Source organism: Bufo gargarizans, chromosome 10 (assembly GCF_014858855.1).
Source record: "Bufo gargarizans isolate SCDJY-AF-19 chromosome 10, ASM1485885v1, whole genome shotgun sequence".
NCBI classification, from domain to species: Eukaryota; Metazoa; Chordata; class Amphibia; order Anura; family Bufonidae; genus Bufo; species Bufo gargarizans.
Window position 1 is genome coordinate 116,482,439 of NC_058089.1, and position 144,179 is coordinate 116,626,617.

Sequence of the window (144,179 nt, forward strand, 5' to 3'; positions counted from 1 at the left end):
AGCGTCCCGGCAGCCATGGTAACCATTGAGAAAAAGCTAAACGTCGCATCCGGCAATGCGCCGAAATGACGTTTAGCTTAAGGCCGGATCCGGATCAATGCCTTTCAATGGGCATTAATTCCGGATCCGGCCTTGCGGCAAGTGTTCCGGATTTTTGGCCGGAGCAAAAAGCGCAGCATGCTGCGCTATTTGCTGCGGCCAAAAAACGTTCCGTTCCGGAATGGAAGACATCCTGATGCATCCTGAAGGACGGACTGTCCATTCAGAATGCATTAGGATAATCCTGATCAGTATTCTTCCGGCATAGAGCCCCGACGACGGAACTCTATGCCGGAAGACTATAACGCAGGTGTGAAAGGGCCCTTAATACAGTGCAGTCGTCCTGTCACCTCGCAGAATAGCACCCCCAAAGCATGATGTTACCAGCCCCATGCTTCACAGTAGGGATGGTGTTCTTGGGATGCAACTCTTCCTTCTATTTCCTCCAAACAAGACGAGTGAAGTTTAGACCAAAAAGTTCTACTTTGGTCTCATCTGACCACATGACTTTCTCCCATGCCTCCTCTGGATCATCCGGATGGTCATTGGCAAACTTCAGACAGGCCTGGACATGTGATGACTTGAGCAGGGGAAGCTTCCGAGCAATGCATGATCTGAAACCATGACGGCGTAGTGTTCTACCGACAGTGACCTTCGAAACTGTGGTCCCAGCTCTCTTCATGTCATTGACCAGCTCCTCCCTTGTAGTTCTGGGCCGATTCCTCACCTTTCTTATCATCAGTGATACCCCACGAGGTGAGATCTTGCGTGGAGCCCCAGTCCGAGGGAGACTGACAGTCGTCTTTAGCCTCTTCCATTTTCTAACAATTGCTCCAACAGTTGATCTATTTTCACCAACCTGCTTGGCAATTGCCCCGTAGCCCTTTCCAACCTTGTGGAGGTCCACAATTTTGTCTCTGGTGTCTCTTGACAGCTCTTTGGTCTTGCCCATGGTAGTAGTTAGTATCTGACTGACTGTGGGGTGGACAGGGGTCTTTAAAGAGCTCAGACCGGAGTTACTAAGTTAGATTAATGAGTGGAGTAGAGGTGGACTTTTTAAAGGCACAGTAACAGGTCTTTGAGAGCCAGAATTCTTGCTGTTTCTTAGGTGTTTAAATACTTATGTTCAGCAGTGCAAGACAAATAAATTCTTTTAAAAAAATCATACAATGTGATTTCTTGAATGTTTTATTTTATTCTGTCTCTCGGAGTGGGAATGCACCTACAATGTGAATTTCAGACCCCTCCATGACTTCTAAGTGGGAGAACTTGCAAAATCGCAGGGTGTTCAAATACTTCTGTTCCTCACTGTATATAGGGGCAGTATTATAGTAGTAGTATTAGCAGACTCCCATTGACCATCCTATTTATTGTCCAATAGTAGACATCCCTGTAAACCATTCTTCAGCGCCGGACCCTGATTAGAGCCATAGAACTGTGCGGGTTAATTAAATAAGCAAATAAAATCATCTTTCAGAATTTCTGTAAATTTCTAAGGGTCATTAAGAACAGACTTAAGTGTCCTCCACCTACTCAGTGCACCCAGGTGACCCCGGCGGGCGGCTGTCTTGTTTGCAGGTGATACAATAGCAGAGGAGGGCGAGCGCTGTGAGTGCAAGGAACACAAAGGGGGAAACAGATTTTGATAAAACATAAAATAGCACCATGGAAACGAGGCAGTAATTAGATAATTAAGCCAAGATTACAATGAAACTGGAAAGAAATATATTACTAGTAATAATACATCTTCTCCTGTTGACCTGCAGTCAGAACAAACTTTGTAAGAAACCACAATATCCAAATTAGCGGCACAAAAAAGCCCCCCGAAAAATACTCCTGAGTAATCAGAACACAGCTAGTGGCGCTGCCTATGCCAGGGATCAGCAACCGCCAGCAGTCCAGCTGTACTGAAACTACAATTCCCAGCATGCTTCATTCCCTTCTATCAGAGTTACAAGAACACGTGAGCAAGTGTGCATGCTGGGAGCTGTAGTTTCATAGCAGCTGGGATGCCAAAGGTTGCTGACCCCTGGCGTATGCTATCAGGGCACCATTGTCAGATAGGTGTGGGTCACACCTGTCTCCAGAACCGGACCCCCGAAGTGAGCGAAGAGCAGTCGCACAAGTGTGGCCACCCTCCCTTCATTTCTATGGGACTGCCGAAAATAGCCAAGTGCTGGCCTGGCTATCTCCGGCAATCCCATAGAAGTGAATAGAATGGTGGCTGCGCTTGTCTGGTGCTCTCCATTCAATTCTATGGGATTTCCAAAAATAGCCATACTCACCCGCTTGGCCATTTTCGGAACTCCCATAGAAATGAATGTGCGCATGCACAGTGTGCAATCTCTTTCACTTTCGGGGATATGTACAGGTCTTAGAGGTGGGACCCGCACCTATCTGACATTGTGATATGCCATTAAAGTCTGAGATGACATAACCCCTTTAAGTTTTGGGATGATGGGTCATGGTGCTTGGCCCCTCTGTTCCAGCAATCATGGGGGCCCATCTTGCAGATCCCACTAATGCTACCTAATGGTACAGTATATCTCTAAGGCATGTCAGAAGACAGAAATAGGTTTGGCCTTGTTTGCTGGATCACATGGAGTGGAATCCCCCCCCCCCCCCCCCTTCCTGAAAGGGGAACACCAGCCACATTGTCAATATAAGGGTAAATTCACATGCAACACATTTATTCTAGAATTTCTTGTCACTGTCCCATTCATTTGCAGGAGGCTTGAAGAAATCACTCTGCTTGCTGCCAAAATAAACTCCATTCCGAAGAATGGAGTCATTTGCGAATTAGGGAAATTAATGTGAGAAATCTGCTGCATGTGAATTCACGCGAATTATATATGGATTCAATAGTAATGGGAAATACAAAGGAAGAACGTATACTTCTCCTTTCTCCTCCCATTTCTGGCTTTGGCGATGGTGACAGAAACTATAAAGCTCTGTATATCTGTAAAGAATAAATCAAGGCAACTGGACGTACTGTAGATTTCTTGAAAACGTTTCACTCGTTCTTCCAACGAGCTTTCTCAATTCTGAGTGACTGTACAAAAATTCTCTGGGAATGAATATGTAACTGAATCAACATCTGGTCATTATACCCAGCATGGGGTCAAAGGTCTTGATCCCATTATCCTAATTGGAGTCAGTAGGTGATAAAGACTTCCCAGAAAAAGGTGTCAAGACAGCATTGTATGCGGCAGACAATAGATGTCTAACCCCCCCACCTCTATTCAAGCTTGGCTTCTCCATTTTTACGTGTTTTGGATAAGGAGGCCGATTGGTACAAACGAGGCGTGAAGGAGGCCATCTACGTAAAAATGGAGAAGCCAAGCTTGAATAGAGGTGGGGGGGGTTAGACATCTATTGTCTGCCACATACAATGCTGTCTTGACACCTTTTTCTGGGAAGTCTTTATCACCTACTGACTCCAATTAGGATAATGGAATCAACACCTTTGACCCCATGCAGGGTATAATGACCTCTGACCCCATGCGGGGTATAATTACCAGATGTTGATTCAGTTACATATTTATTCCCAGAATTTTTGTACAGTCTCTCAGAATTGAGAAAGCTCGTTGGAAGAACGAGTGAAACGTTTTCAAGAAATCTACAGTAAGTCCAGTTGCCTTGATTTATTCTTTACAGATATATACCATGACCTGGATAAATGAGAACCTTCACAGACATATAAAGCTCTGTCCATTGCGTACATTGCGGCGCTGACGTAGTGCAGAATTCATTTGAAGGGGAACTCAGCTGCAGTACCCCTGGATGGCCACTACACAGTGGAGGGAGCCTTCTGCTTCCAGTTCCGTACACTGTATAGCAGGGATGCTCAACCTGCGGCTCTCCAGCTGTTGTAAAACTACAACTCCCATCATGCCCTGCTGTAGGCTGTCCAGGCATGCTGGTAGTTGTAGTTTTGCAACAGCTGGAGAGCCGCAGGTTGGGCATCCCTGCTGTATAGTTTCCGCTGTAGGTGGCCACCGGAAATTGCTGATTGGTGGGGGTGCTAGGTGTCAGACCCCAACCAATGTGATAATGATGACCTGAGGATAGGCCATAAATGTCAAATTACTGGAAAACCCCTTTAAGCCTTGCAGGGGTTGTCCAGATTTTTACAAGTCATGGCCTATCCCACATAACTATATCGGTGCCAGAGCTACACTGAAGTGGTGGGGGTGCAGGGTGTCACATCCCCACCGATCAGATAGTGACCCCTATCACTTGTAAAAAGCTGGACAGCCCCTTTTTTGGCTGTAACATAAGACTCTATAATCAGAGGTAGGTTTTATATTATGAACTCCAGAATGGGGGGCTGCTACCACTAAAGGTGCACCCTGCTGCTCCATTCATTTTCTATGGGACTGCTGAAATAGATGAGCGCTGTACTCCGCCATCTCCAACAGACGGTTCAAGCAAATCGCTCTGAGCCCTAGAAGTCATTGCCAGAAAGAGGGGGGCTGTGCTGCTTTCCAATCGGTAAGAGTGGGCCCAATGCTGAAGTGCACAGAGGAAGTGCAACTTAGAGACCGGGACCCGCAGCGGGTTAGTCAGGAGTTCCTCCCCCTGAGCTCCAGGTTAAAGGGATGGCCCCACTCCTTTTATATTGACGCAGGATAGGCCATAAATATCTGAACGGCAGGGGGTCCAACACCCGGCACCCCCGCTCTGCCCATCGTGGGGTGGCCAGGGCTGATTACATTCACTTCAATGGGAGCAGCTCTGCAGTAACCAGCTCCGTCCAATACACAACGGATGGAACTGTGTAGTGCAAAGATGGCGCCCTCTGGGTGCTGCGTACACTATAGTGGAGTCTGGGTGCTGCGTACACTATAGTGGAGGCTTATGGTGGTCAGCTGAAGAAGCACTTGACTACAGGCCCCCCCCAACCTTTCCATATAGATGCAAGCTTGGTGGAATGTGTACGTGGGAAAGAGGAATAGGCCCCTGCCAGACACCCACCCTGACGGCGGAGCGTCGGCTCGCCCCATACACACAAGGCTGCGTTCACATTTCCGGTGTTTATTTCCATCAAAGGATCAAAAACGATGGATACCGTCGGCAGGCGACAGACCCCAGACCGCCCTTACTCTTATATGTTTGAGTGCTGAAAGGCGAACGCTCATCTTTTCCGTACAATTGTTTTGCATTAAGCCCCCACCGGCATTCCTAGGGTTAAGTCCTCATATACCTGACTTGTATATTTATGTGACTATTGTTAGAAATCGCTAATTGGGTTTGATTAGCTCCGATCATTAATATTCTGTCCGTAATTTCACACGCTTCAATAAAATACCCTAAAGTTGGGGAGTGATTAGATTTCAGGAATATGTGTTTTGCAATTACCTTCCTCTTGATTTTGATATGCAGATTATGGGACGGTGGTCTCATTTAAAGGGGAGGGGGGGAGGGATTGCCCTTATTAACTCAGCGGCAGACTCCGAAGATTAGCGCCAAAGCCGGCGCCTTCCTCTCCGTATATGTGTTTCAATCAAGTCCATGTGGGCAAATCAGATGTGATTAGTGGAAGTTCACCGTCCTCCCATGTGAATGACTAATGTGTCACCTAACATTGCAAAAATGTGATTAATAGTTTATCAGTTAATTAAAAGGAGGGATTTTTTTTATTTATTTTTTGCTTTTTCTTATATACAGTGATGCAGCGCAGGTATTCTACATGTAATCAGAAATGCTAATGATTATATTCTGCGGAAAAATAGAATTTCTATATTACAGCTGCCTGATGTGTGAAGAGAATATTATTCCTGGAACACAAGATTAATAAATAATTATTTCTTATATTTATGTATTATTATACAAGATCATGCTCAAGTATTAATTGTATTATTTATTACTGCTTATGATTATTATTATTATTACTGACCATTTTATTGCTATTTGTTCATTTTATTAATAAGATTACAATTTTTATTCATGTATTACTATTATCTATTATCTTTATTATTGTCAGTTACTTTTTGCTATTATTATTATTTATTAATTGTATATATTTTTTTAAATTATCTATTAAAGGGGTTTTCCCGTGTCAGACGTTGATGGCATATTGCTAGTATATGCCTTTAAAGGGTTTTTTCTGAGACTTTTATACTGATGACCTATCCTCTGGATAGGTCATCAGTATCTGATCGGTGGGAGCGTCTGACACCCGGAACGTCCTCCGATCAGCTGTTTGAGAAGACGCAGGTGTTCGCAGTAGCATCGTGACCTTTACGCACCTTAGCCTAGGCCATGTGATGTCACTTTAATGGGGCTGAGTGTGATACCAAACACAGCCACTATACAATGTACGGCGCTGTGCTTGGTGATCACGGAGAAGGCTGTGGGGCTCACTTGGCACGATGTGATCCCGGCGCATGCGCAGGATCTCCGAATGTCGGGGACAGCAAAATACCGACCAGCGAAGTGAATACTAATGAGATGGGCGTGTCTAAGGATCCGGCAGTTGGGACGCGGCTGGGCACAAATGCGGCACAAAGAACGCCCCTTGGGCAGAAAGGACAGGTGATTATTAAGATTATTTTTAACGTTTTACAATGCGCACAGGGATAATACTTATATGAATTGGAAACTTATTATAAGACCTAGGGGGGCATATAAAGAGCTAATTATGCTCAGATAGCCTGTCAGTGTCCCTTTAAGGGGCTCGTTCGTCTATTTTTGGATCTCCCATAGCAATAAATAGAGAGCCCCCATTTTGGAGTTAGGAGCGGGTCCCAGAGGTGGGCCCCGCACCTATCTGATATCAATGACATATCGTAGCAAGATAGGAAAACCCCTTTCATTTTATTATTATTACTATTTTTGTTTTATTATTACGGTTATTATTTTCATCATTATTATTATTAATAATAATTTTTATTGTTCGCCTTATTATTTATTCATTTTATTATTGCTTATTCATTTTCACTTATTATTTATGCGGGACAAGTTGTTGTGGTTTTCATTGGTGCTATTTTAGGGCCCATAATATCACTTTATTTTATTTGGGGGGGGGGGGGGGGGGAGTGGGATGAACAAAGAACAACAATTTTTGCAGTATATTTTTTTTAGTTTAGTTTTTTCCAATGCGCACCTTTCGCAGTAGGTAACATGTTCGATCAATCGCACTGGTCATTATGGATGCGGCGATACCAGTTAAGTATAGTATTTTTTTTACATCGTTTTCCCTATAATAAAGAAGTTATACATTTAAAAAATATTCTGTTTACTTGACATTTACCTTTTTGAATAATTGTTTTTCTTTCTAGTCCCAGAAGGGGGCGACCAGAACTTCTGTTGCCCATAGCAACTAATGAGATGCTCTTTCTATCATTCTCTACTCTTGCCATGGGCGCCATATGACTTAACCTATACCGCCCTAGCACAAAGAAGGGCACGTAATATCTATAAATGCATGTAAATAGTGTGAGAATGACCCCCAGTCACCTCGCATCAAGACTCGCTCACGAGTTACTGAATTGCAGTTGCTCTGGTTTAAATCCCCCTTCCCCCCCCCCCAACATCACACTGAGTTAATATATGTTAATTCACACAAGAGAAAGCAACTGTAATTACAGGATCCCTGTCTACTAAATATGGGAAGCGCGGATCACGGGTTCATTACCAGCAGCAGCCGACTGTGTATACATGAACCTCTATCATGGGAGACAGAAGTCAACCACCATAGAGGTCTGCTGTAGCCTCCGGTCCCCGGTACTTGTCCCAATTTTAGAAGTACAGTTAGTCTGCTTTATTAGGACATGAGTGCCTAAAAGAAGGGGGGGGGGGGGGGTCTCAGCGGGGCAACCCCATCCCCACCAGTTTACTAGACAGTAGTCACCCTACCACCATTTTTATCTACTTTTAACTTTATTAACTTCAAAAGCCCAGTTGCTCTAGGATAGCGAAAGGGTTAACTATAAATTCCATGGTGGTCTAGGGTAGTGAAGGGTAATATAACACCTATAAAAATATTACTGCATCATAGCCAACAATATACCGTAAAAATGTATGGGGACATTTATTTAGACACTGGTCTTAATAACCCTGATGCGCCTAAGTTCTGTAGAGGCGCCGGCAGTGCAACTTGCTAAAATCTACGCTAGCTCCCTTGCTGACATAGATCCCTGTCCCTCCCTTGCTGACGTAGATCCCTGTCCCTCCCTCCCTTGCTGACGAAGTTATTTTCTATGACAAAAACAGGAGTAGAAAATGATAAATGAGACCGGCCGGCCCGGCCCCTTAGCCGCCATCTCAGAAAAGTGGCGTAAGCGGGGAAAAGTTGCAGATTCGGCAGCAAATCCCCTTTCGCGAATGAATCTGATACAAAATTACGCCAAAAGGTGGAGTACTTTGCTTCATAAATGACCCCCATAATCTTTTGTATGTTACATAATGCAAAATAAAAACTGTGTTCAGGACATGAACCGCAACAAATGACCAAAGACCCTTCCCCCCCACAGACTGAGCAGTTACAAGTAATAATGAAAATATCCAAGGATAATCAGTACATAAAAGTGAATACATAGGTAAAGCTTAGATGTAAATACAATATAGCCGATCATCGGTATAAATATCCAAATGTACAGAGCCCAATGTAAAAAATAAAGTGCACAATGCAATGTATATATCTGCATACCCATTCGCTCACCGAGGGGTCCCGTGAGAGCGCGGTGGAGCTATCTCACTAAACTAAACTCCATGGTCCAGTAAGGTAGTGAAGTGGTTTGCTGTAAATTACCTGGTGGTCTCGTATAGTCAAATTCCCTGGTGGTCTACGGATGGGTTTTCTGTACATTCCCTGGTAGTCTAGGATGGTGAACGTGTTTGATTTAAATTCCCTGGTGGTCTAGGATAATTAAATGCCCTGGTGGTCTAGGAAATGTTTTTCTGTACATCCTATGATGGTCTAGGGCAGTGAAAGGGTTTACAGTGAATTCCTTGCTGTTCTTGGATAGTTAAAGGGTTTACTGTAAACTCCCTGTTGGTCTAGGGTAGTGAAATGGTTACCTGCAAACTCCCTGATGGTGAAGGGTAGTGAAAGGGTTTGCTTGTAAATTCCCTGGTGGTCTAGGGTAGTGAAAGGGTTTTGTCACGGTTGTGTCGTGGTCTGGTATTGTGGACCATGACACTTTTGCCGTGCATGCTTGTTGCTGGTGGCAACATGTTGTTTTTGCATGTTTTGACACTTCCACTTTAAGTTGTGTGTCCCTTCCCATCCTGGTGTGCACGGGGTTAAGGTGTGGTGGGTGTGACCTCAGGCCTCCTTATATGTTGGCGTGGTGGAACCTTAAGTCAGTTTGATTTTGCTTGTCAGCCTGTGTAGGAGCTCTGCTCCCTGGCTGTATGTTTTAGTCTGTGTGAGCCGCCCTTATTTGTTATATTGTTTCCCTTGCTCTGTCTGTGTGTCCCCTCCGGCGTGTTTCTGGTTTCTCTCTCCCACCTGGTGTATGTTGTTATGGTGTGGGCCTTGTTTGGAGGTTATTGTGTTGTGTTTCCTCCGAAAGGGGGTTGCTTTCCCGGAGGGGTTTAAGCAAACATCTAGACAGTGGGTTTCCAGTCCATCTCATCGGTGGCAGGTAAGTTCTGGTAACCTAGGTTGTCTGTTGCCTTTTGTTACCTGGCGTTCGGCTGTGAACCCTGTCTAGTTGGTGGCCAGCTGCTGGGCTTCTGGAGACACCATCCATCCGTTGTGTAGGATGAATGGGTGGTCTCTGCCCTGTCTTCAGGCTTATGGCATAGCAGGGATACCTAGGGTTCTAGATTGGTGAGCATGAGCCCCCTTACCTTCTGAGGCGGCATATGCATTAGGAGTTTAGGGAGATCTTCAGGGTCGCGTTAGGAGGTGACCTGCTCCCTGTTCCCTGCTATCCGGCGTAGCAGCAACTGATATTGTACGGTGGGGGGTTTCCCCCACTCCCCGCCGTGACAGGTTTATTGTAAACTCCCTGGAGGCCTAGGGTAGTATAAGAGTTTACTGTAAACTTCTGGGTGGTCTAGGGTAGCGTAACGGTTTGCTGTAAATTCTCTGAAGGTCTAGGACTGTGAAAGAGTTTGCCACAAAACACATACGGCCGTGTGCATGTAGCCTTAAACTGCAAGTATGAGAGTTATAATAAATCTTTCTATAACTACCCATTCTGCCTTGATATGATCATTTCCTTGTCTTATCTGAGGGGAACCCCTAATATAAGGAGGCACTCCATCAGAAGGTTCCTCGCAGAGGTTAAAGTTTTTTTTTAAAATAAAGTGGGGTTTAAGGTTTTTGGCTCCCATTGGAGGGGTGTCTGTACAATGATTGGAACCTTCAGCTGTACAGTGGTGGCCATAGAGGACACGGGAATGGGCAAACATCTTGACGACCACTGAACATTGCATACAGGTTCTCCAAAAGGGCTTGTAAAGTCATCTAAAATCCTTCAAATGAACCCCCCTACTCCAACTGGGGTGCCATCAAGATTCCTTACATGTCATTTACGATGTCTCGTCAAACGATAACTTTCCTTTTTTCAAATATGGTCCCCGTGTCCATCTCAGATGAGGCCAGATGGAGATGTCAACTCTGAAACACGTTGCTCACATTGTACGTATTGCCGCTCTTACACAAATCCAAGCACAACAAGCCCTCCTAAATAATTCCATCTCCATTTGTTTCTTTCAGGTTTCTTCACAGTTTTTAATCTCGTGTTAGACACAATTTTTATTCGTGCGTTCGACAAAATGAGCGGAGTAAAAAATAAATGTTAATCACTCAAGATCGAATCAGTTCAAATGTTGTTTACAAAGAGTGAGCACGATTCATCACGAGGAAGGTATTGTCAGAGCAGGTCTATCAGCTGTAATTTGTGGCCAGATGATGCTACATTAGGTTCCTGCTAACCCTGGGTGGCTCCGCATTAACTAACCATGTCCTGTTCACTAATATTAATCATTCATCTGTTCACGGCTTGTAAACAAAGGCGAGCAAAAAATTACAGGGTCTGCCGGCACACGTCTGTGGGGATCGCTGTCACGGGAGGGTTTGTATTGAAGGAGAGAAGCATGGGGAGGGACTGGGAGACGTCTTGAGGAGAACATGCCACCACATTCCCCAGTCCCAGTATAAGGGGGCGCCATTTGATTATTTCACTCCCTTCTCCTTTCTATCTGGGAGGCTAGGAGGGTTATAGAACCAGCAGCCTGCCCCTTCCGTTGGGGAGGTAAACTCTGACCATTTTGAAGGAGAACTAGGGTTAACCTCAACTGAGTTTCACCTTATCCAATGACTACAGCCCTTCGGGGGCCGTCTCTGTGGTATGCACTCCCTTGAGTAACTGTATGCAGGTAAAAGAGAGACCACACCCCTCAGTTCCAGGATGAGGGTGCAGCATTTAATCATTGCACCCCCTCTCCTTTTTATCTGGGTGGGTTAGTAGGGTTATCTGACTACCAGGGTCATCCTTTCCTTGCAGAGCACATGCCCTGCCCATTTAAAAGAAGAGCTGGGGTTAACCTCAACTGAGTCTCACCTTCTTCATGGACTACAGAACCTCAGGGGCCGTCTCTGTGATATAAACTCCCTTGAGTAACTACGTGAAATTAAAAGAGAGATCACACTGCTTATTCCCAGTATTAGTGTGAAACATTTGATCATTTAACCCCTGCCTGTTCTATATGGGTAGATTAGTTATATGACCACCAGACTGCACCTTTGCTTGGGGAGGTAAGATCTGCCTATTTAGAAGGAGGACTAGGGTAAACCACAACTGAATCTCACCTTCTCCATGGATCACAGCCCCTCGCACTCTCTTGAGTAGCTGCATGCAATTGTCAAATTTTTAAATATATGGCTTAAACAGAAGAAAATACACCTTCTGGAGCGGCCCAGTCAGAGTCCTGACCTCAACCCGATGGAGATGCTGTGGCATGACCTCAAGAAAGCGATTCACACCAGACATTCCAAGAATATTGCTGAACTGAAACAGTTCTGTAAAAAAAGAATGGTCAAGAATTACTCCTGACCGTTGTGCACGTCTGATCTGCAACTACAGGGAACGTTTGGTTGAAGTTATTGCTACCAAAGGAGGTTCAACCAGTTATTAAATCCAAGGGTTCACATACTTTTTCCACCTGCACTGTGAATGTTTACATGGTGTGTTCAATAAAAACATGGTAACATTTAACTCTTTGTGTGTTATTAGGTTAAGCAGACTGTGATTGTCTATTGTTGTGACTTAGATGAAGATCAGATCACACTTTATGACCAATTTGTGCAGAAATCCATATCATTCCAAGGGGTTCACATACTTTTTTCTTGCAACTGTAATAGAAATCTCGTATTCTTTCCAGGTTCTCATGAGCTGCATCTTTATAGAACATCCCTTTAAGGCCCCCTCCATGTCTCGCTGACGCTGCTATAGAGCTGTTTTATGACTAAACAATACTCTCTCGGTCCACATTTAATGTGCCATTTATGCATTTAAAACAGGGCTGTGGGACAGTAAAAATGACACATGCGGCACATTAACACGCTCAGTTTATGATCAAATATCCCGACCAAGCCGTTTGGATGTGTGACCCTCCACCGGCGCCTCTGTGGGGCGTACAGCATTACTGAGGCAGAACGCCGCCTTGCAGGCTACATTTTGCATTTTTCCAATTAAAAATTTTGGGTTACAAAATAACAGCGGCATTATCATAATCAATGAACGGCTGGAGCATCACGTTATCCCGGATTACACCAGGGCACGGGGTCTGACTGCTCGGCTGCATATTAGTTGTGATCCTTATACCAAAGTCAGACCAAAATCCTATAGATCTACTGGAGCTGCATCTGAGGGACCCGGCTGGGCCCCACCAAAAAGACACGCTCTTTTTGGACCTTCCAAATCAGCAACTGTATCAGAGTAAATTGCTTAGAGTGCACTTCCTCATTATAAAGTACAAGCTGTGAAGTGTTTCGGTAACTACAAGGGTAACAGAGGCCGAGTGACAACCCCGAAACCCATGATGATCTCTAAGAAGCAATGCTCTGTCTGTGGTGGTGCACACAATGTCCTAGCGCTGGTCGGTGCCAGGACCCAGTGCAGGGGCAAGAGCTGAGGTGAGTATATAGAATGGGGGCATATCGCTAGGATATGCCTCCATTGTCTGATAGGTGCGGGTCCCACCTCTGGGACCCGCACCTACATGGCGAACGGAGTGGGGAGAGCTGTGGCTGGAGGACCTGGGTTTCCCGGGGTCCGTCCACCACCAATTGCTGCTCCCATACAAGTGAATGGGAGCGCACCGCGCACGCGCGGCCCCCTGCTCCCATTTATTTTTATGGGGCAGACGGAAATAGCCGAGACAACGCTCAGCTATTTTCGGCGGCCCCATTGAAATGAATGGAGGACGGCTGCGCATGCGCCCTCCATTAATTTTCATGTTCCGTTCTCGTTGTAGGTGCGGACCCGCACCTATCAGACAATGGTGGCATATCGTAGCAATATGCCCCCATTGTATTTGATGGTAAAACCCCTTTAAATTAAGGATTTCAGGGAAGTCTAAAATTAAAGGGGTTGTCCGGGTTCAGAGCCATATTTTCACCCAGGCAGACCTCTGACGTTAGCAGGCATTTTATGCTCCAATGCTCTCCCTTGCCCTGTGCAGGATTGCGCAGAGCAAGGGCTTTTTTATTTACAATAACACACTGCCGGGCGGAGGCTTCGGTCCAGCAGTGTGTTCGGTGACGTCACCGGCTCTGATGGGCCAGCTTTAGTGCTGCCCTAGCTGTTTTACAGGCTAGGGCAGTGCTAAAGCCCACCCATCAGTGCCGGTGACGTCACCGGGCTTACTGTTGGGCATAAGCCTCCGCCTGGCAGCCCTAAGGAGAGACCAGCACATCACCGGATGTCCTGAAAATGCCTTTGTCCTGCGCGATTCAGCGCAGAGCAGGTCAGGGGGGCTACCTTGGTGAAAATATGGGTATGTCCGGGTTCAGCTCTGAACCCGGACAACACCTTTAATATAAAGGGTCTAAAATAATTTAGGGAGCCGGCGTGATATAGATATCTGATATAAATACAAGAGTCTGGTCCTGGTCTGATAATACAATGGTCCGGTCTGGGGTCTGATATTATTACAGGAGTCTAGTCTGGGGTCTGATATTATTACAGGAGTCTAGTCTGGGGTCTGATAGTAATATAGGGGTTTGGTCTACGGTCTGATATTATAACAAGGGTCTGATACTGATACAAGAGTGTAGTATGGGTTCTGATATTAATACAGGAGTCTGATATTAATACAGGATTCAGGTCCTGGTCTGATAATACAAGGGTTTGGTCTATGATCTGATATTATTACAGGGGTCTGGTCTACTGTCTGATATAATACAGGAGTCTAGTCTGGGGTCTGATATAATACAGGAGTCTGGTTGGGGTCTGATATTAGTACAGGAGTCTGGTCTGGGGTCTGAAATTAATACAAGAGTCTGGTTGGGGTCTTATATTAGTACAGCAGTCTAGTCTAGGGTCTGATATAAATACAAGCATCTGGTCTGGTGTCTCTAATTCAGGGGTCTGTTATTACTGACACTATAGGGGTCGTGAGTATATTTTAGAGGGTCTGAAATTAATTAACGGTCTGGGGCCTTAAATTATTTTAGGCAGTGTTAGCCTCGGTACAGCTGCACAGTTCTCTCTATGATGAAGCAGATTTATTCCAAGGCACTCTGCCCAATCAATGGTAAGGGGGAGGGAGGGGGGTTGGGGTAAGGGCTAGATTGCAAGTACTGCAACTCCTGTCTGTACGGTATGCCCCTGGGTGGCAGCCATGCTGGAGTCACTGAGCGCTGAAGCTTCTCATCCAACTCCCCCAGACACCACAAAACCCCTGCCAGAAAAGCGGAAGCCGATATAACTGCTAAAAGGGGGTACACCTCCATATTAACACCCGCGGCTGTGGAATGGGGTGTCCACACATATGTGTGATGGTCAGGGGTGCACATACTTCTGGCCATATAGTGTATAGATACGAGGGGATGGATTATTGTTTTCACGAGTCTGGGAAAGCTGGACGACGGCCCCTGAGAGAGCAGATATGGGGCCACAGGTTCACAGTATCCCAGGCCAGTAGTGCAGCACTCCCAGTGCTCCCAGTATCCATGAGAAGAAGAGAGCGGAGTATAATGGGCTCGGAATAATTCAAGACCAGAGGGGAATTAGAGGCCGCGCTGGAACATAAGAGGCTCTTGAATTAATGAAATGAAAGTAATCTTGATTGGCCTCATTTGCAGCAGTTCAAAAGCTGCCGATCATCACCAGGGCCATAACGAGGGATCAGCGGCGGCTGCAGCGGCGCTCGCACTACTTACCTACAACACACCGAGTCAAGTACCTACCCAGCCCGCCGTAGAGGACGGTGCAGCCCACGGGGGCGCAGCTATGTGAGGATGCCCCAGAGGAACAGTGTGAGAGGGGTATGGATACACAGACGGTATCACACATGATAGGATTAGATACACTGAGAGACAGTATCACATATAGGATTAGATACCACTGCTCAGCAGGCAGTATCACTTATAGGATCAGATACCACTGCTCAGCAGGCAGTATCACTTATAGGATCAGATACCACTGCTCAGCAGGCAGTATCACTTATAGGATCAGATACCACTGCTCAGCAGGCAGTATCACATATAGGATTAGATACCACTGCTCAGCAGGCAGTATCACTTACAAGATTAGATACAGCAACAAAAGAGGCAGTAACACACTTGATAGGATTAGATACAGCTTCTCAGCAGACAGTATCACATATAGGATCAGATACCACTGCTCAGCAGGCAGTATCACATATAGGATCAGATACACTGAGAGACAGTATCACATATAGGATCAGATACCACTGCTCAGCAGGCAGTATCACATATAGGATTAGATACCACTGCTCAGCAGGCAGTATCACATATAGGATTAGATACCACTGCTCAGCAGGCAGTATCACATATAGGATTAGATACCACTGCTCAGCAGGCAGTATCACATATAGGATCAGATACCACTGCTCAGCAGGCAGTATCACATATAGGATCAGATACCACTGCTCAGCAGGCAGTATCACATATAGGATTAGATACCATTGCTCAGCAGGCAGTATCACATATAGGATTAGATACCACTGCTCAGCAGGCAGTATCACATATAGGATCAGATACCACTGCTCAGCAGGCAGTATCACATATAGGATCAGATACCACTGCTCAGCAGGCAGTATCACATATAGGATTAGATACCACTGCTCAGCAGGCAGTATCACATATAGGATCAGATACCACTGCTCAGCAGGCAGTATCACATATAGGATTAGATACCACTGCTCAGCAGGCAGTATCACATATAGGATTAGATACCACTGCTCAGCAGGCAGTATCACATATAGGATTAGATACCACTGCTCAGCAGGCAGTATCACATATAGGATTAGATACCACTGCTCAGCAGGCAGTATCACATATAGGATCAGATACCACTGCTCAGCAGACAGTATCACATATAGGATCAGATACCACTGCTCAGCAGGCAGTATCACATATAGGATTAGATACCACTGCTCAGCAGGCAGTATCACATATAGGATCAGATACCACTTCTCAGCAGGCAGTATCACATATAGGATTAGATACCACTGCTCAGCAGGCAGTATCACACATGATAGGATTAGATACATTGACAGAGTATCACACATGATAGGATTAGATACATTGACACAACATACAGTATCACATACAGGATCAGATATCACTGCTCAGCAGGCAGTATCACTTACAGGATTAGATACAGCGACAAAAGAGGCAGTATCACACTTGATAGGATTAGATACAGCTTCTCAGCAGACAGTAGCACACATGGGATTAGATACAGCGACACAACAGATGGTATCACACATGATAGGATTAGATACACTGAAATACAGTATCGTATATAGGATTAGATATCACTGCTCAGCAGGCAGTATCACACATGATAGGATTAGATACATTGACAGAGTATCACACATGATAGGATTAGATACATTGACACAACATACAGTATCACATACAGGATCAGATATCACTGCTCAGCAGGCAGTATCACTTACAGGATTAGATACAGCGACAAAAGAGGCAGTATCACACTTGATAGGATTAGATACACTGGCTCAGCAGAATGAATGACACCTGGCAGGTTTAGATACATTCTGAAAGCACCAGAATTGTCAGGCAGCCTCTCACAGCTGAGGGGTTGTTCCAACGTATCCACTCTATCAGGAAGGCAATCCTCTCTCCTGTCCTCAGTGGGGACTCTAGGAAGAAGAAAGAAGAGAAGCCCGGCTGCGCGAACAAGTGAATGAGGTGAGTTTAATTTATTTTTTTTAACCCCTCCAGCGCTATTGTACTATGAATTCTGTATTAAGAATGCTATTATTTTCCCTTATATCCATGTTATAAGGGAAAATAATAAAATCTACAGAACACCTAACCCAAACCCGAACTCCTGTGAAGAAGTCCGGGTCCGGGTCTGGGTACCAAACATGCGCGATTTATCTCACGTGCGCGCAAAACGCATTAAAACGCTTTGCACTCACGCGGAAAAAAATCAGGCATTTTCCCGCGACGCACCCGCATCCTATCCGGCCCTCACACGCGACGCCCGTGTCAAAGAGGCCAAACACTCTTGAAAACGTTTCTTTATAGTTTAAAGCAGTTTCAGCAAACCCCAGGGCTGTGTAAGTAATCCCATATGTTAGACATGTCACTACAGAAGACCAATGAGCAGACGCTCACAGGACTATTCACAGAAGAGGGAAGAGTTTGGAGAAGGGAACAATCTAGGACAATATAACTAGTAGGACAGTGAGCCGCATTGGAGAATTTATTTCAAATCAGCCATGTTGTCCTAGATTGTTCACTTCTCCAAACTCTTCACCCTTTTGTGAAATAACCAAGCGCAACGATGTCTCCTGATGTTAAATCCCCATGTAGCATTCTTTGCTGCCTCTGCAGGCCCTGCTAGGCTGAAATACACAGGCAGCCAATGGCAGTGCTGCCCTCTCTCTCCCAGCCAATAGCAGCTGAGGTGGGCGGGGGAAGATTCACTTGGCTGCCGACTGCCGAGGAGCCCGTAGTGAAGCGGGTGAGCAGCATCGGCAGCACTTTCAGTTTGGCAAAAGTGACAGATCACTGCTGTACTCAGGGCCGTCTTTTTGATTGATTGGACTCTGGGCAAGAATTTACTTGGGCCCCCTGGACCCTGCCTTCCCACACCCTAGCATGCAATCACGCCCTGCACCACAACACACACACACAAAAATCCCGACATCTGGTAGAGTAGTAAACTTGAATAATGATGAGCGGCCACTAGAGGTGTTCCTTGGCAGTAATGTAAATACTGACTTTATCTGAGAAGGCAGTGCTTACATTACAAAGCTTGCAGAGACATCCTATAGACACCAGAACTACTACGTTTAGCTGTTGTAGTTCTGGTGACTATAGTGCCCCTTAATATAGAGGGGGGGAAAAGAATCGGCACACAAGTATCAAATAAAATGGCTGTATCATTATTCTAAAAATGTAATCCAATTCCATCCCCCCTACATACAGGGTAATACAGCCCCACATACCTCTTACATCCAGTGACGTCTCTTTGATGTAGATGTTCTTTTTCCTCATCTTCTCCTTTCAGACCTTCAGACCAGACCACCATTTTTCAGCCATTTCTCGTCTCTGCAGTTTGAAAAACAAAATTAGTTTACTACTTTTCCATCATCTTCCCATCTTCTAGACAAATCATCCTACCACTCCCAATACTGCGCCGCTGTGCTCCCCAACACTATACTGTAGAAACAGATAAACCCCCTGATAATAGTAGTACCATGCAGATAGTGCCCTTCAATAATTATTGGCACACAGTGCCCTAAATAACTGTGCCCAGCAAATAGTGCCCCTGACACTAATAGTGTAAACATAACGTCCAAAAATCACAGCAAAAAATGCACCAAAATGATACGCAATTGCAGTTGCGTATCATTTTGGTGCATTTTTTGCTGTGATTTTTGTATGTATATTTTTTCATCAGCTCAATGTATCCTTTTGTGTAAGATGTTATTGTGGTGCATGCGGTCCGCCGCATTGTTTGCTGGGGATTTCCGTTGTTTGCGGACCGCATGCAGAGGAATTGCTCACCCGGTTATAGACACGCCACAGTGTCTGGGTTTGGAGCATTTTCACCCATTTAGGCCACTTTTTTCAGTAAGTTTTTAAACATAACGTCCCCCAAAAATAATTGTGGCAAGCTGATACTGTGCCAAGGTGCCCCCACAGTAATAGTGCTCCCAAAAGACCCACCAATAGGAATAATTCTCTGCTAGTGCACACACATGGTAGTAATAGTGCTCCTACAGTGCCCCCAACATGTCCCAACTGTGCCCCAGAAGTAATAATGCTCCCATAGTGCCCATACTAGTAATCATGTTCCCAATAGACCCCCAGTAGTAATAACGCCCATCATAATGCCCCCAGTAGTATTAATTCTTATAATGTGCCAGTGCAAAAGATACCCCCTTATAATGCCCCCAGTTGAGCTAATGTCCCCTTAGTGCCCCCATAATGTGCCAGTATAAAATACCCGTATATAGCGCCCCCAGTAAATGCCCCATAGTGCTCCTCTTCCCCCTTCTTCCTAGTGCCCCCATAATGTACCAGTATAAAATGCCCATATATAGAGCCCCAGTAGATGCCCTCAGTGTCCCCCATAATTTGCAAGTATAAAATACCGCTTCTTAGTGCCCCCTATAGATGATCCCATAGTACTCCTCTCTCCCCTTCTTAGTGCTCCCCATAGTACTCCTCTCTCCCCTTCTTAGTGCTCCCCATAGTACTCCTCTCTCCCCTTCTTAGTGCTCCCCATAGTACTCCTCTCTCCCCTTCTTAGTGCTCCCCATAGTACTCCTCTCTCCCCTTCTTAGTGCTCCCCATAGTACTCCTCTCTCCCCTTCTTAGTGCTCCCCATAGTACTCCTCTCTCCCCTTCTTAGTGCTTCCCATAGTACTCCTCTCTCCACTTCCCCATAGTACAAAAAGAGAAGAAAAAAAGAGAGTGTAAATGGGGATGGGGACAACAGGGAACGGATGAAAAGGGAAGGAAGAATGGAGATGGGACTGGAATGGGATGTGGGGTGGGAGGGGCGCCAAAGGATGCCAAAAAGATGGACAGAAAAAGAGAAGTGTGGAACGGCAATGGGCACTAAATTTGCTCCGTCCTATGCAAATGTATTTATGGGGGCTTTTGAAAGCAGGATGGGTCTCCTTGACCATCCAGACATTGTCTTCTATAGAAGATTCATTGACGACATTATTTTTATTTGGAAAGGAGAACATTCTTCTCTTCCTGCTTTCATCCAGAGGATAAACCATCTTTCACTGCCCAGTCAGATCCCAATTCTGTAGTGTTCTTAGATCTTCACCTCCAGATTCGAGAGGGTCGGGTTGTAACGAGCACCCACTTCAAAGAAGTGGAAGCTAACAGCTACCTAGATTTTAGCAGCTGTCATTTACATAAATGGAGAAAGAATATACCCTACAGCCAGATGAAACGGGTCAGTAGGAATTGTTCAGATGACAATACTTTTATCAGTCAACTAGAAACAGTACAGAAGAGGTTTAGAGACAAGGGCTATCCGAAGCACCCTATACGAGATTCTAGATCTAAAATCTTGAAAGAGAGCCAGGCAGATTGTCTTAAACACTGCTTAATCACCCCCAAAATAGAACCATCTGATGTACAGTTGAACCTTTTTACATGATATAGTCCCCTCCATAATTCCATTTAAGAGATCCTTCAAAAACACTGGCCCATTCTTCATCGGGATCCAGTTATTGGCAAAATCCTCCCTACTAAACCTGGGATTACCTTTAGACGGGCACATACTCTGAAGAGTATAATAGCACCATCCTGCCCTAAATTTAACGGTTCCAATTCGGGTACCCTTAACGGAAATCCCGTTGGATCTATAGATTCAATACTTTGTCTCCCTTTGCTTTCAATGAAACCTTAGAATACAGCCACTATCGAAACGCGCTAAAATTAATAAGAAAGACCGGAATGTGTGTGTGTGGGGGGGGGGGGGGACACACTTACTGTGAGACATACCCAGAGCACAACGGATCTTTCTACCACTAGGTATAACTTATGTCTACCAACCATTTTTTATATTCGTGGTATTTATTTACACTCACCTAAAGAATTATTAGGAACACCTGTTCTATTTCTCATTAATGCGATTATCTAGTCAATCCAATCACATGGCAGTTGCTGCAATGCATGTAGGGTTGTGGTCCTGGTCAAGACAATCTCCTGAACTCCAAACTGAATGTCAGAATGGGAAAGAAAGGTGGGCTACAACAGCAGAAGACCCCACCGGGTACCACTCATCTCCACTACAAAAAGGAAAAAGAGGCTACAATTTGCACGAGCTCACCAAAATTTGAAAAGACTGGAAAAATGTTGCCTGGTCTGATGAGTCTCGATTTCTGTTGAGACATTCAAATGGTAGAGTCCGAATTCGGCGTAAACAGAATGAGAACATGTATCCATCATGCCTTGTTACCACTGTGCAGGCTGGTGGTGGTGGTGTAATGTGTGGGGGATGTTTTCTGGGCACACTTCAGGCCCCTTAGTGCCAATTGGCCATCGTTTAAATACCACGGGCTACCTGAGCATTGTTTCTGACCATGTCCATCCCTTCATGACCACCATGTACCCATCCTCTGATGGCTACTTCCAGCAGGATAATGCACCATGTCACAAAGCTCGAATCATTTCAAATTGGTTTCTTGAACATGACAATGAGTTCACTGTACTAAAATGGCCCCACAGTCACCAGATCTCAACCCAATAGAGCATCTTTGGGATGTGGTGGAACGGGAGCTTCGTGCCCTGGATGTGCATCCCTCAAATCTCCATCAACTGCAAGATGCTATCCTATCAATATGGGCCAACATTTCTAAAGAATGCTATCAGCACCTTGTGGAATCAATGCCACATAGAATTAATGCAGTTCTGAAGGCAAAAGGGGGTCCAACACCGTATTAGTATGGTGTTCCTAATAATTCTTTAGGTGAGTGTATTTATATATCATATTGACCCTGAAAGGACCATTTATACGCCGATTTTAATCTTAATCTATTAGCCAGCCGTTTATATGTTTATCTAATCAATTTGTAGTCTTTTACTATGTATGTTTTTATATCTATATGTATATCCTTTATATTCTCATTTAGAGCCTGCTTTATAATTTATTTATATGATATTTATATTCCATTTATGATTCCACTTTCCCTTATGGAAACCAATGCTCCCCTTTTCCCTATTTTGACGGCCGGGATGCGTTCCACGATTGGAACGCAGACCCGACTTCCGATGTGTGAAGAAACTGCAGCGGTAATCCAATCGCGCTCCATCGGTGGAACGCATATTGAACTTCCGGGGCCACGTGACCGGAAGCCATCCAGTCCAAGCCGCCGCTGGACTTACGATCCTACTAGGGACTCAGGACCCCCTGGGCAGCGAGGTACTAATAACTGCTTTCTATTTAAGCATATATTCTTAAAATTATGAATAGTTTACATTAAAGTATATGTCCCACGATCGGAGGGCACTTCCGATTCCGGGGTTATGGGGCCAGAGGTGAACCCACCACCTTGTGGAACCACCATTTTTTCTGTAGATGGACACTATATATACTGGTAAGCCTCCATGTGTTATGTGATATGTGGTGCTCCTGATGAAGGGGTTTTGAATACCCCGAAACGTGTCAAGCTTTTCTGACATAAACAACCATTGTATCCTATTGAGAGTCCATCGGGTCATCCATCTGAAGGACACCAAGGGGACCGACATTCTACAGGCGACCTCGGCGAGGGAGGGTTGGGCGTCAAGTGTCTTGAGTTTATCTTGCGCCACCCTCCCTGGTGAAGTAACATACAGAGTGTGTATATACACCCTACTGGGTTTTGTTCCCCTATATGGACCTCATCAGTCCTACGTTATTGTTTTTAATAATACTAATATATACATTTATCTGCTGATGTTTTAAATAAGCCCCTTTCTTTATATACTACCCGTGATTAGTCGGGTAACTTGTGCATCTGCCGATCACTCTGGCACTGTGGTCATTCCTTCCCTTCCCTGATTCCTCACATTGGATTCAGGGTTTTTTGCTTTTACACCACAGAGCAAGAATATAGACCTTCGAGGGCTACCATCTTCTGCCGTCCTCTTTCTCATACCCTGGCGCTCCTCCAAATCCTTTTCTTCCTGAATCCTTCCCCATAGTACCCACCATAATGTGCCCCAGTATAAAATACCCCTATACAGAGCCCCCCATATAAAATACCGCTTCTTTGTGGCCTCAGTAGATGCCCCCAATAATATGCCAGTAAGAAGTGCCCCCATAAATGCCCCCTCATAGTGCCACCCAATAATGTGCCAGTAAAAAGTGCCACCAATAATGTGCAAATGCCCCATTGTGCCAGTAATGTCCCCCCATAGATACCCCCAATCATGTGCCAGTAACAGGTGCCCCAAATCATGTGCCAGTAACAAGTACCCCTATAGATGCCCTCCCAATCATGTGCCAATAATAAGTGCCCCCAATCATGTGACAGTAACAAGTGCCCCCATAGATACCCCCAATCATGTGCCAGTAACAAGTGCCCCTATAGATGCCCTCCCAATCATGTGCCCATAATAAGTGCCCCCATAGATGCCCCCAATCATGTGACAGTAACAAGTGCCCCCATAGATGCCCCCCAATCATGTGCCAGTAACGAGTGACCTTAGATACCCCCAAATGCCACCCAATAATGTGCCAGTAAAAAGTGCCACCAATAATGTGCCAGTAAGAAATGTCCCCATAGATGCCCCCAATAATGTGCCAGTAACAAGTGCCCCCATAGATGCCCCCCAATCATGTGCCAGTAACAAGTGCCCCCATAGATACCCCCCAATAATGTGCCAGTAAAAAGTGCCACCAATAATGTGCCAGTAAGAAATGCCCCCATAGTGCCCCCCAATAATGTGCCCCCATAGATGCCCCCCAATCATGTGCCAGTAACAAGTGCACCCATAGATGCCCCCCAATCATGTGCCAGTAAAAGGTGCCCCCATAGATGCCCCTCAATCATATGCCAGTAACAAGTGCCCACATAGATGCCCCTCAATCATGTGCCAATAATAAGTGCCCCCATAGATGCCCCAATTATGTGCCAGTTACAAGTGCCCCCATAGATGCAACCCAATAATGTGCCAGTAAAAAGTGCCACTAATAATGTGCCAGTAAGAAATGCCCCCATAGTGCCCCCCAATAATGTGCCAGTAATGTGCCCCCATAGATGCCCCCCAATCAAGTGCCAGTAACAAGTGCCCCATAGATACCCCCCCCCCCAATGACACCCAATAATGTGCCAGTAAAAACTGCCACCAATAATGTGCCAGTAAGAAATGCCCCCACAGTGCCCCCCAATAATGTGCCAGTAATGTGCCCCCATAGATCCCCCAATCATGTGCCAGTAACAAGTGCCCCTATAGATGCCCCCCCAATTATGTGCCAGTAACAAGTACACCCATAGATGCCCCCCAATCATGTGCCAGTAACAGGTGCCCCCATAGATGCCCCTCAATCATGTGCCAGTAACAAGTGCCCCTCAATCATGTGCCAGTAACAAGTACCCCCATAGATACCCCCAAACATGTGCCAATAACATGTACCCCATAGATGCCCACCAATCATGTGCCAGTAACAGGTGCCCCCAATCATGTGCCAGTAACAAGTACCCCCATAGATGCCCTCCCAATCATGTGCCAATAATAAGTGCCCCCAATCATGTGACAGTAACAAGTGCCCCCATAGATACCCCCAATCATGTGCCAGTAACAAGTGCCCCTATAGATGCCCCCAATCATGTGCCAGTAGCAAGAGCACCCATAGATGCCCCCCAAACATGTGCCAGTAAAAGGTGCCCCCATAGATGCCCCCCAATCATGTGCCAATAACAAGTGCCCCATAGATACCCCCCCAATCATGTGCCAGTAACAAGTGCTCCCATAGATACCCCCCAATCATTTGCCAGTAACAAGTGCCCCTATAGATACCCCCCATGACACCCAATAATGTGCCAGTAAAAAGTGCCACCAATAATGTGCCAGTAAGAAATGCCTCCATAGTGCCCCCCAATAATGTGCCAGTAATGTGCCCCCATAGATCCCCCCAATCATGTGCCAGTAACAAGTGCCCCCATAGATGCCCCCAATCATGTGCCAGTAACAGGTGCCCCAATAGATGCCCCCCAATCATGTGCCAGTAACAAGTGCCCCTATAGATGCCCCCGAATCATGTGCCAGTAACTAGGCCTGCGACGTCTATGCCTGTCCTCAGTTTGGTACAATGTATCAGTGCAGGTAATATGTATCAGTCTGGAGTCCAGACGGTTTAGCTGACAGAGATGGTCCAGACTGGATACAACTGCAGCAACCACTCAGCTGGGAGAAGTATTACGTTTGTACAGCTTTCCAGCCGCTGGGTGCCATTCGATGACAACAAGCAGAGTTGATTAGAATATTGCAAAAATTTCCATCACACAAAGAATACAGAGGTTGTCCAGGACTGCATTTAAAAATAGCGCCACGCCGGTACAGAGGCTGTGCGTGGTACTGCAACTCAGTCCCATTCTGCAATACCAGGCGCGACCCATGGTCAGCCGTGGGGGCGCCATTCTTGTCCGCCACATGACCCTCAGCAGTAGAGGCTTCCAGTAGGTACAGGCAGCGGTCGTTCAGGCTGACGACTAGTCGGATGTAAAGCAGGTCAGCGGGGCCCTCACTTGGGGACCTTGTGGCGTCTTGTTAATTAGCGGCTGACGCAGATCGGCTAATCTCTGAACAACACTGACAAGTCTATTAGCTGAAATGTTAATGCGCGCGGCTGCCACAGCGAGGGGATGAGATGACAGCGGGGCTCCAGCCGTACACCCCCCACCCGCAGGCTTTACCCTTCTGCTGATTAAAGCGCCACACAACCAACAATTACTCCGGAGGGGAACCAGGTCCTTGGGGGGGGGTAACACCGCAGCCTGACCGATGCAGCAGAGCCGGTCAACATTCCATGGGTGGTCTGACCCCGACAGCTCTGCTTTACCCGGGCTGCTTCAGGGGCCCATCCATAGAATCCTGATGATCATACAATGTATCAGGAAGGTAACTAATTAAAGGGGTTTTGAGGGTCTCTTTGCATGGGGGAGCACGATGGGAGTTGTAGTTTTGCAATAACTAGAGACACCCTATAAATGCTACTAAAAGGAATTGTCCTCAAAGGGGTTGTCCTGCATAAAAAGAATCACCTGACCACGGGATGATTGATATGTATCTGATTGTTGGTGGTCCGAAGGCTGGGGCCTCCACGAGAACGGGGGTCCCGAGTCCCTGGAGTGAACGAGGCAGCAGTCACGTGTGCGGGGTGCCACTCCAATCTTCTCTATGGGACTGAAGAAGAAAGCACCGAGCTCTACACAGGACCGGGGAGTCAGGACCAGGTTGGGGGTCCCAGCGGTTGGACCCTTCACCGATCAGACACCTGATAATAAGGTCTTATGGAGGAACAACCCCTTTAAGGACAATTCTTTTCCATATGAGTACATAGAGCAGTGGTCTGCAACCTGCGGCTCTCCGGTCAGTACAAAACTACAACTCCCAGCATGCTGGGAGTTGTAGCTTTTAACGAGCTGGAAATTTGCAGGTTGCAGACCACCGACACATAACAAGCAGCCACGTACACAAGGTCAGACTCCCACCCCTAATCCAGTGAAGAAATCCTGGGTAGTGTGGGGGAGGGGTGTACTCTTCTAGGGCAACTCCATAGGGTATTAATGTACAGGGGTAAATTGTCTTCCCCAACTGTATGGCAAATAGTGCTTAAAAAGCAATTACCTAATATAGTGCCATTAATGGAACTGCTCCTGTTAGCCACAGGAGCAACTTTCCAGTAGCCTGCGGGAGAGGACAGGGCCACCCAGTAGCACAATACACAGTGAATGGAAACCAAAGGGTGACATTCCCAGCCGTCCTGCAGAAGGTTATCCGATCCCCTCGTAATAACACTGTTAGGCCTTGTTCACACTTCAGTGTTTGGTCAGTGATTTCCATCAGTGATTTGTGAGCCAAAACCAGGTGCAGCTCTAAACATAGAACAGGAGCAGATCTTTCCCTTCTACCTAATGTCTATGGAGGCTCCACTTCTAGTTTTGGCTCACAAATCACTGATGGAAATCACTGACCAAACACTGAAGTGTGAACTAGGCCTTAGGGAATTGGTATGTAAGCAGTTCCCTGTTTGCCGGCGCTGCACCGTCAATTGCTGACAATTTCAACTCTGATCCTGGAGCAGAAAGAATGAGAAACTGTGAGACACTACAGGGGCCAGAGGAGAAGAGAGGATCAGCTTGTTACCGCCACCTAGTGCCCATTTTGCAGAATGCATTGAGCTTCGCCGAAATTACATTCATAGCTTGTAACATAGTATTTTATATAAAAAATGTAAAAAATGTTTTACATGTACAGGACGCAGCTATGCAACACCAGATTTTTTTTAAATGTAATATTCATTTTCATGGAGCTTTTCATGTAGACTCATTTTGTAGATGCGCTCTTCCTGGTGTTTTTAAAGGGCATCTGTCAGCAGTTTTGTCCCTATGACACTGGCTGACCTGTTACGTGTGCTCTTGGCAGCTGAAGGCATCTGTGTTGGTCCCATGTTCATATGAGTCCATTTCTGAGAAAAATGAGGTTTTAATACATGCAAATGAGGCTCTAGGAGCAACGGGGGCGTTACCATTGCACCTAGAGGCTCCGCTCTCTCTGCAACTACCAGACCTTCTCCACCTTGCTGGCCATGCCGGATGTGATGATGTTTTCACTGCCTGGTCCTGTCAATCAAAGTGCAGCGGGCACAGCAGTTGCAGAGAGAGCTGAGCCTCCAGGTGCAATGGCAACGCCCCTGTTGCTCCTAGAGGCTCATTTGCTGCTAGATGCCCTTTAAGTAACCATAGAAAAATCTATGAGAAAACGCATATAAACCGCCACGTACACGGAGATTACTGCGTTTTGAAAAATCACTGTCACTCGCCCGAAGAAAGCCACAAATCAGAGGTCCAGTTGTTCTTATACTTCAAAAATTCATAAGGGACGAGCTCTGACAACCTTTTGTCCAGACCTGGACTAATCTGCAGGACGACAGGACAGACGTCACCACTGGGCTCATCATTTATTTATTTATTAACCCTTCAAAGACTGGCTGATTTTCAGTTTTTTTTCCTTTTTGTTTTTTTACTCCCAGCGCCATAACTATTTTAAAAAAATTTCATTCACATAGCCGTATTTTTGAGGGACATTTATGGTTGCATACAATGTGGTGGGCAGCAGAAGAAAATTCCAAAAGGAGTGGAATTATTCAAAAACAAAAACGAAACGAACACAGTTCCGCCACATTTTTATGTTTTTTCTTTTTATACACCATTTCCTAGGCTTTCCATAGGAACTAATGTGCGGCAGGCCCTGTACCACTCATGAGTACAGAGGCCGCCACACACACTACATCCGGCAACCCCGATCCTCACTGGGAAAAGCTGGTACACGGATGGGAGTGCTCAATCCCGTCTTTAACTTCCCAAATGCATTTGACCATGGCATCTAAGGGGTTAAATGTATGCGATCTGCGTAATCATCGATCACCTACATTAGTCCCGGGGGCCTGCTATTTAGAACAGCAGCTATGGCGCCCACTCCGCTTACGAGCTGGCGACATTTCTTAATGCACGACCGCCAAATTTACGCAGGGTGGTCGGGAAGTGGTTAAAGGTAATAAAAAAAATTCACAGTAAATATAAGGATACGGCCAAACAACATGGTCGCTCTGCCTGTGAGCGGCTGTATAACGCAGGCCATGCCTGAAATCTGGTGCAGCCATTGGCTGAGGAGGGTCGCAAAGAGGTCACAAGAAACAGGGCCGGTTTATATCTCTCTCCAGAAAGCTGTAATTATATACAGAATGTAACGTCCTAATATTCTGAGAAGCTACAGTATCTCATATATATAAAAATGAGTTTCTGTCTGTCCTGACGTCTGTCTGTTCTTTATGCGCGACCAAACGACTAGACCGATCTTCATCACATTTGGCACACAGGTACATCAGGTGTCCGGGGAGGTTTTAGAACCGGTCTCAGCTCTCTAGGATGTACCGTTCCTGAGATATTCCCAGAAAATGACCTGCATTAGCCAATACAAGCCTGCAAGTCTTTGTCTTCATATCCCAACTGCCATACACACGGTCACATGTCCCTTATCAGCCAATAGAAGCTCGCAGGACCTTAGTCTCCACATACACACAGTTTTACTCCAGGTTTCCATAACAACCCAGCCATTTTTCTTCACTGCTGTAGGTCAGCTTTAGGCTAGGGCTACATGACGACAATAAGTCGCACGACACATAGGGCACTGCTACATGCATCCATCTTGGATGGATTTTTTGCGACATGTCGCAGTGCGACATCATAGCCTATCATTATGAAAAATGCTGCGCGACATTGATACAACAAACTGTCGCATGACACATGTCATCATGTATCCCTAGCCTTAAAGGGGCAGGGCGCTGTGGAGGTCACTGTTAAGGTAGCAGGGGCCATTATTAAAGGGAAAGCTGCTGTGGAGGTCACTATTAAGGAGCAGGGGCCACTATTAAAGAGGTAGCTGCTGTGGAGGTCACTGTTAAAGGGGCGGGCACTGTGGATGTTACTGTTGAGGGGGCAGGCCGCTGTAGAGGTCACTGTTAAGTCAGCAAGGTACTGTGGAGGTCATTGTTAAGGGAACGGGGTACTGTGGAGGTCATTGTTAAAGGGACGGGTTCTGTGGAGGTCTCTGTTAAGGGGGCAGGGAACAGTGGAGGTCACAGATAAGGGGACAGTCCCCTATGGAGGTCAGTGTTGTATAGGTGACTATTAAGGGGCCGAGCCCCTGAGGAGGTCAATGTCAAGGGAGTGGGTTGCTGTGAAGGTCAAAGTTAAGGGGATGTGCTGCTGTGGAGGTTCCATTTCAAGGAGGCAGGGCACTGTTGGGGGCAGTGTTAAGGGCTGTGAAGTTCACTGTTAAAGGGGCAGGGTGCTGTAGAGGTCACTGTTATGGGGGATAATGTCTATCTTTTACCGACACACAGAAATAGATGAAATATGCCCGTGCGAAGCCGGGTCCTTCTGCTAGTATTCTTAGTTAAGGGAGCAGTATTATAGTAGTTATATTCTTGTACATAGGAGCAGTATTATAGTAGTTATATTCTTAACCAAATTTATTTTTATTCAAAGAGTAAGGCATATCAATCAATCACAAACCATCGTAGCATCACTGGTAAGGCATAGTCACAAATCAGCCATGGACGTGACCACAATTGCATGTCAGTGCAACACATGTTGTACAAAATGATACATCAAATGTGACAGACAATAAAAATCTAATATAACACAAATAAGAGGAAAAGAGAGGGAAAGAAGGGAAAGGAAGGGGGGGGGGCGGTAGGGGAGTTTTCCCCAACTCCGTCAGGGGAACTTCCTATATGTCTTCCAGGGTGACCAGATTCTCAGAAAGCGGGAACGCGTGCCAGATTCCCAGTGGGCCAGCTCTTCAAACCTGTAGATCTGATCCACCTTATCCCTCCACATCGAAACAGTGGGAGGTTCAGTATCCTTCCAAAGCAGCGGGATGAGCAGTCTCGCTGCCGTGATGAGCATAGTAGGAAGATCAGATCTACAGGGGGAAAGCGAGTCATTAGGGCACCAAAGCAGGATCAGTTTAGGATCCAGCTTAACCTGCTTAGCACACACCTCATTTATCAGAGCTTCTATACTGGTCCAGAACGCTTTAATCTTTTCACAGTGCCACCAAATGTGTGACAGAGAGCCTACGTCTTTTCTACACCTCCAGCACTCACTTGGGAAATCTGCGTTAAGCCTATGCAAAAACTCCGGGGACTTGTACCATCTCGTAAGCAGCTTATACGAGTTTTCTTGTACCTTAATACAGCGGCTAAAGCCGTGAGAGTGCGTAAGGACAAAAGCCCTTTCCGGGTCTGTAAGGTGGATGGACAATTCCCTTTCCCATGAAGAAAGGAAATGTAGCTCAGGAGGGGAGGCTGAGAGTAACTCCTTATATATGGTAGACAGCGGTTTAGGGATCCTACGGGCGTCTGATAGTCTCCTAGACAGCCAAGAGGGGGTTCCAGAGGTGGTGGGGGGTGGTAGCTTAATCATCTTAATCTCCTTCTGCAGGGCAAAACTCTGCAGGAAGGAAGCTTTTTTGACTTTAGGGTCATTCAAGACCGTGGACCAATCCAGGGACCCATCCGGGGACCGGATCTCACTTAAAGGGATCTCGGCCAAAAGAGGCCAGATACCTGAGGGCTTCTCAGCTTCCGGATGGACATAAAACTGTAAAGAGGAAAGCGGAGTACCCGGTATGGGAAACTCAAGTGTTCTATCCTTAAACTGCTTGGCCCACTCAACAAACATACCCTTCCATAGGAGTGGCAAAGAGGAACTACCCGGAGAACAAGGGGACAGCCCCCAGAGAATCCGCTTCATTCTAGTGGAGAGCAGGGAGCGCTCAAGACACACATATGGAGCACTATAAGTGCTATTGAGGAGGGATAGACCTCTAAATAGTTGAAAGGCCACATAGTAGGAACGTATGTCGGGCAGACCAAAGCCACCAAACCTCCTCTCTCTGGTCAGCACCGAATAAGCAATTCTGGAGGGTTTACTTCCCCACAAAAAGAGGGAGAAAACTCTGCGGATGTCTACAAAAAATGAGTGCGGCAGCCAGATAGGCAACACCTGCAGAAGGTACAAAAATTTAGGAGCTATAAAGGTCTTGAGGTAGTTCCTCTTCCCACACCAAGAAATAAACGGCAGTTTAATAGAGTGCAGCTGCTTCCTAACTGAGGACAATAAGGGGGCATAATTCAGAGCAAATAAGTCCTTCGCCTGAGCCGGGACATGCACACCCAAAAATACTATGTCTGTTGTAGCCCAGTGAAAGGGGGTATTATTCTGAAGGGCCTCTTTAACCGATTCTGGACATGTAACGTTTAGGGCCATGGACTTGCCATAGTTAATTTTAAAGTTTGACACATGGCCAAACTCCTCAAAAAGAGACAAAAGCCTAGGGAAGGATGTTTCGGGATTGGAAGTCATAATAAGTAGGTCATCTGCAAATGCGGCTGTCAAGTGGGTCCGAGAATTAATGGTCAAGCCCCTAACAGCAGGATCCTGCCGGATCTTACACAGCAGAGTCTCCATCACTATGACGAATAGAGATGGGGAGAGAGGACACCCCTGCCTTGTCCCATTGGATATGGAAAAGGAGGGAGAAAGCGTACCATTTATTTTGAGTCTGGCAGACGGGGCTGAATACAGAGTGAAGATCGCAGATATAAACGAATCTGGGAAACCAAACCTCGACAGGGCCCGTGACATATAATGCCAACCGACCCTGTCGAAGGCCTTCTCCGCGTCCGTGCTCAGCAAAGCCAGAGGCGTGGAGGAGCTTCTAGCCCAATCCATAAGATGGAGCAAACGTATCGTGTTTTCACAGCCCTGTCTGCCACGCACAAACCCCACTTGCTCGCTATCAATAAGATCCGGCAGGATCAGCTGTATTCGCTGCGCCAGTATCTTGGCCCACCACTTGACGTCCGCATTTAGCAGTGAAATCGGGCGATAACTGCCACAGTGGAGGGGGTCTTTGTTTTCTTTATGGATTATAGTTATGTGGGCCTCTAACGTTTGGGGGGGTAGAGAACCTCCAGTCAGGAGGAAATTACAAAGTGCCTGAAAGTGAGGGGTCAAAACGTCTTTGAAGGTCTTGTAATACGATATAGGGAGTCCATCCGGGCCGGGACTCTTACCTGATGGAATGGAGGAAAGGACCTTGCCAATTTCCTCTCCTGATACAGGGGCGACTAGTTGGGAAGCTTGCAGGGGACTGACAGAGGGCAGCTTCAGAGTGGACAGGAACTCATCTGTGGCTTGCTCAATAGAGGCTGAACCAGGACGGTCTGGAGTGGGGAGGTTATACAGATCCGCATAAAAAGCACTAAACGCTTTCGCTATATCGTGAGTCGACTTGTGCTTATTGCCTTCCGCATCTAGAATAGCAGGGATAAATGAATCCACGTGACGTTGCTTAGCCATGGCAGACATCAGTTTATTACCTTTGTTCCCATGGGCATAAGCTTTAAACCTGGAGCGGAATATAAGTTTTGCTGATTTGGCGTTGAGCAAGTTTTTCAGTCCCGTCCTGGCCTCCGCTAATTCAGCAGCCACAGCCTGAGCCTGGGTTTGCTTATGGGTCAGTTCAAGACTCGCTATGCGGGACAGCAGGTCATCTACAGCCCTGGAGCGCAACTTTTTAACATGCGAGCCCAGGGAAATTAATTCTCCTCTAACCACCGCCTTATGAGACTCCCACAAGATGGAGGGGGAGGGAGGAGGGTCGCCCACTGCATTGAGAGAGAAGAATTCAGACACAATCCGGGAGATTCTAGCTGCATTGGTAGGGTCGGAGATCAATGTGTCATTAAGACGCCATATTCTCTCACGTTTAGGAAGAGCTGTCAGAGACACCCGGAGAAATACTGGGGCGTGATCAGAAAGCGTAATGTTCCCAATCCTCGTGTCTACCACCTGAGAAATATGGGGGGAGGATAAAAACAAGTAGTCCAACCTATGGAAGGATTTTTTAGCGTTTGAATAAAACGTATAATCCCTACCAGAGGGATGCATAGTGCGCCACACATCAATAACCCGCAACTTCTTCAGCGCAGTCTTCAGACGTCGCAGAAGTTTGTGGGACAACTCAGACCTCTGAGAGGACGAGTCAAGGCCTGGCTCCATAGTCACATTAAAGTCGCCTCCTAGTATAAGCATGCCCTCACTAAAAGCCTGTAATTGCTCAAGAGTCCGGACGAGCCAGGGGATCTGACCCCTATTAGGGGCATATAAATTAGCCAGGGTAACAGGCGCGTCAGCGATGTGCCCCTTAACGAATAAGAAGCGACCATCAGTGTCCGCAAGGACAGCGGAGTGTTTGAAGGGTAGGCGCTTGTGGACGGCCACGCTGACACCCCTGCTAGCCGAGGCAAAAGAGCTATGAAACCATTGTGGGAATGCGTTTTGGGACAATTTCGGGATCTTCCCTGATTTAAAATGAGTTTCTTGGAGGAATACAACGGAGGCCTCATCTTTCAGTAACAAAGAGAGCACCTGAGACCGCTTACATGGCTCGTTCAGACCCTTGGCATTCAGTGAGGCAACTACAACAGAGGCCATAGTAAAGACAGAGGAGGCCTGTCGGCCCAGAGCAAGAGGACATCCAGTCTGGAAAGCCACGGACGGAGTAAGAGGAAGAAAGGGAGGAAAGAGGAGGAAGGGAAAGTCAAAAGAAAAAACATAACAAATGAGACAGTAACACAACCCAAATAACAAAGAATGTCTCCCCATGGACAGGGAGCACGTGACCCCACCCAGCATCTGACACAATGGAGATCCTTTTTCATAGCGGCAAACAGCCGGGATCTGTCAGAGGGGGGCTCCTGTGGGGCCACCGGGGGTGGAAAGGAAGGGGGTGAGGGAGAGGACATAATCAGTAACATAACTGACAACAGGGCAGACATATAACCCCCGCATAACTAACAGTGCAATCAGTGCTCTAGTGCACAACTCGTAACCTGCGTCTCATGCAGGCAAGGTAGTAAAGCATAGGGTCCGGCCCAAAACCCATGGGAACGGGGCAGTGGGCCAAGACCTAAAATAAGTCCAAATGGACAAACGATGAAACTTCAGCTCAGGCAGAGCCAGACAGAGTTCCTACGTCTTGGGACCCAGCAAAGTCACAGAACATTGAACTCAGTGGAGAGTGAACAAAAGCGCCTTCAGCGCTTCCCGGAACAAAGTCAGGTAACAGGTGCTTGCAACCAGCCTTTTCCTTGTTTCCCAGCTCTGGAAGGTGAAACTTGCTGCCACGAATCTATACCCGGAGGGGTAGGCAGGGGGTCCCCTTGATCAGCCGGCATCCACGAGGGAACTGTGATGGGTTCAATCCCAAGAGGGCCCCATATTGCTTTCAGGTCTTCTGGGGTCCGCACCGTATACTGCCTCCCATTTTTCAAAATGGCCAGACCGAAGGGATAGAGCCATCGGAATGGCGTAGCTGTGGCTTTAAGGGCCTCTAGGAGCGGCTTCACGATGCGCCTCTTGGCTAAGGTGGAGGGGGCCAGGTCCTGGAAGAAAAGGACTGGGGTCTCACCGTACATGATGCGGTCGGCCTCCCTTCCCGCCTTGAGCAGTGCAGCAGTGTCCACATAGCTTAGGATGCCGCATACTACATCCCGCGGCGGCTCACCAGGTTTCGGCTTGGGCCTTAAGGCTCTGTGAATGCGCTCGATCACAATCAGAGCTGCTCTCTCAGCTCCCAGCAGGGAGGAGAAAATTTCGCATGCGACTGAATGAAGCGCGTCAATCGCAATATTTTCGGGTAGGCCGCGGATGCGAATATTTCGCCGCCGGCTCCGGTTCTCCTGATCCTCTATGCGCATCAGCGCATCGTTTAGCAAGTCTCTGTGGGTTTGCAGGGCTGCGCTGGTCTTACCCTCATGCATCAGGATGGCTTCCTGTGCTAGCTCCAGGGACTCCACACGATTCCCAATATGTCGCAGATCCCCTTTTATCTCCCCCAAGTCCTTCTTAAGAGGTGCAAGAGCAGATTCCAGAATGTCCCTGAGATCTGCTTTGGAGAGTGAGGAGCTCTTTCTCAGTGGTCTGCAATCAGAGACATCAGAAGTGCTTCCTGCCTCAGAGCCTTCATCTGCTTCAGAGAGCTGCCGCGCCTTCTTGTATGTTTCAGCAGCAGGAGTCCTGGACTGTTTCTTAAGGAATTTATCCATCTCAGGTTGCCTGGAACGGGCCCCTGTCGGCTCTGGTGTCTCAGGGTGACGGTCCTTGCCTGGTTTCCCCATTGGCACCGAGCAAATAGCTAATAAAAGGGGCTATAATAGCTGCCAGGGAGAGGAGCTCAGGAACAAGCTGCCATGCAGCTCCAAGGTCAAGCTCCGCCCCCTATAGTAGTTATATTCTTGTACATAGGAGCAGTATTATAGTAGTTATATTATTGTACATAGGAGCAGTATTATAGTAGTTATATTCTTGTACATAGGAGCAGTATTATAGTAGTTATATTCCTGTACATAGGAGCAGTATTATAGTAGTTATATTCTTGTACATAGGAGGCAGTATTATAGTAGTTATATTCTTGTACATAGGAGCAGTATTATAGTAGTTATATTCTTGTACATAGGAGAAGAATTATAGTAGTTATATTCTTGTACATAGGAGAAGAATTATAGTAGTTATATTCTTGTACATAGGAGCAGTATTATAGTAGTTATATTCTTGTACATACAGTCATGTGAAAAAATTAGGACACCCTTTGAAAGCATGTGGTTTTTTGTAACATTTTTAATAAAAGGTTATTTCATCTCCGTTTCAACAATACAGAGAGATTAAAGTAATCCAACTAAACAAAGAAAACTGAAGAAAAGTCTTTTCAAGATCTTCTGTAAATGTCATTCTACAAAAATGCCTATTCTAACTGAGGAAAAAGATAGGACACCCTCACATGTATTCCCTCTTAAATTGGCTCAGATCTCACACAGGTATATCACACCAGGTGCACATAATTAGTAGATCGTTACTCTGCATGTTGAATGAGGCTTGCCCTATTTAAACCTCAGACATTTAGTTTGGTGTGCTCCTGACTGTTGAAGTGAGAGTGAGCACCATGGTGAGAGCAAAAGAGCTGTCAGAGGACTTCAGAAAAAAGATTGTAGCAGCCTATGAGTCTGGGAAGGGATTTAAAAAGATCTCAAAAGATTTTGAAATCAGCCATTCCACTGTCCGGAAGATAGTCTACAAGTGGAGGGCTTTCAAAACAACTGCCAACATGCCCAGGACTGGTCGCCCCAGCAAGTTCACCCCAAGAGCAGACCGCAAGATGCTAAAAGAGGTCTCCAAAAACCCTAAAGTGTCATCTCGAGAACTACAGCAGGCTCTGGCTACTGTTGATGTAGAAGTACATGCCTCTACAATCAGAAAGAGACTGTACAAGTTTAACTTGCATGGGAGGTGTGCAAGGAGGAAACCTTTGCTTTCCAAGAGAAACATCGAGGCCAGACTGACATTTGCCAGAGATAAAGTTGACAAAGACCAGGACTTCTGGAATAATGTTCTTTGGACAGATGAGTCCAAAATTGAATTATTTGGACACAACAGCAGAGGACATGTTTGGCGTAAACCAAACACAGCATTCCAAGAAAAGAACCTCATACCAACTGTGAAGCATGGAGGTGGAAGTGTCATGGTTTGGGGCTGCTTTGCTGCAGCAGGACCTGGTCAGCTCACCATCATAGAATCCACGATGAATTCTACTGTGTATCAGAAGGTGCTTGAAGAACATGTGAGACCATCAGTTAGAAAATTAAAGCTGAAGCGGAACTGGACCATGCAACATGACAATGACCCAAAACATACTAGTAAATCAACCAAAGATTGGCTGAAAAAGAAGAAATGGAGAGTCCTGGAATGGCCAAGTCAAAGTCCAGATTTGAATCCCATTGAGATGCTGTGGGGTGACTTGAAAAGGGCTGTACGTGCAAGAAACCCCTCAAACATCTCACAGCTGAAAAAGTTCTGCATTGAGGAGTGGGGTAAAATTTCCTCAGACCGATGTCGAAGACTGGTAGATGGCTACAAGAACCGTCTCACTGCAGTTATTTCAGCCAAAGGAGGTAACACTCGCTATTAGGGGCAAGGGTGTCCTATCTTTTTCCTCAGTTAGAATAGGCATTTTTGTAGAATGACATTTACAGAAGATCTTGAAAAGACTTTTCTTCAGTTTTCTTTGTTTAGTCGGATTACTTTAATCTCTCTGTATTGTTGAAACGGAGATGAAATAACCTTTTATTAAAAATGTTACAAAAAACCACATGCTTTCAAAGGGTGTCCTAATTTTTTCACATGACTGTAGGTGCAGTATTATAGTAGTTATATACTTGTACATAGGAGCTGTATTATAGTAATTATATACTTGTACATAGGAGCAGTATTATAGTAGTTATATACTTGTACATAGGAGCAGTATTATAGTAGTTATATTCTTGCACATAGGAGGCAGTATTATAGTAGTTATATTTTTGTACATAGGAGAAGTATTATAGTAGTTATATTCTTGTACATAGGAGGCAGTATTATAGTAATATTCTTGTAAATAGGGGCAGTATTATAGTAGTTATATTCTTGTATATAGGAGCAGTATTATAGTAGTTATATTCTTGTACATAGGAGGCAGTATTATAGTAGTTATATTCTTGTACATAGTGACAGTATTATAGTAGTTATATTCTTGTACATAGTGACAGTATTATAGTAGTTATATTCTTGTACATAGGAGCAGTATTATTGTAGTTATATTCTTGTATATAGGAGCAGTATTATAGTAGTTATATTCTTGTACATAGGAGCAGTATTATAGTAGTTATATTCCTGTACATAGGAAGCAGTATTATAGTAGTTATATTCTTGTACATAGGAGCAGTATTATTGTAGTTATATTCTTGTATATAGGAGCAGTATTATAGTAGTTATATTCTTGTACATAGGAGCAGTATTATAGTAGTTATATTCCTGTACATAGGAAGCAGTATTATAGTAGTTATATTCTTGTACATAGGAGCAGTATTATAGTAGTTATATTTTTGTACATAGGAGAAGTATTATAGTAGTTATAATCTTGTACATAGGAGCAGTATTATAGTAGTTATAATCTTGTACATAGGAGCAGTATTATAGTAGTTATATTCTTGTACACAGGAGCAGTATTATAGTAGTTATATTCTTGTACATAGGAGCAGTATTATAGTAGTTATATTCTTGTACATAGGAGGCAGTATTATAGTAGTTATATTCTTGTACATAGGAGGCAGTATTATAGTAGTTATATTCTTGTACATAGGAGGCAGTATTATAGTAGTTATATTCTTGTACATAGGAGGCAGTATTATAGTAGCTATATTTTTGCACATAGGAGCAGTATTATAGTAGTTATATTCTTGTATATAGGAGCAGTATTATAGTAGTTATATTATTGTACATTGGGAGCAGTATTATAGTAGTTATATTCTTGTACATAGGAGCAGTATTATAGTAGTTATATTCTTGTACACAGGAGCAGTATTATAGTAGTTATATTCTTGTACATAGGAGCAGTATTATAGTAGTTATATTCTTGTACATAGGAGCAGTATTATAGTAGTTATAGTCTTGTACATAGGAGCAGTATTATAGTAGTTATATTGTTGTACATAGGAGCAGTATTATAGTAGTTATATTCTTGTACATAGGAGGCAGTATTATAGTAGTTATATTCTTGTACATAGGAGGCAGTATTATAGTAGTTATATTCTTGTACATAGGAGGCAGTATTATAGTAGCTATATTTTTGCACATAGGAGCAGTATTATAGTAGTTATATTCTTGTACATATGAGCAGTATTATAGTAGTTATATTCTTGTACATAGGAGCAGTATTATAGTAGTTATATTCCTGTACATAGGAGGCAGTATTATAGTAGTTATATTCTTGTACATATGAGCAGTATTATAGTAGTTATATTCTTGTATATAGGAGCAGTATTATAGTAGCTATATTATTGTACATTGGGAGCAGTATTATATTAGTTACAGCCTTGTATCTTACTATAAAACCTGGGCTTAAAAGAGACCACACAAGACATATGAAATTTGGCTGTGCCAAATGAAATACTCAGCTCTGCTAAATCCAAATCTTTGGCAATCAAAGTGTTATACAATTTGTATACGGCAATATTATAAATAACTGTCTTTCTCACCCTCCAAGGTTTCTTGTTCCTGTTGAACCTCCTGAACCTGCGTTTGCTCCTAATATTTCAGATGGAAAATATATACATTTTTCATTATAATTTTGCGGCTTGGAAGAAATTTGGCTTCTTTGCACGTCACTCTTCATTCCTAATGAGTCAACCTCCCCATGTATATTTTAAGAGAACTAATTAACCTTGTGAGATTTGCTGTGAAAATTAAAAGTGGTTTTCATTTGACAGGAGATGTATGTTTGAAGTTCGCTCTGTAACATATGGCATGTATAAAAAACAGGATGTCAGAAAAATAGATTTTGTTGGCAGACAAGCTAAATAAAAAAAAAGAATTGTACTGTAGAGCAAGCAGGACAAATCACTCTATAGAGGACAATACCCATATTATACCAGCTGAACATATACTGTATATTCATATATCAGAAAATACCCAGGTGATACCAGTATGCTTCAGATCACTATATACAAGCAGATGTATAACTTATACCAGCTGTACATATATAATTATATACAGGAGATACCCAGGTTATACCAGCATGGTCCATATCACTATATACAAGAAGATGTATAACTTATACCAGCTGTACATATATAATTATATACAGGAGATGCCCAGGTTATACCAGCATGCTCCATATCACTATATACAAGAAGATGTATAACTTATACCAGCTGTACACATATAATTATATACAGGAGATGCCCAGGTTATACCAGCATGCTCCATATCACTATATACAAGAAGATGTATAATTTAGCTATACATATATAATTATATACAGGACATACCTAGGTTATAGCAGCATGCTCCATATCACTATATACAAGAAGATTTATAACTTATACCAGCTGTACATATATAATTATATACAGGAGATGCCCAGGTTATACCAGCCTGTTCCATATCACTATACACAAGAAGATGTATAACTTATACCAGCTGTACATATATAATTATATACAGGAGATACCCAGGTTATACCAGCATGCTCCATATCACTATATACAAGAAGATGTATAATTTAGCTATACATATATAATTATATACAGGACATACCTAGGTTATAGCAGCTTGGTCCATATAGCTGTATACAGATGAGAGGTATACAGTGGCACGCAGAAGTTTAGGTAGCCCTGGTCAAAATTAATGTTTCTGTGAACAGTTCAGCAAGCCGAAGATGAAATGATCTCCAAAAAGCATAAAATTAAGGATAAAACATTCCCGTTGTATTTTAAGCAACAGCAATTTTTGTATTTTGGGCACCCTGCATGGTTAATACCTAGTAGCACCCCCTTCGGGAAGTATGGCAGTTTGTAAGCACTTTTTGTAGTAGCCAATGGTCTTTAATTTCTTGTTTGAGGGATTTTCATTGATTCTTCCAAGTCTTCCAGTTCTGTGAGACTCCTGGACCTTCTTGCATGCACTGCTCTTTTGAGGGCTATCCGTAGATTTTTAAAGATGTTCAATTCAGGGGACTGTGAGGGCCATGGTAAAACCTTCAGCTTGCGCCTTTTGAGATAGTCTATTGTGGATTTTGAGGTTTGTCTAGGATCATTATCCATTTGTAGTAGCCATACTCTTTTCAGCTTCTGCCTCTTTACAGATGGTGTTATGTTTGCCTTCAGAACTTGCAGGATTTTCATTGAATCCATGAAATGTTCCCCGTGCTATTGGCTGCAACAAAACCCCAAAGCATGATTGATCTTTACCCCCTCTCCAACAATTAAAGGGCTTCTGTCACCCCCAAAAGTCATTTTTTTTTTTAGGCTAATTAAAATCCTTATACTGCGATTTTTCAATATATAGTGCTCTTACCCTTTTCTGTTGGCTAGTTTCTTTAAAAACCGCACTTTTATAATATGTAAATTACCTGGCTACCAGCAAGTAGGGCGGTTACTTGCTGGTAGCCGCCGCATCCTCCTTTAAAAAAAACGCCCCCTCCTCCTGTTGATTGACAGGGCCAGCGAGCGCTCTCGTCCTCTGGCTGGCCCTGTCTGCGTTCTAAATCTCGCGCCTGCGTCGTACCGGTCTTCAGAACGCAGACAGGGCCAGCCAGAGGACGAGAGCGCTCGCTGGCCCTGTCAATCAACAGGAGGAGGGGGCGTTTTTTTGAAAGGAGGATGAGGCGGCTACCAGCAAGTAACCGCCCTACTTGCTGGTAGCCAGGTAATTAACATATTATAAAAGTGCGTTTTTTAAAGAAACTAGCCAACAGAAAAGGGTAAGAGCACTATATATTGAAAAATCGCAGTATAAGGATTTTAATTAGCCTAAAAAAAAATATGACTTTTGTGGCGTGACAGAAGCCCTTTAATGGTTGGAGAGGTGTTCTTGTTCATGAAATTCTGTGCCCTTTTTTCTGCAAACATACTTTTGCTTACTGCGGCCAAATAGTTCTATTTTAACCTCATTGGTCCACAGGACTTGTTTCCAAAATGCTTCAGGTTTGTTTAGATGTCCTTTTGCAAACTTCTGACGCTGAATTTTGTGATGAGGATGCAGGAGAAGTTTTCTTTTGATGACTCTTCTATGAAGGCCATATTTGTGCAGGCATTGCTGCACATAGAACAATGTACCAGTCATCTAAATCTTCCTGAACGTCTTTTGCAGTCAACCGAGGCTTCTGGTTTTCCTTTCTAGCAATCCTACAAGCAGCTGTCTCTGAAATTTGTATTGGTCTTCCACACCTTCTCGTGACCTCCTCTGTTCTTGTTAACTGTAAATTCTTAATTATATTTCGAACTGAGGAAATGGCAACCCGAAACCGCTTTTCTATCTTCTTATAGCCTTCTCCTGCCTTGTGGGCCTCAACCATTTTCATTTTTAGAGTGTTAGGTAGCTGCTTAGAAGAACCCATGGCTTCTGTTTTTTGGGACAAGGTTTAGAGGAGTCTGGGTATTTATAAAGGTTAGAAACTGGCATCACCTGGCCTTTCCTAACAATGATTTTGAACAGGCCTAAACCCTAACATACTATTTAAGGTCAAGTTATCTGAGCACTCAAATCTCCTTGGGTTCCCATACTTTTGCAAGGTACTCCTTTCCTTTTTTTAACTCTAAAATTGTACAAAACCAAACTAGGGACACTGATATTGCTTGAAATGTTGAAAAGTGTGTTTCATCTTTAACTTTATGACTTTTGGAGATCATTTTATCTTCAACTTACTACATGGTTTGGTCAGGTCTGGTATTTTTGGTAAAGGAGTTAAGGTTTATAGTAATGTGAATTGCAGAACATCAAATGAGATGTTGAGTTCTTTCTCTTCGCTGATTCACCTGTGTAATGAGCAGTAATTTTCAACTCCCCACATGATGGACTGGCGGAAAATCTCAAAGAACTGACCACTCCACCTCATTGAAAGGGGATCCGCCTCCAGTTTTATGTCCTGAAGGCAGTGTAAACGGGTGACAGAGACAGTGATGAGAACACAAGGTGACTTACTTTATTTGACCAAGCAATTTTGCTGAAATCAGTACTGATTAGTGCAAGTAACGCACAGGAGTCCTCTCAATAAAGAGCATGGGCTGAAGAGTCCTCTCAATACAGAGCACAAGCTTCAAAGCTTTTATTCATTAGCTCCAAGCTCTACCCACCCCCGCTGCTGATTGAGAGCACTTTTCCAATTGGAGTCATAGGGAAGGGGCCAGGAGATCTGGGAGCTCATAAATATGAGGACTCTTAGGCTCCTGCTCTGCACTCAGAGGACTTTTGAGCTCTTGCTCTGCATTCAGAGGACTTGGGCTGATGCTCTGCATTCAGAGGACTCGAGTTCATGCTCTCTATTGAGAGGAATTTTGAATTTGTACTTTGTATTGAGGACTCTTGAGCTTGTGCTCTGTATTGAGAGGACTCTTGAGCTTGTGCTCTGTATTGAGAGGACTCTTGAGCTTGTGCTCTGTATTGAGAGGACTCTTGAGCTTGTGCTCTGTATTGAGAGGACTCTTGAGCTTGTGCTCTGTATTGAGAGGACTCTTGAGCTTGTGCTCTGTATTGAGAGGACTCTTGAGCTTGTGCTCTGTATTGAGAGGACTCTTGAGCTTGTGCTCTGTATTGAGAGAACTCTTTAGCTTGTGCTCTGTATTGAGAGAACTCTTTAGCTTGTGCTCTGTATTGAGAGAACTCGAACTTGTACTCTGTACTAAGAGGACTTTAGAGCTTGTGCTTTGTATTGACAGGACTTTAAATCTTATGCTGTTTTGAGAGGACTCAATACAGAGCATGAGCTGGAGTCCTGTCAATATAGAGCATGAACTGAAGAGTCTTCTCGATACAGAGCACAAGCTCAGCAGTGCTCTGAATACAGAGCACGAGCTGAGGAGTCCTTTTATTCATGAGCTCCATGCTTTACCCAACCCAGATGCTGATTCATAGCTCTTTTCCTGTAGGAGTCAGTGGCAAGGGGCCAGGAAAGCTGGTAACTCATGAGTATGAGGACTCCTGAGCTTGTGCTCTGTACTAAGATGGCTTTAGAGCTTGTGCTTTGCATTGACAGGACTCTAAATCTTATGCTGTTTTGAGAGGACTCAATACAGAGCATGAGCTGGAGTCCTCTCAATATAGAGCATGAACTGGAGAGTCTTCTCGATACAGAGCACAAGCTCAGCAGTGCCCTGAATACAGAGCACGAGCTGAGGAGTCCTTTTATTCATGAGCTCCATGCTCTACCCAACCCAGATGCTGATTGATAGCTCTTTTCCTATAGGAGTCAGTGGCAGGGGGCCAGGAGAGCTGGTACCTCATGAGTATGAGGACTCCTGAGCTCGTGCTCTGTATTGAGAGGACTGGAGATTGTGTCCTGTATTGAGTCCTCTCAAAACAGAGCACAAGTTCAACAGTCCTGTCAGTGTAACAGATGACAGGCTTAGACACTTATGCTGAGCAGACAGTATCTCTCATGATAGACTATGATACGCATCTCAGAAGGCAGTATAATATCACACATGATAGGTTTAGATACATCTGCTCAGTAGACAGTATCACATATATGATTAGATACAGCAGCTCAGCAGGCAGTATCCTATATGATTGGATACACATCTCTGCAGGCAGTATCATATCACACATGATAGGCTTAGATACACCTGCTCAGTAGACAGTATCACATATGATATGATCAGCAGGCAGTACGGTAGTAGTACCACATGTTATAGACTTAGATACACCTGCTCAGTAGACAGTATCACATTTTATATGATTAGATACAGCATTTTGAGGGAGTGTTTCATGCCCTGCTCTCCAGAATGTTTTGTAAAGTTTTGAACTTGTTTGACCAAAATTTTGTGACTCTGCATTTTTATACTATTCACTCCAGGTTTGGAAAGTTTATGTTTTTTGCCTGTCCAGTCAGACTTATCAACTGTGACTTTAAAGAGAAAAAAAAATAATACAATAAAATAAAATAAAATATCGCAAAAATTGTCTCACTTTTACTTGCAGGTTCTTTAAAATTCCCCTCGTGTCTCCACAATAAAGCCCGGCAGCCACAAACCCAGTTATATTATATAAATGTTCTGCCTGCTCCTTACAAACAAGATTTATACAGCTAGTATTGAGCTCAATAAACAAATATAGACCAGAACAGTAAGAGCTCCCCCTTGTGGTGGCTGCGGAATAACCAGAATTTTAACAGCTCAGTCTAGAGACCTTCCATCCCTCTAAAGCAGGGATCAGCAACCTCCAGCTGTTCTGAAACTACAACTCCCAGAATCCTCCTTTCACCTCTGTGGGAGTTACAAGAACAGCCGAGTAAGTTTGCACGCTGGGAGTTGTAGTTTCACAGCGGCTGGAATGCCGAAGTTTGCTGATCCCTGCTCTAAAGCTATAGAAGCTCACCAGCGCAGCATTATCAACCTATTTAGATGAAATAAAGCCACACTTTAACCCTTCACTGCCCTAGACCGGATAATAGCACTGGCCCCTTTCACCATCCAACTGCACCTTCAGGATTAGGTGTTAACCTCTAACCCCTCTAGATCACCCTGGTTCTTAGTTTTAACCCCTCCACCACCCTAGACCACCAAAGATTTATTTATACTATGGAGTCCTATGCATTATAGTTGCACCCCTACATAAAGCCTCCATGTGGCGCCACGCATGACGCCCAAATGGTCATTTTTGTTTCCATGCTTCTGCCGTAAGTAACCAAAGTGCCAAATCTGGCCTCACTGAACCTGGGATACTTGTCTGCCGTGGAGCTGGGGGGATCCTAGCCCTATTACACCCGTCTCACCTTCCCTTGGTCCATTACTGATGTCAACCTAGAACTCGGTAAATTCTCCTTATTTTGCGGCGATGATGCGAGGAGACGGCGTCTGGATAACGCGCAGGTGGGGGGGGGGGGGGGGGGGTGTACGTCCGCTCCGCTGCACATTGTGTAAGAACCTCCATAATGTCGCTCTTGGTGTCTTCTCGTGTGGATTATGACGGCTGCAGAGTTTGGAGCCGGTCATAAAGGTAATGGACCGGACCCAGTTTATATTTCCACATTCAAAACCAATTGCGATCTCCAATAAAGCCGCGGACATTAATTATCAGACTCTCATCACTCTGCTGCCTAATTACTTGGCTCAGATAAGACGCTCGCCTCTTCCGTCGCCGCAGCAAAAAAAATAAAAAAGACAAGCCGGTGATTCAGGACAGAGGCATCGCGGCGAGGGTGCAGCCCCCCGAAAGAGGGGTCACTTAGGTGAAAAAACGTATGAAGCCAAAGGGTAGAGGCCACACAGGATACTCCCCATACCAAACTAGAGAACCTTTAGGGTACTTCACACTTGGCGCATACACTACAGATTTTCGGATTACAAAAGCAGCAAAGTGGATGAAATTTCACAAAATCTCATCCAAATGTGGCGGATGTCAAGTTATTCTGCCGATTTCCACCGATTTCTCCTATGACAATGCACGGGGCCTGAAATCAGTGGAAAATCCACAGCAAAATGCGCAATAAATCCGCATCTAGATCAGTTTTTTTGCAGCGGAATCGCGCCAAATTCTGCCCCGAATAACCGTACCCTTAGGTCTAAATCACACATACAGTTGTGTTAATAATACTGCTAATGTTAAAATAATAGCAGTTTAAAAAAAGTGAAAAAAAGCTCATAATCCTTCTAATAGATTTTATTTCCATACACACAAATGCATTGGGAACTCTACACATTCTATTCCAAATAGAAAAACATATCAAATTTGTGTTGTTCCTCTATTTTATTTTTTTTGAAAAGTGGTTATTAGACTGTTCAAAAAAATAGCAGTGTTTGTCTTCTTCTTTACAAACTCAAACATTCACTATATAAACTAGAGGTGAGACGAATCCAATTTTTTTCGAATCCGAATTGGTTCTCGAATCTATCGAATCCTGTACATAAGAATTGTGGGAACGGTGTAAAACAAAGTGATCCAAATACTTATAGGGGGGGATCTGTGGATGGCACTGTTATGGGGGGATCTGTGGATGGCACTGTTATGGGGGGATCTGTGGATGGCACTGTTATGGGGGGATCTGTGGATGGCACTGTTATGGGGGGATCTGTGGATGGCACTGTTATGGGGGGATCTGTGGATGGCACTGTTATGGGGGGATCTGTGGATGGCACTGTTATGGGGGGATCTGTGGATGGCACTGTTATGGGGGGGATCTGTGGATGGCACTGTTATGGGGGGATCTGTGGATGGCACTGTTATGGGGGGGATCTGTGGATGGCACTGTTATGGGGGGATCTGTGGATGGCACTGTTATGGGGGGATCTGTGGATGGCACTGTTATGGGGGGATCTGTGGATGGCACTGTTATGGGGGGGGGATCTGTGGATGGCACTGTTATGGGGGATCTGTGGATGGCACTGTTATGGGGGAGATCTGTGGATGGCACTGTTATGGGGGGGAATCTGTGGATGACACATACAGTACAGACCAAAAGTTTGGACACACCTTCTCATTCAAAGAGGTTTCTTTATTTTCATGACTGAAAATTGTAGATTCACACTGAAGGCATCAAAACTATGAATTAACACATGTGGAATTATATACATAACAAAAAAGTGTGAAACAACTGAAAATATGTCATATTCTAGGTTCTTCAAAGTGCCATAATACAAATTCTAACAGTCTAGTCAGTAGGACTATCAGCTGTGTATCCGCCTGACTTCTCCACAACGCAACTGATGGTCCAAACCCCATTTATAAGGCAAGAAATCCCACCTATTACACCTGACAGGGCACACCTGTGAAGTGAAGACCATTTCAGGTGACTACCTCTTGAAGCTCATTAAGAGAATGCCAAGAGTGTGCAAAGCATTAGTCAAAGCAAAAGGTGGCTACTTTGAAGAACCTAGAATATGATATATTTTCAGTTGTTTCACTCTTTTTTGTTATGTATATAATTCCACATGTGTTAATTCATAGTTTTGATGCCTTCAGTGTGAATCTACAATTTTCAGTCATGAAAATAAAGAAACCTCTTTGAATGAGAAGGTGTTTCCAAACTAGGGCTGCAGTAAACAAATATTTTTGTAATCGAGTATTCTATCGATTATATTTCTCGATTCATCGAGTAATCTAATAAGAAAAAGCTACTTAAAATAACGTACGTAATTAGGTATGTATAAAGTTATTGGTTTGAAGGGGTTAATAACTTTATACATGCCTAATGCCAAGGTGCTTCCATTAACCCCTCCAAACCAATAACTTTATACATGCCCATTGGGTTTGGAGGGGTTAATGGAAGCACCTTGGCATTAGGCATGTATAAAGTTATTGGTTGGAAGAGGTTAATGAAAGCACCTTGGAGGTGCCTTCATTAACCCCTCTCTAAACCAATAACTTTATACATGCCAAGGTGGTGCTTGCAGCCTCCATTAACCACTCTCTCTCCATCTGCTTGCCCCCAGCCTCTGATCTGCCTCCCCCCAGCCTCTGATCTGCCTCCCCCCAGCCTCTTATCTGCCTCCCCCCCCAGCCTCTTATCTGCCTCCCCCCCCAGCCTCTGATCTGCCTCCCCCCCCAGCCTCTGATCTGCCTCCCCCCCCAGCCTCTGATCTGCCTCCCCCCCCAGCCTCTGATCTGCCTCCCCCCCCAGCCTCTGATCTGCCTCCCCCCAGCCTCTTATCTGCCTCCCCCCAGCCTCTGATCTGCCTCCCCCCCCAGCCTCTGATCTGCCTCCCCCCCAGCCTCTGATCTGCCTCCCCCCCCAGCCTCTGATCTGCCTCCCCCCCCAGCCTCTGATCTGCCTCCCCCCCCAGCCTCTGATCTGCCTCCCCCCCAGCCTCTGATCTGCCTCACCCCTCCCCCAGCCTCTGATCTGCCTCCCCAGCCTCTTATCTGCCTCCCCCCAGCCTCTGATCTGCCTGCCCCCTCTGGTACACAACCCCCCACTCCCTCCCCAGTATTAATCATTGGTGGCAGTGGCCACAGGGTCCCCCTCCCCCCCCCATCATTGGTGGCAGTGTCAGTTCCGATCGGTTACCATGGCAGCCAGGAGTCACGCTACTGAAGTCCTGGCTGCCATGGTATGTTAGTGAGCAGAGAGCAGCGCATTATACTCACGTGCGCTGTGGCCGCCGGTCGCTCCTTCTCATAGGTCTGTGCGGCACATTGCTAATGCTATAAGCATTAGCAATCCGCCGCACAGACAGAAGAAGGAGCGACCGGCGGCCACAGCGCACGTGAGTATAATGCGCTGCTCTCTGCTCACTAACATACCATGGCAGCCAGGACTTCAGTAGCGTGACTCCTGGCTGCCATGGTAACCGATCGGAGCCCCAGCATTACACTGCTGGGGCTCCGATCGGAACTGACACTGCCACCAATGATGGGGGGGAGGAGGGGGACCCTGTGGGATATGGCCGGCACATTCATTGGTGGCGCAGTGGCCACAGTCCCTCCCCCCCTCTTCAGCGGCAGCCGCGCACAGTGGGGAGGGAGAGACTCCTTCCTCCTCCCTCCGCTGTGCCGGCCGGCTCAGTCCTGCCTCTCTGGCGGAATGGAGGCTGAACGGAGGCAAACTGAGGCATTCTGAGCGGATCCTTTTCCATTCAGAATGCATTGGGGCTGAACTGATCCGTTGTGGGCCGCTTGTGAGAGCCCTGAAACGGATGTCACAGGCGGACCCAGAAACGCCAGTGTGAACGTAGCCTTATACAAATGGATTATTATATCTTAACGATGCAGGTCAGATCATAAGATTATGCTACAGTGAGCGGGGCCGGTGCATTAGCATACAGGGACTGCACCGATCCCCGCTGTCATGGATTTGAATTTAGTAAATGAGGTCGGGATTAGAGTCCACGAATCCAACCAGATTCGAGGGATTCGACGTCCCACCTCTAATATAAACTGAAAAATGTTTGAAGACTTTGCTTTCCTCTGAATCACTTCCCTAATATTCAGTTGTATACCCGCTGTCTCTGAGAACTGCTGGACGTCTGTGCTGCTCGGAGTCTCCACCTTCTGCCCCTGTGAACAGGTATTCCAGCCCAGGATGATCGGACCACATTCCACAGTTCTTCTCTATTTCTTGGTTTTGCCTCAGAAACTGCATTTTTGATGTCACCCCACAAGTTTTCTATTGGATTTAGATCCGGGGATTGGGCCGGCCGCTCCATAACGTCAATCTTGTTGGTCTGGAACCAAGATGTTGCCCGTTTACTGGTGTGTTTGGGGTCGTTGTCTTGTTGGAACACCCATCTCAAGGGCATTTCCTCTTCACATAAGGCAGCAGGACCTCTTCATGTATTCTGATGTATTCAAACTGATCCATGATCCCTGGTCTGCGATAAATAGGCCCAACACCGTAGTATGAGAGACATCCCCATATCATGATGCTTGCCCACCATGCTTCACTGTCTTCAGTGCACTGTGGCTTGGATTCAGTGTTTGGGGGTCGTCTGACAAACTGTCTCCGGCCACTAGACCCAAAAAGAACAATCTTACTTCCATCAGTCCACAGAATTTCTCTTTATGCCGTCAATGTGCTCTTTGGCCAATTGCAACCTCTTCAGCACATGTCTTTATTCCCGCAGTGGGACTTTGCGGGGCCTTCTTGCAGATAGCTCGGCTTCACAGAGGCGTCTTCTAAGGCCTCATGCACACGAACGTTGTGTGCATCCGTGGCCGTTGTGCAGTTTTTTTTCGCGGACCCATTGACTTTCAATGGGTCAGTGGAAAAATCGGAAAATGCACCGTTTTGCAGCCGAGACCGTGATCCGTGTATCCTGTCCGTCCAAAAAATATGACCTGTCCTATTTTTTTGACGGACAACGGTTCACGGACCCATTCAATTCAATGGGTCCATGAAAGAACACGGATGCACACAAGATTGGCATCCGTGTCCGTGATCCGTGCCGTAGGTTACTTTCATACAGACGGATCCGAAGATCCGTCTGCATAAAAGCTTTTTCAGAGCTGAGTTTTCACTTCGTGAAAACTCAGATCCGACAGTATATTCTAACACAGAGGCGTTCCGATGGTGATGGGGACGCTTCTAGTTAGAATATACTAAGAACTGTGTACATGACTGCCCCCTGCTGCCTGGCAGCACCCAATCTCTTACAGGGGGCTGTGATCCGCACAATTAACCCCTCAGGTGCCGCACCTCAGGGGTTAATTGTGCATATCATAGCCCCCTGTAAGAGATCCGGGGCTGCCAGGCAGCAGACCCCCCCTCCCCAGTTTAAATTTCATTGGTGGCCAGTGCGCCCCCCCCCTCCCTCCCTCTATTGTAATAATAACATTGGTGGCACAGTGTGCGCCGCCCCCCGCCCCCCCCTTCCTCCCTCTATTGTATTATTACGTTGGTGGCAGTGTGCGGCCTCCCCTCTCCCCCCCCCCTCCCTGATCATTGGTGGCAGCGGAGTTCCGATCGGAGTCCCAGTTTAATCGCTGGGGCTCCGATCGGTAACCATGGCAACCCCAGGATGCTACTGCAGTCCTGGTTGCCATGGTTACTTAGCAATAGTAGAAGCATCATACTTACCTGCTGGCTGCTGCGATGTCTGTGTCCGGCCGGGAGCTCCTCCTACTGGTAAGTGACAGCAATGCGCCGCACAGACCTGTCACTTACCAGTAGGAGGAGCTCCCGGCCGGACACAGACATCGCAGCAGCCAGCAGGTAAGTATGATGCTTCTACTATTGCTAAGTAACCATGGCAACCAGGACTGCAGTAGCGTCCTGGGTTGCCATGGTTACCGATCGGAGCCCCAGCGATTAAACTGGGACTCCGATCGGAACTCCGTTGCCACCAATGATGGGGGGGGGGGGGGGGAGAGGGGAGGCCGCACACTGCCACCAATGTTAATAATGCAATAGAGGGAGGAAGGGGGGGCCGGGGGAGGCCGCAAACTGCCACCAATGTTATTAATGTAATAGAGGGAGAGAGGTGGCCGGGGGAGGCCGCACACTGCCACCAATGTTATTAATGCAACAGAGGGAGGGGGAGGGGGGGGGCGGGGGAGGCCGCACACTGGCCACCAATGATATTCAAACTGGGGAGGGGGGGTCTGCCCCCTGCTGCCTGGCAGCCCCTGATCTCTTACAGGGGGCTATGATACGCACAATTAACCCCTTCAGGTGTGGCACCTGAGGAGTTAATTGTGCTGATCACGGCCCCCTGTAAGAGATCGGGTGCTGCCAGGCAGCAGTCATGTACACAGTTTGTAGTATATTCTAACTAGAAGCGTCCCCATCACCATGGGAACGCCTCTGTGTTAGAATATACTGTCGGAGTTTTCACGATGTAACTCATATCCGACAGTATATTCTAACAGAGGCGTTCCCATGGTGATGGGGACACTTCAAGTTAAAATATACCATCGGATTGGAGAAAACTCCGATCCGATGGTATAAAAGAACTCCAGACTTTACATTGAAAGTCAATGGGGACGGATCCGTTTGCAATGGCACCATATTGTGGATCCGTCCCTATTGACTTGCATTGTAATTCATGACGGATCCGTTTGGCTCCGCACGGCCAGGCGGACACCAAAACGACATTTTTTTCATGTCCGTGGATCCTCAAAAAATCAAGGAAGACCCACGGATGAAAAAACGGTCACGGACCCCGTTTTTGCGGACTATGAAAAAAAAACTGTCGTGTGCATGAGGCCTAATTGTAACAGGACTCACAGGTAACTTTACACCTTCTTTCATCTTCCTGGAGCTGATTGTTGGCGGAGTCCTTGCCATTTCGGCTATTCTTCTATCCATTCGAATGGCAGTTTTTCGCTTTCTTCCACGTCTTTGCAAACCTTTTAGCTGAGCAGCCTATCATTTTCTGCACTTCTTTATATGTTTTCCCCTCTCCAATCAACTTTTTAATCAAGGTACGCTGTTCTTCTGAACAATGTCCGGAACGACCCATTTTCCTCAGAATTTTAGAGAGAAATGCACTGTAACCGGCATGTACAACATTTGCTGCCTTCCTTCCTTAAATAAGGGCAATAATTGCCACCTGTTTTTCAAAGAATGAATGACCGCACTCATTGAACTCCACACTGCTATTATTTTGAGCATGCCCATTTCAATAAGTGATTGAATTAGAGATTCTGCAGCATGCATGGCATGACTGTTGGATTTCTATTACTCTACTACACCTGTTAGTAAATTATTTGCCATGTAGAAATATAATTTCTACCAAAAACAGTGATTGATCAGGTTAGTGATGTCTGACTGCTATTATTTCGAACACAACTGTAGATGAGTTATGTCCACACATCTAATAGACTGCACACGGGTCTATTAAAGTCGATGGAACAATCACACATCCGTTTTTTTCTGCTCTCAGCATGCACTATTCCTGTGCGCATGACGACCTAGGCCCACCAGTTAAATCTGAGATTGCAAGCTAAAAATAAAAAAAAACGGACTGTATGGAGCCGATTAGAGATCTAATCCATCCCTACGAGCAGGACTTAAAGGAACACTCCATTTTCACTTTTATTTTTAAGAATAGCGCTACAAGGAGATGCTGGTCAGGGACAGTTTGCACGAGCTAAAAAAGAAAATGCAACTGAAAATCGAAAAGATCTGGATTTTTGGTGTCACATCGCAGTCGCCTTACCGCACAGCCACAACATGACCGCATTAGTCATGTCGCAACACATGTAGCCCAGGCCTAAGGTTACATTAAATTTCAAGAAATGTTGCAAATATTTTTCATTACATTATGGGTTATACTCCACCCACATCCGAAGCTGCACGGCTACTTTTTCCCGCTTGCGCATAGCAGGGAGCTCAATTGAGATATAAGAGCACTTACCTGAAGGGGAAGAAGTGCAGCCATACCAGCTTCCCATGACTGGCGGGTGGAGGTGTGAATGCAGCTTACACTGTGACTAGAGCATAAGGCATTATATCACGACATCTTGGCTCCGAATGGGCTACACAGCAAATGTAGTTGCAATGTAAAAATGGGTGGCACGTGGATTCCATGGCACAAGCCGGATGGCTACACACTGCATTGCAAAATGGAGAAATTCAAGGTAAAACCGCACAGTTCGTGACCACCGCTACATCTACAGGCACCCTGAAAGGGTTAATGAGCCAACCAGCCCCTCGGCCCAGGCACGAGTACCACAGAGGCATGTAACAAGAACCAGATCCATCAATAGAAGCTTGATGATGGTTTCCATGTAGAAAATATAGCAAACTGGAAAAAAACCAGAACGGGAAAATACTGGCTGGATGTCAAAGGTTACTGAGATTTAAAGGGGTTGTCCGACAAAATATTCTACATTTTTCAAACCAGCACCTGGATCTGAATACTTTTGTAATTGGATGTAATTAAAAATTTTGTATAGCCACCGAGCTATTTAAAGGGGTGGGGGTCTGACGGCGCAGGAGAGACGGCGGTGGACTGACGGCGCAGGAGAGACGGCGGTGGACTGACGGCGCAGGAGAGACGGCGGTGGACTGACGGCGCAGGAGAGACGGCGGTGGACTGACGGCGGTGGACTGACGGCGCAGGAGAGACGGCGGTGGACTGGCGGCGCAGGAGAGACGGCGGTGGACTGACGGCGCAGGAGAGACAGCGGTGGACTGACGGCGCAGGAGAGACAGTAGAGAAATAAGTGCAGGAGAGACAGTAGAGAAATAAGTGCAGGAGAGACAGTAGAGAAATAAGTGCAGGAGAGACAGTGGAGAAGTGATAATGCAAGAGAGACTGTGCAGGAGAGTATAGTGACGTGACAGCACGGTTGTGCCGCTGCCACCCAAGCCATCTGGGCAGACATTTACCATCCTAACACATGAGATACACACAAGATTGCAGCAATTCACTCCAACCAGGCACCAAATGCAACTGATACAATGGCCCAAGAACCATGGTTTAGAGAGACACCACCTAACGATGCCCCTCCACGGACACGCTTAAAGGGGTTCTCCGGGTATTGATGACCATACCTTAGGATAGGTTAATATCAGATCGCCGGGGGTCCGACACAGACGCCGATCAGCTGTATGAAGGGAAGGCGCGCACGTCGTCTCGCTTTTCTTTCCCGGCTCACTGCACGCGCCTTCCCTTCATACAGCTGATCGGCGTGGGTGTCGGACCCCTGGCGATCTGATATTGATGACCTATCCTGAGAAATACGGACAACCTACAAGGATACATTATGCCTATCTGAACGAGGCCTATGGGCGCAGCTCCAATCATTTACATCCCCTTTGCCGGACAGTCCATGCCAGAAGTGTCCGATGTGTGCCTGTCCCACCTCCAGGACCTGCTCCTGTCTCAAGAACATGGCGCTCTCCGCTCCCTTCTATAGGACACGGCCTGCTACTATCATAAGCCCCACATACATGCAGAGCACTGCGCAGGCGCTGTCTGCTCCCTGTTCCCAGTGGTGCAAGACAGGGCCCCGTTCTTGAGATAGGTCCCAATAACAGCACAGCTTCTGACTCTCCGGGAACACCTGAGAGGCTTCCATAAAAACGGAAGACCGCCACATGGACGTTCAGGGTTCTCCGCATTTGTGGAAAGGGGCAAGGGCTTTGAAAAAGTGGTGCAGCCTGTAAAAATGGGCACGGATGTCACCCATAGCATGCGCAGTGGGGACAGAGGCACAAGGATGGTTTTATTACTGTAGGGGAGGGTCCAGCCTTTGCATCAAGACCCCAATATATGCGATTTATCTATTGCACTTTGGAAAGCCATGTAACCATATAACACGTTCACTGCGCAGAAAAGCGAGACAGACGCACTTATAACCGTCACCCTATCGCGCTCTGTTCACACAAGTCACAGCTGGCTGTTTGCCGCACATTTGAATCTACCCGCCCGCGCCACTTTCAAAGGGCGCGCCCTACGAGAACCGCAACATTTACTCAGCCGCGGGCGCTCAGCTGCTCTCACACTACCAACGTCCACCCCGCGAGACAGAGTAGCCGGAAGCGGCGGCTTTTTATACCCCTGTAGCCACTCCTCCCCTCTCTCTCTGACGTAACCCCAGTTAAGGGGCGTGCCCAGCGGCCCACGCTGTCATCAACTGTCAGTGAGGTCACGTGAGTAAACAGAAGCACGTGGCTGCCGACCACGTGGTGACGCGTCTAGCCGGGGAGGGGGAAGAGCTGTCAATCACAGAATACGGAAGTGCGATAACCAATCACGTTGCTGGGAAAGTTTTGCAGCCAATCAGAAGGTGGGAAAGTTTGACAGCGTCGTAGAAGCTTCAATGTCGGCGGGGTGAGAGGTCGCGTGCTGACGTCACTGCTGCGGAGCAACTGCAGAGCATTTCGCTGTAGATTCAGGTAGATCTCAGTGGTGAAGATGAGGAGAATCATAGAATAACTGAAGCTGTTCTGGGGGAGTTGTTATATAGTGGACAAACCCTTTAACCTAATGTAGAATATAATCTAACTTCACATTGCCACAGACAGGCTGTGGAGCACGCGGCGATGGCTGTGGAGCGCGCGGCGATGGCTGTGGAGCGCGCGGCGATGGCTGTGGAGCGCGCGGCGATGGCTGTGGAGCGCGCGGCGATGGCTGTGGAGCGCGCGGCGATGGCTGTGGAGCGCGCGGCGATGGCTGTGGAGCGCGCGGCGATGGCTGTGGAGCGCGCGGCGATGGATGTGGAGCGCGCGGCGATGGATGTGGAGCGCGCGGCGATGGCTGTGGAGCGCGCGGCGATGGCTGTGGAGCGCGCGGCGATGGCTGTGGAGCACGCGGTGATGGCTGTGGAGCGCGCGGCGATGGCTGTGGAGCGCGCGGCGATGGCTGTGGAGCAGGCGGTGATGGATGTGGAGCACGCGGTGATGGCTGTGGAGCGCGCGGTGATGGCTGTGGAGCGCGCGGTGATGGCTGTGGAGCGCGCGGCGATGGATGTGGAGCACTTGGTGATGGCCGTGGAGCACGCGGTGATGGCCGTGAAGCACGCGGTGATGGCCGTGGAGCACGCGGTGATGGATGTGGAGCACGCGGTGATGACTGTGGAGCACATGGCGATGATGGCTGTGGAGCACACGGTGATGGATGTGGAACACGCGGTGATGGATGTAGAGCACGCGGTGATGGCTGTGGAGCACACGGTGATGGATGTGGAACACGCGGTGATGGATGTGGAGCACCCGGTGATGGCTGTGGAGCACGCGGTGATGGCTGTGGAGCACGCGGTGATGGCTGTGGAGCACCCGGTGATGGCTGTGGAGCGCACGGTGATGGCTGTGGAGCACGCGGTGATGGCTGTGGAGCACGCGGTGATGGCTGTGGAGCACGCGGTGATGGCTGTGGCGCACGCGGCGATGGCTGTGGAGCACGCGGCGATGGATGTGGAGCACGCGGCGATGGCTGTGGAGCGCACGGTGATGGCTATGGAGCGCGCGGTGATGGCTGTGGAGCGCGCGGCGATGGCTGTGGAGCCCAAGGTGATGGCTGTGAGCACACGGTGAATGCTGTGGAGCACACGGTGATGGCTGTGAGCACACGGTGAATGCTGTGGAGCACACGGTGATGGCTGTGGAGCACACGGTGATGGCTGTGGAGCACACGATGATGGCTGTGGAGCACACGGTGAATGCTGTGGAGCACACGGTGATGGCTGTGGAGCACACGGTGATGGCTGTGGAGCACACGGTGAATGCTGTGGAGCGCGCGGCGATGGCTGTGGAGCACACGGTGATGGCTGTGAGCACACGGTGAATGCTGTGGAGCACACGGTGATGGCTGTGAGCACACGGTGAATGCTGTGGAGCACACGGTGATGGCTGTGGAGCACACGGTGATGGCTGTGGAGCACACGGTGATGGCTGTGGAGCACACGGTGATGGCTGTGGAGCACACGGTGATGGCTGTGGAGCACACGGTGAATGCTGTGGAGCACACGGTGAATGCTGTGGAGCACGCGGCGATGGCTGTGGAGCACACAGTGATGATGGCTGTGGAGCACACGGTGATGGCTGTGGAGCACACGGTGATGGTCGTGCGATGTGTATGGCCGCTGCTCTAACATGTGGTAGGTAGGTGACCGCATGTCGCCTGAGAAACCCAAGTTTTATTGTCTTGCAGACCACTTGCCCCCTACTGGACACTCGTTGTAATGATATTTTCCCCTGTCTTGGGTGAAGGTCAGTGCAGCTGGAGTTCCCTATAGAACTCAATGATTGCGCTCTAGGCCGCAGTCACACCGATGAGCCGTGGATCTGCCGTGGTGGATTCTCACGTGACAGATCTGCAGCGTTGTACAGAAACAGCAAATGGCAGAGAATTTCAGAATTCTCATCCACATGTAGAAAGCAGGAGGACATTAGTAGGTAGGAGAACATCAGAAAGCAGGAGGACATCAGTACGTAGAAGAACATCAGAAAGGAGAAAGACATCAGTAGGTAGGAGAACATCAGAAAGTAGGAGGACATCAGTAGGTAGGAGAACATCAGAAAAGAGGAGGAAATCAGTAGGTAGGAGAACATCAGAAAGTAGGAGGACATCAGTAGGTAGGAGAACATCAGAAAGCAGGAGGACATCAGTAGGTAGGAGAACATCAGAAAGCAGGACATCAGTAGGTAGGAGAAAATCAGAAAGCAGGAGAACATCAGTAGGTAGGAGAATATCAGAAAGCAGGAGGACATCGCTAAGCAGGAGAGCATCAGTAGTCAGGAGATTATTAGTAGATAAGAGACACATATATATTAATGCCATGAATGGCCTAGACTAGACCTATCTTGACCCAGGTATAAAATGTGTATTAAAACTTCATTTTTAATTTGAAATAATAAAACAGCTGTGAGCCATAACAAACAACTAAAACACTTTGCTTCCACCCCAAAGAGTGGACGACTTAGTTGCTGCCAGGGTGAGGGAGACGTGCCCTATCTCCTGTTCACCACAACTATATCTGCAGAGCTTGAACATAGGGGGCAATGTGTGGATGGACTTATGTAAGCAAACTACCTGTAGTTGCCTGCAAAAACGGATTAATGCACACAGACGTGCACAGCACAGCACACTTGTCTGACACCACGTCAGTAGCTGTCAGGACGCATTCACACACTGCACACACGCTGCTAAGCGCTCCACCGAGCTCAAAAACCTTGCTATATTGGATGAAACGTCCTACACAAGGACATCAAAGCTAATAAGCAACATTGGAGTGGACAACATTCAACTGCCCCCCAACATGTTTCACCAGATCACTGGCTTCGTCAGGGGAAATTCTGCCCAAACCCCTGAAGAAGCCAGTGATCTGGTGAAACATGTTGGGGGGGGGGGGGCACATCTCCCTCACCCTGGCAGCAACTAAGTCGTCAACTCTTTGGGGTGGAAACAAAGGGTTTTAATTGTTTGTTGTGGCTCACAGCCGTTTTATCATTATGTCAAATTAAAAGTGAAGTTTTAATACACACTTTATACCTGGGTCAAGATAGGCCTAGTCTAGGCCATTCTTGGCATTAATATACAGAAAAGACCAAAAGTTTGGACGCACCTTCTCATTCAAAGAGTTTTCTTTATTTTCATGACTATGAAAATTGTAGATTCACACTGAAGGCATCAAAACTATGAATTAACACATGTGGAATTATATACATAACAAAAAGGTGTGAAACAACTGAAAATATGTCATATTCTAGGTTCTTCAAAGTAGCCACCTTTTGCTTTGATTACTGCTTTGCACACTCTTGGCATTCTCTTGATGAGCTTCAAGAGGTAGTCACCTGAAATGCTCTTCCAACAGTCTTGAAGTTCCCAGAGATGCTTAGCACTTGTTGGCCCTTTTGCCTTCATTCTGCGGTCCAGCTCACCCCAAACCATCTCGATTGGGTTCAGGTCCGGTGACTGTGGAGGCCAGGTCATCTGGCGCAGCACCCCATCACTCTCCTTCATGGTCAAATAGCCCTTACACAGCCTGGAGGTGTGTTTGGGGTCATTGTCCTGTTGAAAAATAAATGATGGTCAAACTAAACGCAAACCGGATGGAATAGCATGCCGCTGCAAGATGCTGTGGTAGCCATGCTGGTTCAGTATGCCTTCAATTTTGAATAAATCCCCAACAGTGTCACCAGCAAAGCACCCCCACACCATCACACCTCCTCCTCCATGCTTCACGGTGGGAACCAGGCATGTAGAGTCCATCCGTTCACCTTTTCTGCGTCGCACAAAGACACGGTGGTTGGAACCAAAGATCTCAAATTTGGACTCATCAGACCAAAGCACAGATTTCCACTGGTCTAATGTCCATTCCTTGTGTTCTTCAGCCCAAACAAGTCTCTTCTGCTTGTTGCCTGTCCTTAGCAGTGGTTTCCTAGCAGATATTCTACCATGAAGGTCTGATTCACACAGTCTCCTCTTAACAGTTGTTCTAGAGATGTGTCTGCTGCTAGAACTCTGGGTGGCATTGACCTGGTCTCTAATCTGAGCTGCTGTTAACCTGCGATTTCTGAGGCTGGTGACTCGGATGAACTTATCCTCCGCAGCAGAGGGGACTCTTGGTCTTCCTTTCCTGGGGCGGTCCGCATGTGAGCCAGTTTCTTTGTAGCGCTTGATGGTTTGTGAGACTGCACTTGGGGACACTTTCAAAGTTTTCCCAATTTTTCGGACTGACTGACCTTCATTTCTTAAAGTAATGATGGCCACTCGTTTTTCTTTACTTAGCTGCTTTTTTCTTGCCATAATACAAATTCTAACAGTCTATTCAGTAGGACTATCAGCTGTGTATCCACCTGACTTCTCCACAACGCAACTGATGGTCCCAACCCCATTTATAAGGCAAGAAATCCCACTTATTAAACCTGACAGGGCACACCTGTGAAGTGAAAACCATTTCAGGTGACTACCTCTTGAAGCTCATCAAGAGAATGCCAAGAGTGTGCAAAGCAGTAATCAAAGCAAAAGGTGGCTACTTTGAAGAACCTAGAATATGACATATTTTCAGTTGTTTCACACTTTTTTGTTATGTATATAATTCCACATGTGTTAATTCATAGTTTTGATGCCTTCAGTGTGAATCTACAATTTTCTTTGAATGAGAAGGTGTGTCCAAACTTTTGGTCTGTACTGTATATGTGTATACAAACACCTTTACCCAGGTTAGGTCCCCTCCCCCTTTTTTGTATACGATAGGTAAGTAGGAGGACACCAGAAAGCAGAAAAACATCAGTAGGTAGGAGGACATCAGAAATCAGGAGAACATCAGTAGGTAGGAGGACATCAGTAGGTAAGAGGACACCAGAAATCAGGAGAACATCAGTAGGTAGGATGTCAGTAGACATCATCCTGTTTGCACAGGAGAGGACAGGGAACTCCCCCTCCTCTGTAGGGCGCACCCAGCCCCACCATTACCTCTCCAGTACTGGTTTCTGTGTCTTCCTGAACTGGGCGTCGCTTCTCCAAGGCTCCCTGAGTAGCCGCACGTCCTCAGTGACACCCGCTCCCAATGTTCTCCCTCTGTATGTATCACATACCTGCATCTGGGAAAGCTGAGTGACAACCCGTCTGACAACCTTTTCAGAACTTGTTACCACAGTGGGGGGAGGACGAGATCCTGACCCCTCCCCGGACATGTCTTACTTGTATTCTTCATGAAGTAACAATCCTGGAGCAACTTTTCTTGTAACTCTACATTGTGGCATCCCTCTATTATTCCTTCTGGAATTATATACATATATTGACATCTGGATGTTACCAGTTGGTAGCGTATCTGTGATGCCAATGCCAGACCTCTACCCCTCCAAAATAATGGCAATGCCCAGCTGTCAATTTATGTATGCATTTCCAGGAGGAATCATAGAGGAACGCTATATTGCAGAATTAGGGGGTGGGCGGTATAGGCCATATGCGATATAAATTTGTGCCACGATATGGATTTTGTGCAGACAGAAGAATGAGCGCCCGGCGGCCACGGCGCACGTGAGTATAATGCTGCTCACTGACATACCATGGCAGCCAGGACTTCAGTAGCGTCCTGGCTGCCATGGTAACCGATCGGAGCCCCAGGATTACACTGCTGGGACTCCGATCGGAACTGCTGCTGCCACCAATGATGTGGGGGGGAAGGGGGCCCCTGCCACCAATGATCAATACTGGGGAGGGAGGGGGGCCCAATGCCACCGCCACCAATGATGGGGGGGGGGGGGACCTGTGGCCACTGCCACCAATGATTAATACTGGGGAGGGGGGGTGGGTTTGAGTAAGCAGAGGGGGCTGATAAGAGGGAGAGGCTGGGGGGGCACATGAGACTGGGGGCTACATCAGAGGCTACATCAGAGGCTGGGGGGCACATCAGAGGCTGGGGGGCACATGAGGCTGGGGGGCACATCAGAGGCTGGAGGGCGGATCAGAGGCTGGGGGGCACATGAGGCTGGGGGGCTGATCAGAGGCTGGGGGGCACATCAGAGGCTGGAGGGCGATCAGAGGCTGGAGGGCGGATCAGAGGCTGGAGGGCGGATCAGAGGCTGGGGGGCACATCAGAGGCTGGAGGGCGGATCAGAGGCTGGGGGGGCACATGAGGCTGGGGGGCACATCAGAGGCTGGAGGGCGGATCAGAGGCTGGGGGGCACATCAGAGGCTGGGAGGCTGATCAGAGGCTGGGGGGCACATGAGAGGCTGGAGGGCGGATCAGAGGCTGGGGGGCACATGAGGCTGGGGGGCTGATCAGAGGCTGGGGGGCACATCAGAGGCTGGGGGGCACATGAGAGGCTGGCTGCCATGGTCAGCTCCCTGCTGTTGTGTGCACACTGCACAGGGCAGCAGGGAGAGTGTAAAGTCCTATTCACCCTAATAGAGCTCTATTAGGGTGAATATGACAAGGGTTCTAGCCCTTAAGGGGGCTAATAGTTATTAAATAAAAAGTAAAAAAAAGTTTAACCCCCCCCCCCCAAAATATAGAAAACAATATATCACAATATATATCACATGCTTAAAATTATATCGCAATATAGATTTTAGGCCATATCGCCCACCCCTATGCAGAATTATCAGAAAAGAGTCTCCAGATTTGTTATTTCAAGGGGAACACATGTAAGACAGGTCAGGAGAGCCTGGGAAAGCTGGGTGGCAGCAGTTAGATTGGTTGTCACCCAGCTTTCCTAGATACAGAGGCTGTGGGGACGTCTGATTTAAAGGGGGGGCAGGAGATTCTGCTGAGTGGCATCAGGCAGTGCAGTGAGGAGCGGGTGGCAGCTTTGTGTGCGCCCCCTTGAAGGTGGAGGGCGCACCTGCTGAATACTCCCTCGGCAGCTGCTCCTATAATGGGCGCCGTCTCCGGGGGAACAAACTCCATACAAACCCGGATTTGTGGCGGCACTTACTTATGCAAATACAAGTGAGGCGCTGGGGGGCACATACTTATCCTCCTGCCTCACCTTACTGACCCCACATTATCACTACTGTCTCTGAGAACTGTAAAGAATCCCACAGCAGCGCAGAGTATTACAGGAGGATGGTATATCAGAGTGCAGGGGGACAGTGGAGGGATGCGGATCATGGAGACAAGTGAAAGGACATAGACTGCCGGTGGAAGAAGATTCTCCAGCAGCGCAGAGTATTTCAGGAGGATGTTACATCAGAGGGGAAGCGGGCGTGATGGCATTGAAGTGGAAGGACTGCTAGTGGAAGAGGCAGCTTCTCCAGCAGCACAGAGTATTTCAGGAGGGGGGGTGTCACCTGAATTCATTTTGTTCATGAGGATAAGGGTGCTGGTGACATAGGAGTGATAAGAGCAGGAGTACAGCAGCACAGAGTATTTCAGGAGAAATGTATACTGACATTGCAACATTGTAGGAAGGATCAGTGACCTGTTACTGATGATATTCATGAGCAGTCAGCCCTCAGCAGCACAGAGTATTTCAGGAGACATTGGGGAGGGATCAGAGACCTGTTAGTGCTGATATTAGCAAGGACAGGGCTGCCTGTGGCAGAGGCAGTATTATAATGTGAGGAAGGCTTTTAGCAGCAGAGGATTTCAGATTAGTATACTGACATTGTAGCAGGTGTCAGAAACCTGTTGGTGAAGACAGAGCTGCATGTGTCAGGGGCAGTGTCCTGATGTGGGGAGGGGGATGCAGACACATGGCTGGCCCTCAGCAGCACAGATGATTTCAGGAGACATTAGGGAGGGATCAGAGACCTGTTAGTGCTGATATTAGCGACGACAGGGCTGCCTGTGGCAGAGGCAGTGTTATAATGTGAGGAAGGCTTTCAGCAGCACAGAGGATTTCAGATTAGTATACTGACATTGTAGGTGTCAGAAATCTGTTGGTGAAGACAGAGCTGCATGTGTCAGGGGCAGTGTCCTGATGTGGGGAGGGGGATGCAGACACATGGCTGGCCCTCAGCAGCACAGATGATTTCAGGAGAAGGGTACACTGACATTGTAACGCAGCGTACACGGACTGGATGACTTATTGATGCACATCCAGGTACAAGAATTTCAGGGAGGGGAGAGGATATTTATATAGGGTTACCGGCCCTTTAAAAGTAATTATATTTCCAGGTGTCTGTGCCCTGCGCTCTTTATCCCTGCCCCAAACATTCCTTAACCGCGTGTTCCCTGCTTCATCCGATGGCGACCGGTAGGATAGCTGCCACCTGTGACCTGCGCCATTCTTATTCTGCTTCGTCTAATTATTCACTCATATTCTTGACTTTTCTTCTTTTTAGGCAGTTACAATGAATCTGCAAAAAAAAAAAAACGGATCCGCAAAACACATACGGTCGTGTGCATGTAGCCTTATCCTAATGCATTCTGAATTAAGAGCATTCCGTTCAGAACGCATCAGTTCAGTCCCTCTTACGTTTTTTTGGACGGAGAAAATACTGCAGCATGCCGCAGTGTTCTCTCCGGCCAAAAATACTGATCACTTTGCTAGATCCGGCATTCATTTACATAGTGCTGCATTTAAAAATGAAAAAAATAAAATAAATACCAGATCCATTTTTCCAGATGACGCCGTAGAGACAGATCCGGTATTTCAATGCATTTGTCAGATCCTTTTCTTCTTTTCCCAGGACACATTCTCTGGTCCATCTCTTAAATTCCCGTGACGTCATGCCCACATTATAAAAGATCACATGGGCAACTGGCCCCATATATCCCACCGATCGTACTGCAGGACACAGCGTGCTTTAGCTGGTAAGTCCTGCGGCACGCCACGTCTATGATCTTCATTGTTTTCGGATACAGAGGCTCCAAATCCACTGCATCGCTAGAAACAAATAAAAAAAAAAAAGCTGCCCGTCTCCCGCCACCACTAGGGGGAGCTCAATGCGTTCCATTTAACTCAACAGCCAGCGACATGCATACATATAATATGGGTATCGCTGCAATTGTACCGACCCACAGAATAAAGCTATCATGTCACGAAACAAAGTAACCTGAAAAACAATGGCATTAAAAAAAAAAACCCTCGTATGGCAAGGAGGGAAAAATGTTGCCCCTAAAATTGGCTTGCTCTTTAAGGGTTAAACATTGATCGTCATAATCAGCCGTGCAGATGGGAAATTATTTAAAAACAAATAAGTGATGAAACTGTAAAGAATTGGAAGTTGTGATTTATCATTTTGTTACAATGTTTCAATTATCACAATAGTTTTTTTATAATTTGTATCCAGTTTTTCGGAGCACAGGTAACGCGCCCCTCGTGTGACAGATAATAATCTGCTGCGGCGGAAATGACAGATTTGGAGTGTTGTCGCCGAGCTTCCCATCCTGCGCTGTGTAAATAGCGGCCGCCATCGGCCACATATCACTCTTTGTAATTAATCGGTTTCCTAATTTCACAGGTCGCCACATGAATCTGCATTTTGCCACATCCCGGCCCAAAGGTTAATGGGGTTTTTCACCTACAAAAGCAATCAAGTTGTACGAAGAAGGCGCCGCTCTTGTTGTACCCACGTTAATTATCTCAGAAGAAGATAAAGAACTCCATTAAAAGGCGGAGAGCACAGCGTTAATCACAGGACGCACGGGGGGGTGCAATATAACTGTTTTCTACCTTGTGATGCAAATGCAATTGTCTCCCACATAGGTGTCTGAGGAACAAGTCTGGATGTGGTAAGGACCATCTAAGATATTGATGACACTTCTCGTACTGTGCTGAAGGACACTGCCCCTTTAAAATCACCCCCCACTCGCCAGACAAAAATTCTGAGACAATTCAATGGGTGAGTTCCTATGGGCAAAAGGAAAATCTTTGTCTAGAGTTTGGATACAATGTTCTGTTATGGCCAAATCATCCAAGTATATGCCTCATCCTGAGTTACATCCTGTATTTATACTCCAGAGCTGCACTCCCTATTCTGCTGGTGCAGTCACTGTGTACATACATTACTTATCCTGTACTGATCCTGAATTACAGCCTGTATTATACTCCAGAGCTGCACTCACTATTCTGCTGGTGGAGTCACTGTGTACATACATTACATATTCTGAGTTATAGCCTGTATTATACTCCAGAGCTGCACTCTGCACATAGAATACTTTGCATTCACTCCATTGTAGGAGATGTAGCATTTCACATTAGATGAAGGAATGATGACACCCAACTAGTTTGAGTGCAGCTTTGGGTGTGAATGGGGAGGCTTGGGTTAAAACAATGAAACGCTGCCTTAAGAATGTTGCCATCTCCCTGATGGCATCTTTATTTAAAATATATAGCAGCATTTAACAGATTCATAAAATGGTACAGATCGTAAAGAGGACAGGAGATTGCACACTGAAACGTAAACCTGACACCCAGCCGTGCCGAGTAGTCACCCCTCCCCCGTCCATTACTTTCCTTGGCATTCAGCAGCATTTTCAATAGCAGCAAAAATAAACACTTAGGCGTCTTCAGCCGCGTGTTAAAAAAAAAAATATATATATCAGCAATCGCTGGTGATTGACGTAGAGCGCCCCCTAGGAAGAAGTTCATAAAACATAAAAACACTATAAAATGTAACGCAGCCAACACATAGGTAACCCTGCCAGGTAAATAGTCCAGCACGTGGCAGAATTATTCAGAGTCGTCCGCCCTCTGTTTCTTGTCACTCTGTGGAGGAGTCAGGACCCCGCTGGGGACCGGAGTCACTCTGTTCTTCTCCACAAGCATTTCCATCTTCACTTGGGCTTTTTCCTGAAAAGTAAAAATAAATAAATCAAGTACAAGAAAACAGACATTGTGTGACATTAGGGGATTGTAAGTCCAGCAATTGCCCAGGGGCAGACAGGGTTGATCCAGTAACATAGGAGGGTGCAGAGCCAGATAGCAGGTAGGCCGACAGGGAAAAGAGGGAATTGCCAGTCCGATCATTCCTGCATAGTACAATGGCTGTAGAGCGCCCCTTTAAAACTGAACTTCAGATTGATTCAGTAAGGGAAGGCTACATTTCAGACAAGTGTCACCCGCCTGCCTTGCCGTGGGAATCCCAGTAAAGGGGTATTTTATTTTAATTTTTTTTTATCAAGTATGCTACCGAATGTCTGACAGGTGCTGGTCCCAGGAGGGTCCAGTATAGGAAGAATGTGTCGCCAGTGGAGATGCCCTTTAAATAGTCCATAAGTTGATCACCACCAATTAAGCCAAACCCATCTGTTCTCAGCAGTGTGCATGAGGCAGGCAAATGCCCCCCGTCCTGTGTTGTAGCCCCCCCCCCTCACAGTCAATGCTATCAGAGCTCAATATAGGCAACGTGAAGCCACTTACCAGCAGGTCCAAGCAGCCCGTGTGCGTCTGGATATTGTGCACGTCTTCCACGTCCATCCCCTTGAAGAACTTTAATTGGGTCTGTTTACGTGAGTCTCTTATGGCCATTGCAAACGGTACCATGTGTTTTATGCAGGATTCAAGTGCCATCCATTCATAGCCTGCAAGCAGGAAAGAAAAGAAAAAGGCGTTTGCAACAATGTATCAGCACAGGAAAAAAAAAAAAAAAAAAAAAAACATACAAAACTGTCTGGAGGGATTCAGCCCTCAGCTGGGAGGATGAGGTATGCACTTATTTTCAAAATATCCACAACAGGGATCACATTCACTGACAGCAAGCAGAAGACTGAAAAATGGGCCAAAACAACCCCTTTGAGGGTCCAGCTACACTGGACAGAATAGACCACGGCCGCTTTTAGACTTACCCGTCACCTTTTCCACAAGTTGTGCATTGGAGAAGTGATAGAGGGCAGAGGCGGCCAGGACGCTGTACGAATATTCCAGACACCCAACGTCCAGGATACACAGATCTAGGAGCTACAACAAGACAGGACCATTTACCAGAAGGCTGGACACTATAGACCCCCCATATCACACAGGAGCCCCCTCTTACCTCCACTATCTGTATGTAGGTCTGCTGCGGGTACTGGGGGAGCAGGAAATGCTGAAGTTCTTTACTGTACGCCACTTGTAAGTAGACGTTCAACCACGAGACCGCAGTCATCGGCGATAAACGCCACTTAAGTGCCTGAGGAAAGCGTTAAGACAAAGATCCGGTCAAATTAATATGTTGTACAGGAGGTTCTCTGAAACCCTACGGTCACCCCATCCCACAAGCACCACTTACCTTCATGATTATCAGTTCCATGTTTAGAATCTCCTCCTCTGTGCAAGCACAGTCCTGTAATGTAGGCAAACTGATTGAGCTTGGGAGGGTAGATTTCCTACAGTACAAGGGAAACATGAATTAATCCAAGAGATGGACACCCAACGTTTTCGAGAATGAATAGCTTATTGCAATGGTCTCATGTCCCATTGAGCTTCTTCTGAAGTCACGAAGAACGCCAACTAGTGCCATGGGAGGCACAGGGACTTCTCCAAATCAGTCCAGCGGGATCCACTACAGGTCACTGGGTGGATAAATTCCATGGAAGACCCTAGTTCAAGTCATCTAGGAGGACCTCTGAATCCAAACATGAATTACCAGATGTCCTAATTTTACACTAGAGAAATCCAATAGGTCACCTCCAGAAGAGGGAGATGAGGTTACCCACCTCCAGCTTGGCAGCGATGAATAAGGAGGTGATGCCAATGAGTTGGAGACTGGTCTTTACCACGTTCTCTTGCTCTGCCATAAACCGGTCAAAGAAGTCTTGTGCCAGGAAGAAAGTCTCTCTCTGCAGTTTATAAACTTCACTGACCTGAGAAAGAAGAGGAAACAGCCGTAAGCCTGAGGAACTGCAAAGTCAGATGCAGAGGAGACTAAGTGCAAGACGTTCTCTTATCCCATAACTTCTTGGGCCCCTTAGAACCTCAAGTTCCAACTGGTTCTTGAAAAGATACATTTGGATACGGTGGACAATATCAAAACTGTATCCCATCACTCCACCATACAGGAACCTACACCCAACTTATGGGGTTGTCCAGTCTGAGCAAGACCTTCTGACATTGGCTTTGGCCAGAGAAACCCTCAATTACTGGTGGCTTGGTCCTCTCACTGCAATGATTGAAGGATGCTAGGATATGATACCACCCAGTGTGGCAGAAGCCATGATGGCTTCTGCCACACCGAGTGGTATCATATCCTAGCATCCTCCCATCATTGCAGTGAGAGGACCAAGCCACCAGTAATTGGCTTCGGCCAGAGAAACCCAGACCCCACTGAAATGTAAAAAAGTCTTAAAGATGTTACCAACCTCCATGAGCCAGTCCAGCAGGATGGACCTCATGCTCTGCTGCAGCTCTGGATGCCTCCGGAAGACATTTTTGTCCCTCAGATAGGTTGCGTCCTTGCGCAGCATGTTTCTCCACACATCATCATGGTTGGCCCAGCTGGAAAACATGACAAGATAAAAATCAGAGGACGATGCTCACCAGGATCTCCAGGCGTCTACGGTGCCATTAGTCCGGACTCTACAGCTGCTTCCACCCTGTGCCAGCCCTTCATACTTTATTTTACGAGTTTTGATGCAAAGCCCAGAACGTTCCCATAGTTACTGAGACCAAACCAGAAATTAACAGCTCAGAATTAACTTTTCAATCCTCGAAAGCAAAAGCTGAAACTTCAACCCTTACATCTGGACCTTATAATAGAGCAGCAGTGTTCTAGGGGGAGCATCTGAGGAACATCACATCTATGGACTTCTGGATAAAACCCTGATCATGGCACCGAAGACCCGAGCCAGGAACGGCTCAAGTGTCCCCCCATCACCTGATACGTATCTGCATACCTGAGCTGTGGAAGAGGCGACACCATAGACGATGGGAATTTCAGGCAGGCATACCGAGGGTGAGGGGCAACATCTAGAGACCCTGATTCTTTCTCAGGCGTAGGGATGAACTTGCAGGGGCTTCTCCACGAGTCACCGTTTTTCCAATAATCCTAAAATGAGATTACATTTTTCTATAACCACCTCTCCGTTTTATTGGCTGTTGATCTCTAAAGCAGCGTAGTCCTAGACAGTCCTTTTTGGGGTCACTAATAAGGGGGTGCAGAAGATCTCCATAGATTAGACTGCACCTCCCATGTCCTGAGCAGCATGTGCAGAGCCTCCAGGCTTCTCCATTCACACTGTATAAGGAGACTGCACAGTCTGTAGAGGGAGGAGGTCCTCACATAGCAGGGCTGACACAGTGCAGAACTACGCAGGGCTTAGATGCAGCTGAATAGGATGTTCTTCACTTTGGAAACAAGATGCAACTCTCCTCAAACCCCAATACATCACTTCTGAGGCGACCGACGGATGCACCACGGTAGGAGCGAAGGAGCAGGCAGCACAGATTATCTGTAGCGTCCGCGCCGCTGCCCCCAAAAAGTACTGGTAATAGAAAATCAAACATTTGAGGTGACCCATTAATGGGGTATTCCCATCTGGTAAAGTGATAGCAATAATGGAGATGGTCTATCCTTGTTATGCCAACGCTTTATGAGCTGGAAAAAAAATATCCCTTTAAGGGGTCGTCCAGCTTTTAGACCCTTTTGGACAGCCCCCACTCTCCACCAGACCTGCGGAGGGAAAGCATACCTGCCTGCACGGTTCACTGCACCCCAACTTCCAGAGTCATGTTCGCCACTGCAGCCAGGCATGCTTCCCCTACACCGATCCAGTGGTAAGTGAGGGCTGCCCAAAAGAGTATTTAGCACTATTCTTACATCCATAGCACTGCTGCATACACAGACCCTGGACGCCATAAGCAGGGCTTCTAGGGCACATGGGATACAGGATAGGCGGCTATAGGGACTGGAGCCACACACTACACAGGCTTGTAAAGACCACCATAAAATTCATCAATTACAAGCATTTTGCATTATTGGTCTGGGTTAGGGCTGCAGTAAACGATTATTTCAGTAATCTAGTATTCTGTCAATTAATTGTAAAAAAATAATCTAATAAGAAAAACAAAAAATACTAGACCATTTTCCTTTACAAAAACTCAGACCCCCTGCCATCAGCACCCAACACCCTTTGCCCCCCCCCCGTGCATCAGCTCCACTATCCCCAGCGCTAGTGAAATACTTACCTTTCCTGTTGGGATGCCACTCCACAGCGCCTTCCTCATCTCCGCGCGCTGCACTGGATCCTGACGTCACACAGTGTGGGTCATAATGCACAGTAAGCGCGCACTCTGACCCGACGATGTGTCAGGATCCAGTGCAGCGCGGTAGGGGCCGGCGGGTGACCACGGAGGGGAAAGTAATAGCAAGCGCTTCACTCCCACTCAGTGGTCACATGACCCAAACGAATCCTCGATGCAACACATTTGTATCAAGGATTTTTTTTTGGAGTGTCAAATTACTCGATTCAGTCGAGTAATCTGTGCAGCCCTAGTCCGGTTGGAGTTTAGTCACATGATTCTCGCATTTCTATAGAGAAGTCTACAGGAAAAATCAAAATAAAATCAAGGGACCAAAAATAAATAAAAAGCATTGTAGGGCGTTACTACTAGCTAATATACACGTTTTCCACAGGAAAAACGCAAACAAAAAGTAAAAAAAAAAAAAAAAAAAATGTGAGATTTAAGAAGCCTGGCAGTTAGTTTTGATCCAGTATACTGGGGGGAGATGTACTCTTAGGGTTTGTCTAAGTGTTAAAGGGCTCATTCACAAGACCATATGGTGTCCGTGATAAAATGGGCATCACAGCCATACGGTCGTGTGAATGAGCCCCGATACTGATGACCTAGCCTCAGGATAGGTCATCAGTATCTGCCTTGGAGGGGGGTCCAACCCACTGGACCGCTCTGAGGCAGCTGCAAGTTCCGCGGCCTCAGGCACAGCGCCATACATTCGCTAGTGGCTGTGCTCAGTATTGCAGCTCAGCCCCATTCACTTAGAACAGTACTGAGCCCATGTGACCGATGAACGCGACATCACTGGCCTAGGAAAAGGCCACGGCACTCGGACCCCCAGATACTGAGGACTGCCCATCAATACTGAACACCTGGAAAAACCCTTTTAAAGCAAACTATTTTCAAAGTCACTTAATTCGGGGCACCTCCAGCCTCCGTGCGCCAGAAGTGGCCGCCATAGGCCCGAGCAATGACTCGCACCAGTCCAGTGGAGGGGCAGAGATCTGATGGCTTTCCTGCCACAAAAACCACATGTAATACACGTGGCGGAAATGCAGCAAGAACCGCTGAGGAATTGTCCCTCACGCGCGTCCCCGGACTTAGGTCTGGGTTCACATGGGTTTTCTGCACTTTTGTGTATTCAGTCACGTTATTTTGCTGTTTGACCACCTGCTCCAAATGTTAGCTAAAGGGAAATATGAAACTCCGGACACACAAGCCTTTGTTTTCAGGCATTTGTCTTATCACCTTCTCTGTAGGGGAGACGCTGGAAAAAAAAACACTAGTGGCGAAAAACAAAAACCAACATGCCATTTACAAGGCTGTATTCAGCTGTGCCCATATTGCGGCCTGCAATATATGGGCACAGACCTTGTGCGCACCGTATCATAGAATGGGTCGCCAATCCAGGAAGATACGGAGCGGAAGGCAGTGGACCGCTCCCGTGGCATTTTGGTCTGTGCCTCTACACCGAAACAATATAAAAATGATAGAACATGCTGTATTTTTTCGGGTGTGCGGACGGAGCACAGACTCATTTATGTTGAATGGGCACTGACCACGTCTGTGCATTGGGGGCAGTTTGCGGTCCCAAATTCCCGGCACACGTTCATGTGCATGAGGGCCTCATGCACATGACCGCTCCATTTCTTGAGGTCCGCAAATTCCAGATCTGCAAAACACAGATGTCACCCAGACGATAGATAGATTTTTTTTTTACAGGGCCACAGATGCTGCCAGCACACAGTACTGTCCGCATCTTTTGCGACCCCATTGAAGTGAATGGGTCCGCAGCAGAGCTGCAGCTTGGATGCAGACCAGTCATGTGTATGAGGCCTTAGGGTAAGTTCAGCGCTTTTCAGCCATCGAATTCCCTTTTTTTTTCTTTGGATGCGGTTTTTTGATCCTGCCCATTGCAGGGTAAATTCACATCAATTTGTATTTTTTTATTATGTGGATTCTGCACCGAAAACCATGCGGCACATGCGCTGAAGCCGCTTCCCGTCTTTTTTTTTTTAGACCACACCAAGAAAGTCCATACCCATTCCCGGTGCAGCAGGGGCACCGCGGTAGGAGCTGGATTGCGTCGTCCCCTCCACCCCCCGCTGTGGGCAGAAGAAGCCCTGTGTAGATTAACCACCCGGGTTTCCGATTGAAATCAATGGAGAGCGTTTGCGGCCACTTTCAGCCTGGTTTTTGGGCGAGGGGTCCAAAACCAAAAATTTATGGCAGAAAAAAAAAAATTGTACGAAAAACACAGCTGGCGTTTCATTTGCCCTTTTTGATGCGGTATCAGATGCACTGTGTGAACACGCCGTTAGCGCACACAAATAACGCGTCCGGAAGCCTTGCCATACATTCCCAGAGTAAATAAACTGCCAAGTCCTATTTATAAGCAGAGGGTGGTAATGGCTACAGAGCGCCGCGACCACTTACCTGCTGCTCGTACTGCTTCTTCTTGGTCATTTCCAACATCTCCAGCTCCAGGTTTTCGTCCGGATCCTGCAAAAACTGCAGAGGGAGCAATGAGGCGGGAGCGAGCAGAGGCCTCCCATAGCCCACACACGGCTCTTTGTATGCACTTACAATGGCCACATCTGCCTTTCTCTTCCTGGAGGGCCCCGCCGCCGCCTGTCCGCGCCTCCTTTGTCGGCTTCTCTTTTGTGAAATTGCTGAAATTAAATATAAAAAAATAATAAATAAAATAACTCTGATCATGGCTGCAACAGATGGCACAGGAGAGGGGGGGGGCAGGGCTGGCACTGGGCACAGGGGCTCGGTACCTACCTCATCACTGGCATCTCAGGGGCAATGAGGAGGATCTGCAGCTGAAAATGAAGAGGACAGCAGGGTGAGAAGCTCACATTTGGCCAGGGGGACGTTGCAGGGCCTTCCCAGCCCCCACTGAAGCTTTGGCGCCTGGAGGAGGGGGGAAGGTGCAGGGGCCCCGGGAGCAATGCGGCCCTCAGAGTCAGAAGAAAATGGCTGTAAAGTTTGCACTGGGGGGGCTATAAGGGCGCGCTCCCCCCAGCAGACATTAACCCCCCAATTGCCGCTGAGGCCTACCGATTCCTCGGCAGTACTCAAGTGGTTAAACGCACCCCACAGTTATAACGCATGTAAGCCGCACCGGAAAGGACTTACCAGAAGTGTCGGGGTGCAGGGGCCCCTCCTCGGTCGGGGGGCTTAGCACAAGGAATCAGTAACACTATAGTTCCTCTGAGTATTGGGGTGCGCTATAGAAACACGGGGTCACATGTCTCCTACAGGCCGGCAGGTAATGGGGAGCCCCTCCTGGGAGCCGGGGCTGACATGGGGCAGGTTCCTCAGGCACGCGCCGCAATGTCGGGGGGGGGTCAGGGGGCTGTCTGCTCTGGGGCCCCTGCGACTCTCTGTATCACAGCCGCCGCACGCCCGACCCCCCAGTTATAGCCACCGCCGGCCGGGGATCCGGGGGAGGGACTGGCGCCCAGGGCGTGGCCTGCGGTGGGCGTGGCCAAGACACCTGGAAGTGGACGGGACACGTGGGGTGCGGGAGCCGAATGTAAACAGAGAGCGGTGTCGGGGGCCCCGCGGGGACCGGGGTGAGGTGAGGACCGGACACATTGTGGACTGAGGGGAGTGGGCGGGGCTCTGTGTGCGGGGAGCGTGCGTGACGTCACCGCGCTCTACACCCCCCCTATACACTGACCCTGCCGCACCTAATGTGTTCTAGGCCCTAGATTCACCTTCCGTATTCACCCCGTGCTTCAGGCCTCATGCACACGACCCTATGTATTTTGCGGTCCGTAAAAAAAAAAAATACGGATGGCGTCTGCGTGCATTAAGTATTTTGCGTAACGGAATAGCCGGCCCCTAATAGAACAGTCCTGTCCTTGTCGTGTTCTATTTTTGTGCGGAACGGACATACGGAGTAACTTCAGTTTTTTTTGGCGGAACTATTGAAATGAATGGTTCCGCATACGGTCCGCAACAAAAAACTGAACTGACACAGAGAGAAAACGCATCCGTGAGCCCTAAAAGCGCTTTGTGTAAATGGGCGACTTCCGTACGTACCACAAGACGCTTCTATAGGCGCCATATAACCGCTCTTTACCGCGTACATCCACCTAACATGTCTGCGTTCCCCCCCACCGCAGATCGCCTCCGTTCTTTTTGACCATCCATCCTGACGGCGTCCGGAGCAGTCAGAGGATTTTTGCGGTTTCTTACGTTTTCTAGGTTTAGCTTCACTGAATGGAGGTGAACCCCGAGGGGGCAGCCGCCGCGGCTACGCAGGGGGTCAGCGTGGTGGGACCTGTACGTTCTTGGCGTGTTTTAAAAAACCTCAGCACGAACTGCGGCGCGACCTGCCATTGGAGGCGGGGTCTGCGCAGATTTAACCTGCACTGAATTCAGGCTCAAACGCGCACCGCAAATCCTCCGTGTGAACATACCCTTAGAGCTCGTGTCCATTTCACGGCCATCCGTCCGCCACGGACGCAGCTTTCCAGAGCATCTCCTATCAGCGGTCAGTGAAAAACAGACGTATCGCCGTTTTTTCCGTGATTTTCACGGACCCACAGACTTCGATGGGCAGGTGTGCTTCGCATCCCAGACTGAAAGCAGTTCGTGTCTCCGTGATTTTTTTCACCGACTCTCGGTCAGTAAAAAAATACTGGTGTGTGAACAGAGACATTGAAATAAATGGGTACACGTGAAAAATGCGGACCGTACAAGTTAGCGAAAAGCAGAAATGTGAACGAGGCCTTAGCCTACCACACACCGGTGCAGACCTCAAAACAGAAATGCCGCGCAGTTTTTTTCATTTGGATTTCTATGCGTTTCTGCACCGTAAAACGCATGTTAGGCCCCATGCACACAACCGTTGTTTTGTTCCGCATCCAAGCCGCAGTATTTGCGGACCTATTCACTTCAATGGGGCCTAAAAATATGCAGACAGCGCTCCGTGTTCTGTCCGCATCCGTTGCTCCGTTCCGTGGTCTGCGAAAAAAAAATATAACCTTTCCTATTCTTGTCGGTTTTGTGGACAAGAATAAGCAGTTATATTAATGGCTGTCTGCGCCGTTCCGCACACGGATGCCATCCGTGTTTTGCGGATCCGCACCGGTCGTGTGCATGTAGCCTTTCTATGCATTTCTGCACCATAAAACGGTCTGTCTGTTTTTCACGGATCCGTTGTTCCGTATCTGAGGTTTTTTTTTCCCCTCTGATTTAAGTCCTCTTCCGTTCCGTTATTCCACAAAACATATCCGTATGCGATCCGTTTTTTGCGGATCGGAAACAGTAACTTATTAATCACCAAAGACATGAGCAATACGGGCTGGGCGTAGCATTTCTACAGTACGGATCCGCAAAATACGGATGTGTTCCGTGTGCGTTCCGTATTTTTTGCGGACCCATTGACTTAAAGGGGGCCTCGGATTGTGATTTGCGGACAATAATAGGACATGCACTACAATTTTTTTGCGGAACGGAAATACAGAAACGAAAAGCACACGGAGTACCTCCGTTGTTTTTGCGGACCCATTGAAGTGAATGGTTCCGCATACAGTCCACATAAAAAACCCGGAAAGGAAGCGGAAAGAAAATACGGTCGTGTGCATGAGCCCTTACTTATATGGTTTTTGTTGCAGATTTCATGCAGATCATTGAAGAACTGACGGCGATGCGTTTTTCACTGACGCCCCATTCACTTCTATGGGGCCAGGGCTGCAGGAAAAGCGCAGAATATAGAAAAGGCTGCGATTCTCATGCAACGCTGAGCTGATGCGTGAAAAAAACCGCTCATGTACACAGACCCATTGAAATTAATGGGTCCGGATTCAGTGCGGGTGCTATGCGTTTATGTCACGCATTGCACCCGCGCGGAAAACTCGCTCGTGTGAAAGGGGCCTTAAAGTCAGCGGCGCAATTCAGACTTCCTTTGAGCCTGACACAGGAATTCCCAGCATGCACCATTCCTGTCCAAATCGTTCATTCAAATAACTGGGGGCTGGGAAAAAATGGGATGTATCCGAAAGATCAGATGTATTCTGCAGATGGAAATCGGAGCGTCCTCCAGAGTCCTCATTCACATGGATCCTGCACTTCCGTGGGGCTGTGCCGGGTGGTAAATGCGTGCGGAGGCCATGCTGTTTACCGTACCTGTGAATTCATTGCCCCCGTCTACGGAGCGCTTCCATGACATTTCGATCCCTGCCTATGCTCTATTTTTTTTGCGGTGCAGACTGATCGCAGCCCCATTCAAGTTGAATGGGCCCGCATCCGCCAGCACAGGCCACACGGTGCCCGTGAATGCACAGCACAGGCGGCGCACATTCATGCGCATAAGCCCTAAGTGGAAGACTCGATCCGTGAAAGGGAACCTCGCTCAGAGTTGTGCTGCCATGCAGGGTGGCCCCGTTTAAGCTCCTGGGCCCCAATGCAAATTCTGTACTGATGTCTTACTGGGCCCAGGGCGATGGCTGCCCCTGCGCCCCTTACCGCTGCGTAAGTGATATTTGGATTGACCGCAACTCAAAGATCGAAACTTTGCGGTTTTCCAATCATTAGATACTGATGACCTGTCCTCAATATTAGGGCTTATGCACACTAACGTATTTTCATTCTGTGTCCGTTCCGTTTTTTTTGCAGACCGTAGGCGGAACTATTCATTTAAAAAAACGGAAGCGACTCTGCGTGCCTTCTGTTTTCCGTATGTCCGTTTAACAAAAAAAATAGAACATGTCCTATTATCGCCCGCATTACCGACAAGAACAGGACTGTTCTATAGGGGGCTGGCTTTTCCGTTCCGCAAAATACGGAATGCACACGGACATCTTCCATATTCTTTGCGGATCCGTTTTTTGCTGACTGCAAAATACATACGGTCGCGTGCATGAGGCCTTAGATGGGTGGGGGTCCAACACTGGGCCCCCCCACTGATCAGCTGTTTGCGGGCCGCATTACGTGCGCGGCCGGGTGCATGAGGCCTAATTAATATTGATGACCTGTCCTGAGGGGTGATTTTGACGCTTATTTTTCCTGTGCCGATTTTGCTGCAAGCCCAAAACTAATCTCCGGCCAAATCCTCGTGTGTTGCAGGCGGCGGATTCACCATGAATTTCACTGTCTGCCACGCAATGAAAATCCGCGGAAAGAATTGACATGCCGCAGATTTCAACGTAAAATTTCCACGTGGTGTAGATGTCCCAGTAAATCACAGTGAGCCCTGGCCGTGGCGCTGTGTTTTGTGAAGTTTGTGTGCAAGAGGCCTAATCCTGAGAATAGAGGCGCTTGCCCCCCCCCCCCCCTTTCCATTACTGGTCGCCTCTCTCCCCCGAACTTTTCGGGACAGTCCAAAATCTGCAAAATATATTAAGGGGGTGAAGGCTGAATGATCGTACGGCCTCCGTCGCCCATATGCTTCAGTCTCATGATATTTACTGGACTCCGATGTATGATCGGGGGGGAGGGGGGGGACTGGGATGCTTGGCGTCCATTCCTGTGCCCCGGACATGAGGTGGTCGCTGGTAATGGACGGGCCTGGGCTGATGGTGTCACCTCTCATACAGGAATTTCCGGTGTATGGACGGCCTCCGCATCAGCCAATCCCCCCCCTCCCCCTCCCTCCCTCAGGGGCTTAAAGGGAGGAAATGTAGCTGCCCCGTCTGCCATACCCCCTATTCCATGCTAAACCCCTTTGTGAATAGATTCTATGGGATGTGGGGCCCCAACATTATATGGACCCCATAGGCTGCCTCTACGGCAGTGATCTCTAACCTGTGTCTGCCTTGCAAAACTACAACTCCCAGCATGCCCCCAGAGCCACAGATTGGAGATCACTGCAGTACAGTATGCAGCCTGTCAGGGCATGCTGGGAGTTGTAGTTTTGCAGTAGCAGAGAGTCACAGGTTGGAGATCACAACTGTATAGTGTACAGGTTATCAGAGCATGCTGGGAGTTGTAGTTTTACAGCGTCAGGAACACCAGAGGTTGGAGATCACTACTGTATAGTATGCGGGCATGCTGGGAGTTGTAGTTTTACAGCGTCAGGAACACCAGAGGTTGGAGATCACTACTGTATAGTATGCGGGCATGCTGGGAGTTGTAGTTTTACAGCGTCAGGAACACCAGAGGTTGGAGATCACTACTGTATAGTATGCGGGCATGCTGGGAGTTGTAGTTTTACAGCGTCAGGAACACCAGAGGTTGGAGATCACTACTGTATAGTATGCGGGCATGCTGGGAGTTGTAGTTTTACAGCGTCAGGAACACCAGAGGTTGGAGATCACTACTGTATAGTATGCGGGCATGCTGGAAGTTGTAGTTTTACAGCGTCAGGAACACCAGAGGTTAGAGATCACTATTGTATAGTATGCGGGCATGCTGGGAGTTATAGTTTTACAGCGTCAGGAACACCAGAGGTTGGAGATTAATGCTGTATAGTATGCAGGCATGCTGGGAGTTGTAGTTTTACAGCGTCAGGAACACCAGAGGTTAGAGATCACTATTGTATAGTATGCGGGCATGCTGGGAGTTATAGTTTTATAGCGTCAGGAACACCAGAGGTTGGAGATCACTACTGTATAGTATGCAGGCATGCTGGGAGTTGTAGTTTTGCAGGAGAGCCACATGTTGGGGATCACTGTCCGCCTCAGTCTCTCTGGTTAGTACGGTGGTTGGAGGTTGTTCCTTATGAAATGTAGATTTAAAGGGCTGTTCCATCCTCCTCTGTGAATCTGCTCGCGGTCACTCCTCCTCCTGTTTTCTTATTTTTTTTTGAAAGGCGATGAAGTTCTTGCAGCTCTTTGGGAGACTGAGGTCCGTTGTCATTGGGATGGTGCACCTGAAAGCCTTACCAGGTAGGTGGGGGAGGGGCGGCTAGATGCCAGTTACAGGGGTTTTACAGGATTTTTATACTGATGACCCATCCTCAGGACAGGTCATCGGTATCTGATCGGCGGGGGTCCGACACCCGGGGCCCCCGCCGATCAGATGCTCCTGTGAGCGCCGCGCCCTTCTCCCTGCTCACCAAGCACAGCGCCGCGCATTGTATTGTGGCCGTGCTTGGTATAGCGCCCCATTGGGCCTGAGCGCCATATTAAACACGGCCGCTATACATTGTATGACCATGTGCTTGGTGAGCACGGAGAAGGGCGCGGCGCTCACAGGAGCATCTGATCGGCGGGGGCCCCGGGTGTCGGACCCCCGCCGATCAGATACCGATGACCTGTCCTGAGGATAGGTCATCAGTATGAAAATCCCAATTAATCCCCTTTAAGTGATCATAGCGTTCCTTTCACGTTAACCCTTGTTTTCCAGGCACGCCGCGCTGCACGTCATCAGTGGGGCAGATTCTGGAGGAGGCTTGTAAGGAAGCTGAGATCTACAGGAAGGCTGGCATTGTAAGGGTTAAGGCGTCCCTGTTATTCAGTGACATCCTGTACAGGCCAATTATCTCATATCCGTCAGTCTTCACAGCTGTCTCCTGATTGGATGCTGCGGCTGTCACTCAGGACAGAGAGGAGGGGCTGTGAAGCTTCCCGGACACTTGCAGGAGCAGAACCTGGCAGAGTAAAACTTCATAATCACACTACTCCTGATCATAAAAGCTCCAGAATAGGTACATTTGTTCTGTTCTCCCCAGCCGCCAACTGGCACTGTCAGCAATTTATCATAGTGTAAACTGCTGACAGCTCCCTTTAACCCATTAGTGCATAGTGCCATACATGTACAGCGTTAGTGTGGAGCGGACTGAGAAAAATGTGGCAGGTGGCGGTTGTGACCGGAATCAGAGATACTGCTGATCTAAGGTCTGTCATAGAGCTGCCAGCAGAGCCATGAAAAATCCCATAGACTGCAATAGAAGGTGTGCACATGTACATGTAATGGGACTAAAAATTACAGAAAAAAAATCTTGAAAACTAAAAAAAATTAAATTTTAATGAACCCCTTTCTCAATTTTTACATGTAAAAATAAACAAATAAAAATATAAACATAACCAGTATCTCCTCATCTAAAAAATGTGTTATCTACCCCAAAATGGTAGCAGTAAAAACTGCAGCTCGCCCTAAAAAATAAGCCCTCCGTAGACAGAAGTATAAAAAACATAAGGTCAGAATATGGTGATGCAAAAAAGTTTTATTTTTTTAGAAGGTTTTTATTTATTTATTTATTTTGAAGTAGTAAAACATAATATAAACCATACAGATTTGTAATAACCCACAGAGTAAGGACCTCGTGTCATTTTTAGCGCATAGTGAAAACCATAGTAACAAAACCAAACCTTGGCGAAATTTTTATATTTTTATTTACTCTACAAATGTATTTATTTTTTTCCATTTTTAAATACAACTGAAATGGTGCCATTAAAAAAAAACTTGCCCTGCAAAAAATAAGCCCCCGTACGGCTCTGTGAACAGAAAATGTAAAAAAGTTGTGGCTCTCGGAAGGTGGCGAGGAAAAAAACGAAAATGCAAAAACAAAAATTGGCCCAGTCCTTAAGGGGGGGTTGTATCCGCCTGGACCTTGATGGCATATCACTAGGATAGGGCATCAAAGTCAGATAGGTGGGACTTTGACGTCGGCATTTCCGCTCACTTCGCGGGTCCCATTCTGGAAATCTATCTAGGACCCGCACCTATCCTAGGGATATGCCACCAGTGGCTCAGCTAAGACAACCCTTTTAGTGGGATCAGATAATAAAGTTACGTCTGCCTGGTCACCACTAGGGGGAGCTCACAGCATACTGTTTTATCATTGCAGTGGACAGAAGGCTCCCTCTAGTGGTGGCTGCAGCTATGACAGATGTTATCATGTAACTATATCTGTGCAGGGGATTTGGAGCTTTGTAGCAGAAAAACGGAGCTCTGACCTGATAGATATGAGCTTGCCGTTAATTGCAACGCCTGGATTTGATCTGTCTGCCCAGCCTCGGCGCTTTATTGGAGCTGGTGATTTTCTCTTGTCAGGACGGCCTGATGGTGGAGAACATGAACGACGTCCCGTATACCCTGCACGTCGGACCGGAGGTTACGGCATCCATGGCCGCGGTGTGCGCCGCTGTCAGGCAGACGTGCCCACAGCTCCCTCTAGGGGTTCAGGTCCTCGCTTGCGCCAATCAGCAAGCCTTGGCGGTGGCGCTGGCAGCAGGTAAACAGCAGGGACTGTAAGGGTAAGTCCAAGTTGGTGGGGTGAGGACTAGCAGGAAGCCCCCCTCCCCCCAGTACATGACTCCCATCCGGACCCCTAATCTCCGCTGTTGTACAGGACTGGACTTCATACGAGCCGAGAGCTTTGTCTTCTCTCACGTCGCTGACGAAGGACTGGTGAGCGCCTGCGCTGGAGACCTGCTGCGGTACCGCAAGGCTGTGGGCGCGGAGCACGTCCAGATCTTCGCCGACATTAAGAAGAAGCACAGGTCAGTGGCAGCGGGCGCCGCGGACGTTGCTGTTAGCAATGAGGCTTGTAAAATTCTGCAACTTCCTAATAGGCTTTTTTTTATTAAGTTCAAGATTTTTGCTTGCTGTCAGTGAATGGAAACAGAAATGTTTGGAAACTGATCTCTATTTTTATGATGGATCCATTTGACCTGGAGACAAGGCAGTTTAGATTGTGTGACCTGCGATTGGTTGGCGTCTTGTATTTCGCTCGCTAGATACAATTGTAGCAACCCCTCAGCTATGAGAAATATAAGGTCAGGATGGTTTTGGAGCCTCTGGATGTACAGAAGAATGTTTTTGTTTGCTGACTGCAAGCAGAGATCTTGAAAAGGATGAGGAGTTACAGCAAAGTCTCAGAAACTTTGAGATCTGTGACTTAGGGCTCGTTCACACGACCGTGTGGACGGCAAATTGCGCGGGCACCGTCCGTGGGGCAGCCGCATGGGGATCGCAGTCCCATTCACTGGAATGGGGCCGCGATGCGTCCGTTCTGCAAAAAGATAGCGCAACTTCTATTTTTGCGGTGCGGAGGCACGGAACGGAACCCCAGAAAGTACTCCGTAGTGTTCCGTTCCGTATTGAAGTGAATGGGTCCGCATCCGTGATGCAGAATGCACACGGAACGGTGCCCGTGTATTGCGGATCCGTAAATGCGGTCCGCAGAACGACAACGGGCAGCACGCGCGAGCCCTTAGCCAGTGATTCCGTTTTTTATATGGATGGGTCCTTTAAAAAAATGTCCGTGTTCTCAGCTCCCACGCCGTGACTGCGGACGTTACGATATCGGAGACGGCAAAGGCAGCGGAGTTCTTCTTGGCGGATGGCGTTATATTGACCGGCGTCGCTACAGGACAAGAGGCAGATCCGCGAGAACTGAAAGGTAAAGTACAAAGATCCTCACCTCCCGACCAATACTTCTCACAGCTGAAGGTTCGCTACACTACACGCTTTTACCTGCACTGATACATTGTAACAGGTCGGCAGTCGATGCGCGCTGCTGATGGGTTTAGCCCACAGAGGATTGTCTAGACTGGATTCAATTGTTACAAACTCCCAGCTGTGAGAAGTCTTGGGTCAGGATGAGTTTTCGCTCTCTCTGGACGTTTCTGTTCACTGACAGCAATCAGAGAGGTGGAGGCTGGTGAGAAGGTCTATTAGATGTATTTCCATAGAGGATCTGCCATTAACCTCTTCCGTCCCGTCCTAGAGGTCCAGCGCTGCGTCCAGATTCCCGTTCTCGTCGGGTCGGGGGTGACGCTGGATAACCTGGAGAAGTACTCCGACGCCAGCGCCTTGATCGTCGGCTCCTACTTCAAACGTGGCGGCGACTGGAGAAACAACGTGGACTACGAGAAGGTCATGACCTTCATGGACAAGGTCAATAAGCTGCGGGACTGATGGACAGTCAGCTGGTGCTGCCCCCTGGTGGCCACTATGGGAGTAGTAGTCCTGGGCCTTTCGACCGACCTCTGATTTTCCACAAATTTTAAATGTTAAATTTAATTTTTACATTTTTCAAGTGAAAAATAATTAAGTTGAAACATTTTCCGGTTTGTCTTCTGTCTCTGGATACAATCATCTGCCGGTTGCTAGGCAGCGCTCTGACCCCCCCCCCCCCCCCCCCCCCCCGTCACTTCCATCAGTGCACTGTATCATCAAGCAGATGTCTTCATATCCCGTAAACTCTGCGGAGGTCAGAGGCAATGGAAAACCACTGCATTTGTTTGCAGCTGCCTCTAGGGGGAGCACAGAGATTTTACAGCTTCTGTTGAGTTTAATGGTTATTACAGATTTCTATGCACTGAGTTCCCCCAGACAGTTTTATAGTATATTGTGTGACGGGGAAATAGTGGATTTAGAGCCATATGGGGAGATTTATCAGTGTGTTTATGTAAGATGCTTCCTGATCATCACAGAATAAGTAATGTAGTGCAGAATAATGAGTGCAGCTCTGGAGTATAATACAGGATGTAACTCAGGATCAATACAGGATAAGTAATGTATGTACACAGTGACTGCACCTGCAGAATAGTGAGTGCAGCTCTGGAGTATAATACAGGATGTAACTCAGGATCAGTACAGGATAAGTAATGTATGTACACAGTGACTGCACCAGCAGAATAGTGAGTGCAGCTCTGGAGGATAATACAGGATTTAACTCAGGATCAGTACAGGTTAAGGAATGTAATGTATGTACACAGTGACTGCACCAGCAGAATAGTGAGTGCAGCTCTGGAGTATAATACAGGATGTAACTCAGGATCAGTACAGGTTAAGTAATGTAATGTATGTACATAGTGACTTCACCAGCAGAATAGTGAGTGCAGCTCTGGAGTATAATACAGGATGTAACTCAGGATCAGTACAGGATATGTAATGTATGTAGACAGTGACTGCACCAGCAGAATAGCGAGTGCAGCTCTGGAGGATAATACAGGATTTAACTCAGGATCAGTACAGGATAAGTAATGTATGTACACAGTGACTGCACCAGCAGAATAGTGAGTGCAGCTCTGGAGTATAATACAGGATGTAACTCAGGATCAGTACAGGATAAGTAATGTATGTACACAGTGACTGCACCAGCAGAATAGTGAGTGCAGCTCTGGAGTATAATACAGGATGTAACTCAGGATCAGTACAGGATAAGTAATGTATGTACACAGTTACTGCACCAGCAGAATAGTGAGTGCAGCTCTGGAGTATAATACAGGATGTAACTCAGGATAAGTAATGTATGTACACAGTGACTGCACCAGTAGAATAGTGAGTGCAGCTCTGGAGTATACTACAGGATGTAACTCAGGATCAGTACAGGATAAGTAATGTAATGTATGTACACAGTGACTCCACCAGCAGAATAGTGAGTGCAGCTCTGGAGTATAATACAGGATGTAGCTCAGGATCAGTACAGGATATGTAATGTATGTAGACAGTGACTGCACCAGCAGAATAGCGAGTGCAGCTCTGGAGTATAATACAGGATTAACTCAAATCCTAATATATGCTGTACAATGATACAGTGCACAGATCAGCTTTATAAAACATAACCTTTGCTTAGTGTCCCCAGCCTGTATGAGTGACAGGAGCAGCGCTCTCTCACATTACAGCACACGTCATTACACCCATCTACCACTGGATGGCACTATCCCACACGTGTAACACAAGGATGAATTAAAAGCTAATGTTACGTGCGGGCGACGCCGCTCCGCGGACACTAGAGGGCACTGTGCCTCATCTATGAGGGCAGTAAATGGAATTTTTTACACGGGTGGCGACGGCTACCAAAGTGCCAGCAGCTAGTCACGTGCCAGGGAACAGCCAATGGCTGCACGGCACATTCCCTTTCATTCTGTCTAACGCTGCCGTATCCCAGCGCCGGCCGCGCTGCACGTGGCTCCCGGTAACCGCTGCGCGTGGAGCCGAGGGAACATCAAATCTGTGAGAAATCACAACGGTGACCCTTCCGAGCCCTTGTGACGTCATCACCTCCATCTCAGACACGAGTGACTTCTGGGGGCCACGCTCTATGGTTTTCCAGCCAATGGGACGCGAGTGAGTGGTAGCCCCGCCCCCTAAAGCTGTCACATGTCACCAGATAGAAAGTAAAAGGAGAGACTGCTGACCCGAAACAGGTGAGCTGTGACTACTACTCCCACCATGCCAGGGGTGTGCTGACTCTGCTGGAGATTGTTCCAGAGAGACTCTTCGGGTATGCTGGGACTTGTAGTGAAGTGCTGCTTGGAGGGTATGTCACCTGGCAGGGAATGCTGGGAGTTGTAGTTCCACTGGTAGAATATGGGCACTGATGGGTTCTGTTTTGCACAAATCTGTAGATCAGAGGTTACCCAATATCTGGCTGTCAGAGCATGCTGGGAGTTGTAGTAGTTGTGTAACAGGAGGGCTGGGTCAGTTGTAAACCTTTGGGGGGGGATGGTGGCGGCAGTGAGGCGGAGCGGGACAGGCGAGGGGAGCGGGGCAAAGAGTGTTAGTCAGAGAGCTAATGGGTGAAAGTCCAAAAGATCTTAGACTAACCGCAGGGAGGAGGCACCGTCAGCGAGGTATCGCAGGGGCGAAAGGAGGCACCATCAGCGAGGTATCGAGGAGGCGAGAGGAGGCACCATCAGCGAGGTATCGAGGGGACGAAAGGAGGCGCCATCAGCGAGGTATCGCGGGGGCGAGAGGAGGCACCATCAGCGAGGTATCGAGGGGGCGAAAGGCTGGCGGTGACTGTAGATGTAGAGTAACGTAAAAACCTGCCACAAGGAAGGCGCCAAATCCCTGTATGTCACTGAGAGGCGTCCTCAGAGCGGGAATGGGAAATAGAAAGTAACACAGAGAGAGGTGATCCACTGCAATATGATACAGAGGGAGGTGATCCACTGCAATATGATACAGAGGGAGGTGATCCACTGCAATAAGATACAGAGAGAGGTGATCCACTGCAATATGATACAGAGGGAGGTGATCCACTGCAATATGATACAGAGGGAGGTGATCCACTGCAATATGATACAGAGAGAGGTGATCCACTGCAATAAGATACAGAGGGAGGTGATCCACTGCAATATGATACAGAGGGAGGTGATCCACTGCAATAAGATACAGAGGGAGGTGATCCACTGCAATAAGATACAGAGGGCGGTGATCCACTGCAATAAGATACAGAGGGAGGTGATCCACTGCAATAAGATACAGAGGGAGGTGATCCACTGCAATAAGATACAGAGGGAGGTGATCCACTGCAATATGATACAGAGGGAGGTGACCCACTGCAATAAGATACAGAGGGAGGTGATCCACTGCAATATGATACAGAGGGAGGTGACCCACTGCAATAAGATACAGAGGGAGGTGATCCACTGCAATAAGATACAGAGGGGTCCTAAACCCAGTGATTTCAGCTGGACCATCTTATGTGTATGGGGGCCCCCCGACTCTCACTATGAGGTTGGGTTTCAGTATGCCTGATCTGTTCTCAGGGGTTAAGCCATTAGCAGAGGTGTCGGGTGGTGCCGTTCTCCTGACAACACGCGCATGCTCCGCCGAGCTGAGTGTGCATGTGGGGAGAAATAGCTGGAAGCCGCCCCCTTCTTCTGGAGTGCGTTCGGATGATCAATAACCATGTTATAAGGGAAAATAATACAATCTTCAGAACATCAATCCCAAGCCTGAACTTCTGTGAAGAAGTTCGGGTTTGGGTACCAAACATGCGCGATTTTTCTCACGCGAGTGCAAAACGCATGACAATGTTTTGCACTCGCGCGGAAAAATCGCGCATTTTCCCGCAACGCACCCGCCTCTTATCCGGGCAAAAAACATGACGCCCGTGTGAAAGAGGCCTAATAGATGGAGGTACGTGGTGGAGTTACTTGCCTTTAATGTGAGGCACACAGTTTTATAAATTTGGACCCCCACGTGCCTCAGTAACCTCATCAAGTACCTCACATTAACCCCATGTTGCCCATTCTGTGAGGAGATGCTTGATGGGGGCACATGGAGGTATTAACGATAATAATAATTAGTCACCCCCATTGTTTATCTCACATAATGAGTCCCATTAACCCCAGTGTTGCTGGCCTGCCTTTATTTCAGGCTGGCCAAGTCCGTTCACTGACTAATGACCGGACTCTGGACTCCACACTGTCGGACATGACTCGGCTGCAGGACATATGACGTGTAGTGCTCCACCTGGTGGTGTGAGGCGGTACTGCGTCATGGCAGCCCGTCAGATCTCAGCGTCTTGTTTTCAGTGGCGCTTTATACGCGCTTCCCCGCCGTCCTCCTGTCGTGACAGTACAGTCATGACACAGCCTCATGTTACAGTGGGGCCACTATGACAGGGCCCCATCATTATCGCAATTATTTGTAAATCTCTCTGTTCCCTCCTGTACCTTTGTATGGCTATTGCGGCCATTTTGTTTTCTCCTGTACATTTCTTGTGGCCATTTTCTTCCCTCCCGTACGTTTGTTTTATGCTCATTGCGGCCATTTTGTTTCTGTTCCAGCCGTGAACATGCCGATTAATGTGGACGACATCCTGCGCCTTCTGTGCCACTTGTCGACGGAGCAGAAGATGAAGGTGGCCATAAAGCATTCTGCCAGGGGGGCCGTGGCTGCCGGTGCTGGAGCCTTTGTAGGGGGATTGCTAGGAGGACCCCCGGGGATAGCCGTGGGTAATGTACAAGTTTTACCGTCTTCATGGCTGCCATGATGTCCCTGGGTAAATCTAGATCGCTGGGGGTCCCACCGCTGCTCCAATAAAACGGGGGACACGGAATCCCTGTTCTCGGGCGCAGTGGGACCCCCACCATCACATCACAGGTCCTATGTCAATCTTGGAACAACCCCTTTAAGCCCGTCCCGCTCAGCGGCAGCGAGGGATTGGGGGGGGCAGGGGGATATGGGCCCTAACACTATTCCCATGGCCGCCATCTATAGTACTCTTATTAATCCCTGTCCGAGGAATTTTCTACACATAATTATTATCGCCGCGGTCATAACGACCTGAGCTTTTAAATAATCACATTAATAATTAAAATTTCAAATTAAATAATAATTAAAATTATATAATTAAAAAAATGATTACAATGAAAAATAAAAAGCGATAAGAAAAGTCGTATATGCGCCAACATGGCAGCAATAAGAGCCCCCTGCGGTAAGGGGTTAATGGCCCATTGCTTGTGTTTTTCAGGTGGCGCTCTGGGGGGCGTTCTAGGAGCCTGGATGGCGAACGGACAGTTTAAGCCCGTTCCCCAGATCCTGATGGAGATGCCGCTTGTGCAGCAGCAGAAGCTGTGCGAGCAGATCTACGCCATCATCCGGAACCTGGACTGGACGGACGCCACGCAGCTCATCATGCTGGTCTCGGGCAATGCCGCTTTACAACAGCGGGTGGCAGCAGCGCTCATCGGATACGTGACACAGGAGCTGAAAGCCGAAATCCAGTACGGAGACTAGACTGCAGCGTCAGTGGTCACATGACCACGTGGTTCGCCGCCACGGAGGGACTTTAGGATAATGACTGTGAAGACTGACTGATGTAATAGTATGGCGCTGCGTGCAATCTGCCACAGGGGGCGCCGTACACGGCACACACTAGCCAAAAGACGATGCCACTGACAGAAATCGAAAAATATATATATATTTTTGGGTTTAAATTGCTGACCTTGTGCTAATCTCAGGATCGGAATCACAGTGTCTGAATTCGCGCAACTGCGGCGGCCTTCGAAACTGAACTGCGCAATATGATTTGCTCTAATTGCAGCAAACGTCATGTGACATTTACCGTTTAAGAGCTCATGCACAAATGTATAGTTTTTTTCCCCAATTTAAATTTTTTTTTTACAGGTCCATATGTGGAACCATTAATTTCAATGGTGCTTGAAAAAAAAACGGAAATGACTGTACATCTGCATGTCTATTCCGACCCCAAAAAAGAACATGTCCTATTCTTGTCCGTTTTGTGGAGAAGGACAGGCATTGTTATAATGGATCTGCGGGAAGAAAAAACGTATGCAACATGGACGTCACACATTATGTCATCCGTTTTTTTTTGCGGGCCGGAAAGTACATACGGTCGTGTGCATGAGCCCTAAGTATGATATGATGCGCCATGCATTTTTACACCCGCAACTGACCTGCGCGCGGCATCACTTTTGATGAAGTGATTTTTTTTCTTGCGGTGTCTTCGGTAGGATTTTTTTGTAATTTATGTTTATTATGGTGTTTACTGAGTAATAGGATTAAGGCTCCATTCACACATCCGTAATAATGGGTCCGCATCTGTTCCGCAAATTGCGGAACGGGTGCGGACCCGTTCATTCTCTATGGGGCTGGAATGGATGCAGACAGTGTGCTGTCCGCATCCGCATTTCCGGAGCACGCCGCCGATCTTCCAGTCCGCGGCTCCAGAAAAAAAATAGAACATGGGGGTAAAGTGTGGACAGCCCCTTAACTCTCAGTTTATGCTGACCATTTGTCCTGCAGCCCCATGTACATTCGTGGAGGGCTCCACCATAGGTTCCCCAGCACTCTGTACTGATGAGGGGCGTTAATATAAGGCCCTGTACTCCTGCTGGCCTATAGCTGTTTATTTTTCTGGCCAGACGGCATCACCTCAGGTGCCTTTATAGAATACGGGTAAACCTAAAGAGATAAGCGGGGGCGTTTACCAGTTGAAACTCCACCCCCGAGCAGCCGAAGAGCATTGATCTTGTGCTATAAGAGGCATTGTTTTGCCACTTGGGGGCGCTAGACCATAACTATCAGTTTCCTAACATGTTTCCAATAACACGTTATCCATGGAGCCGCAGCTGTAGGGCGTCATAAAATGCAATGATTGGGGAGCCTTATGTGATATACTAGAAGATTGCTAGTTAAGCAATGCCCCAAATATAGTATTTAGTATTATGGAGTTGCCTTTAATTTACATACATTGCAGAAGAAGGTAAAGTCTATCACCTCCAAAACCGCTTTCAACCTAAGCATACCGCCATGTAGGGTAGGTGGTCCGAAACATAACTCTACTTTTATTGTGAAAATCCGTTGTTTTGTTGTTTTTTTGAGAAATGCTTCTTTTTCTTTTTATGTAAATAAGGTTTTTGGTGCACTGTGGGCGGAGCTGCTCTGTTGGGTGCACCGTTGCTTCACTAGTAATGCAGACCAGTACATCACCTCCTGTTTGACTGACAGTCTCTGAGATTTCACAGCTGGAGCGATGGCGTAGACAAAGACAGGTGCGTCGATCGGAGCGGCCCCGCCCAAAGTGCACCGAAAATCTTATTTGCATAAAAATGAAATGAAGCATTTCTTAGGATTAGAAGGACCGGGTTTTCACAAGAAAGTCTAAATAGAGTCTCATTGATTGTTATTCTGGACACATGGGCTTTCACAACCTCTCAACGTAATTCCGCTAATCAAGCTCGCGACCAAACAACCCAAGCCTTCTTAAAGGCGCTGTCCACTTTGTACTACCCCTATTTGTCAGTGGGTCTGCGGGTGCTCCGCTGCTGTGATCACAGTGATCGCCTGTAATCTGCACAGGAAACTGGCAGTGAGTGTTTAGTTTCCCTGCAGTGCCACCACAGGTGAAATAGAGCATTACACCGGTGTTATTGAAATCAGCAGGCTGTCTGAGGACGTGCTGGGTCCTCCAGAGTGAGGGACTCTTTGTACCTCTTTTTTGTAACTTTGAGGTATAGAGGAATTGTCTATTTTTGGATTTTTTTTCTTAATTATTATATCAATTATATTTTTGACTGGCATGAAGTAGCCGTTAGGATGTGGACACCAGGTGTGGCCTTGTACCCCTCTGCTGTTTGTTCTGTCTGCTCTGAACAATATTTGATACCTCAATAAATAAAAATATAGAATTGTATTTTTTGTGTTGGGTCTTTTATTTTTTTATTTTTTGTTTTCCATATAAATAAATTCGTATTTTTGTATTTTTTATTTTTTTGCCTGACAGATGTTGCTACGTCATCACAGAGCCCTGACTGCTGTGCCGGACAAATCCTGGGGGTCCGTCTGTTGTCTGAGGGTCAGAATATTTCTGCTGTTGCTGTTAATAAACACCAGAGACCCCGATAACAACCTAAAAACCTTGAGCCTCATCTTCCTGCTTCTTTTTCATAGGCTGGGTCTGGTATTGCACTGTTAGAATGAATGGCGCTATGGGTAAGGGCGGCACTGTTTCTGGATGAGAACAACCATATTTCCCTAATCACATACGCCTTTATTGCTGAGAAAAATTAAGTCTTAATATATGCAAATGAGCCTTTAGGTGCAACGGGGGCGTTGCCGTTACACCTAGAAGCTCAGCTCTCTCTGCAACTGCCGCGCCCTCTGCACTTTGACAGGACCAAGCAGTGTAAATATGATCCCACCTGGCCCTGGCAATCCAAGTGTTAAAGGGACACTTACCTTATTTTCATTGGATAATGTTCGGAGGTCAGGCCCTGGACGACCCCTCCCCTGCTTTACACTCCACCCTTCATCCCCCTATTGCTGATTCGGCTCTCTGGGGTCCTCTATTTTCTATGTGCGGCCCCGGAATGTTGTGATGGAAAGTCTCAAAGTTTCTTCTTTCGGGGCCGACATATATAAAAAAAACATAAAATGACAATTTGTAACATTTATCATTCCTCGCGCAGCTGGAGCTGGGCGCGCAGACTGCTTCTGAAATCCCGCCCCAGTGCTGGAGCTAGGCGCGCAGACTGCTTCTGAAATCCCGTCCCAGTGCTGGAGCTGGGCGCGCAGACTGCTTCTGAAATCCCGCCCCAGTGCTGGAGCTGGGCGCGCAGGCTGCTTCTGAAATCCCGCCCCAGTGCTGGAGCTGGGCACGCAGACTGCTTCTGAAATCCCGCCCCAGTGCTGGAGCTGGGCGCGCAGACTGCTTCTGAAATCCCGTCCCAGTGCTGGAGCTGGGCGCGCAGACTGCTTCTGAAATCCCGCCCCAGTGCTGGAGCTGGGCGCGCAGACTGCTTCTGAAATCCCGTCCAAGTGCTGGAGCTGGGCGCGCAGACTGCTTCTGAAATCCCGTCCCAGTGCTGGAGCTGGGCGCGCAGACTGCTTCTGAAATCCCGTCCCAGTGCTGGAGCTGGGCGCGCAGACTGCTTCTGAAATCCCGTCCCAGTGCTGGAGCTGGGCGCGCAGACTGCTTCTGAAATCCCGTCCCAGTGCTGGAGCTGGGCGCGCAGACTGCTTCTGAAATCCCGTCCCAGTGCTGGAGCTGGGCGCGCAGACTGCTTCTGAAATCCCGCCCCAGTGCTGGAGCTGGGCGCGCAGACTGCTTCTGAAATCCCGTCCCAGTGCTGGAGCTGGGCGCGCAGACTGCTTCTGAAATCCCGCCCCAGTGCTGGAGCTGGGCGCGCAGACTGCTTCTGAAATCCCGCCCCAGTGCTGGAGCTGGGCACGCAGACTGCTTCTGAAATCCCGCCCCAGTGCTGGAGCTGGGCGCGCAGACTGCTTCTGAAATCCCGTCCCAGTGCTGGAGCTGGGCGCGCAGACTGCTTCTGAAATCCCGCCCCAGTGCTGGAGCTGGGCGCGCAGACTGCTTCTGAAATCCCGCCCCAGTGCTGGAGCTGGGCGCGCAGACTGCTTCTGAAATCCCGTCCCAGTGCTGGAGCTGGGCGCGCAGACTGCTTCTGAAATCCCGTCCCAGTGCTGGAGCTGGGCGCGCAGACTGCTTCTGAAATCCCGTCCCAGTGCTGGAGCTGGGCGCGCAGACTGCTTCTGAAATCCCGCCCCAGTGCTGGAGCTGGGCGCGCAGACTGCTTCTGAAATCCCGTCCCAGTGCTGGAGCTGGGCGCGCAGACTGCTTCTGAAATCCCGCCCCAGTGCTGGAGCTGGGCGCGCAGACTGCTTCTGAAATCCCGCCCCAGTGCTGGAGCTGGGCGCGCAGACTGCTTCTGAAATCCCGTCCCAGTGCTGGAGCTGGGCGCGCAGACTGCTTCTGAAATCGCCTTGGAAACCGGGCAAATAAAATAAAAACTTACCAAGCGCAGCCCAGCCGCCATCCTTGGGAAAGTCTACCTGCCATTTTGAAAACGCAGCTATCTGTTTTGCATCATTCACAAGCTAGAGTGTCCGTGGAAGGCAGCGGGTGAGGGCGAATTCTTATGGCTTTGTCTCTTGCTTTTTATTGTTTTCATAGTTAACCGCTGAACATTTTTGATGTTTAGAAGCAATTCATCCAAAAAATTACATTGTGGCCTGGGGTCTTTTCTCTTTTCTTAGACATTTTCTTTTAAGGTGATAGAGCTGTAGCCAAAAATAAGGAGGGGGGGAGAGATCAGATTTTTTTAAATTTATTTTTTTATTATATAATTTGCTTTCCTTGGCAGCTACCCCCTCCTGAATCCACCTGACCTGTTAATCCTTATGTATGAGAGACACTTCGAAAACGTTCGCACCGGCCATGTTTGCAAGCCCCCATTCACATTAGTAGGTAACACTATCGATGGCACAAATGAGGTCTGTAGAGGAAGCCAAAGTGCCCTACCTCCCATCTTTTGGTCCGCACTGAGGCCTTTACCACCATGGGTCATCTCTGCCACCTTTTATTTTAAGGAAAATGTATTCCAACCACCATGCCCCTCCAATCATAGCAGCAGGCACCCAAAATGGTTTAACTCATTCTTAAGATCCTAAGATGAAAAATTTGTACCCGGGCCTCTGACTACCACATGTTCTTCAAATCACTACGACAACTACCTCTGCATCCCCCAGAACTAGTCCGCCCCCCCCCCCCCCATGCTGTACTACATCACTAGTGAAAACCCTGTTTTATTATTCCTTATTGTCAAAGCTCTGGAAAGTAGAGATAACATCTGCTCGTTGTCCATACACCCGCTGCAGGATTCATCTGGAACGTTCTGTCAGGCCTGCTGCAATATGCTGTCCTACTAAACTCCTCCGAGTGACAGGGACCTGGCGCAGAGCCGGAGCCCAACCGTCCAAAATCTCTTTCACAGAGCAGATCTTGTGACACGTAATTCCTGCCAATACTCTGCAAAACACAACCACTTTACTAAGCGTCTGGTCAAAATGCCGACCAGAGAAGAGTCCATATAGCAATCACTGCTGACATCGTCATGATAGAAACAGTGATCAATACTGACATCATACTGCACAGAGACAACTGTTGGGAATAAAAGTCTGGCTCAGAAAAACAACCACATATAGTCCAGTATATCTACTATAATACTGCTACTATCTACAAGAATATAACTACTATAATACTGCTACTATCTACAAGAATATAACTACTATAATACTGCTACTATCTACAAGAATATAACTACTATAATACTGCTCCTATGTACAAGAATATAACTACTATAATACTGCCTCCTATGTACAAGAATATAACTACTATAATACTGCCTCCTATGTACAAGAATATAACTACTATAATACTGCTCCTATGTACAAGAATATAACTACTATAATACTGCCTCCTATGTACAAGAATATAACTACTATAATACTGCTCCTATATACAAGAATATAACTACTATAATACTGCCTCCTATGTACAAGAATATAACTACTATAATACTTCTCCTATGTACAAGAATATAACTACTATAATACTGCCCCCTATGTGCAAGAATATAACTACTATAATACTGCTCCTATGTACAAGAATATAACTACTATAATACTGCTTCCTATGTACAAGAATATAACTACTATAATACTGCTCCTATGTACAAGAATATAACTACTATAATACTGCCTCCTATGTACAAGAATATAACTACTATAATACTGCCTCCTATATACAAGAATATAACTACTATAATACTGCCTCCTATGTACAAGAATATAACTACTATAATACTGCCTCCTATATACAAGAATATAACTACTATAATACTGCCTCCTATGTACAAGAATATAACTACTATAATACTGCCTCCTATGTACAAGAATATAACTACTATAATACTGCTCCTATGTACAAGAATATAACTACTATAATACTGCCTCCTATGTACAAGAATATAACTACTATAATACTGCCTCCTATATACAAGAATATAACTACTATAATACTGCTCCTATGTACAAGAATATAACTACTATAATACTGCTCCTATGTACAAGAATATAACTACTATAATACTGCCTCCTATGTACAAGAATATAACTACTATAATACTGCCTCCTATATACAAGAATATAACTACTATAATACTGCTCCTATGTACAAGAATATAACTACTATAACACTGCTCCTATGTACAAGAATATAACTACTATAATACTGCCTCCTATGTACAAGAATATAACTACTATAATACTGCCTCCTATGTACAATATAAATAAAATGCAAACTAGTTCTCAGACTCCTGGTTATGGAGAGATGCCCCCAGAGACATTGGAGCTGCACATTACGCAGGGTTGCAGTCTCCTGGTCAGCAGCAGTGATGTCATCTACAGCTGCAGTCACCTGACCTCATAGAACATGCGCCTCTCCCCTTACTCTGGTCACAGTACATCTGATCCTACGTGGAGATCGAGGTCTCGCTGGGAAGTTCTAGCTCTGACGTCAGCACAGAATCAGGCGACTCTCACATCTGGCCGGCAGATTTATTGCACTTAGTTTTGTCAACAAATGTATTTTACAACTGCAGTGATTTGTATCTCTGGGAAATAGAAGGGATATTAAAGGGACGGGTAACTTTAGCTTACTGATGATGATGATGATCTGTTTCACTTCAATGAGGCTGAGCCACGGCCAGGCCACTGAAATAGTCGTGACGTCACTGGCCTGCAGGAAAGCTGTGGCCCTACTGCGAGCGCCACTGTCTTCTCAAACAGCTGATCGGTGGGAGTCCTGGATGTCAGACCAACCCCTTCCATCAGATACTGATGATCGATCCTGAGGATAGGTCATCAGCAGTGGCGTGCCTAGGGTGTTTGGCACCCGGGGCGGGTCCTTTCTCTGGCCCCCCCACCACCCCCAATACTTTAAAAAAATTGCACCCCCTCACAGTAGTATTTCCCTCATTGTACAACCTTCACAGTAGTTATGCCCACATTGTGCCCCCCTCACAGTAGTTATGCCCGCTCTGTGTCCTTTTTACAGTTGTAATGCCCTCTTTGTGCCTCCTTCACAGTAATAATCCCCATTGTGCCCCCTTCACAGTAATAATCCCCATTGTGCCCCCTTCACAGTAATAATCCCCATTGTGCCCCTTCATAGTAATAATCCCCATTGTGCCCCTTCATAGTAATAATCCCCATTGTGCCCCTTCATAGTAATAATGCCTATTGTGCCCCCTTAATAGTAGTAATGCCTATTGTGCCCCCTTAATAGTAGTAATGCCCTCTGTGCTAGTAATGCCCTCTGTGCCCCCTCCATAGTAGAAATCCCCATTGTGCCTCCTTCACAGTAATAATGTCCACTGTGCCCCCTTCATAGTAGTAATGCCCACTGTGCCCCCTTCACAGAAATAATGCCCACTGTGCCCCCTTCACAGTAATAATGGCCTTTATGCCCCCTTTAGTGTAGTAATGCCCTCTGGCTCTGTGCCGCCTCTATAGTATAAATGCTCCTTGTGCCCCCTTACATTAGTAATGCCCTCTGTGCCCCCTCCATAGTAATAAAGCCCTCTGTATTAAAAAAAAATAAAACAACACACTTTGTCCTGCTCCTGAAGCTCACATACCTCTCTTCCCTGCAGACACAGATCACTCTGCAGCACTGTGTGGGAGGAGCTTATGCAGATTACCGGGCTGCAGGCTCCTCCCACACAATCCGGCAGCGCAATCTGTGCCTGCAGGATGAATGGTGGAGCGGGGAGAAGTCTTCCTGCTTTCCATTCTGTGCGACACCGGCCTGAAGGAGGGGAGGAGCGCTGGGAGCTGAGCGCTGAGTGACAGGACCGCAGCTCCCAGCGCTCCAGCAGTAGTTATATTCTTATACATAGGAGCAGTATCATAGTAGTTATATACTTATACATAGAAACAGTACTATAGTAGTTATATTCTTGTACATAGGAGGCCGTATTATAGTAGTTATATTCTTGCACATAGGAGCAGTATTATAGTAGTTATATTCTTGTACATAGGAGCAGTATTATAGTAGTTATATTCTTGTATATAGGAGGCAGTATTATAGTAGTTATATTCTTGTACATAGGAACAGTATTATAGTAGTTATATTCCTGTACATAGGAGCAGTATTATAGTAGTTATATTCTTGTACATAGGAGCAGTATTATAGTAGTTATATTCTTGTACATAGGAGGCAGTATTATAGTAGTTATATTCTTGTACATAGGAGCAGTATTATAGTAGTTATATTCTTGTACATAGGGGGCAGTATTATAGTAGTTATATTCTTGTACATAAGATGCAGTATTATAGTAGTTATATTTGTGTACTGTCCCTAATATAGGCATATTTTAGCTTACAAAACTGACCCCTATGTGTATTAAGAAGTCTAAGCATACTGTGTAATACTGTAACATGTCTACAGTGAATGTGACAGCTAGAAGAGTATTTCCGCAAGACAGATTTGTTGTAATAGTTTCTGCCTGATTCATCTGAACAGGACTTGCACAAATGCATGTTCATGTCACTAAAACAACCTTATTCAGATGAATGTAAGTGATTTTCTTTGCATGTACAGTACGCTATGAGTTACATTATAAATGGCCTCCATCTTCCATCTGATCTGTTGCAGTGGGAATGCCATTGTTTCTCTCTGGCAGGAGTTGTCAGCCATGCTGCTTTTTATGGTGCATGACCTCACAAAGATGATGACATCAGTGTCCCATGATGCGGTAAGAAGCCACAGCTGACACCTCTTCATCCTTTACTACAGGAATCAGCAGCATTTAGCATTCCAGCTGCTGTGAAACTACAACTCCCAGCATGCAAACCTGCTCAGCTGTTGTTTGAACTCCCGTAGATGTGAAAGGAGCATTCTGGGAGTTGTAGTTTCTGAACAGCGGGAGTGTCGGAGGTTGTTGATCCCTGCTTTTCTAGCTTACAATAGTAGAAGCAGTAAGCCCGTTATTACAGGGGACCACCGGGAAGAATCTGCTCCGTGTCCGCAGATGGTTTGTGGATTCATTTTCCTCGATTTTTGGTGATAATTTCTTATGCATATTAAAATTAGCCCAAATTTCTGTATTCAATACTCCCAGCGTGGGCCTGATTCTCTAATGGGTGGAAGGGCTGAGCATGATCAGAACTTTGCCCATTGAGTCCATGCATCTGAGGGCCCGAGAACGGGGCAAAATTCACAGCAAAATCTACAATTCCGCTTGTAACTGGTGCAGACTTTTCTGTTCCGTGTGGTCATACCGTAAAATTCAGATCACTGCAAGAAGACCTGAGTGTAGCCTCACTGCGCAGACAATCCAGATGTGGCTTCTTGTTATGTCTACCCAAATGTAATGCGTGTGAGGAATGGATGTTTAGGAAGTGCACAGAGTGGATTTGTGATGTAGCAGAGCAGAATTTGTTATTGGAAAAACATCTGGTTTCAACACAATTTGCAGAGAATTCCTCTGCATCGTTATAAAGGAAGTCTCCAAAAATAATTCATTCATTTAGACATTGCATGGCCAAAGTAATATTCTAGCATTCCTCTGTGACAGGGATGCAGTGATAGATTCGAGTCCTTCTTTAAGTTTTCCTTGCACTTTGGCATTCTTGGCTGCACAGGGAACTACATCATGCTCGGGATCAGTCTGGATGTAAGGTGATGCTGAGACCACCTTAAGACAAGTGCTGGGCCATCAGGCTCCTCTGTACTGGTAGCACAGTGTTCAGGCTCCTCTGTACTGGTAGCACAGTGTTCAGGCTCCTCTGTACTGGTAGCACAGTGTTCAGGCTCCTCTGCACTGGTAGCACAGTGTTCAGGCTCCTCTGTACTGGTAGCACAGTGTTCAGGCTCCTCTGTACTGGTAGCACAGTGTTCAGGCTCCTCTGTACTGGTAGCACAGTGTTCAGGCTCCTCTGTACTGGTAGCACAGTGTTCAGGCTCCTCTGTACTGGTAGCACAGTGTTCAGGCTCCTCTGTACTGGTAGCACAGTGTTCAGGCTCCTCTGTACTGGTAGCACAGTGTTCAGGCTCCTCTGCACTGGTAGCACAGTGTTCTGGCTCCTCTGTAAAGGTAGCACATTGTTCAGGCTCCTCTGTACTGGTAGCACAGTGTTCAGGCTCCTCTGCACTGGTAGCACAGTGTTCAGGCTCCTCTGTACTGGTAGCACAGTGTTCAGGCTCCTCTGTACTGGCAGCGCAGTGTTCAGGCTCCTCTGTACTGGTAGCACAGTGTTCTGGCTCCTCTGTACTGGCAGCACAGTGTTCAGGCTCCTCTGTACTGGTAGCACACTGTTCAGGCTCCTCTGTACTGGTAGCACAGTGTTCAGGCTCCTCTGTACTGGTAGCACAGTGTTCAGGCTCCTCTGTACTGGCAGCACAGTGTTCAGGCTCCTCTGTACTGGTAGCACAGTGTTCAGGCTCCTCTGTACTGGTAGCACAGTGTTTAGGCTCCTCTGTACTGGTAGCACAGTGTTCAGGCTCCTCTGTACTGGTAGCACAGTGTTCAGGCTCCTCTATACTGGTAGCACAGTGTTTAGGCTCCGCTGTACTGGCAGCACAGTGTTCAGACTCCTCTGTACTGGTAGCTCAGTGTTCAGGCTCCTCTGTACTGGTAGCACAGTGTTCAGGCTCCTCTGTACTGGAGTGGTAGCACAGTGTTCAGGCTCCTCTGTACTGGTAGCACAGTGTTCAGGCTCCTCTGTACTGGTAGCACAGTGTTCAGGCTTCTCTGTACTGGTAGCACAGTGTTCAGGCTCCTCTGTACTGGTAGCACAGTGTTCAGGCTCTTCTGTACTGGTAGCACAGTGTTCAGGCTCCTCTGTACTGGTAGCACAGTGTTCAGGCTCCTCTGTACTGGTAGCACAGTATTCAGGCTCCTCTGTACTGGTAGCACAGTGTTCAGGCTCCTCTGTACTGGTAGCGCAGTGTTCAGGCTCCTCTGTACTGGTAGCGCAGTGTTCAGGCTCCTCTGTACTGGCAGCGCAGTGTTCAGGCTCCTCTGTACTGGTAGCACAGTGTTCTGGCTCCTCTGTACTGGCAGCACAGTGTTCAGGCTCCTCTGTACTGGTAGCACAGTGTTCAGGCTCCTCTGTACTGGTAGCACAGTGTTCAGGCTCCTCTGTACTGGCAGCACAGTGTTCAGGCTCCTCTGTACTGGTAGCACAGTGTTCAGGCTCCTCTGTACTGGCAGCACAGTGTTCAGGCTCCTCTGTACTGGTAGCACAGTGTTCAGGCTCCTCTGTACTGGTAGCACAGTGTTCAGGCTCCTCTGTACTGGTAGCACAGTGTTCAGGCTCCTCTGTACTGGTAGCACAGTGTTCAGGCTCCTCTGTACTGGTAGCACAGTGTTCAGGCTCCTCTGTACTGGCAGCACAGTGTTCAGGCTCCTCTGTACTGGCAGCACAGTGTTCAGGCTCCTCTGTACTGGTAGCACAGTGTTCAGGCTCCTCTGTACTGGCAGCACAGTGTTCAGGCTCCTCTGTACTGGTAGCACAGTGTTCAGGCTCCTCTGTACTGGTAGCACAGTGTTCAGGCTCCTCTGCACTGGTAGCACAGTGTTCAGGCTCCTCTGTACTGGTGTGCGCTCATACGCTGGGGGTGAGTGCTGGAAAAGGCCTGCTGCAGCAGGTGAGTAAAGAGAGGCCTGCTTTGACTAAAGGGGCAGATGCAGGGTTTACGGGAGAAGGAGTCTTCCTCCCACAGTAGAAGGATCTGCTGAGAGTTGCTGACATTTATTAAGAGTAAGGGGCTCATCATGACTTTAGTCAATTCTTCATCGGATGGTTTAGAATCCATCTGTAATTTTGAGCCAAAGGGCCCTTGATGTCCTTTTTTGGGGGGTGCACATTTTCTAAAGGGCCCCTGTGTAGCTACACAGGCTGCACTGATGGCATGTCCGCTCCTCTAAGAAGATGACACAGACTCTCCACCAAAGCCTGGGAGATGCAGTGGAACAAAGCTGCAGGAGAGACCCTGAACGGAGTCCTCCAGAGGGGTGTAATGTCACCCCTCGATCAGGGTTGTTCCCCTTAGGACATGTACTCTATATACTTGCAAGGACAGTGCTTTTAATAAACTGTATGTGTTTATGCCCTCATCCTCAGTGACTGAAACCATTAAGCATGTGTGCCGCCTGTAAATATTATGCACACAATGTTTTAAAAGTGTGCCTTGCCCTTCTCTGGAGACGGACATGGGTATATGTACAGTAAAGTTTTTTCTGCGCCATCCAAAGGACCTGTCCACATCTCTACAGGGGTCCTAGAGGCCGGGTCCCCCAACTATCATAAATGACGGAAAAGTGAAAAGCCCTTTAAAGGGAATCTGTCAGCAAGAGAATGCAGTGCAAACTGTAGCATGTCTATAGAGCAGGAGGGGCCGAGTAGATTGTTATATAGATGTAGGGGAAAAGATTCTCGCATTATATTCATTTACATTCCTGCTCATTCTGGGCTGTGAAGTCCAGGAGGCGTCCTGTCAGTGATTGACAGCTTTCCCTCTATGTCTATGTATACAGAGAGAGCTGTCAATCACTGATAGGACCGCCTCCTGGACTTCACAGCCCAGAATGAGCAGGAACATAAATGAATATAATGCGAGAATCTTTTCCTATAAATCTATCAATCCACCTGCTCAGCTCTTCCTGCTCTATAACATTCTGCCTGCAGATTGCACTGCGTTGTCATGCTGACAGGTTCCCATTAAGCTGCCATTCAATACAAGTGAATGGGAAAAGTCATGAGACCATTGTGCAAACCTCCTTTGATCCCATTCTCTTTTATCGACGCGCTGCGCCGTTTAGCAGACATGGCAGTGCAGTGGCTGGAGCATCAGAACTGTGCGGCTCGACGCCTTCCTATGGGGGCTGCACAACTTCAAAAGTAGAGCTATAGTGCTATACGCATCTGAATGACAAATTCAGCTCTGCTACATTCATCTGGATAATAGACGAGATCTCAGAAGACACTGAACTATTGTGTGGAGAATGCGGAGACAAATATCTCACACCCACGGCCACTGGTCCAGTCGTCTCGTGACATTCCTTCAGTAGGGGGACTGTGTTATTTCCACTCCACTAGGTCTGTGCATATGGAGATAATAGGTGGGGGCCCCTATAGGGTCCCTCGGTGCATTAGCTCGGATCCAGCCCCATGTTCTCCGTGCATTGCACAGGCACCTGCAAGGGTCAGCAACCTCCAGCTCTCCAGCTGTTGTGCAACTACAACTACCAGCATGCACACTGGCTTGGCTGTTCTCAAAACACTTATAGAAATGAATGGGGTGTCATCAGCCCCGATGCCAATAAGTATGACACGTTATCGCTGGTCGGGGACCACCGAAGGATCCGTGGGGGATTGAATACGTGACATCACTTTTAAAATAATTCTTTGCACGCACGTCCAGAAGCTGCTTCTAAGCTATTAATGGTGATGTCTGGGATCTAAAAAATCGTGGCTGCTTTCTCATGAACACTGCGCCACCCCTGTCCACAGGTTGTGCATGGTATTGCAGCTGAGCCTCATGCAGTTCAGTGGAGCAGAGCTGCAATACCTGACACAGCCCATGGACAGGGGTGGTGCTGTTATGGAAGAAAGCAGACATTTGTGGAGAAATGGTGGAGCCTGTTGGTGGCACCCTGGTGATAAGCCTCTCTTGGTGGCCGGTGGCCACTTAGTTGATGTCAGCAGGCCTCCGTGACCTCCATAAGGTCTAATACGGTGTATTAAAAAGGGTTGTCCAGAGTGGACCATGCCTTTAAGGAGTTTAAAGGAACACAATGGGCAGCGCTGATGCTGGGACCAAAAGGGTGGAGCGCGGAGGATTCTGTCTTCGAATCCCAGTGTCACGCTCCACCCCCTCGGCCATATCACAGTATAAGCTGCAGGGGCAGAAGAGACAATGTTGCAAATATTGTGAAACAAAACGAAAAAGTGCAGGAAGTTGCAAAATGTAACCATGAATGACAAATCGGTGGAGCACGTGATCCGTGCGAGGTCTGCCCACAGATTGTTGGAATTACGTGGAGTTCTGGGGAATGTGATTCCTAATAGAAGAAAGTGAAGAACGTGCAATGCGACCCCGGGCCCCGACGGTCGGATACTCCATATTCTCCCTACCCCTCTCTATCTGTCTATTATCTGCCGCTTATATATCATATCCCACAATGCCGTGCTTCGACCGACTTCTTCCTGACACGTGTAAACGCGGAGATGTCGACAAGGACTTCCAGCTTGTGAAGGGTTAACACGCGGGTGATTCATCTGCTAAGAAATCTTTTTCGTCTTTTTGTTTGTCACATGTTTAGTTTTTATTCTGTTAGAAAGAGGAAGGATTATCACATCTGGGGCCAAGATGTCCACCATGTAGGTGACCGGTCATGAGCAGATTATTGTCCCAGCATCACATGAGTGGAGATATTACTTTCTCCTACTCTCCTGAAATACTCTGCGCTGCCAAGGGACTCCCACTTGTTCCCATTCCAATCAAGTCATGCCCCTGCGCGGTCACATGGAGTCCTGTCCTCACTAACATCACCATGAAGTCACTGCCCCTCACAAGATCAGCAGGCTCCTCTCCTGAAATACTCTGTGCTACTCTCAGCCTCCTCCACTTCTCTCCATTCCCCTCCTCTCATCATGGCACTACTTTTGTCACACGGGGCTCTGTCCTCACCAACATCATCACATGTGAGGACTCCATACACATGTTCAGCAGACTCCTATGCTGAAATACTCTGTGCTACAGAGGGACCCTCCTCGCACTTGCCTCCATTCCTCTGCTCACATCATGACTAGGGTTGAGCGGACCCGTGGATGTTCGGGTTCGGCCGAACTTTGGGTAAAAGGTAGGGTTCTGGACCTGAACTTGACCCTATCTCGAACCCAAACCCCATTGACGTCAATGGGGACCCGAACTTTGGGGCACTAAAATGGTTGTAAAATAGTCATAGTGAGGGCTGCAAAAGATAGCAAAATGGGGGCAAGAGCAGGAGAGTTGCCCCGAAAACAAATGTGAATAGGGAAATGACTTAAAATAATATAGAATAGAAAAAAAATAATGATCTTGAACTAGGAGGCGGTGGACGTGGCAGCGGTGGTGGAGGAGGAGGAGATAGCCAACACTGTTTACTTGTTTTTTTATTTTTATTTTTTCCTTTATTAATTTATTTTTATAAATTTGGGAAGACCCCAAAACATTGGGAACTAGAAAAGAGAATGCAAAGAGAAAGTGCGCTGGAGTCTAACAATGGCTGGCTGCGGCCCAGCATTCTGTCCAGTCTGAACGTGAGCTTGTCCAAGTTAGCCCCGTCCTCACTAACATCATCACATGATTGGACGGATACCCTAGACAAGATCAGCAGACTCCTAAGCTGAAATACTCTGTGCTGCAGGGGGACTCTGCCCTGCTCCATATACTCTCGGTCTGTGACCTCCACCATCGTAGAAATCCCTGTCCCTACTAACATCACATATGAGGACATATTGCCATCGTGCACAAGATCAGCAGACTCCTATGCTGAAATACTCTGTGCTGCAGGGGGACTCTGCCCTGCTCCATATACTCTCGGTCTGTGACCTCCACCATCGTAGAAATCCCTGTCCCTACTAACATCACATATGAGGACATATTGCCATCGTGCACAAGATCAGCAGACTCCTATGCTGAAATACTCTGTGCTGCAGGGGGACTCTGCCCTTGCTCCATGTACTCTCGGTCTGTGACCTCCACCATCGTAGAAATCCCTGTCCCTACTAACATCACATATGAGGACATATTGCCATCGTGCACAAGATCAGCAGACTCCTATGCTGAAATACTCTGTGCTGCAGAGGGCCCCTGCTCCATGTGCACACACACACACAGTGCCCCCATCACATGCAGCCCTACCCTCCTCCTTCAAAATTAGGTGCAAAAGGGATGACAGATAAAAATAAGACGCCACTGATCTACTATGGGTGACTTCCTCCAGGATAGAGCCAGGAGGAAGAAGCAGAAGTGTGCAGAAGGTGACCAGGGTGGCCATACTGGCTTGTAGTACTGATGAGGGTATACCACGTGCCCCCTCTTCTTGCACGGCCTAGGTCACCATGGTTTAGCTGGTTAGGTCCAACCTAAAAAGTTTAAGAAGTTCTGATTTATAAAAATGAGCCGTTCTATGTAATCAGTGAGTCACTCCACGGAGCATTTATTGTATGACACATCAGAGTATATTATACTATATTACATTACAGTCCTTAGTGTTACAAGCATCATCCACCAGCTTTAGGCCTCATGCACACAAGCGTATATTCTTTATATTCTTTCCGTGTCCGTTTTTTTGCGGACTGTATATGGAACCATTAATTTCAATCGGTCCGCAAAAAAACCTCAAGTTACTCCGTGTGCATTCTGTTTCCGTATGTCCGTTCTGCAAAAAAAACTGAAGTTACGCCGTGTACATTCCGCTTCCGTATGTCCGTATTTCCGTTCTGCAAAAAAAATAGAACATGTCCTATTATTGCCCGCATTACGGACAAGGATAGTACTGTTCTATAAGGGGCTAGCTGTTCCGTTCCGGAATGCACACGGACGTGATCTGTATTTTTTGCGGACCGAAAAATACATACGGTTGTGTGCATGAGGCCTTAAGCTAGACGCTACAAAATGTCACAAACACGGCAAATGTCGTCAATGTATCTAATAAAGAGCTGAGAAGTTACCAGCAGGGTCATAGCTACAGGGGGTGCACTCACCCCACTGGCCCCAGAACCTCTGTCCCATGTAGGAGATTAGTACTATAAATGACAAGTGACAGTTGGGGGTCGCTGCCATCTATTTTTCATCAGGTACCAGGAGCTTCAGGTTCTGTCTGACATAAGGGGAAGAATGCAAAATGGCCTCCTAGGCTGGTTCACTCCATACCCCACCCCCCACCCATCTGGGATACATGGGCCGCATCTAGCTAGACCTCAGGGCTACCTCTTGAATGGGTGAGTGGTATGGCCCATCTCCTATATTTGTATCTAGATATAGACTTGGTTTATGGTACTAGTACTGCAGAATTATCACTGAGTAACTTCTATAGAGTCCACTGATTACCATGTTACAAGTTTATGGCGTTTTGTTAAGGGTATGTTCACACAGTGGATTTTTATTTTCTCTTGGAGTCAGCCTCAGATTCCATGTGTGTGAACATACCCTAAGAGAATCTATTTTAGTGTCATCGAAGTCTATGGGATATTTTCCAAGTGTTGACTGGTTAGACTGCCAGTATATGCCACCATAGGGTCTACAAACCAATATAATAGTGGCTACTGGCAATGTCTAAAGAGAATTTGTTGCTTTGGGCAGAAACAGTGGTTGACTGCACCAATTGCTTTTTGAGCCCCATACACCTCAGGTCCACAGCTTTGAATTTTTGGTTATTTTGACCCAATTGTATCCAGATGAAACATTTATTGGATCATTTCTATTAGAAAGATACGTTTTTGGAACACAATGGCTAGCCAAGTCTTTGACGCAAGTTCTCCTCAAGCCTCCCTGAGTTTGGCCACCAGACATAAAACACCAGTGCACAGAGATCTGCCCTGTGTGGTAGTGTTTCTCCAATAAACTGGTGGAACTGACACCATGATCAAGGAGAGTTTGTGAAAATCTTCAATGTCTTTGAAGTCCTGAAACTCTTTGAGAGGTCTCCAAGGTGCCCACCAACACAACTCATTCTGGGAAGCCATCCCTGCGAAGTTACACATGCATGTCTCTTAATCCTGTCTTGTAGACCATTAAAAACTTTTTATAAAAAATATGAAAAAATAAAATAAAATCAGGCATGGAACGCTGACCATGAAGAAGAGTAGAAGTCATTGTTCCTGTCTTCATCACTGTCTTCATCACTGGAAGGTTCATATTGTGGCATCCTCCTTAGGATCTCGTCATATCGCCTCTTTTTATCCTCCTCAAGTTTTTTGTCGGCCATCAGCTTTCGATGACACAGGGTACAGACTCTTAAGGGCTTGGAAGATAAAGATGGGATCAAGAACCGGGCCTGAGAACAATCATGACATACGACAAATCCACAGTTGCGACAATGGTGCCTACGGGTCAAAGTCGTGAATTTTGTTTTGGTGCACCTCATGCAGATTTCGGTGTCTTTGTCCGGTATCCAAGGTGCCGCGTGTTTAGTGGATGGTCGTCTTCCAGTCTTTGCCAAGAGCCTACTGGAACATTCCTTGATATGACTGATCCATTCTTCCCGTTCGGTGTAAGAGGCAGCAGAAACCACAAAAGATTTCTTAGAGGTCTTCAGCATCCACCGATTCTTCATGTCTCCACTGTCAGGAAGTTTCTCGGTGGACACATCTTCCAAGGGGATGATGTGCTGGCAACTGTATTTAACTTTATTTATGAGGATGGTTCCATAGACGAGGATATCGCTGAAGAGAAAGAAGACCCTTTGCTTAGGTTTCTTCCGACATTCTTTGGTCAAAATCCCTTCCCCTACAAGGACTCTTCCGGAAAGAGTGAGAGGCTGACCTGCAGCACCAAAACATGTTTCCACCGCCGATATCCTTTGGCTGTTGATCTCTGTGTGTGCAAGTTGATCCACCATGTTGCCTACAATACCTGAAAAGTACAAAAATGGATTAACAGATGTTCATAGAGCAAGTTGCATGATCTTTTCATATTCTGCTCAGCTAGAGTTTCTTAGGAAAGTCTTCAAATTAGCTCTCCTCGAAAAGAAACCTGTAGACAGCTGTGACGAGGAGCAACAACGTCCAGGGAGCTTTCTACAGATGGGTGTCTGTGGTTTGGCTGAAATCCATAGACATGTTTTAAAGGGGTTATCTAAGATTAGAAAAACAGGGCTGCTCTCTTCCAAAAACAGCGCATCTGCCCAGTGGTTGTGTCTCAGTTCGACTGACGTGAATGTGAAATAAAAACTGAATTAGATACTAGATGTACAACCTTTGGACAGGTGAAGTGCTGTTTTTAGAAGAAAGCAGCCATGTTTTTATAAACCTGGACAAGACTATTTAAATGGGTTCTCCAGGAATTAAGAAAATGAAAATAATTAAATATTACTTTATTATAAGTATATTCTCAAATACCTTTCATTATTTATAATGGCTCGTTTTGTCTGGGGAGCAATCATCAGGGGAAACAAAATGGCCGCTGTCCCATTAGTTCACACAAAACCTGTCCTGATCACACATGAGGACAAGTTACTTCACAACACTGAAGTAAAGAGCTGCCTCATCCTCCTATCTGCTCTACTTGTCAGGGATTATGATTCTGAATACAGATGATAAGAACTTTAGCTGAATCTCTGGGGAATTTAGTTCATGAGGAGACATGAAGTACAGAGAGGACAGACAGGACAGACTGTGGTGATGGAGGCTGCATACAAGAGATGCTGCTCATTATCCACACCTCACCCTCCTCTCAGGTCTCATCTTCTCCATTCCCACAGAGATTCACCTGTATTCAGGATCATGATTCCTGACAAGCAGAGAGGAGGATGAGGCAGCACTCATTGTGGTGAAGTAACTTGTCCTCATGTGTGACTAGGACAGGTTCTGTGTGTACTGATAGGGCGGCAGCCATTTTATTTCTCCTAATGATTGCTCCCTAGAAAAAAAAACAAGCCATTATACAGACGTGGACAAAATTGTTGGTACCCTTTGGTCAATGAAAGAAAAAGTCACAATGGTCACAGAAATAACTTTAATCTGACAAAAGTAATAATAAATTAAAATTCTATAAATGTTAACCAATGAAAGTCAGACATTGTTTTTCAACCATGCTTCAACAGAATTATGTAAAAAAATAAACTCATGAAACAGGCATGGACAAAAATGATGGTACCCCTAGAAAACACAGAACATAATGTGACCAAAGGGACATGTTAATTCAAGGTGTGTCCACTAATTAGCATCACAGGTGTCTACAACCTTGTAATCAGCCATTGGGCCTATATATATGGCTCCAGGTAATCACTGTGTTGTTTGGTGATATGGTGTGTACCACACTCGACATGGACCAGAGGAAGCAAAGGAAAGAGCTGTCTCAAGAGATCAGAAAGAAAATTATAGACAAGCATGTTAAAGGTAAAGGCTATAAGACCATCTCCAAGCAACTAGATGTTCCTGTGAGTACAGTTGCACATATTATTCATAAGTTTAAGATCCATGGGACTGTAGCCAACCTCCCTGGACGTGGCCGCAGGAGGAAAATTGATGACAAATCTAAGAGACGGATAATCCGAATGGTAACAAAAGAGCCTAGAAAGACTTCTAAAGAGATTCAAGGTGAACTTCATGCTCAAGGAACATCAGTGTCAGATCGCACCATCCGTCGTTGTTTGAGCCAAAGTGGACTACATGGGAGACGACCAAGGAGGACACCATTGTTGAAAACGAATCATAAAAAAGCAAGACTGGAATATGCCAAACTACATGTTGACAAGCCACAAAGCTTCTGGGAGAATGTCCTGTGGACAGATGAGACAAAAATCGAAGTTTTTGCCAAGGCACATCAGCTGTATGTTCACAGACGAAAAAATGAAGCATATCAAGAAAAGAACACTGTCCCTACTGTGAAACATGGAGGAGGCTCTGTTATGTTCTGGGGCTGCTTTGCTGCGTCTGGCACAGGGTGTCTTGAATCTGTGCAGGGTACAATGAAATCTCAAGACTATCAAGGAATTCTAGAGAGAAATGTACTAGCCAGTGTCAGAAAGCTTGGTCTCAGTCGCAGGTCATGGGTCTTGCAACAGGACAATGACCCAAAACACACCGCTAAAAACACCCAAGAATGGCTAAGAGGAAAAAATTGGACTATTCTAAAGTGGCCTTCTATGAGCCCTGACCTCAATCCTATTGAGCATCTTTGGAAGGAGCTGAAACATGCAGTCTGGAAAAGGCACCCTTCAAACCGGACACAACTGGAGCAGTTTGCTCATGAGGAGTGGGCCAAAATACCTGCTGAGAGGTGCAGATGTCTCATTGACAGTTACAGGAAGCGTTTGATTGCAGTGATTGCCTCAAAAGGTTGCGCAACAAAATATTAAGTTAGGGGTACCATCATTTTTGTCCATGCCTGTTTCATGAGTTTATTTTTTTACATAATTCTGTTGAAGCATGGTTGAAAAACAATGTCTGACTTTCATTGGTTAACATTTATAGAATTTTAATTTATTATTACTTTTGTCAGATTAAAGTTATTTCTGTGACCATTGTGACTTTTTCTTTCATTGACCAAAGGGTACCAACAATTTTGTCCACGTCTGTAACTAATTAAAAAGGTATTTGTGAATATATTTATTATAAAATAATATTTTAAGTATATATAAAAAAAAAATTTAAGTACTATTTTTATAATCCCTACCATGGTGGTCCAGTCACAACTACTCTTCTTTTGGTTTACTTTTTATTTTCAACTCTCTTTGGTCCATTTAAAGAAGAATCCCCAGGAGACCCCTTTAAAGAGTTTTTCCAACATTTTTTAAACATTGTCAGAAGGGGACGGTATAAAATAAATAATAAAAAGCCTCCTGCTTTGTAAATTGCAAAAAATCCTGGACAAGCCCTTTGACTCACAGGGTAGCTACCTATAGGTGGCACTAGAGGGACAGTGTTCTTTCTCCTGGAGGAGAGCTAATTTGCATATCTTTTCCCAGGGAGCATTGCCTGTAAGACGTCCTACACCAGCTCTCCACAAGGAGAAGCAGAACCTGTTGGCAGCAGCTACAGTTCTTTCTGGTAGGCGGCACCCATCCATTACTTTGCCAATTGGTTTGTGACCCAGCCAACCATACACCTGTGGATGTTACATGGTCATCCACTGAACCGGAATGAATATGAATGAGGAAGGAGAAATCCTCTAAGAGGTTCCATGGTGAAGATAGGACAAGCACAGTCCTCCTTTGGGTTGAATGCTATATGGAGGTAGCTCATGGGGCCAGAGGGTCACACTGCCCTCTATAGGATGGGAAGGACATGTCTGGGTAAAGAGGGGTGCGATGCATGACCCAGCACCAGAATAGGAGAAGGTGGCATTTAAGCTTTGGGTCACTTTGGACACCATTGCCTACATACACGGATACTTCCTAGGATACAATGAATCCAAAAATATTAATAATGGCAAATAGTGATCTCATTATGTAAGATTGTGGTAAGGTGGTGAAATAGTTTCCGTCTGAGCAAAACAGTACAACTATCTATACAGGAGACGTATAGCGCGTGGCCTGGCAGCATCAGCAGCTCCTTCTAGGGGAGGGGGGAGTTCTCCTGCAATGAATGCTACAGGGGACGAGCTGCAGATATCAGTCTGCTAGGGAAAGAAATGCTGCTGGAGGTTCTGAAGTAGTAGATATGGGGTCAGGGAGGATTCAGGACAAAAGCACTGCAGTCAACTTCTCCCCAGGCTGAAATGGCTGATAACAGAGGGCAGTAGCTCAACCAGGAACGGAGCAGGCCGATCCTCGCTGCGATTTATTGTATTACATTGGGACTTTAGTTTTTGACCTGGAAAGAGTTAAATGTCTCCGTACATGGCGTCTCATGCAGAAGAGTCACAGAAAGCCACAAGTCGTTCTTGAGGGTTGGAGTAAGGAAGTCGGATACGTGTGCCTGACTGAAGCTCAGAAGGTGGTTTACCCCAGAGCTAGAGACGGCCGGGGAGGAAACGTATGAATAAGGGCTGTCAGCAGATCAGGCTATAGGTCGGGGTTTCACTTCAGTAATAGAATTTACCTACAGTATATTACATGGTTCCAGCACCCACGTCCGGGGCCTCCATAGAACATTCTATTAGAACGCCCGTTAGGAACCCTGATGTCCGCCAGCTTGTATCGGTGATGATGATGGATCCAGCAATGGCTTCTGTAAACAGCTGGAGTCTATATGGTCTGCTTGGCTAGAGTATCTAATCCTATCATGTGTGATACTGTCTGCTTGGCTAGAGTATCTAATCCTATCATGTGTGATACTGTCTGCTTGGCTAGAGTATCTAATCCTATCATGTGTGATACTGTCTGCTTGGCTAGAGTATCTAATCCTATCATGTGTGATACTGTCTGCTTGTCTGGTGGATTTAAACTTATTGTGTGTTATGTAGTCTGCTGAGCAAGGGTATCTAATACCATCATGCGCAATACTTTTTGCTGAGCTGGTGTATCTAATCCTGTCATGTATGATACTGTCGGCTGGCTGGCGTGTCTAAGCTGATCATGAATGATACTGTCTTCTTGAGTGGCATATCCAAGCTGTTCATGAGTTATACTGTCTGTTTAAATGGTGTATCTAAGCTTATCATGTGTGATCCTGTGTGACTGGCTGATGTACTTAAGCATATAATGTGTGATACAGTTTGCAGACTGCTTATGTGTTGTATGGTCTGCTTGCCTGGCGTATCTAAGCCACTCGTGCATAATACTGTCTTATGAGCTGTGCATCTAAGTGTGCGATGTGGTATACTGTCTGCTTGGCTGGGGTATCTAAGCCTATTATGTGTGATACTGCATGGCTGCTATACCCAAACCTCACATTTATGATTCTGTCTGCCTGGCTGTCATATCTAAGTCCATCAAGGAAAAAAAAAAGGAAAAAATAATAATTTTTACTGCCAGGTTTATCAACAAGCAGCCTCACCCAAGACTTTCTAATGATCTGAAGGGCGCGGGCAATGTGCAATGTCTGTGATCTACCTCCAGGAGGAAGAGGCGGCTGCCCTAGAGAAAGGGGTGCAGGAGGAGGAAGAAATGGCTGCCCTAGAGAAAGGGGTGCAGGGGGAGGAAGAAATGGCTGCCCTAGAGAAAGGGGCGCAGGAGGAGGAGGAAGAGATGGCTGCCCTAGAGAAAGGGGTGCAGGAGGAGGAAGAGATGGCTGCCCTAGAGAAAGGGGTGCAGGAGGAGGAAGAGATGGCTGCCCTAGAGAAAGGGGTGCAGGAGGAGGAAGAGATGGCTGCCCTAGAGAAAGGGGTGTAGAAGGAGGAAGAGATGGCTGCCCTAGAGAAAGGGGTGCAGGAGGAGGAAGAGATGGCTGCCCTAGAGAAAGAGGTGCAAGAGGAGGAAGAGATGGCTGCCCTAGAGAAAGGGGTGCAAGAGGAGGAAGAGATGGCTGCCCTAGAGAAAGGGGTGCAAGAGGAGGAAGAGATGGCTGCCCTAGAGAAAGGGGTGCAAGAGGAGGAAGAGATGGCTGCCCTAGAGAAAAGGGTGCCGGAGGAGGAAGAGATGGCTGCCCTAGAGAAAGGGGTGCAAGAGGAGGAGGAGATGGCTGCCCTAGAGAAAGGGGTGCAGGAGGAGGAGGAGATGGCTGCCCTAGAGAAAGGGGTGCAGGAAGAGGAGGAGGAGATGGCTGCCCTAGAGAAAGGGGTGCAGGAGGAGGAAGAAGAGATGGCTGCCCTAGAGAAAGGGGTGCAGAGGGAGGAAGAGATGGCTGCCCTAGAGAAAGGGGTGCAAGAGGAGGAAGAGATGGCTGCCCTAGAGAAAGGGGTGCGAGAGGAGGAAGAGATGGCTGCCCTAGAGAAGGGGTGCGAGAGGAGGAAGAGATGGCTGCCCTAGAGAAAGGGGTGTAAAGGAGGAAGAGATGGCTGCCCTAGGGAAAGGGGTGCAAGAGGAGGAAGCGATGGCTGCCCTAAAGAAAAGGGTGCCGGAGGAGGAAGAGACGGCTGCCCTAGTGAAAGGGGTGCAGGAGGAGGAGGAAGAGATGGCTTCCCAAGAGAAAGGGGTGCAAGAGGAGGAAGAGATGGCTGCCCTAGAGAAAGGGGTGCGAGAGGAGGAAGAGATGGCTGCCCTAGAGAAAGGGGTGCGAGAGGAGGAAGAGATGGCTGCCCTAGAGAAAGGGGTGCGAGAGGAGGAAGAGATGGCTGCCCTAGAGAAAGGGGTGCGAGAGGAGGAAGAGATGGCTGCCCTACAGAAAGGGGTGCGAGAGGAGGAAGAGATGGCTGCCCTAGAGAAAGGGGTGCAGGAGGAGGAGGAGGAAGAGATGGCTGCCCTAGAGAACGAGGTGCAAGAGAAGGAAGAGATGGCTGCTTTAGAGAAAGGGGTGCAGGAGGAGGAAGAGATGGCTGCTTTAGAGAAAGGGGTGCAGGAGGAGGAGGAAGAGATGGCTGCCCTAGAGAAAGGGGTGCAAGAGGAGGAAGAGATGGCTGCCCTAGAGAAAGAGGTGCAGGAGGAGGAGGAAGAGATGGCTGCCCTAGAGAACGAGGTGCAAGAGAAGGAAGAGATGGCTGCTTTAGAGAAAGGGGTGCAGGAGGAGGAAGAGATGGCTGCTTTAGAGAAAGGGGTGCAGGAGGAGGAGGAAGAGATGGCTGCCCTAGAGAAAGGGGTGCAAGAGGAGGAAGAGATGGCTGCCCTAGAGAAAGGGGTGCAAGAGGAGGAAGAGATGGCTGCCCTAGAGAAAGGGGTGCAGGAGGAGGAGGAAGAGATGGCTGCCCTAGAGAAAGGGGTGCAAGAGGAGGAAGAGATGGCTGCCCTAGAGAAAGGGGTGCAGGAGGAGGAGGAAGAGATGGCTGCCCTAGAGAAAGGGGTGCAAGAGGAGGAAGAGATGGCTGCCCTAGAGAAAGGGGTGCAGGAGGAGGAAGAGATGGCTGCCCTAGAGAAAGGGGTGCAGGAGGAGGAGGAAGAGATGGCTGCCCTAGAGAAAGGGGTGCAGGAGTAGGAAGAGATGGCTGCCCTAGAGAAAGGGGTGCAGGAAGAGGAGGAAGAGATGGCTGCCCTAGAGAAAGGGGTGCAGGAGGAGGAGGAGGAGGAGGAAGAGATGGCTGCCCTAGAGAAAAGGGTGCAGGAGGAGGAAGAGATGGCTGCCCTAGAGAAAGGGGTGCAGGAAGAGGAGGAAGAGATGGCTGCCCTAGAGAAAGGGGTGACTCTGTCTGCATTCTGTGTCCATATGTCCTTATGGTCGTTCTGCAAAAAAATAGGACATGTACTATTATTGTCCACATTACGGACAAGGATAGGACTGTTCTGTTAGGGGCCGGCTGTTCTGTTCTGCAAATGCACATGGCCGGTATCCGTGTTTTGTGGATCCTCAATTTGTGGACGGCAAACACCCAATGGTCGTGTGCCTGAGCCCTAAAAGTGATGTGGCCGGACCTGCCCTTTACATGTATCTTCCAGGGCAATGACCATGTGTATATGGTCCCTGTAGAATATGCGGGCGATATAATCTGTAAATATATATAGGGCATATATATTAGTCTGGGGTCTTTTACCACCAAATGTTAGGTACAGTTTTTCTGCAACGTGTAATTGGGGTGCAGACAGACTACAACTTCCATCATGCCCTGACAGCTGCAGGCAATAATGGGTGTGCGGTGCTGATTGTGGCACCCAACCGGTAAGACATCCTATCCGCAGAGGGCACACCAAGAAGCAGCCATGTCAGGAGTACTAAAGGTCTGGACAGGGGTCGACCGGCGCTCCCACCAGTACAGGCCTGACAACCTGCCACATCAGCGAACCCCCTCCCATCTGCTTACATCCTCCTATAATGCGGACATTCCTCCCCGGATCTGGGAACGCTGCCTGACCGCTAAACAAAACAAGAAAATGACTTTTTTTTTTCAGCAGCAAATTTCCCCCCTTGTTCCATAGAATTCTTTCCAGGCCACGGATTAACCCCTTCCACCTTATAAAAGACAGAACATAATGGGGCAACAGGTCCAAAATCCCTCTGCCCGGAGTCCATATCTCACCGTTCTTACATGGGTTTCCTCCCATACTACAACTATCTGATGTATGTAGCAAAACTTAAAGGGGTTGTCTAGGACTTTTTTTTTTTTATCTTAACCTCCACTGTCTCCGGTGGGACCTGTGACGAGATCTATACTCAGCCCCAGCTGCCTGTTCGACACGTTTTTTTTGTCTGGCCAAAACCTGGCACTCATGCTGGAAGGCGGATGATCCCTGCCGGATCCCACTGCAGTCTAGGGGTCGGCGGTGAATGGCCGTATCCAGCAATGCCGGATCTGGTGAACTCCGGTTGCCCTCTGCCACATGGACTGGGTCTCGCGCGCTGCTGAAGCCAATGACTGGCCTCAGTGGTGGGTCACGTGCTGCTCAATCATTGGCTGCAGCGGCTCAGGTGACCCAGCCCATGTGAAAGGACAGCCTGGGAGCCACAAACCTGGAACGGAGCGGCAGGGAGCAGGTAGGTATAGAGCAGGTAGGTATAGATCTCTTCACGGGTCCCACTGGAGGGGGAAGGAGACAAAGAAAAACCATCACATGCAATGTTTCAGTCCCCAAAGAGAAGGGCCCAGACAGGGCATGCTGAAATCTCCCATGTGAATGGTTTAGCTTTGTTTTTACCAGATTTTTGGAGTGCCGCCATGTTTTTCTTTGCAGGACTGTGCCAAAGCCATTAAAGGGCAGCCTGTTCCGGATATCCAGGGCTGTTTCTTGTTCTACCTGTATCCGTCTATATCTTATTTGTCATATCTATGTATCCACGTATGGATCTATCTTTCTATGTATCCACGTATGGATCTATCTATGTATCCACGTATGGATCTATCTATGTATCCACGTATGGATCTGTCTATGTATCCACGTATGGCTCTATCTATGTATCCACGTATGGCTCTATGTATCCACGTATGGAGCTATGTATCCACGTATGGATCTATCTATGTATCCACATATGGATCTATCTATGTATCCACGTATGGATCTATCTATGTATCCACGTATGGATCTATCTATGTATCCACGTATGGATCTATCTATGTATCCACGTATGGATCTATCTATGTATCCACGTATGGATCTATGTATCCACGTATGGATCTATGTATCCACGTATGGATCTATCTATGTATCCACGTATGGCTCTATTTATGTATCCACGTATGGCTCTATTTATGTATCCACGTACGGCTCTGTCGATGTATCCACGTACGGCTCTATCTATGTATCCACGTACGGCTCTATCTATGTATCCACGTACGGCTCTATCTATGTATCCACGTACGGCTCTATCTATGTATCCACGTACGGCTCCATCTATGTATCCACGTACGGCTCCATCTATGTATCCACGTACGGCTCCATCTATGTATCCACGTACGGCTCCATCTATGTATCCACGTACGGATCCATCTATGTATCCACGTACGGATCTATCTATGTATCCACGTACGGATCTATCTATGTATCCACGTATGGATCTATCTATGTATCCACGTATGGATCTATCTATGTATCCACGTATGGATCTATCTATGTATCCACGTATGGATCTATCTATGTATCCACATCTTTCTAACTCCTTAGAAAGAATCCCTCCCTTTTCGAAATTTCTGAACTTTCCGCTGAACTTTTGGGATCCAGTTTATCTTTAGCAACGACAACATTTTTCCCATAAAAGGAGAACGAAAAAATGTAAAGCGCTTAGCGTCCCTGGGGGGGGGGTGGGGGTGTCATAGCGCGACATTTCGCCAGAAGCAGGGATACCCTAGGGCCAGAGCCGCATAAGAGTCCATAGGCCAGCTGCCAGCACGGATCGGCTGCCAGCTATAGGTGGAGCTCTGCCGACGGCGGAGTCTGGCAGCTATTATGGGATGTCAAACATGTGGTGACATTAGAGGATCACTCAATGCCGGGATACGACTGCAGGGACTGAAGTTTGAAGGCGTGGTCCACCCTGGTAATCCCCTAACAATAATCCGATCACAGGGGGCCCTGCTGCGGCCAACAGCTCAGGCTACTTTCACACTAGCGTTTTTGTCTTCCGGTATTGCGTTCCGTCCTAGGGGCTCAATACCGGAAAAAAACTGATCAGTTTTATCCTAATGCATTCTGAATGGAGAGCGATCCGTTCAGGATGCATCAGTTCAGTCCCTCTTACGTTTTTTGGCCAGAGAAAATACCGCAGCATGCTGCAGTTTGCTCTCCGGCTAAAAATTTTAACACTTGCCGGAATGCTGGATCCGGCATTAATTTCCATTGAAATGTATTAAAATTTCCGCATTGACGGATCCGTTCTTCCGGTCCGCGCATGCGCAGACCTTTAAATCTGTGAAAAAAATTAATACCGGATCCGTTTTTCATAATGACAACCGGAAAGACGGATCCGGTATTGCAATGCATTTGTCAGATGGATCCGCATCCGTCTGACAAATGCATCAGTTTGCGTCCGGATTGCCGGCGACGGAACTGCCTGCCGGAATCCTCCGCCGCAAGTGTGTAAGTACCGTAGCCTTAATCAGTGGGATATTCCAGCAGCAAGTTCTTGATTAGCCTGCAGCGCCACCACAGGCTAAATCAAGTATTACACTCTTCTCATTTAAATCAATGGGGTGTCCATGTACTCAGACGTCTTGGGTCCTCCCTTCTGGCCAAAATATGAGGATCCTAAATGCCTCCCCTTTACCCCCGGACAATCCCTTTAAAACCTGCTGTCTCGCCTCCTTCTCTAAAGGCTTATTCACACGTGCACGTTTTGTGCAGGTTTTCTAAATGCCGTTTTTTTAAGCCAAAACCCGGAGTGGCTTTATAACAGAGGGGACGTCCCGTCTGCCCTTTATACATTCTCTCCTTTCATGATCCACGACTGGTTTTGGCTTTAAAAAACGCATCCGAAAACAGGATCAAAACCTGAATGTGTGAATATAAGTTTTTATTCTTGCATTTTTCCCAGAGTTTTTCTTTTTCTTTTAATTTTATTTATAATCATTCAATCTACTTCTACACAGCAGCCGCAGTGTAAAGCATGGGGGAAGGATAACTTCTAATGTAAAAAAATTACTTATTTGGACGCTAGATTGTTTGCGTCCACATTATTACAAACAACGAGGTATTTTTCAACCATTTACAGGCGGTTTCTGGATTTCGCTGCGATCCACATTCCAAATTTAATAAGAAAATTCCCGGTGGCAAAGAAAGTGTAAAAACGCCCATGCAACAAAATATATATATATATAAAAAAATAATAATTGTGACCTTTTTACCCTGAAAACCGGCACAGCAATCTTAGTAAATGACCCCCAGTGTGGCTGCGATTACACAAACACATGCATTTCTACATCAGGGTAATGGATTCCTTTGTATACCACAACCCGCAGCTCCCCAGCTGTTGTGAGACTACAACTCCCAGCGTGTCTGGACATGAAAACTATGTAAGTTATGCATCCAGACACTTCCTGCAGAACTTTAAGAAAGTTTTAGTGAAACAAATTCCACTTACTGTTAGCGGAGCGCTGTACTGGAAGCGGCTATACTGGGACCAGTCACCACCATCTGCACACATCAGTGGCTGTGAGTTTTTACAAGAAGTTTATATGTCCTCTCTCTTTACAGCAGTGGGCATGGCCACCCCCCCCCCCTCCCAGTTAAAGCCGCCCCATTCTTGCAGCCCGCCCACAGTCAGCAGCACCAGTGCTGAACACCCACATGTAGTCCTGACCCTTGTCTTCTGGGCGTCACGTTCCAGCCTCAGTCTTGTGTTCAGATGACGTTCATCTACATCGGGCAATTCCTTAACTAACAAGTACTTTCACACTCGCGGTATTCTTTTCCGGCACCGAGTTCCGTCCTCGGGGCTTAAATCCAGAAAAGAACTGATCAGGCATATCCGAATGCATTCTGAATGGAGAGCGATCCGTTCAGGAGGCATCAGGACGTCTTCAGTTCAGTCTTTTTGACTTTTCAGGACGGAGATAATACCGCAGCATGCTACGGTTTTATCTCCGTCCAAAATTCCGGGACACTTGCCGGAATGCCCGATCCGGCATTAATTTACATTGAAATGTATTAGTGCCGGATCCGGCATTAAAAATACCGCAATGCCGGATCCGTCCTTCCGGTCTGCGCATGCAAATGTGAAAAAAAATAGAAACAGATCCGTTTGTCCGTATGACAAACAGATCCGTTCTTGCAACGCATTTGTGAGACGGATACGCATCCGGATCCGTCTACAAATGCTGTCCGTTTGCATGCAGATTGCCGGATCACTCTGCCGCAAGTGTGAAAGTAGCCTAAGGCCTATAGCACACCACCGTATGGCTTTTTCAGTGTTTTGCGGTCCGTTTTTCACGGATACGTTGTTCCGTTTTTTGTTTCCGTTGTGTTTCCGTTTCTGTTCCGTTTTTCCGTATGGCATATGCAGTATACAGTAATTACATAGATAAAATTGGGCTGGGCATAACATTTTCAATGGACGGTTCAGCAAAAAACGGAACGGAAGACATACGGATGCATTTCCGGCACTTCGACAAACCCCCCCCCCCCAGAGGAGCGGAATCTGAGCTACAGCCTGAGACATGATGGGAATCATATAAATGTCATGAAATCTCTTTGCCATAAACCTTGATGTCAACGATGTCCGCATCACAAGTGGCAGGAATTGCCCTTTAACCCCTGACATAAATCCTCAGGTTACAAGAAGGGTCTAAGTGAAGTCATCGGTCACCAAGGAGGATGTGATGTGATACGGAGGAAGAAAGTGTCATCCAGAGTGGGAGAGATGGTGGCTTCCTCAAGAGGTCGCACTACGGAGCAGCGAGGCACGAGGCACCACACCTCACCATGCCCCTCTCAGCTGAGCAAGTGTGCATGCTGAGAGTTGTAGTTTCCCAACAGTTTCCCTTGACCTCATTCAGGTCACTGATCATTTATACTTTCCTATCAAGATGGCTGCCCTTTGCACTTCATTATTGCACTCGGGCTCCTTCTTGGCATCTCATTAGCGTACAATTAGAAAGGGGTTACTATGTCACGGCACGGAGAGGCCGGGGGAGAAATGAATGTCTCCGACCGACTCTGCCCGGCCTTGTGCCCCCCCCCCCCCTTATCTACACTGTGATACAATGTTACTTTTCCTTTAATCCAATGTATCAAGAAATGTTTCCAATATTTGTAAATATAACAAGCTGAAGACAAAACAAAGGACAAACGTGTGCATTGAAAGGAGCCATAAACATGTGACACTCCGCTGCTCCAGTCTTACAAGCCAATAATCGGCAACGACCATTCCCGCCGATCGCCCATTAGGTGATCCTGTCGCTTGTGTAGGCGCTAGTGATGAGCGGCAGGGGCAATATTCAAATTCATGATATTTCGCAAATATTTGCCATTTATTTTGCGAATTTGAGAATTCGTTATCTCCAGTCATTTTCTTCTTGATTGCGGAAATCGGCAATGAAAAAATCTGCATTACGAAAATTCGCAATCAACACGACTCTTAAAGTCAAGGACATTGTGGTCTAAACAGCGATCTGCTGCTCAGAAACCATGAATCTGTATGTGGACGAGGGGTCGCTATAGAAATCCTCCGTCCTCGTGCAGTGAAGGAGATCGCTGCATGTAAACAGGTCTCCTCCACACAGCCGACTGTCGGGAAGGCACTATCGTCCCGTCTGAACCCACCTTTAGATGTCCAGTAAACTAACTGCGGTATCAGCAAGGACTGGGAAGCTATAATTGTGCATCAGATATAGTCAGTGGTGAGTCCAGTCTTTTAAAGGGCCAGTAACCAATTTCATAGCCCCCCCAGCTTTCGGTGCATCCTGCACACTTTAAACGTGTAAATGTCTGTGAAGGTTCCCTGGGGACATGTGACAAAGCGGTGACCGTGGCAGAAGACATGCTGTCATATGTAGACGACCAGCAGGTTGTGCAGTTTGCAGGGGTCCGGGTATTACACCAACAGATTATCTGACACATTTTCTGACCAATCATTGGTCAGATGGCCAATTACACCGACTATTGGTCTGATTGGACAGAAATTGGTCAGATAATCTGTCGGTGTAATACAGGCCGAATATTCAGGTTAAAATCCATATTATCACTGTTCAAATCTGTCTTAAAGGGGCTGCACAGGATAGGAAAAACATGGCTGCTTTCTTCCAGATACCTGTCTATGCTATCACAGCTCCATTGACTTAAATGAGCCTAAGCTGCAATACCAAACACAACCTGTGGACAGGTGGGGGCTCTATATCTGGAAGGAAGCAGCCATGTTTTTCTAACCTCATTAAAGGGGTTCTCTCACTTTATCAGATGTCATTTATCATGTGGAGAAAGTTAATACAAGGCCCTTACTAATGTATTGTGATTGTCCATATTGCCTCCTTCATTTTTCCATCACGTTGTACACGGCTTGTATCCAGGGGTTATTACGACCGCTCTGTGATATAGCAGCGGTGGTCGTGCTTGCATAGGTCGGTGCTTTTTCTTAGTGTGCAAGTATGACCACCACTGCTGGATTGAGGGGTGGTCGTGACCATGGAAACAAGCACGGAAAAATGAATCAAGACAGCAAAGGAAGCAATATGGACAATCCCAATACATTAGTAAGGGCCTGGTATTAACGTTTGCTGAAGTGAGAGAACCCCCTGGCTGATAGCAGAGAACGTACTATACAGGTCCTTCTAAAAAAATTAGCATATTGTGATAAAGTTCATTATTTTCTGTAATGTACTGATAAACATTAGACTTTCATATATTTTAGATTCATTACACACCAACTGAAGTAGTTCAAGCCTTTTATTGTTTTAATATTGATGATTTTGGCATACAGCTCATGAAAACCCAAATTTCCTATCTAAAAAAATTAGCATATTTCATCCGACCAATAAAAGAAAAGTGTTTTTAATACAAAAAAAGTCAACCTTCAAATAATTATGTTCAGTTCTGCACTCAATACTTGGTCGGGAATCCTTTTGCAGGAATGACTGCTTCAATGCGGCGTGGCATGGAGGCAATCAGCCTGTGGCACTGCTGAGGTGTTATGGAGGCCCAGGAGGCTTCAATGCGGCGTGGCATGGAGGCAATCAGCCTGTGGCACTGCTGAGGTGTTATGGAGGCCCAGGATGCTTCGATAGCGGCCTTAAGCTCATCCAGAGTGTTGGGTCTTGCGTCTCTCAACTTTCTCTTCCCAATATCCCACAGATTCTCTATGGGGTTCAGGTCAGGAGAGTTGGCAGGCCAATTGAGCACAGTAATACCATGGTCAGTAAACCAGTTACCAGTGGTGTTGGCGCTGTGAGCAGGTGCCAGGTCGTGCTGAAAAATGAAATCTTCATCTCCATAAAGCTTTTCAGCAGATGGAAGCATGAAGTGCTCCAAAATCTCCTGATAGCGGCTGCATTGACCCTGCCCTTGATAAAACACAGTGGACCAACACCAGCAGCTGACATGGCACCCCAGACCATCACTGACTGTGGGTACTTGACACTGGACTTCAGGCATTTTGGCATTTCCCTCTCCCCAGTCTTCCTCCAGACTCTGGCACCTTGATTTCCGAATGACATGCAACAGTCCAGTGCTGCTTCTCTGTAGCCCAGGTCAGGCACTTCTGCCGCTGTTTCTGGTTCAAAAGTGGCTTGACCTGGGGAATGCGGCACCTGTAGCCCATTTCCTGCACACGCCTGTACACGGTGGCTCTGGATGTTTCTACTCCAGACTCAGTCCACTGCTTCCGCAGGTCCCCCACGGTCTGGAATCGGTCCTTCTCCACAATCTTCCTCAGGGTCCGGTCACCTCTTCTCGTTGTGCAGCGTTTTCTGCCACACTTTTTCCTTCCCACAGACTTCCCACTGAGGTGCCTTGATACAGCACTCTGGGAACAGCCTATTCGTTCAGAAATTTCTTTCTGTGTCTTACCCTCTTGCTTGAGGGTGTCAATGATGGCCTTCTGGACAGCAGTCAGGTCGGCAGTCTTACCCATGATTGCGGTTTTGAGTAATGAACCAGGCTGGGAGTTTTTAAAAGCCTCAGGAATCTTTTGCAGGTGTTTAGAGTTAATTAGTTGATTCAGATGATTAGGTTAATAGCTCGTTTAGAGAACCTTTTCATGAGATGCTAATTTTTGTAGATAGGAATTTTGGGTTTTCATGAGCTGTATGCCAAAATCATCAATATTAAAACAATAAAAGGCTTGAACTACTTCAGTTGGTGTGTAATGAATAGAGTTGAGCGAACACCTGGATGTTCGGGTTCGAGAAGTTCGGCCGAACATCCCGGAAATGTTCGGGTTCGGGATCCGAACCCGATCCGAACTTCGTCCCGAACCCGAACCCCATTGAAGTCAATGGGGACCCGAACTTTTCGGCACTAAAAAGGCTGTAAAACAGCCCAGGAAAGAGCTAGAGGGCTGCAAAAGGCAGCAACATGTAGGTAAATCCCCTGCAAACAAATGTGGATAGGGAAATGAATTAAAATAAAAATTAAATAAATAAAAATTAACCAAAATCAATTGGAGAGAGGTTCCATAGCAGAGAATCTGGCTTCCCGTCACCCACCACTGGAACAGTCCATTCTCAGATATTTAGGCCCAGCACCCAGGCAGAGGAGAGAGGTCCCGTAACAGACAATCTGGCTTCATGTCAGCAGAGAATTAGTCTGCATGTCATAGCAGAGAATGAGGCTTCACGTCAGCCACCACTGCAACAGTCCATTGGCATATATTTAGGCCCAGCACCCAGGCAGAGGAGAGAGGTCCCGTAACAGACAATCTGGCTTCATGTCAGCAGAGAATCAGTCTGCATGTCATAGCAGAGAATCAGGCTTCACGTCACCCACCACTGCAACAGTCCATTGTCATAAATTTAGGCCCAGCACTAGTGTTGAGCGGCATGTCCCATATTCGAATTCGCGAAATTTTGTGAATATTCGAAAGAATATTCGTAAAATATTCGCGATTATTCAAATTCGTTATTATTTCGCATATGCGATAATTCGAATTATCGCATAATACATATGCTATGCAAAATTCACATGTGCGCTAATGAAATCGCCTTACGAAGATTCGCAACTCAATTCAATCACTAATGTATGAATGCAATGCCCTTTGCCTCTGTTCTGGGACAAGTGTAGATATTCGCATGTGCGCTAATAAAATCGCCTTACGAAGATTCGCACCTCAATCACTTTCTAGGGAATGTGAGACTTTTGGGAATCAATCGAGATACAGTGGGGGGTGATGACAGTAGTTGACAGAGTACAGATCAATGTAATCTGTAAGGTGGAAAGTAAAATAAAAAATACGAATATTCGTAAATCGAATTTTACGAAGTTCTACGTATTCGCGAATATGGTGCTATACTATATGAATGCACAGGCCTTTGCCTCTCTGTTCTGGGGACAAGTGTAGATATTTGCATTTGCGTTAATAAAATCGCCTTACGAAGATTCGCAGCTCAATTCAATCACTAATGTATGAATGCAAAGCCCTTTGCCTCTGTTCTGGGACAAGTGTAGATATTCGCATGTGCGCTAATAAAATCGCCTTACGAAGATTCGCAACTCAATTCACTAATGTATGAATGCAAAGCCCTTTGCCTCTGTTCTGGGACGTGCCGATATTCGCATGTGCGCTAATAACATCGCCTTACGAAGATTCGCAACTCAATTCACTAATGTATGAATGCAAAGCCCTTTGCCTCTGTTCTGGGACGTGCCGATATTCGCATGTGCGCTAATAACATCGCCTTACGAAGATTCGCGCCTCAATCACTTTCTAGGCAATGTGAGTAAGATCTGAGCTGTTGGACCTTTGGGAAACAATCAATTATATGTGTACTGTAATTTTGTGGGGGGGGGGGAAAAAACAAAAAACGAATATTCGTTTTTACGAATATATAGCACTATATTCGAAATATTCGCGAAATCGCGAAGTTGCGATATTCGCGAAAAAAAATTGCTTTTCGAATATTCGCGCTCAACACTACCCAGCACCCAGGCAGAGGAGAGAGGTCCCGTAACAGACAATCTGGCTTCATGTCAGCAGAGAATCAGTCTGCATGTCATAGCAGAGAATGAGGCTTCACGTCAGCCACCACTGCAACAGTCCATTGGCATATATTTAGGCCCAGCACCCAGGCAGAGGAGAGAGGTCCCGTAACAGACAATCTGGCTTCATGTCAGCAGAGAATCAGTCTTCATATCATAGCAGAGAATCAGGCTTCACGTCACCCACCACTGTAAGAGTCCATTTTCATAAATTTAGGCCCAGCACACAGGCAGAGGAGAGAGGTCCCGTAACAGAGGATCTGGCTTCATGTCAGCAGAGAATCAGTCTGCATGTCATAGCAGAGAATCAGGCTTCACGTCACCCAACATTGGAACAGTCCATTGGCATATATTTAGGCCCCGGCACCCAGACAGAGGAGAGGTTCATTCAACTTTGGGTAGCCTCGCAATATAATGGTAAAATGAAAATAAAAATAGGATTGAATGAGGAAGTGCCCTGGAGTCCAATAATATATGGTTAAGGGGAGGTAGTTAATGTCTAATCTGGACAAGGGACGGACAGATCCTGTGGGATCCATGCCTGGTTCATTTTTATGAACGTCAGCTTGTCCACATTGGCTGTAGACAGGCGGCTGCGTTTGAGGCCTAGTATTTAGGCGCTGGGTGACCGGTATGGATTTAGTGACAGAATTAGACTTGGAAATACACAGTAGCGGGTGTGTGTGAAGTTATTCTGAATGACCCAATGTGCACCTTGAATATTATATACCCTTTTAGGGATAGATTTCAAATAGCTCTGATATAGCAGAAACCACTAAATTATGAAATTGCTAAATTGGGAATTGTACTTCAACCCAGAACAAAAAATGTGCTTTGACGGACACTAAATATCTTGCCCAGCAACAACAGTACAGCGGTGGGTAACGAGAGATTTAGAGGGATTTAAATTTGAGGCCTAGTATTTAGGCGCTGGGTCACCGGTATGGGTTTAGTGACAGAATTAGACTTGGAAATGCACAGAAGCGTGTGTGTGAAGTTATTCTGAATGACCCAATGTGCACCTTCAATATTATATACCCTTTTTGGGATAGATTTCAAATAGCTCTGATATAGCAGGAACCACTAAATTATGAAATTGCTAAATTGGGAATTGTATTTCAACCCAGAACAAGAAATGTGCTTGAACGGACACTAAATAACTCGCCCAGCTACAGCACTAGGGACAGATTTAGCTGGATATAAATTTGAGGCCTAGTATTTAGGCGCTGGGTGACCGGTATGGATTTAGTGACAGAATTAGACTGGGATATGGCCAAAAAATGAACAGACTATTGCTGGTTAAATGCACTTGGTGTGACAGCTTCACCCTGATGTAGGCTTTAGCCAAAAAACAACCACACCATTGAGGGTTAAATGCACTTGGTGACAGGCGCAGCTTGCCCCTGATTTTGTATATGGCCAAAAAATGAACAGACTATTGCTGGTTAAATGCACTTGGTGTGACAGCTTCACCCTGATGTAGGCTTTAGCCAAAAAACAACCACACCATTGAGGGTTAAATGCACTTGGTCGCAGCTTGTGCTGGCGCACCACAAGACACAAAATGGCCGCCGATCACCCCAGAAAAATGAGACTGACAAACGGTCTGTGCAGCCTAAAAACAGTGAGCAATTGAGGATCAGCAGCTCAATGATCCACAGCTGCAGATCGATCAGTTAATCAAGTCCTTTGGAGGAGTTAATCTGCCTAATCTCGCCCTACTGTCGCAGCCGCAACCTCTCCCTACGCTAATCAGAGCAGAGTGACGGGCGGCGCTATGTGACTCCAGCTTAAATAGAGGCTGGGTCACATGGTGCTCTGGCCAATCACAGCCATGCCAATAGTAGGCATGGCTGTGATGGCCTCTTGGGGCAAGTAGTATGACGCTTGTTGATTGGCTGCTTTGCAGCCTTTCAAAAAGCGCCAAGAAAGCGTCACAAAAGCGCCAAGAAAGCGACGAACACCGAACCCGAACCCGGACTTTTACGAAAATGTCCGGGTTCGGGTCCGTGTCACGGACACCCCAAAATTCGGTACGAACCCGAACTATACAGTTCGAGTTCGCTCATCCCTAGTAATGAATCTAAAATATATGAAAGTCTAATGTTTATCAGTACATTACAGAAAATAATGAACTTTATCACAATATGCTAATTTTTTGAGAAGGACCTGTATATTGGTATCTTCGTTTTAGGCTCCAGGTCAGACAGTACCATCGGGTTTAGGTACTGGATTCTGTCTGGCCAATTTACCTCTTGGTAAGGCCTCATGCACACGGCCGTTGTTTGGGTCCGCATCCGAGGCTCCGTTCCGCGGCCCCGCAAAAAAATATATAACATGTCCTATTCTTGTCTGCGATTTGCGGACAAGAATAGGCATTTATATTGCCGGCGCCCATTTCGTTCTGCAAATTGCAGAAGGCAACACGGGCTCCTTCCGTTTTTTGCGGATCCGCAGTTTGCACGGCACAGTCGTGTGCATGAGGCCTAATACTATTTGTAATTGTGGTGGAAAGAGCACGAAATGAAGAAATCGTGTTCTTAGAAGGAATGTCTCAATCACATGTGCGCTGCAACAGTTCCATGATACAATGTGTCTGCACGTCAAGCACAGTCACATTCCATGGAAATCACTGCCTGAAATATATGGCCGTGTAGCATAGGGCCCGGGGTCCTACAGATGTCCTGAACTGAACTATTGATGGCCTATGATCATCAGGATAGGTCATCTATTTCTGATCAGTGGCCGATCAGCAGCCACTTCTTTGTATACCAGGCACAGCGCCTCACACTGTATAGTGGCTGTGCTTGGTATTGCAGCACATTCCCATTCACGTGAATGGCTGACGAACGCGATGCCACAGGCCAAAGACGATCTGCAGCACTTCCCCAGACACTGATCGACGGGCGCTGGGAGACGGACCCCGACTGATCAGATATTGTGAGAGCACATCGTCATTATTTACCGTATTTTTCACTTTATAAGACGCACCTAGGTTTTTGAGGAGGAAAATAAGAAAAAAATATTTTGAACCGCACTGTTATGGGGGGGGGGGATCTGTGGATGCCGCACTGTTTTGGGGGGGGGGGGGGGGGATCTGTGGATGCCGCACTGTTATGGGGGGGGGGGGGATCTGTGGATGCCGCACTGTTATGGGGGGACCTGTGGATGCTGCACTGTTATGGGGGGGGGGGGGGGGATCTGTGGATGCCGCACTGTTATGGGGGGGGGGGGGGATCTGTGGATGCCGCACTGTTATGGGGGGGATCTGTGGATGCTGCACTGTTATGGGGGGGATCTGTGGATGCCGCACTGTTATGGGGGGACCTGTGGATGCTGCACTGTTATGGGGGGATCTGTGGATGCCGCACTGTTATGGGGGGATCTGTTGATGACACTTATGTCATCCACAAATCCCCATAAGTGTCATCTACAGATCCCCCATCAGATGCATCAGTGTGGAGGGAGGAGGTGGGGCCCGGTGCAGTGACTCTACTCTAATACACCGGGCCCCGCAGCTGTTAAGTACATTCAATCCGATCCATATCTTAATGTATACCGCACTGTTCTGTACTTACTGTAGTACCGTATGTATAGCGTTAGGACGGCGCAGACCGGCAGCTCCCTCCTCATGCGCCGCCTGTCTGCTTATCTTACTTTATGAATGAACAGGCAGGCGGCGCATGAGGAGGGAGCTGCCGGTCTGCGCCGTCCTAACGCTATACATACGGTACTACAGTAAGTACAGAACAGTGCGGTATACATTAAGATATGGATCGGATTGAATCTACTTAACAGCTGCGGGGCCCGGTGTATTAGAGTAGAGTCACTGCACCGGGCCCCGCCATGAGTGTCCTCGCCTCCTCCCTCCACACTGATACTTCGCTGGCCGCGCTGTGCAGCATAGCGGCAGGCGAAGTATCCGCTTTATAAGACACACGGCCATTTTCCCAGTGCGTCTTATAAAGCGAAAAATACGGTAAGTCCCAGAAAACCCCTGGGTGGTGGTAAATCAAACATAAATGTGTACTCCAGGACGCCCACCATTTACTGCCTCTTCCCACAATTCTGTGCGCTGCAGCACTCACCTAAGATGTGATCTGTCTATCTTGTACTTCCTGTTTCACAAATAAAATGCCAGAACTACAGTGAAGACTGACACATAGGCATTGGAGACTCAAGAACATTCAGGGTCTATGGAAAGCCAAAGACGGTGAGGCAACCTATGGTTTTATGGAAGAAATATAGTCAGTCACTCTTTAGGCCTCATGCACACGGCCGTTGTTTGGGTCCGCATCCGTTGCTCCGTTCCATGGCCCCGCAAAATATAACATGTCCTATTCTTGTCCGCGCTTTGCGGACAAGAATAGGCATTTATATTGAAGGCTGTCCGTGCCGTTCTGCAAATTGCGGAATGCGCACGGACGTCATCTGTGTTTTGCGGACCGCAAAACACACCACAGTCGTGTGCATGCGGCCTTAGTCCTATAAAAACAATTGTACCCTTTTGGATCGTAAGTTCTTCTGGACAGAGCCCCTCCTTAATCTCATGGCTTGCTGCAGGATATGTTATTGCTATAGATAAATATATATAAAGTTTATTATTACAAGTATCTTACCATTAACACGGTGGCTCAGTGGGTAGCACTGGTGCCTGGCAGCGCTCGGATCCTGGATTCCAATCCAACCAAGGACAACATCTGCATGGAGTTTGTATGTTCTCCCCGTGTTTCCTCCCACACTCCAAATACATACTTATAGGGAATTTAGATTGTGAGCCCCATTGGGGGCAGTTAGATGCTAATGTCTGTAAAGCGCTATATAAATGCATAAAATAAATTAGTCTAGGAGTTGCAGCTCTGCTGCCCTCTGGTGGCCGCACACAGTAATGCTTTACATCGGGTAAAGGTCCATGTTTTGCACCTTGTACTGCAACTTTGCGCCGTAATAAAGTCATTTGTATATACACTTAAGGGAATACCCTGCTTGTACGCGAGTCCAGCCACTTTTTTAACACTACTGTAAAACGGTTATAAATTATTTACAAAGCGCTCACATAAATGCATTCCCCATGATATATTATACCATAAAATGGTAAAACACATGACCAAGAGCCCAAGCACAGCATTGCTGAGCTTATACATTAAGGAACATCATTACAACAGGAAATTTCAGTTCTCAGTGGTTTCCCTTTAATAACTTAAAGGGATTGTCCCACAAAAAATATTCTGCAGTTTTCAAACCAGCACCTGGATCCGAGTACTTTCCAAATTACATGTAATTAAAAATGTAGTACAGCCAGTGAGTTATTCAATAAAATGTATCTGTATGGAGCCACCAGTTTTTTTTTTTATTATTATTTCTCTGTCCACCTTGCTGAGGTGGACGCTCAAGCACGGAGCTGCGGCAGAAAACACACTCCTCTCCGGAGCTGCGGCAGAAAGGACACTCCTCTCATGAGCTGCGGCAGGAAGGACACTCCTCTCATGAGCTGCGGCAGAAAAGACACTCCTCTCCGGAGCTGCGGCAGGAAGGACACTCCTCTCCGGAGCTGCGGCAGAAAAGACACTCCTCTCCGGAGCTGCGGCAGAAAAGACACTCCTCTCCGGAGCTGCGGCAGAAAAGACACTCCTCTCCGGAGCTGCGGCAGAAAGGACACCCCTCTCCGGTGCTGCGGCAGAAAGGACACTCCTCTCCGGAGCTGCGGCAGAAAAGACACTCCTCTCCGGAGCTGCGGCAGAAAAGACACTCCTCTCCGGAGCTGCGGCAGAAAAGACACTCCTCTCCGGAGCTGCGGCAGAAAAGACACTCCTCTCCGGAGCTGCGGCAGAAAAGACACTCCTCTCCGGAGCTGCGGCAGAAAAGACACTCCTCTCCGGAGCTGCGGCAGAAAGGACACTCCTCTCCGGAGCTGCGGCAGAAAGGACACATGCCCTGACTGCGGCAGAAAAGACACGTCACCTGAGCTGCCAGCTTGAAATAAATCTAACAGAACAATTGGAACAATGAATGTGGAGATCTCGGGATCAGGACTGGTTCTAGCTTTGTCAGAGACTGTTGTACTATACAGTCTGCGCTGTGCTCTTGCAGTCATCTTTACAGGACGGCCACTCCTAGGGAGAGTAGCAGCAGTGCTGAACTTACTCCATCTATAGACAATTTGTCTTACCGTGGACTGATGAACAGCAAGGCTTTTGGAGATAATTTTATAACCCTTTCCAGCTTCATTGTTGTCCAATCAATTAATACTTTTTATTAAAGGGTTTCTGTCATCAGAAAAAACGTTACGTTATGTAGCTGACTGACATTAGCGATGGGCTGATGTCAGCAGTACATAACTCCCTGCCGACTTATAATATGCTAATGAGCCTCTAGGTGCTATGAGGGCGTTCCTGCAGCACCTAGAGGCTCTGTCTATTCACCCTTTGGCAGTGGCACGCCCATGTCCAGTTGATTGACGTCCGAGTTCTCCTCTTCGTCCCATAAATCCCGCGCCTGTGCCGAATACTAAACGGGACGGCGCAGGCGTGGAATTTACGGGACGAAGAGGAGAACTCGGACGTCAATCAACTGGACATGGGCGTGCCACTGCCAAAGGCTGAATAGACGGAGCCTCTAGGTGCTGCAGCAACGCCCTCATAGCACCTAGAGGCTCATTAGCATATTATACATCTTTATTTTAATAGAACGGCGGCAGCGGCGGGCAGGGAGTTATAAAACACTCTGTTATGTACTGCTGACATCAGCCCATCGCTCATGTCAGTCAGCTACATAACGTTTTTTCTGATGATTGACAGATTTCAGAATCCTGTTTAAACACTGTTACATTACACTTCAAATGTTTTAAATTTATACCTTTTTAGAAGTAAGTGAGTGACTATCCAGGACAACAGGTGTCAGGACTCTCAGAGTTCAGTTCAGGACTCAGGACTGTCTTAGTTAGTCAGGTTGAAAAACCACTGCTGCTGCACTGCAGCCTGCAGGCAGGGCACAATAGTGGGCACTGGGCTGGGCACAACTTGGGCAGGCTGCCTGGCTGCTGCTGGAGGAGCTGGACTGGAGAGAAGTGAAGAGGAATGATTTTAATTCTCCCACGGGTGAAGGAGCTCCCTGCCTCTCTCTCTGATGCCACTTCCTGACTGTGGACCGTCACCTGACTTCCTTGTCAGAGAGAAGGAGGCAGGGTCACTGGGAGGCAGCCGCAGGCAGGGGAGGAGTGAGGAGGAGGGAGACTGACTGATTGAACAGTGAGTGAGCCGCTGCGCTGCCTGGCTGGGGGCACGGCACACATCACTGTAGTGTAGATAGAGGAGGAAGGGAGCAGGGAGAGGAGGGACTGGAGAGCTGCGCTCAGCTGATCACCCGGCTGCCGGCGCTGCAGTGAGTGACAGCAGGGCACCCTAAGCTCCGAGCGGCCGCGGGCCCCGCCCCCTCCTCACTATTTCCAATAGTACGTGCGCTTTCAGCGCTGTTAGTTAGCCGGCGGCCGCAAGAAAATAGTAATAAGTATACTTAGTTTGCGGCAGACTGTCGGCCGCCTGGCGCCCCTGTTCCTATGGCGCCCTGTGCGGCCGCACAGCCCGCACACCCCAAAGGCCGGCCCTGGCCGCATAGGGTGGGCCAGTGCCAGGAGGAGCCGCATAGGGTGGGCCAGTGCCAGGAGGAGCCGCATAGGGTGGGCCAGTGCCAGGAGGAGCCGCATAGGGTGGGCCAGTGCCAGGAGGAGCCGCATAGGGTGGGCCAGTGCCAGGAGGAGCCGCATAGGGTGGGCCAGTGCCAGGAGGAGCCGCATAGGGTGGGCCAGTGCCAGGAGGAGCCGCATAGGGTGGGCCAGTGCCAGGAGGAGCCGCATAGGGTGGGCCAGTGCCAGGAGGAGCCGCATAGGGTGGGCCAGTGCCAGGAGGAGCCGCATAGGGTGAGCCAGTGCCAGGAGGAGCCGCATAGGGTGACTGTTTAGTCAAGCAAGATGTAATGAAGATGAGCTGGTGGGAAAAGATGGGGAACTAAGGCCCCCCTTATTAGAGATTGTGGGTGTCCCCCCAATATCACAATGTCCTTGACTCTGCTACATTGCAGGACACTATAAAATGTATCTATTACAAGATTTCAGACTAAAGCCTGCCCCTGGACTATTTTCCTCAGCACCAATGAATTATTACTTAAAGGGACATACCCATATTTTCACCAAGGCAGCCCCCCTGATGTTAGCGTCGGAGCATCTCATGCTCCGATGCGCTCCCTTGCCCTGCGCAATTTCTTTTGCTTCCGCCCGACAGTGTGTTCAGTGACATCACTGGCTCAGACGGACATGCCTTAGCACTGCCCTAGCCGTTTTACTGGCTAGAGCAGCGCTAAACCCCACCCATCAGTGCCGGTGATGTCACCGGCTGCCTGGCAGCCCCATGGAGAGCTTATTTCGTCACCGGAACTCCTGAAAATGCCTTTGCCCTGCATGATTTAGCGCAGGGCAAAGGAGAGCATCGGAGCATGAACTGCCTGTCAGGGGGGCTGCCTGGGTGAAAATGGAGGTATGTCCGGGTTCAGCTCTGAACCCGGACAACCCCTTTAAGCCATAACTTTACATTACATAAAAAAAATTAAATACTGTAAAATGTTAGTTTTTCATACAATCCAACAAGTCTCATTAAATAATTATTTCCGCACACAAATTGATGTCCTGTTATTTACTTTTTTTTTTTTAAATATTCACAAGAAAAAAAAACACAAAAAAAAAAAAATATTTTCTATCACAGTTATAAAAAAAAAAAATCTCGGCTATCCTCCGTTTGTGCAGAAGTAAAGCTCCCGCCGACGTTAATTGCCTCCTCGGATCCACCCCTCTCCTTGTTGCTCTCATTAGAAGCGGCAGCCGAGCTTCAGCCCTTTAAATTTTCGCTCTTTGCCATCTTATTAGAAGACTGAAAATTCTTACATTCCAAACATTTTAGGACGTCGTAAAGTAAGGCAGCAGTTTAATGGCACAGGATATTATGTGTCATCGCCAGGAAATAAAAATGTTTTACTTTCGCGGGAGTTATTAGTTATACGAGAGTTCCATCATTACTCAATTCCAGCAGCCCTTGAAACGCATCCAAAAGCCGCAATATATACGATATTACTGTCGTATGACTTTGTGATTTTCATCCAGGGCTTGCTACACACACACCTTCATTAAAAAAAAAAATATAATAATTGAGACAAAAATATACCGTACATATAAAAAACTGAAAAAATCAAATTAGAAAGATAATCAAAAAAGAAAACAAATGGAGATTAATCTTTACACAATTACAACACTCAACCCTTTCACCACTGGTGGTCAGGGAGTGTATAAATCCTGGCCGATTAACCCCTTAGATGCTGTGTTCAATTCAGCAGTCAGCACTTCTAAGTGGTTGTCATGGCAGTGGGGGCCCGGCACCAGGCCTGCCATTTTAGGGTACTTTCACACTAGCGTTAGAAGGATCCGTTGCCGGATCCGGAAATCCGTATGCAAACGGATATCATTTGTTTCCGGATCAGTCTGACAAATGCATTGAAATACCGGATCCGTCTCTCCGGTGTCATCCAGAAAAACGGATCCGGTACTTATTTTGTTCACATTTCTATAAGGTCTGCGCATGCGCAGACTGGAAAACCGGATCCCTCAATGCAGCAATTTCCTGAACGATTGGTACCGGATCTGACATTAATACATTTCAATGGAAATTAATGCCGGATCCGGCAAGTGTTCTGGAATTTTGGACGGAGATAATACAGCAGCATGCTGCGGTATTTTCTCCGGCCAAATACCGTAAAAGGGACGGAACGGAAGACACCCTGATGTGTACTGAACGGATTGCTTTCTGTTCAGAATGCATTAGGACAAAACTGATGCGTTTTTTTTCCCAGTATTGAGCCCCTATGACGGAACTCAATACCGGAAAACTTTAACGCTAGTGTGAAAGTAGCCTAAGCCCTCAGATATCTCAGCTGATGGCAAAAATTATGGTTATCAGAATACTGGTGACAAAATGCACATTTTTTTCAAATAATGTTATAAAAATATTTTTTGGGGGGGAAGTAGTTAACTGTAACAAAAACTATAAAAATGTGTACAAAACTAAACGCCTCAAACATCAGAATAAGTGAATGTTGTAAAAAATGGAACCCAAAAAAAAAAAAAAAAAAAAATGCTTTTGGTTTTTCTATTCCACCTCAAAATAATATAATTTTTAGTTTCTGACTACATAATATAGAACCATTAAAAATACTATTTCTTCAGCAATAAACAAGCCCTTGTAAGGCTATATCAATAGGGCTAAAAAATAAAAAAAAATTAAATTATGGCTCTTGGGAGGCCGAAAAAAAAATTTGCGCCAAATTTGGTAAAATTGGAGCTAAAAAAACAAAAAAAAAAAAAAAACACATGAAAAATTAAGAAATAAAACAAGAATAAAATAAATGAATGGAAAAAAAAATATATAGGAAAATTGGTTATGAAAAAATAAAAAATAAATAAAGGACTGAAAGCAAACTCCGCAAAATGAGACGTAATACATGAGGGGACGGTCTTGCCTGGACGCCACAGTTACAGGTCGATGGTTCCTTTTGCTTTAAATTTCTTGGCTGATCTCTCGCTGGCTCTCATCTGAAGCTTGCTCCCGTAGATGTACGTGATAAATCCGTCAATTTCCACGCTGAAGACGCAGTTTAACTTGGGAACAACTGTCAGGCAGAAAGAAAAAAAAAAAGAAGTAGCAGCGAGCGGCCCGTAAATTAAGAGATTGGAAATGAGACCCCAGTTAAAGTGTCTTTGGGGATATTGCCGCGATTATTGTGAGAAATGTCTCGGTTATGGCCGTCTTCATGGTAACATTATCATAGCCTCTCACTCGGGCCGCAGATAAAACCCCGAATATTTAACGGGTGAATATCAATTTTTTGCAGAGAGAGAAAGAAGAAAGAGAGACAAGTAGAGAGACTCCTTCTCATCAGATGGGGGTGACCAGCAGAGCCTGGATATAACGGTGGCTACAACTGTGCACAGTGATACTGGTTAAAGAGAAACCCCGCTTTTAGGTGCAGTTTCTAATGGGTCTTTGCATCAGGTCGGCAGATAACATTGGTTCAGTGTACTACAGCAAAGACCCCAGATGATTCCCACCACATAGGGGACCACGTGGCTCATTAAAGGGGTTCTCTCACTTCAGTAAATGGGATTTATCACGTAGAAAAAGTTATTACAAGGCACTTACTAATAATGTACTGTTACTATCCATATTGCCTCCTTTGCTGGCCGGATTCATTCTTCCATCACATTATACACTGCTCGTTTCTATAGTTACAGACCACCCTGGAACCCATCATTAGTGGTCATGCTTATACACTATAGGCAAAAGCGTCAGCCTCTCTGGTGGCCGGAAACCATGGGAGCACACATAGGCTGGTGCCTTTTCCTATATTGTGCAAGCACGACCACCACTGATAGAATGCAGGGTGGTCTGTAACCATGGGAACAAGCAATGTATAATGTTATGGAAAAATTAATCCAGTCAGCAAAGGAAGCAGTATGGATAATAACAATACATTAGTAAGTGGCTCTCTACATGATAGATGCCACTTGCTGAAGTGAGGACCCCTTTAATAAGCATACATCCTGACCTCTGAGATCGACCCACATGCCCAGACCGCCCCGTGTACACAGACTACCTCATCTGTACAGGACATCAGACCAGGCCTCTTCCTTTCTACAGGCATCAGACCAGGCCTCTTCCTTTCTACAGGCATCAGACCAGGCCTCTTCCTTTCTACAGGCATCAGACCAGGCCTCTTCCTTTCTACAGGCATCAGACCAGGCCTCTTCCTTTCTACAGGCATCAGACCAGGCCTCTTCCTTTCTACAGGCATCAGACCAGGCCTCTTCCTTTCTACAGGCATCAGACCAGGCCTCTTCCTTTCTACAGGCATCAGACCAGGCCTCTTCCTTTCTACAGGCATCAGACCAGGCCTCTTCCTTTCTACAGGCATCAGACCAGGCCTCTTCCTTTCTACAGGCATCAGACCAGGCCTCTTCCTTTCTACAGGCATCAGACCAGGCCTCTTCCTTTCTACAGGCATCAGACCAGGCCTCTTCCTTTCTACAGGCATCAGACCAGGCCTCTTCCTTTCTACAGGCATCAGACCAGGCCTCTTCCTTTCTACAGGCATCAGACCAGGCCTCTTCCTTTCTACAGGCATCAGACCAGGCCTCTTCCTTTCTACAGGCATCAGACCAGGCCTCTTCCTTTCTACAGGCATCAGACCAGGCCTCTTCCTTTCTACAGGCATCAGACCAGGCCTCTTCCTTTCTACAGGCATCAGACCAGGCCTCTTCCTTTCTACAGGCATCAGACCAGGCCTCTTCCTTTCTACAGGCATCAGACCAGGCCTCTTCCTTTCTACAGGCATCAGACCAGGCCTCTTCCTTTCTACAGGCATCAGACCAGGCCTCTTCCTTTCTACAGGCATCAGACCAGGCCTCTTCCTTTCTACAGGCATCAGACCAGGCCTCTTCCTTTCTACAGGCATCAGACCAGGCCTCTTCCTTTCTACAGGCATCAGACCAGGCCTCTTCCTTTCTACAGGCATCAGACCAGGCCTCTTCCTTTCTACAGGCATCAGACCAGGCCTCTTCCTTTCTACAGGCATCAGACCAGGCCTCTTCCTTTCTACAGGCATCAGACCAGGCCTCTTCCTTTCTACAGGCATCAGACCAGACCTCTTCCTTTCTACAGGCATCAGACCAGACCTCTTCCTTTCTACAGGCATCAGACCAGACCTCTTCCTTTCTACAGGCATCAGACCAGACCTCTTCCTTTCTACAGGCATCAGACCAGACCTCTTCCTTTCTACAGGCATCAGACCAGACCTCTTCCTTTCTACAGGCATCAGACCAGACCTCTTCCTTTCTACAGGCATCAGACCAGACCTCTTCCTTTCTACAGGCATCAGACCAGACCTCTTCCTTTCTACAGGCATCAGACCAGACCTCTTCCTTTCTACAGGCATCAGACCAGACCTCTTCCTTTCTACAGGCATCAGACCAGACCTCTTCCTTTCTACAGGCATCAGACCAGACCTCTTCCTTTCTACAGGCATCAGACCAGACCTCTTCCTTTCTACAGGCATCAGACCAGACCTCTTCCTTTCTACAGGCATCAGACCAGACCTCTTCCTTTCTACAGGCATCAGACCAGGCCTCTTCCTTTCTACAGGCATCAGACCAGGCCTCTTCCTTTCTACAGGCATCAGACCAGAGCTCTTCCTTTCTACAGGCATCAGACCAGAGCTCTTCCTTTCTACAGACATCAGACCAGAGCTCTTCCTTTCTACAGACATCAGACCAGAGCTCTTCCTTTCTACAGACATCAGACCAGACCTCTTCCTTTCTACAGGCATCAGACCAGACCTCTTCCTTTCTACAGGCATCAGACCAGACCTCTTCCTTTCTACAGGCATCAGACCAGACCTCTTCCTTTCTACAGGCATCAGACCAGACCTCTTCCTTTCTACAGACATCAGACCAGACCTCTTCCTTTCTACAGACATCAGACCAGACCTCTTCCTTTCTACAGACATCAGACCTCTTCCTTTCTACAGACATCAGACCAGACTCCTTTCTACAGACATCAGACCAGATCCCTCCTTGCTATAGAACCCAGACTTCGACCTTCACAATATTTCTGCAATCACACTTCAGATCAGAATACCAGCGTGTTTGACCACCAACCACCCCCCGATTAGCCGTTGGTGAAACACGTGCTGGGTGAGCTCTGCCTGTGGGCTTATTATGTAGTATTTCTGGGTGTTGTTTTTACACTGACTATTGTTGGCAAGGTCCTATGATTTATAGCAGTTGACTATGTGCGATACCTTATAGTTGTGGGCTCACACCCCGTTTGTATCTGCTTAATGTAACGGCTCTAATTTAATGTTAACATTGTATCTGAATAAAGATGGTATTTTAACCATGGATTGGTCTGTGGTGCAAAAGGACTTATTACTCTTCATAAGGTTTGTCTTTGGGTTGAGTCAGATCAGACTAACCTGCGAGTGACATACCTGGGTGTATGTTCGTGTATATACATACACACACATATATCATGGCCGCCCCACAGTGCCCTATAGCTGTGCATTTGAAGATTCAATGGTCTTTGGGGATGTCTTCACTACAATCCTCTTACCTTTCAGTTTATCCTCTTTTGTGATTATTTTCAGGATGTTCTTCGATTCCTGTAAGATGATTCCTGCGAGTCCAACGTACGACGGACATTTTGATTTGAACACTGCAGATACAACAAGGAAAAGATGAAAAAGTGACTGAAGGCAGCACTACTGAGATGACAGACATGGCAGCCCGACCTACCGACACCAGTCAGTGGCACACATCACACATGACGCTGCGCATACAGAACACTGATGCAGCGAACTTGGGTCGGTCCAATAAATGCGGCCGTAACATATTCCTGTGACGCCGGCCTCAGATACACGAGCTACGCCGACAGCGTCAGACATGATGAGCTTAGATACACTGGGGCACATTTTATGCTGGTCCCAAAGTCTCTCCCTCTGAGCTTCTGTTAGATTAGACTAATTTATGATGAGGCGTGCGAATCTGTGGCGTATGTAGTGTTGTTTTTTTACAACATTTATGCCTCTTTGCAGGAGTAAATGTTAGCAAATTTGCCAGGGCTGGAGTCCCCAACAAGCCGTCGTCATGCCCAACTGGCGGACGCGGCGTAAAACCAATATTTAGTCGCACTGCCGGTTAGAAAAGGGGAACTGCGACTATTTTACACCTAAAATAGTCGCAAGTCCCTTAGTAAATGTGCTGCAGTAACTCACTATAACATGAGAGGATTAGATACAGTGGCTGAGCAGACAGTATCACACAGGATAGGATTAGATACAGTGGCTCAGCAGACAGTATCACACAGGATAGGATTAGATACAGTGGCTCAGCAGACAGTATCACACAGGATAGGATTAGATACAGTGGCTGAGCAGACAGTATCACACAGGATAAGGTTAGATACAGTGGCTGAGCAGACAGGGGCTGGGGCTGATACAGGGGCTGAGCAGACTGTATCACACAGGATAGGATTAGATACAGTGGCTAGGCAGACAGTATCACACAGGATAGGATTAGATACAGAGGCTAGGCAGACAGTATCACACAGGATAGGATTAGATACAGTGGCTGAGCAGACAGGGGCTGGGGCTGATACAGGGGCTGAGCAGACTGTATCACACAGGATAGGATTAGATACAGTGGCTCAGCAGACAGTATCACACAGGATAGGATTAGATACAGTGGCTAGGCAGACAGTATCACACAGGATAGGATTAGATACAGTGGCTAGGCAGACAGTATCACACAGGATAGGATTAGATACAGTGGCTCAGCAGACAGTATCACACAGGATAGGATTAGATACAGTGGCTCAGCAGACAGTATCACACAGGATAAGGTTAGATACAGTGGCTGAGCAGACAGTATCACACAGGATAGGATTAGATACAGTGGCTGAGCAGACAGGGGCTGGGGCTGATACAGTGGCTGAGCAGACAGTATCACACAGGATAAGGTTAGATACAGGGGCTCAGCAGACAGTATCACACAGGATAGGATTAGATACAGTGGCTAGGCAGACAGTATCACACAGGATAGGATTAGATACAGTGGCTCAGCAGACAGTATCACACAGGATAGGATTAGATACACAGCTCAGCAGACAGTATCACACAGGATAGGATTAGATACAGTGGCTCAGCAGACAGTATCACACAGGATAGGATTAGATACAGTGGCTGAGCAGACAGGGGCTGGGGCTGATACAGTGGCTGAGCAGACAGTATCACACAGGATAGGATTAGATACAGTGGCTCAGCAGACAGTATCACACAGGATAGGATTAGATACAGGGGCTGAGCAGACAGTATCACACAGGATAGGATTAGATACAGTGGCTCAGCAGACAGTATCACACAGGATAGGATTAGATACAGTGGCTCAGCAGACAGTATCACACAGGATAGGATTAGATACAGTGGCTCAGCAGACAGTATCACAGGATAGGATTAGATACACAGCTCAGCAGACAGTATCACACAGGATAAGATTAGATACAGTGGCTGAGCAGACAGTATCACACAGGATAGGATTAGATATCCTGATGCAGATGATTTTCCTTCCCATTACATCTTTTTATCAGTCGTCAATGTCAGACATATTGTGGGACGTTACTTGCGGCCGCGTGTCATCGGCTGCAGGCAAACAAGGAAGACGTATGGGGCTCAATACACAGGATTAGATATACAGCTCAGCAGGCAGTATCACATGACGGGCTTGGATACACAGTCCAGCAGACAGTACAACATATGACAGGCTTAGATACACAGCCCAGAAGACAGTATGACACACACTCTCACCTGTGACCATTGCTCCGTGCAGG

General features: G+C 47.0%; 5 protein-coding genes across 10 annotated transcripts in view; 2 read left to right on the forward strand and 3 right to left on the reverse strand.

Annotated features, from left to right (window-relative positions):
• The first annotated feature begins 66,489 nt into the window (after window positions 1-66,489).
• LOC122920897 (uncharacterized protein F13E9.13, mitochondrial-like) lies at window positions 66,490-84,968 on the forward strand. Of its 2 annotated transcripts, none has more exons than XM_044270705.1 (7): window positions 66,490-66,576; window positions 80,766-80,841; window positions 81,302-81,384; window positions 82,952-83,132; window positions 83,250-83,400; window positions 84,175-84,302; window positions 84,630-84,968. In XM_044270705.1, the coding sequence occupies exons 2-7, from the start codon at window positions 80,769-80,771 to the stop codon at window positions 84,818-84,820; spliced, it is 807 nt and encodes a 268-aa protein (XP_044126640.1). In that variant the 5' UTR covers window positions 66,490-66,576; window positions 80,766-80,768; the 3' UTR covers window positions 84,821-84,968. The 2 variants fall into 2 exon arrangements, with proteins under 2 accessions (XP_044126640.1, XP_044126639.1); XM_044270704.1 differs by lacking the exon at window positions 66,490-66,576 and adding an exon at window positions 75,252-75,584.
• Window positions 67,131-75,282, reverse strand: CCNE1 (cyclin E1). Its single transcript, XM_044270706.1, is given in 13 exon segments — window positions 67,131-67,636; window positions 68,207-68,367; window positions 68,632-68,743; window positions 68,820-68,954; window positions 69,054-69,107; window positions 69,109-69,150; window positions 69,481-69,627; window positions 70,123-70,258; window positions 70,657-70,808; window positions 74,432-74,506; window positions 74,582-74,667; window positions 74,783-74,823; window positions 75,140-75,282. Coding segments are annotated over 10 exon segments (1,098 nt in total). The 5' UTR covers window positions 74,471-74,506; window positions 74,582-74,667; window positions 74,783-74,823; window positions 75,140-75,282; the 3' UTR covers window positions 67,131-67,516.
• Window positions 84,969-86,780: 1,812 nt separating the features above from the next.
• On the forward strand, window positions 86,781-92,801 carry C10H19orf12 (chromosome 10 C19orf12 homolog). Of its 5 annotated transcripts, none has more exons than XM_044269708.1 (3): window positions 86,781-87,057; window positions 89,431-89,598; window positions 90,117-92,801. In XM_044269708.1, exons 2-3 carry the CDS (start codon window positions 89,439-89,441, stop codon window positions 90,380-90,382), a joined length of 426 nt encoding a protein of 141 aa, XP_044125643.1. In that variant the 5' UTR covers window positions 86,781-87,057; window positions 89,431-89,438; the 3' UTR covers window positions 90,383-92,801. The 5 variants fall into 5 exon arrangements, with proteins under 5 accessions (XP_044125643.1, XP_044125642.1, XP_044125645.1 ...); XM_044269707.1 differs by lacking the exon at window positions 86,781-87,057 and adding an exon at window positions 87,069-87,170; XM_044269710.1 differs by lacking the exon at window positions 86,781-87,057 and adding an exon at window positions 87,471-87,553.
• A 14,787-nt stretch (window positions 92,802-107,588) lies between these two features.
• PLEKHF1 (pleckstrin homology and FYVE domain containing 1) lies at window positions 107,589-121,287 on the reverse strand. Its single transcript, XM_044270112.1, has 2 exons — window positions 121,160-121,287; window positions 107,589-109,595 (listed from the first exon to the last, which is right to left on the reverse strand). Exon 2 carries the CDS (start codon window positions 109,579-109,581, stop codon window positions 108,796-108,798), a length of 786 nt encoding a protein of 261 aa, XP_044126047.1. The 5' UTR covers window positions 109,582-109,595; window positions 121,160-121,287; the 3' UTR covers window positions 107,589-108,795.
• Window positions 121,288-136,659: 15,372 nt separating this feature from the next.
• Window positions 136,660-144,179, reverse strand: part of POP4 (POP4 homolog, ribonuclease P/MRP subunit) — a 10,318-nt gene continuing 2,798 nt past the window's right edge. The window contains exons 5-8 of the mRNA XM_044270260.1: window positions 144,157-144,179; window positions 141,909-142,010; window positions 138,262-138,411; window positions 136,660-136,868 (exon numbers count right to left, since the gene is read on the reverse strand). The exon at window positions 144,157-144,179 is cut by the window's right edge and continues 39 nt beyond it. Of these exons, the coding sequence (XP_044126195.1) occupies window positions 138,275-138,411; window positions 141,909-142,010; window positions 144,157-144,179 (262 nt within the window). The 3' untranslated portion in view covers window positions 136,660-136,868; window positions 138,262-138,274. The remainder of the gene's footprint in view (window positions 136,869-138,261; window positions 138,412-141,908; window positions 142,011-144,156) is intronic.

Bases quoted from the DNA above. Each gene is read 5' to 3' on its own strand.
- PLEKHF1 (XM_044270112.1), bottom strand. From the start codon at position 109,581: ATGGTGGATCAACTTGCACACACAGAGATCAACAGCCAAAGGATATCG.
- LOC122920897 (XM_044270704.1), top strand. From the start codon at position 75,252: ATGTCTCCTACAGGCCGGCAGGTAATGGGGAGCCCCTCCTGGGAGCCG. The intron at 83,401-84,174 runs GTCAGTGGCAGC...CCGTGTTCTCAG, and splicing joins GACATTAAGAAGAAGCACAG to CTCCCACGCCGTGACTGCGG. The intron at 84,303-84,629 runs GTAAAGTACAAA...GTCCCGTCCTAG, and splicing joins AGATCCGCGAGAACTGAAAG to AGGTCCAGCGCTGCGTCCAG.
- C10H19orf12 (XM_044269707.1), top strand. From the start codon at position 87,137: ATGCTGGGACTTGTAGTGAAGTGCTGCTTGGAGG. The intron at 87,171-89,430 runs GTATGTCACCTG...TTTCTGTTCCAG, and splicing joins AGTGAAGTGCTGCTTGGAGG to CCGTGAACATGCCGATTAAT. The intron at 89,599-90,116 runs GTAATGTACAAG...TGTGTTTTTCAG, and splicing joins ACCCCCGGGGATAGCCGTGG to GTGGCGCTCTGGGGGGCGTT.